Source organism: Xenopus tropicalis, chromosome 4 (genome assembly GCF_000004195.4).
Source record: "Xenopus tropicalis strain Nigerian chromosome 4, UCB_Xtro_10.0, whole genome shotgun sequence".
Classification (NCBI taxonomy): Eukaryota; Metazoa; Chordata; class Amphibia; order Anura; family Pipidae; genus Xenopus; species Xenopus tropicalis.
The window spans coordinates 33,804,411-33,926,306 of record NC_030680.2 but is presented as its reverse complement, the minus strand read 5'-3'; the positions used below and the strand labels follow the sequence as shown (position 1 = coordinate 33,926,306).

Sequence of the window (121,896 nt, the reverse complement as noted above, 5' to 3'; positions counted from 1 at the left end):
TTTTTTTTTTTTAAAGAGAATTGTATGTTCTACCAGGGCAGTTACTAAGGGGTTTATTTATTATGCTGTGTAAAAAGCGGAGTAAAACATTACCGGTGATGTTGCTCATAGCAGCCAATCAGATGCTTTGTTTTGATTTTCTAACTGTTCAAATCTAATCGCTGATTGGTTGCCCTGGGCAACATCACCAGTAATGCTTCACTCCACTTCTTACACAGCATGATAAATATACCCCTAAAGGTCCCCATACACGGGCCGACTATAGCTGCCGATATCGGTCCCTTGGACCGATTCGGCAGCTAATCGGCCCGTGTATGGGGAGAGCAGAGCGGCCTGGCCGACCGATATCTGGCCTGAAATCGGCCAGGTTAGAAAATCCGGTCGGATCGGGGACCGCATCGGCTCGTTGATGCGGTCCCCGATCCGATTGCCGCCCACATAATCTGATCGTTTGGCCCCAGGGCCAAACGATCGGATTATTTTTTTTTTTACCTAAATGCTCCCCGATATCGCCCACCCGTAGGTGGGGATATCGGGGGAAGATCGGCTCACTTGGGGACATCGCCAAGCGAGCGGATCTGCTCGTGTATGGCCACCTTTAGACTGTAGAATGGTAGCAACACACCCAGTGCAAAGTAGTGATAGCCAGGCCTATAAAGGCAGTTTGCCATAGACAACTATATATTGGCCTTGTAGGGGGCTGGTAAGGCCTCTGTGTAATTTAATTGGCAGGGCTTATTTTGCATCATAGTCTGGACTAGATGGCAGGACTTGAAGGCTGGTGACATGCTTAGCTGCTAACATGGGGAAAACCAAAAGCAGCAATGGGCACTGTACAGATATAATAAAAATTATAATATTTAAAGTGGACCTGTCACCCAGACATAAAAAGCTGTATAATAAAAGCCCTTTTCAAATTAAACAAGAAACCCAAAATTATTTTTTTATTACCACATCCATACCCATTATAAAAGCATTTAAAAATCCCAGCTGTCAATCATATATTGCCTGCCCCGCCTCTATGCCTCAGGCATAGGGGTGGGGCAGAGAGTTACTTTCACTTTCAATTCAGAACTTCTTAGGGCTCTGGCACACGGAGAGATTAGTCGCCCGCGGCAAAACTCCCTGTTCGCAGGCGACTAATCTCCCCGAGTTGCCTACCCCTGCCATCCCACCGGCGAACATGTAAGTCACCGGCGGGATGGCAAACGCGGCGGCACGATTTTGCGCAAATCGCCCCACCGCGTCTGCCATCCCACGGGCGACTTACATTGTCGCCGATGGGATGGCAGGGGAAGGCAACTCGGGGAGATTAGTCGCCCACGAACAGGGAGTTTTGCCGCGGGCGACTAATCTCCCCGTGTGCCAGAGCCCTTAGATGTTGCTGGTCTCCTCACATTCCCCCTCCCTTCGCACCATGTAATTGTGTAACCAGTGCATGAATATGGGTATCAAGTCCCCCCATACTGGCACAGAAACAAGATTTTGGCAGGATGCTATGCCTGCTTTGATAACAGTGTCCACAAAATGGCCCCTGCCTGCTTGCAGCAACTGTGAATTCCAAGGCTGAAGAATATAACATTAAAATAATTTATATGGTGTAAGTAAAGTTTATTTTGCTTGACAAACACAATAGAAAACAATTTGTAATTTTTTCGTAAGGTGACAGGTCCCCTTTAAAAAATCATATGTAATAGCTTTGCTGAGGACCCCTTTGCTTGGTGATGTGCCTGTCCTTGGAAAGGAACACTACAACAGCGAGCTGCAAAGTACTTTTATGCTGTTTTATCAAATTAATGCTTAGGACAATAAAAGGACATAAATATTGTCCCTTAAAGAAATGACACTAGGTTATGTCACCCTCATAGCCTGGTATCTAATGTGGGCATGGGTGCAAACAAAGGCATAACTGTAAAGGAAGCAGACCTTGTGATCATTACAGGGCCAAGGAGCTATAGTGGGACCAGGGGCACAGCCAATACTTTTGTTGTGGAAAGACTGCCTGCTTTTTCCATGCTCCATAAGAGGTGATGTGTCCGGTTGCTGATAGCAGGGCCAGAACTCGGTTACAAAAACATAAAGGGGGTTGCAGGAGAACTCCAAAACTATAAGTAAAGTATAACAGAATTGCAACCGACATGGCCACATTGCTTTAATGATATAAAAATGGGTGAACTGATCGATGAACATTTCTTGGTCCCATGTTTTATTAATGAATAATCCACTTCAAGTGTATACATTTTCACATGTCTTTAGTTGCAAGTCTATGAACATAAAGTTGCAAAATTCAAGAATGCAAGAAATATAACCAAGCTAGCAGGTGCCAGAGGTACACCCTGTTGACTGCTTTGTTCTTCCTTCTTCATGAGCCGAGTGACTGCTGCTTTGGGAAGTTCCTATTCTTGAGCACAAACTCTTTTAAAGCTCTATCTTTAGCCTCTTCTCTCTGCAACTGCTTTAGTAATGACCATTGACTGGTTTGATCACTGACCTGCGACTGGAACATCTCCTTCTGCCACACTTAAAGGAACAGTAACACCAAAAAATTAAAGTCTATAAAAGTAACTAAAATATAATGTGCTGCTGCCCTGCTCTGGTAAAAGTTGTGTGTTTACTTCAGAAAGTCTACTATAATTTATATAAATAAGCTGCTATGTAGCCATGGAGGCAGCCATTCAAAGGGAAAAAGGCACATAGCAGATAACAGATAAAACACTATTGTATTCTACAGAACTTATCTGTTATCTGCTATGTAACCTGTGCCTTTTCTCCTTTTTTCCAGCTTGAATGGCTGCCCCCGTGGCTACACAGCAGCTTATTATATAAATTATAGTAGTGTTACTGTAGCAAACACACCAGCTTTACCAGTGCAGGGCAACAATGCATTATATTTTTATTACTTTAAAGCTCTTTCATTTTTTGGTGTTACTGTTCCTTTAAGCTTTGCACTTTTACAATTACGGAAGAAAATCTGAAAGGCTGTGGAAGGAAGAATGTGAGAAGATACAAAAAAAGAATCATCATATGGTGCATTAGTGAAGTAAATGAGGTGGAACTAATTTCCACTCTTCTTTAAATTACGCTCAACACTTCTACCAATACCATTCTATGCTATGTTCTTCCTCCTTGACAAAGACAAATGCTATGTAATTACTTAATTACTACTGCTATCTTCCAATAAACACAGGGCATTACAACATACTTTATTTTTATTAAAGGTAAGAATATATATTTTAAATGGCAGTTCATGATTTCAGTCATACAAATGAATTTCTACAATGTGTTGTATCTTGCTAGTTAATGTTTTTTCTGTTTTTGTCTTCAGAAAGCTCAAGATGCCAAAAGTTTTTTCCAAAGTTCAAAATGCATTTGTCAGTTTGTTATTAGTCCTTGCCAGAATACATGTCACCTAAAGGCCTTTAAAAGCATCTCATAGCTTAGAAAAGTAACTGCATTAACAGGAAAAGCTCGGAGACTGTTGATAGTAAGACCTTTCAAGAACACTTTCACCCCTTCCTGCCGGATACTTTTCCTGATACAGTCCAACATTCCTAGATACTGCACCCCATGCATTCCATCCATCTGGAGACGAGCCTTTATAACATCCATTGGATTAGCAAAAGCCCACCCAACTGTCCCTGCACAGCCTCCAGCAAAGAGCATTGTCCATGCACCTGGAAATAGGAGGAGAATGCAGATTAAATAATGTATCATAGTTAATGTGCCATGCAGCCAGCACATTTACCTATTTATCAAACATATTTTGATGTTGCTTATGAAACATGGCCCCTCTAAGCAGTCTTGCCCAGTCACAGTGTCTACTCTATTTAGCTTCTGTTTTCCCACATCAGATGAAGGTTTTTGCAGAACTTACTTGGTTCGTCTAAACTTTTAGTCATCCATTTGCAAAGAACTTCATAGGTTAAGAAATAAAGACCCATAGAAGGAATATCTCTTAATGCCAGTGCTAAACATCCTCTGTAGAGGCCGAAAATTCCCTCCTCTCGAAAGATACACACAGCACAGTGAACAGGACCTTGGTATCGAGCTTGTAAATGGCCAGGCCTTGCTTGGTTCCCAAAAGATTCCGTCTGGTTCTGAAGCCTAACTTTTACAAGGTCAACTGGAGCCGAAAAAGAAAGCTGTAATATTAAACATAAAATGATATGACAATTTATTTGTAAAAATTAATTTGCTGTTATTACATGTAACTTAGAGCTGGAACCTGTGCACAGACTTGGATTCATTTTATAACTCACTCTGTTTTCCAACTTCAACAGCCAAAAACCTTTTGCAAATGAGTTACAAAAGCACAAAGCCACAGTAATGACTGGATAAGCAGTATTCTGCATCTGTCATTCTGAAGATAACATGCCATCTCTGGTCATAATAGTGATGCTACATGGACTTTTTGTATGAATGCCACCTTTGCAGGGGTTTAAAAGTGGAGACAGACATAACTCAGATAAGACTTGCTGGGCCATGTCGAACACTTGGAGAGGTAAACTTAATCAGGTCAAATAACTGCCTAGACATTTGCCAACCAAAGGAGAAGTGCCTGAAACTTTCACTGCTGCCTCCCAGTTACTTGAATGACAAACTTGTGTCATCTCTGATAATGGCCTTCAAACGTTCACCAGGGCTTTTAAAGGCTGTTAAAAACACTGAATGTTTCCAGTTCAATGGCACAATCAGACCAATCTTTGCTGAAATATTTCAGCCCCATATGCCATAAGCCTTAGAAATTAAAGTTAAAACAAAATGATTTTATTTTGACTAAATCTCACTGCTAATATTTTTATGTAAAGTAATATAAAAATTGCTTTACCCTAAAAAAACTTGCTCTGTTACACAAGGGGCTCTGAGTTTTACATATTAGTAAGACAAGAGCATGCTAAGTGCATCACAGATATAGATATTAAAGGAGCCATACCTTGACAGAACTGAAGATATGGTATGTCCATGATGTATTTCAGCAGGCTGATGTTAGCAATTTTACTTGGACATTTTACTTTCTTCTGTGACTTACAATGTAGAGTATAAACTGGGTGTGAAATGAGAAGTACAAAATAAATTGCTTCAACAAGCCTATTGAAAACACTACATCCACACAGGGTCGGACTGGGGGGTACAGGGCCCACCGGGGCTGCCGCCCCAGGGGCCCCCCAAGGCATCCCCATTGGCTGCATCCCCCACTCCCCCTAACCCCCCGCCCGACATCCTCCGCTGAACTCGCTTAAGTGAAACACATCAGGGGAGGACACCGGTGGCCAGAGGAGCGGTAAGAGGGATCGGGTGTGGCCCGCCAGGGCTCCTCGAGTTTTTTCCAGTATTCCGGCAGCCCAGTCCAACCCTGCATCCACATCCAACAATCTTAGTTCCATCATGTTACGGAAACTTACATATTTATCTGTTTTCCATTTGAATAATAGCATTTCTGTTCCTTCACAGCATGCAGAGGTCACTTCACATAAAAAGGAATTACTAGCTTTTTCTGGCTAATTACTCAAATGCTCCTGGACAAAGAGCCCTATCAGGTCTAGGACCTCTCTTCCCACACATAGGAGCACCAATGTTTAGTTAAAAAGACCCCTAATTAAACAAAATGATATACATGTAACATGTGAAATAAATGCACCAATGAAACATGTAAAAAACCAATAAAAACAAAGTTTAAAAAAAAAAAAAAAAAGACGCCTAATTAAATTCTACTAGGTTGTTTATAATTTAGTAAGAGGTGGTGGTAATTGTTCCCCACAATACACACGAACAGGTAAAGTAATAACTGAAATGCATTTCTTTTCTGTGTGAATAGAGATTATATTGCAACATGGTGATTTGAAAAGTCTTAGAACCTAGTTGCTAAAGGGGACACTTTTATATTTGTGACTGACTCATTATGTTTTGTAAGTAGAAAACCTGGACACATGATTTTTTTTATTTTTTTGCAGGATTTGTATTGGGCCCAATACTTTGGTTTCATGAATGGTTCAGTGAAACACAAAGTTATTGGACTAATTTGATTCAGTATTCAGCCAAATCTTATGTGAAGGCTCCATATCTGTCTAAATCTAAAGTTTATGGATATTGCATCTCTACTGCCAAGAGCTATCAAAACAGCGAAGAGCTGTAAAATACCTGGCAGAGGCACATCCAGTACTCATCACTAATAATGTATAGTTTTATACTGTATACTTGTAAATACATATGTTGAACTATAACTTTACTTATATACAATATGTTGGCACCCCGAGTTCACTACATGCACAGAATAGTAAAGTAAAAAAAAACTACTGTACTGCACATGTACAAGCCCAGAAAAAAAGAAAGAAAAACATGGCGAAAAGTTGTGATCGCAGTTTATAGATCAGTTACTGGGCAGTGCTTTACAAATTTGAATTCCCAGTGAATTTGCCTTTTGTTGTCTTTTATTAGTACAACACAATACAAAATACACAAAGGCATTTGGTTTTTACTTTCTTGGTCCACAATATGCTGTATAAGATGTTTTGTGAGTTAGGAATGTTCTGTGACTGTAATAAGAAGTGCAAAGTCAGGTGAACTGATTGGAAGAGATAGGGGTAGGGGTGGTAAAAAGACTGATAGTAGGTTGCATTAGGTCCAGACTGAGATTAAGAATAGGCCCTGGCATTTCAAGTACACAGAGGCCCAAACAACCCCCACAGGCCCAATAAATAGTGACTGTCTGTGGCATCTGATAACAGCTACTCTGGCATTTGCCAGAATCCACAGACTACCAGTCTGGGCCTGTGTTACATTCACTAAAATGTTTTTATTTTACTCTGTAGCAGTAAAACATCTACTAATTAGCAATTAGCAGACTGGACATAAGGTTAAACCAGTGCCTCCTGAGAGGGAGCAGCCACTGACGTGGCTAATTCAAGTGCAGTTTTAATATATTTGCGCAAAACATTTTCTGAAAGAGGCAGGGAGAGGAAGACTCCTAACAAGATTTAGGTGTAAGGAACAGTAGGGTTGATTCACTAAAGGTCGATATTTAGAGAGCTATTTATAGCATGCGTTAAAAATGTTATCGCTTCTTATTTTTTGCGACTTAACGCACAATTCACTATAGGATACTTGCGTTAATTAAGACGCAATGTTGTTTGCGTTATTTAAGTTGCGATGAGCGTTTTTCTTGCGTTATTTTCCGTGCGTGCGTTAATTTCTGCTGCGCGCGATATATATTTCGCCGCTTGCTATATTAGCGCATAATTAAACGCACGATTTAACACACGTAACCATTACGTTCATAAAACTACTTTTCTGCAAATGACCATTTCCCTGAAAACTGGAGGCTGCATCACTCTAGGGCAAACACATACTTGAAAAAATTCCACTGCAAATTCCATGTTCTGTTGCCAAAAGCTCACGAACCACATTTTTCTTAAAGTTCTGCCTGCCCCAAGTAGGTGTTAATATTTGCACAGACTAATGCGATATTTAGGGCGTTTAATGCTTAATATGCGTTTGTGAATCATGTGTTAGTGTTATTCCTATGCGAGAATTAATGCAATGCGTTAAAATTAACGCCTTCCGATCATTCGTTATTTAGCCCATGCGATATGCGTCTTAACGCACCTGATACTTTAGTGAATCAACCATTATTTTTTGCGTCAATTTTAACGCAAAAAAGCATGCGATAACGCTTATTGCACTTTAGTGAATTAACCCTAATAACTTTTATTTATTCAAATGCTCTTCCAAATTCCTAACTAATATCAAAGAATAGTCTCCTATAGCTCAGTTTCTACTCAGCATAGTTCAATAAATACTTACTTGTACAATTCCTGAAAAGCATCCGGCCATAAAAACATGGCAATTATGCGGTGGATTCTTCCAGTTTTTAATCTCTTGATCGCTTAGGTACAGCAAAGCATTACTATACGATCCAAATGCTAATGAGTTACTAATTGCCACACTTCCTACTGGAAAACTCATACCTTTAAAAAATCCAAAAATCTGAAATTAAGAAAAAATTAAAGGTGAATTCACAGGTGGCATACACAATGTCATTAAAGAAGAAAAATAGGGCAATACATTGGGGTGCCAATCTATTAGTGAAGTTTGGACCCCGGGCTAGTGCTCCTCTTCATTGGATGGAAAAATACACCAGCCATGGTGCTATGAAAGTACTGGCTGTCACCTTTACTCTATTCCCCATGTATTCTTTGTTCATCCTTAGGCCAGCACAAGCACATTCCGGTAAAATTGCTGACTTAAGGTCCCCATACACGGGCCGACTATAGCTGCCGATATCGGTCCCTTGGACCAATTCGGCAGCTAATCGGCCCGTGTATGGGCAGAACAGAGCGGCCTGGCCGACCGATATCTGGCCTGAAATTGGCCAGATCTCGATTGGCCAGGTTAGAAAATCCAGTCGGATCGGGGACCGCATCACCTCGTTGATGCGGTCCCCGAACCGACTGCCCCATAACCACAAATGTAATCCGATCGTTTGGCCCCAGGGCCAAACGATCGGATTATTTTTTTTTAAGTTACTTGGTACCCGATATCGCCCACCCGTAGGTGGGGATATCGGGTGAAGACCCGCTCGCTTGGCGACATCGCCAAGCGAGCGGATCTTATAGTGTATGGGCACCTTAACACAGGGCTGCACAAGTAATCCATTGAAAATAAATAAAAATAGAGGCCTGGGGTACAAGATTAGCAATTAAATTCACAATCTGGTATCCACCCCCAACCGGCCTTTTATTGGATCTCTCACGTGCTGATTGTGTGTAAACATTTTATATTGTCAAATAAGACAATATCCAATTGTTCTGTCCATGTCTGAGCAAAATCAATACCCAAACATCAATTAGAGCTTTAGGGCAGTGACACACAGGCGACTAATCTTCTTGCAATGCCATCCCACCGGCTAGAATGTAAATCGGCGGTGGGATGACATATGCGGCGCCGTGATTTGCCGAAGTTTCCTCTCAAGGCGACTTTTGCAAACCGCGGTGCCACGTATGCCATCCCACCGGCGATTTACATTCTAGCCAGTGGGATGGCATTGCGGGGAGGTTAGTCGCCCGCATTTTCATGCGGCAACTAATCTCCCTGTATGTCACTTCCCTTAGGCTCTTCCAGCAAGTATAGGGTTTATTATGACTGGCAATTTGTAGATTACTTTACAATTGTATCTTGTGTAAATGCTTAGAGACATGTCACAAACAGGTGATAGAAATATGATGTAAAGGTCTTGCTAACCAATAAATTTTGGACTTTTAATCCTGCATTATAATAAAATGCAGCTAACCGTTTCATTCCTGTATGTTTGAATGACACAGTCCAGAATCCCACGGTACCTTGATTGTGTCTGCAGGCGTACCTTTAGCACAAAGGGAAACATTAGCATAATTAGTGCATATATAGGCTTGTTTACTTATACAGTGTGGTCTTTCTCCATTCTTTAGTACATATTTTACTGTCTCAAAACGTGATCTACCAGTAGATCTTGAGCTGGTCGATGACTAGCAACACAGAATTGTCAATAAACTATTATTATTATTATTTATATAGTGCCATCAGTTTGCACAGCGCTTTACAGAATAAAGAGGTACAAAAGACAAAACATTTACAGTGGCTTGCAAAAGTATTCGGCCCCCTTGAACTTTTCCACATTTTGTCACATTACAGCCACAAACATGAATCAATTTTATTGGAATTACACGTGAAAGACCAATACAAAGTGGTGTACACGTGAGAAGTGGAACGAAAATCATACATGATTCCAAACATTTTTTACTAATAAATAACTGCAAAGTGGGGTGTGTGTAATTATTCAGCCCCCTTTGGTCTGAGTGCAGTCAGTTGCCCATAGACATTGCCTGATGAGTGCTAATAACTAAATAGAGTGCACCTGTGTGTAATCTAATGTCAGTACAAATACAGCTCGTCTGTGACGGCCTCAGAGGTTGTCTAAGAGAATATTGGGAGCAACAACACCATGAAGTCCAAAGAACACACCAGACAGGTCAGGGATAAAGTTATTGAGAAATTTAAAGCAGGCTTAGGCTACAAAAAGATTTCCAAAGCCTTGAACATTCCACGGAGCACTGTTCAAGCGATCATTCAGAAATGGAAGGAGTATGGCACAACTGTAAACCTACCAAGACAAGGCTGCCCACCTAAGCCCACAGGCCGAACAAGGAGAGAGCTGATAAGAAATGCAGCCAAGAGGCCCATGGTGACTCTGGACGAGCTGCAGAGATCTACAGCTCAGGTGGGGGAATCTGTCCATAGGACAACTATTAGTCGTGCACTGCACAAAGTTGGCCTTTATGGAAGAGTGGAAAGAAGAAAGCCATTGTTAACAGAAAACCATAAGAAGTCCCGTTTGCAGTTTGCCACAAGCCATGTGGGGGACACAGCAAACATGTGGAAGAAGGTGCTCTGGTCAGATGAGACCAAAATGTAACTTTTTGGCCAAAATGCAAAACGCTATGTGTGGCGGAAAACTAACACTGCACATCACTCTGAACACACCATCCCCACTGTCAAATATGGTGGTGGCAGCATCATGCTCTGGGGGTGCTTCTCTTCAGCAGGGACAGGGAAGCTGGTCAGAGTTGATGGGAAGATGGATGGAGCCAAATACAGGGCAATCTTGGAAGAAAACCTCTTGGAGTCTGCAAAAGACTTGAGACTGGGGCAGAGGTTCACCTTCCAGCAGGACAACGACCCTAAACATAAAGCCAGGGCAACAATGGAATGGTTTAAAACAAAACATATCCATGTGTTAGAATGGCCCAGTCACAGTCCAGATCTAAATCCAATAGAGAATCTGTGGCAAGATCTGAAAACTGCTGTTCACAAACGCTGTCCATCTAATCTGACTGAGCTGGAGCTGTTTTGCAAAGAAGAATGGGAAAGGATTTCAGTCTCTAGATGTGCAAAGCTGGTAGAGACATACCCTAAAAGCCTGGCAGCTGTAATTGCAGCAAAAGGTGGTTCTACAAAGTATTGACTCAGGGGGCTGAATAATTACATTCTAAAAGGGAGGGTGGCTGAGGCATAAGGTCAGGGTAACTAGCATGGTGATAGAGTTCATGTTGATGTGTGAAGAGACAGTAGGGGCAGAGTAAGAGGTGAAAACCAGTGGTTAGCAAGTGTATGAGAGAAGATTAGGGGTGTTTGGTGGGTAATAGCATTTCTGAGGGTTTAGGTTATAGGCTTGAATGAAAAGGTGAGATTTAAGAGACCATTTAAAAGCCTGGAGATTCTGGCAGTGTCTAATGGGACGAGGAAGAGTGTTCCAGAGAATGGGTGCAGTGTGTGAAAAGTCCTGGATGCATGAGTGAGAGGAGGTGATAAGTGAGGAGGAGAGAAGGAGGTTGTTTGTAGAGCGAAGGTTACATCTGGGTGTGTACCTTTTTTACCAATTAGCCACATTCAAATGTAAAAAGACTTGGGGAGCAACACAAGCATAAAACATGTTCCAGGGGGTGCCAAACAAGGACTGTTATTGGCTATTTGGTAGCCCCTATGTGGACTGACAGCCTAGAGGAGGCTCTGTTTGGCAGTACAACAGATTTTTATGCAACCAAAACTTGATTCCAAGCCAAGAATTCAAAAATAAGCACCTGCTTTGAGGCCACTGGCAGCAACATCCAAGGAATTGGAGAGCAACAAGTTGCTCATAAGCCACTGGTTGGGGATCACTGTTATATAGGGTGGTGTGGCACCAGTGAGTGCTTTGTAGGCGAGTACAAGAGTCTTACACTGAATCCTGTACATGAGAGGTAGCCAGTGCAAGGACTGGCAGAGAGGGGCAGGACTTGTTGAGCGGGAAGAGAGCTGTATGGGTCTGGCAGCACTGTTCATGATGGATTGGAGTGGGGTCAGTTTAGACAGGGGAAGCAACAGAGCAATGCGTTGCAGTAGTCTAAACATATGAAGAAGAGCGTGGATGAGAATTTTGGCAGTCTAATGAATGAGGAGAGGGCCGAATGTGTGCAATGTTTTCGAGGTGAAACCGACAAGTTTTTGAGAGTGTTTGAATGTGGGGAATGAAAGAGAAAGCAGAGTCAAATGTGACTACTAGACACTGAGCTTGTGGAATAGGGCTTATATTGATATTTTCCACGCAGACAGTGATGTCAGGCAGGGAAACAGAGTTAGAAGGTGGGAAGATGACCAGCTCAGTTTTGTCTATGTTGATTTTTAGGAAATGAGAGGACATGAATGCAGAAATTGCAGTTAGACAGTTGGAGACACAAGTTAGGAGGGAGGGCATGTCTGGCAAGGAGAGGTAGATTTGGGTATCGTCCATTAGTTTACTCTTTTAAGTAATTAATTCACATTATTCAGGGCTGAATTTACCAAATAGGCACCTGAATGTCCATGCTTGGGGTCAGATGCAAATATGGTAAATAACAAAATGGTGGGGGGCAGTACCTGACCCTGCTAAAATTGCAGTACAGAAGGAGCAATTGCCGAGGGAAGGGGCAGATGGCTGGGGCAGACATAAATACAGCCCCTACAAGAGTTCAGAAATGGAATTACTTTTTTACTTTAAAAAGGAAAGTTACTTTTTTCCATGGGTGGGCACAAAGTGTGTTCTCGCCACTGGCATATCTTGCATACCTACACCAGCAGAGAAAACTCACCATGTGACCATAGATCTGACGCAACAGCTGTAGCAAAAAGTACAATTCCAGATCTTTACAATCAGGCCACATGGGACTAAGAGAGGTCACATAAATAGGGTTGGTTAGGGTTTGCCAGTTTGAGCTTGGCTCTCATGAATAGATGTGGTCAGGCCTGGACTAGCAGACTGTGGATTTTGGCAAATGCCAGAGGGGCTGCTGTAAGATGCCACAGACAATCACTATTTATTGGGCCAGTGGGGGACTGTTTGGGCCTCTCTGCATATAAAATGCCAGGGCCGATTTTAACTGTGAGTCTGAATATGGATGTGGTAAAAAAATCAGGGCAATTCTCAGTTGTATAGCCATTGCTCTATATGTGGGCCAAATTTTGGTCCCAGAAAATGTTATATGAGTCCAATGAAGCAGCCCCATGTTACCCTCTTGCTTTATACTGAAGAGCAACGTTCATATAACGGGAAGATAAACACAAGTTAAACACATCTCTGATGTCATGGGGATATCAGTTTTTTAGAGCATGGTCCAGGTGTTTGCTTTCACCTTCTAAGGGCTCTGGCACACGGGGAGATTAGTCGCCCGTGACAAATTTCCCTGTTCGCGGGCGACTAATCTCCCCGAAATGCCATCCCACTGGCAAAAATGTAAATAGACAGTGGGATGGCATACACGCCGCCACGATTTCCCTGAAATCGTGGAAGTTGCCTTGGAACAGGGAGATTTGTCGCGGGCAACTAATCTCCGTGTGTGCCAGGGCCCTGGCACTGGTGTAATATAGCATTTATGTTTTAAATTTGCCCCATCATCATTTCTGCCAGTGGAATCACCTTAACTGTGTCTACTGGGTGTCCAACAACCAAGCCAAGTGCACCTAAGGAAATAAAGAGAAAAAGATGTTTATACTACGTTTACAAATACTAAAACCTTGGTATGTAACTGTTTTTATTTTATCTTGGTGACCAAGACTTTGAGGAAAATATGAGCAATTAGAGCAGTGTTGTCCAACTAGAGGTCCGCGGGCCAGATGTGGCCCTCCAACAGATTTTTATGGCCCCAAGTCTGTTAAAGGCTTCATAGACCTCAATGTATTACATCATCGTTTTAATATAATCTAGCCCTAGTGCATGCTGTATGAGATGATAATTTGCCAACTACATGTATTTTGCTGCACAGCACTGAATCTAGAGAATGTATGTTTCATAGTTCACTGGCACCCACTCTCCCAAACAGGAGCCATGTATATGTTATATATATTCTGCTCAGGTACACAAACCTTCTATTAATGTAACATACATTCATATATAGATATATATCCCTGAAACCTGCTTGGAAACCCAGCATACGCGGCGGCGCAATTTCAGTGAAATCGGGGAAGTTTCCTCTTAAGGCCGGTGGGATGGCATTTCGGGGAGATTAGTTGCCCGTGAACAGGGACATTTGACTTGGGCGACTAATCTCCCCGTGTGCCAGAGCCCTAAATGTATATATCCCTTTTGATCTTTAGACAGTCTTTCTCTCTGGCAACCATTACCTCTGCATTTAGATACTGATAAGGGCTCTGGCACACGGGGAGATTAGTCTTCCGCGACAAATCTCCCTGTTCGCAGGCGACTAATCTCCCCGAGTTGCGATCACCTGCCATCCTACCAGCAAAATTGTAAGTCGCCGGTGGGATGGCACACGCGGCGGCGCGATTTCGGCAAATCGCCAAAAAAGCCTCGCAAGGCAACTCCCCGTGTGCCAGAGCCCTTAATGTATAAATGAATTTCAAGTAGACTTAAAGTACTCAAATTACAGAAAGATCCCTTATCTGAAAATCCCAGGTCCCAAGCATTCTGGATAACAGGTCATATACCTGCATGTATATGTATTATACCACATGGTACAATAAAATTATCTGTATCTGAATACATAGGTAAGGGTTGTCAGGGAGGAAGACTGTCCCAATAGCGCAAGGGATCTGGTGAAGCATGTTAAAACTTGGCCCTAAGGGCCTTTAGCGGTTGGTCCCTCTGTTCCTTCTACAGGAATACCCCTGAACCAAAAATCCCATGACCAAACGAGGCACATTCATGCTGAAAAACAAGGATATTGTGTTATTTTTTTTTTTATGATTTATACACATATCCAGCACACTGTGTTATTATGTTCAGACCACACCTAGCAGTGTAAAATAATATGTTATGGGATATTCCATTACCTGAAATCCATCCTGCAATGAATTCAGCAGCAGGCATATCTGCAAATCCAGAAAGTACAAGCTTTTACTGAGGAACGATACTTAGACTGCACATTTGAACTTTGAATTGCTAAAAGCATTGGGCAAGGAAGCTGTGTAACAAAGTTAATAAAACACCAGCGTGAATTTCTTTGTAACTACTACTAATTAGCCAGCCCTGTAAGGGCTCTGGTACACGGGGAGATTAGTCGCCCGCGGCAAAACTCCCTGCTCGCGGGCGACTAATCTCCCCGTTTACCAGAGCCCTAAGTGGTGAAACCTTATTTATCTCTTCTTAATCTGTAAATAATGCAGTGGCATGAATATATACAGTCTGACATTTAAAGTAGATGGAAAGGTAAAATCACTTGGGGTTCCAAAAGTTAGGCCAAGGATTCTTCTCAGTAAACACCAGGCAGTGATCATCTTCTTCCACTTCATCTTTCTTTACCATCTTGGGGCTGGCGAATGCGCAGTAAAGTGAAAAGCTGGCTTTTTTTGTTCGGCTATTCACTTACTGCACATTTGCACCCCTGCAAATAAAGAAGAAACAGGAAGAGGATTGTTCTGTGGTATTCGCTGTGACGAACCCTGGGCTGGGGCAGTTTTTTGCTAACAGGAGCACTGGCCCAGGGTATCAAGTGCCTGACTTTTGGTACGCCCACCAGTGATTTTACTATTCCTTCTCCTTTAAATGTAACATCAGAGCAGGAACTATGAGTAGGCAGAAGAAGCACATGCCTATGGGGCAGTTTGTGCCTTCGAGTCCTTCTGTATCTTCAAGCAGCAGTCTGCTCAGGAATGCAGAGCCTTTCGGAGGCCAAAGTTCATTCCCTACCTTAGCTGCGTTGTGCGACCCTTAGCATGTTTAGTGATATCATCCTGCTTGGCAGCTTGTTGGTTCCTTTTTCTGCTGTATGCACCAAAGAAAACTTTTTTTGTGCTTATTTTAATCTCAGGTGGGCGTTTTTTAAAACTGTGTGCTCCGGTCATATGAAATACAACACTCAGGGGCAGATTTACTAATCCACGAACGGTCCGAAGGCGTTTTTTTAATAATGATCTGTATTTTTGCGACTTTTTCGTATATATCTCGCGATTTTTTCGTCGCCGGCGACTTTTTCGTATACTTTCTGCAACTTTTTCGTCGCCGTTGCGAAAACATCGGACTGGTTTTTCCGCCGTTTACTATTGCTCAATACTAAAAAATTGCGATGGCAACGAAAAAGTTGCACAAAATACGATAAAGTCGCGACGGCGACAAAAAAGTTGCAACGAATACGAAAAATCAAGACAGTGACGAAAAAGTCGCAAAATTTTTGTTTCCAATACGATTTTTTCCCTTTCAGGATTCGGATTTGTGGATAAGTAAATCTGCCCCTTAGGTTGCACCACTATTTTTTGGTGTGGGTCGGACACAATATATGTGTGTGGATGTGCACAGCTTAGAAGGAAAATGGCTTAGGAGGCAAAGACAAGACCCTTAGGGCTCTGGAACACGGGGAAATTAATCGCCCGCGACAAAACTCCATGTTCGTGGGCGACTAATCTCCCCGAGTTGTCATGGCCGGCAGGATGCACACGCGGCGGCGCGATTTCCCGAAATCGCCGCCGCGTGTGCCATCCCGCCGGTGACTTACATGTTCGCCGGTGGGATGGCGGGTCATGGCAACTCGAGGAGATTAGTCTCCTTTGTCACGGGCGACTAATCTCCCCGTGTGCCAGAGCCCTTATAGGGTGTACAGATTGCTGCCGTAAATTGTCAAGAGGCACCACATTAATAACATGCAGTAATTTTGCTACTTTAGTTAAAAACAGATAAGCACCGAGATAATGATGTATACAAAATAAATTAAGCACAGACAACCCTTTAGACCGATTCAGCAGCTTATCTGCACCAAGCATGGACCTCCTCAACCGAAATCTGGCCTGAAATCGTCCAGATCTCGATCCGGCAGGTTTGATTTTTCTGTCGGATCCAACAGCACCTATGCTCGCCGTTTTAACTTAAACGTTTGGCCCTGGGGCCAAACAATCTAATTAGCCTGATATCGCCCAATCTAGGTGGGCATATCGGGAAAAGACTCACTTATCTGGCGACCTCACCAAGGGAGTGGATCTTACAGTGTATAGCCAGCTTACAGGAACAGTAACACCAAAAAATAAAAGTGGTTTAAAGTAATTAAAATATAATGAACTGTTACCATGCACTAGTAAACAGGTATGTTTGCCACAGTAACACTACTATAGTTTATATAAATAAGCTGCTATGTAGCCATGGGGGCAGCCATTAAAGCTGGAAAAAAGGTAAAAAGGCACAGGTTACATAGCAGATGACCTCTGTAGAATACAATAGTGTTTTATCTGTTATCTGCTAAGTGCCTGTGCCTTTTCTCCTTTGAATGGCTGCCTCCATGGCTACACAGTAGCTTTGTTTATATAAACCAGTGCTGTCCAACTTCTGTGGTACCGAGGGCCGGAATTTTTCCGACCTACATGGTGGAGGGCCGATAATGGAAGACAGTTTTGACCACTCCCCTTTTTGAAACCGCACCCACTTGAAACCGCACCCGTGTTATCACATGACCATACCCATATTAATGGTTGTAGTACAGCAAAAACCTGCAATACTCTGCCATCCCTACCCTTCCTGTGTGTGCCATACTCTGCCTGCCCTACCCTGCCTGTGTGGGTGCCATACTCTGCCTGCCCTACCCTGCCTGTGTGGGTGCCATACTCTGCCTTCCCTACCCTGCCTGTGTGTGCCATACTCTGCCTTCCCTACCCTGCCTGCGTGTGCCATACTTTGACTGTGTGTGCCATTCTTGGCTGGTTTGTGCCATACTTGGCCTGTTGTGCCATACTCTGCCTGCCCTATTCTGCCTGTGTGTGCCATACTCTGCCTGCCCTACCCTGCCTGTGTGTGCCATACTCTGCTTGCCCTATGCTGTATGGCACACACAGGCAGCATACAGTGACACAATGCTGGCACTGCTCCTACAGTCTGCACAATAACTATATATTAAAAAAACTTTTTAATTGCAGTACCACCTCAGTATATCTTCTTTTTGTAGGGTGAAGGGATTATTTGTGGGTTTCTACTGCTCCTAAGGTGTGAACAGTACAGGGGATTACATTTTTAAACAATACAGAGGGTTTACAGCCTGAATCAGAGGTGTGAACCATGCAGGGGGGCAGTTAATCACAGTACTGATACCATTTAAAGCTTACACAAGAGTAAGCCATCAAAGCAGCCAGACAGGTGGGGGGCCACACAGAAGGGGATGCGGCCCGTGGGCCGCCAGTTGGACAGCACTGATATAAACTATAGTAGTCTTTCAGAGGCAAACACACCAGTTGTACCAGTGCAGGGCAACAGTACATTCTAATTACTTTTATACTCTTTCATATTTTGGTGTTACTGTTCCTTTAAGTCAGGTGGTCTGGTAGGTGTTAATATCTGGAGTAAAGAAGAAAATGCAGAGCATGAGAACTTTTTATCTTTCAGCACTACAGAATTTGAAAACTCCTAGTTTTGTACCAAAGGTGCTTCCATTGATATGATGAATGTAAATAACACAATAACACAATGGTAGCCAGAAGATTCCGTTCCACCAGTCATACTGAGTGAATATGGGGGGAGAGGCTACATCTCCTCAATCCTTAGTTTAAGATTTTAATTCCAGTTCACATTTCACTACATAAACAAAGGAAAACATAGTCACAAGCTAGATTTTCCCAGGATTTCCTAAATAAGATACACAATAGATGCTTATCATATTTCATTTGAAAAAAAGATATGCACAATTACCTTTTTTATACTTTGGATAAATAAACCCACTATGTCTGGTGATTAGATTTCATCATGACCAAGTGCTTTCCTCCATTGCCTGGAAGTGTTATTTCAAGTAGTTTCAATAGTCAGTGGGTGGTTTTCTTTTCATACTGCACTTTTTTTTTTTTCCTGCCATTCGACTCAATGAGCATTTTTTTCTGGCAAAAAATGTCACTCATCGCTATCCTTTAGTCTTGGTCCCAATCAGTAAAGATGCTGGCCCCCTTAAGAGGGCCATTAAACTTGTATTCAAAAAGAAATATCATTATAATATATGATTTAGTAATTATTATCCCCCTCCCTACCCGAAATTAAAGCACAGACCCCCTAACCCCTTCTTATGTCATATGTTGCTCTTTAAAGGGAACATACACATCCCTAAGAGCGTCTTTATTTCACTGGCTACAGATCTTCCCTGTCATAGACTAACACTGAGATTGCCGCAAGTAAATCGGGGGAAATTGCCTACCCTAACAATTTCTCACAATTAAGACAGATTATTGCTAGTATTATCATATACTTGTGGTGATTCTGTTGTTAGTCAATAGCAAAGCACTTTTTAGGGTCGATTTGTAGCCAGTGGTAGTGAATTTTTTTTAACACTGACTACAAATCTCCCCTTGTGTCATTGCTTTTAAAGAGACAGTATACACCCCTTTTCAACATGAGCTGAATGAATAAAGCTTTTGCCTATTGTTTTAATTAAGAAATACTGTATTTATGGTTTCTGTTATTTCTGGAACTAAACACGAAACTGAAGCCAGTTTCACTTAAGCATATCCTGTCACTTCTGGTCCCAAAGCACTTCGAAGGAGTTCACTGAAAGACCCCTGATAATGAGCTGCTCAATGGCTGCTTCTTAGAAAATGGAGAAGCTAGAATGTAAATCGCCGGTGGGACGGCATACACGGCGCCGAAATCGCAGCGATTTACATTCTAGCCAGTGGGATGGCATTTCGGGGAGATTAGTCGTCCGCGTGGCGACTAATCTCCCCGTCTGTCACGGCCCTAAAAATAAATAGAGAGCTCTAAACAAAACTGCCCTGTTTATAAAGGAAGTGAGCATAGCCCAAATTTCAAATGAGTGTTTTTTCATAGCAACAAATAATTTTCTTTAATGAAAACAATAAACAGAATGTAATTTCAACACAAGTTAACTGTTATAGGTGTTTACTGTCCCTAAAGCAGTTATATTTAGAAAGAAAGGCTAGATCAATTGACAAAATTTGCCTGTGGGCAACATCTCATCTCATACTGCCCTTCCTTTACTATATTTTAGTAACAGTTGTGTGCCACCTTATTTCCGTGTTTCCCAAGAAAGATTAGTTTTTAGAGGATCAAAGTAGCTCAGCCTTCCTCCCTATCTGCACTCAGGGGGGCTTCTAACATAATGCTATATGAGTGTGTTGAACAGGTGGCATATTCATAGGGGCAGTCATTTTCTTCAGCAACAGCAGTCGTTTAGATACTAATAAAAACAAGGTGCATGTATATTTTTCTCAAGTTATTTGGTGTATGAAAGCTTAGCAAACTACAGGAAGCTGAAAAGCCTCTCCTACTACATACAACTGGTTCCACTGATTGGTTGTTCTCTGTCCAGCCAAAGAGGGTTAAATAGCACAGCAAATACTCACAATGGGAACAAGGCAGTAGTTAAAGGAGAGAAAGCAAGAACACAAGGTAGGTAGTGTACCTGTGTATAATAATGTATGCCTGGGTATGTTTGTCTGTTTTAATGTGCTTTCAAATTGTGTGTGTCATTAAGTATATTTCTATGTGTGATTGAACATGTTTATCTGCCCCACAATACTGCAGGATTCTGGTTTCCAAAGCACAGAGACTTGCATTTGCCCTTAAATACAGCTCTACACGCACGTAGGTGTCCACATCAACGCATCACGCACAAATAGTCACCGCGTGCAAAAAAACCCATGCCATATTAGCCACACACAGCATTACTTTCATAAAACTACTTTTAAGAAAATGACCATTTCCCTGCAAACTGGAGGCTGCATCACTCTAGGGCCAAAATATACTTGAATAAATAACACTGCAAAGTCCATATTTTATTGCCAAAAGCTCATTATATGTACTTTTCTGTAATTACCGCCTGACTCGAGTAGGTGTTAATTTTCGCATAGACTAATGCAATATTTAGCGCATCTAAGTGTTTGTAAATCATACGTTAGTATTATTTCTGCGCGCTAATTAACACAATGCAGTAAAATTAACGCATGCGGTAGCGCGAAATTTAACGCATACGATACTTAACACATGATATAATACTTTAGTGAATCGCGCGTTTTTTTCTGGGTCAATTTTAACGCAAAAAAATGTGCGATAACACTTATCGACCTTTAGTGAATCAACCCTAATACCTTGCTGGCACTTCTAGCTGCTGACTACTACTTGCTACAGCTAGTTTAATATCTGCAAGTATGCACAGGTCCTAAGGTGAATATGTCTAATTTAGCACCATTAGGGCATTGTCACACATTGTCAACACTTTCTGCCTGGTGGAAAATATCCTCTCCCATGGGTCATGAAGTGCCTGACAATAGCTGCCCCTTCACTTTCCTTTCAGTCACTGCATGTAATGGGTAATCATTCAAACATTCCTCCTTCCACATTTTTGAGCTTTTTTTTTCATACCCATTTATCAACACTCAATCTCATCTGACATATTGCCAGTTCGTCCAGATTCTCCTGTAATGCTACATTCTGAATGGAATTGATCAGCCTGCATAGCTTTGTGTCATTGGCAAACACAGATTCATTGCTTATATTTTCCTCCCTCAAGACATATGAACCAATTAAAGTGGGCCCAGAGCAGAACCCTGCCAAAAACCCTCCAAGCAAAGAATGTTCAACTGACAACCATACTGTGCAATCCTTAAGTCAGTCATGTACTGTACAATCCCTATTCTTTTTAGTAATACAAAGAAATGTAAACAAAGACACCTATAAGTCACTGTTAGATGCCCCTCCTTAGTTAAATATTACCAGTTACCAGATAATAATTAACTAAGCTGTCATAAAATGAAACCCTTTCTGTGTCTAAGCATTCTGATTTTCTTTGAATTTTTTGCTGACAGATCCAGGTTGTCCGGCGTTCCTCAAAATGCTCAAATTTGAGGAAAATATGTAAGTTTCATTATTCATCTATGCACCTTTGCATACAAATCCTAATCTTTTTACCACTAGTGCATGTAATATTGCCATCGGAATTGCACAATGCTATACTTATACTGCTTAGTCCCCAGTCTCTGCTTTAAAAGATTACTAAGTAAAGTACTTAATGCAGGTCAGTATTTACTATATATGCGCTCCAGTCTAGGGTGACAGTTTAGGGAGGTGGCCCTTGTACCTATATGGTACATTAAAATGCTCAGAAAGAAAATCTCTTCCACAGTGGCCGGATACCCCCAACTAAATTTGTTGGGAGAGTTGAGGGACAGGCGGGTTCCTGAATCTCCTCAATCAGTGCATTCACAGTATACCAGGTCCTTCTGTGCGTGTGCTGTTTTAAGGCCAGTCTGTGTGCAGAGTGGCAGAATATTATGGATCAGTTTGGCTGCTCATACAAGGAAAATTGAGCCAGCACTAATTAGCAACTACATTTTAGAAGCCACAGGAAAGCAGCCAGCCCAGACTATGCTACAAGCATGGAATCCATTATCCAAAAAGCCCCAAATTACAGGAAGGCCATAGAGCCCATTCAAAAATTATGAAAAAAATAAAATGATTTACCTTTTCTCTGTAATAATATTAAAACAGTTCTTTGATCCTAACAAAGCTGCATGAATCCATATTGGTGGCAAAACTATCCTATTGGGTTTATTTCATGTTGATTTTTTTAGCAGACTTAAGGTGGCCATACACGCACCGATATTATCGTACGAAACCTCGTTTCGTACGATAATCGGTGCGTGTATGGCATGTCGGCGAGTCGACCGATATCGCAGGAAGCTGCCGATATCGGACGACTTGCCGATCGGACAAGTTTGAAAATTTTGATCGGGCGCCATAGAAGGCGCCTGACCAAAATTCTCCCTTCAGAGCTGAATCGGCAGAAGGAGGTAGAAATCCTATTGTTTCTACCTCCTTACCTGCCGATTCAGCCCTGAATGGTGTATGGCGGATCTTACGATGTTTCGTGCGACCGATGGTCGTACGAAACATCGTCAGATCGCCACGTGTATGGCCACCTTTAAGGTATGGTGATGCCAATTACAGATCCTTATCTGTAAAAAAAAAACCAGATCCCGAACATTCTGGATAACAGATACTATACAATACATATAGGACACAGTATGTGATTTTGAATTTTCATTCCGGCTGGTGTTTAATTACTTGGTTGTGTCCAGGTAGTGCAAGAAAAAACAGTACTGCATTTTAACAATATTGCACCAGTCACATGCTTTTTTTTGCATTTTTAGTTACTCAAGGATTTTGACTGTTCTGACTGTTCATATAGAGTGGTGGACCCCAGATACCCTGGTTTGATTCCCTGTGGTAACTCCCTGTCAACCCTAGTCACTTTATCTCCTGGTGTCCCAGCATAATTAATATGTCTATAATGGTTGCCTTGATAGCTGTTAAGCACTTTTTAAGCACTTTTCCGTGGGAGAAAAGCAAATTTAGTTATTGTGAAAATGTCTGAAGTTTAAGCTAAAATTAAGTGTTTCTGCTAATTATCATCTATACCCAAATATGAATGTGCCATCTGGGACCCACTGGTTGGGAATAGAGTACTACAGGCGTCTCGGTTAAATATAATAATTATTGATGCTTCAAAAGTTAGGGGCCTTAAAGGAGAAAGAAAGGTAAAAACTAAGTAAGCTTTATCAGAAAGGTCTGTAAATACAGCCATAAGCACTCACAGAAACGCTGTACTGACTTCTCTGAAAAAAGATTTCTTGTGTCTGTAATTCCTGTGCCACAGACACACAGCTCTCTGCTGCTCCCCCCTCCCTCAAGAATGCTAAGAGCTCACTCCCCCCCCTTAGGAATGTGGATCTGAGCCAATCAGCAGGAAGCCGACTCATAGTCTTACTAACTGAGCATGTTGCCTAGGTCTGGGTGTCTGTGCAGGAGTGAGGCATTATGGGAACTTTCTTTACACAGCTCAGCATTTTTTCTTCCTGTTTGGCTTCAGATCTTCTGAACAAGTGAAATATGGGGAGACACCTGATGCCTGCAGATTGAGATTAACTCTTTACTAGCCTTTCCTTCTCCTTTAAAGGAAAAGTAACACAAAAAAATTAATTCTAAATATATCCCTTCTACATACTTTTATTAACATATGTATCATTAAAAAATTGCAATATGATAAGTGGTTTTTGAATAAAATACATTACCACTAATTTATAGGGCAAAGCTTGAACGGCGATCTGGTGACTGCTTGACTTCCGATTTAATCCGGAAGTTCATTTGCTGCATTCTTTAGAGCAGTGATCCCCAACTAGTGGCTCGTGAGTAACATGTTGCTCTCCAACCTCTTGGATGTTGCTCCCAGTGGCCTAAAAGCAGATGATTATTTTTGAATTCTTGGTTTTTGGGCAAGTTTTAGTTCCATAAAAACTAGATGTAATGACAAACAGAGGCTCATATAGGCTGTCAGTCCATATAGGGGCTACCAGATATTCAATACCAGACCTTATTTGGTACCCCAGAAACACATTTTATGGTTGTGTTGCTCCCCAAGTCTTTTTACATTTGAATGTGGCTCATGAGTAAGAAAGGTTGGGGACCCCTGCTTTAGAGTAAGAGATTCTGTCCTGTGAGTGATTTATTGGGTTTTTTAGCGATGGTGCTGGGAGAGGGATAGGTAATAAAACATTTCTTCTTCCTAGATAACACTGTCTGCCTGTAGGAATGGATCGGATCGCTATCTGAGCCTGCACAGGGAAAGGGGGGGGGGAACAGAGGGGGGAGAAACCCAGAAGTGTGCTACAAAAGTAGGAAAAGAGCTGCTTCCTGAGCTATATAAGGTTAATTTTCTTAAAAACCACTTATTCTATTGATATTTTGCTTTGTTGTATTTGCTAATCAAAGTATTTAGAGAGGATATTTTGAATGTGAAAAAATTGTGTTACAGTTCCTTTAAAGTTACCTGCATCTTGGTGGGGATTTTTGCATGACGGATCCTTCCATAATTTGGATCACCATACCTTAAGTATGCTAAAAATCATTTAACTTTTACAAATATAAATAAGTGCAATTCTCAGTGTATGCTCCTCACTTCAGATACCTCGTGTCCCAGGTCAAATAAAATTCAATAAATAACTCCAAAGTGCCCTCTTCTGCTTTAGACTTAGCGATGAGGTCTTATGAGGAAAAGAAGATAAAAAAAAAAAAAAAAAATATAGTGTAATACTGTTATTACTTCACAATGTGCACTCTCATGTGCTTTTTAACACCAGTGATGACTTTTACTTATATCACCCTTTTGTGCCCAGTTGTGATATCCCTTTCCGATTGCCAATCTACTTACAGACCCCCTTGGGTTTATATGGCATCCAATTGGTTCACTTGTAGCTCACGACTCTCTGCTTTCCCACCTCTTAGTTTCAGGCAGTGTTAGGAACCACTTCACATAGGTAAATTTCCAACTTTAGCAACTTTAGGTTAATTCCACGACCTTTCCGCTTCCCTTCCCCTTCTGTGCACTTACTGTGGGATAAATGCATACGCCATATGTGTAAAAACTTAAATACTTTAATATAAATAAAACTTCCCAATACACTCACAAACAGAGTATAGGATGCGCATGTCAGGAGTCACTGGTATGGATCAGGTGGCTGCTCCTTTTTCTTTTCCTGTTCCCGACCTGCAGTGTCGTTTCTGGGTTCAGCAGTTATAATTCTTACAAGACAGCAGTTTTGAACTATTGTTCAAAGAACAGTAGAGTACACAAAAGTCTTTTCTTTTCAGGAGATTTTACTAACTGGAGCTCTCAGGGAAGCTACTTCCTAAAGGCCTTGGAAATTTACCTATGTGAAGTGGTTCCTAACACTGCCTGAAACTAAGAGGTGGGAAAGCAGAGAGTCGTGAGCTACAAGTGAACCAATTGGATGCCATATAAACCCAAGGGGGTCTGTAAGTAGATTGGCAATCGGAAAGGGATATCACAACTGGGCACAAAAGGGTGATATAAGTAAAAGTCATCACTGGTGTTAAAAAGCACATGAGAGTGCACATTGTGAAGTAATAACAGTATTATACTATTTTTTTTTTATTTTTTTTTTCTTCTTTTCCTCATAAGACCTCATCGCTAAGTCTAAAGCAGAAGAGGGCACTTTGGAGTTATTTATTGAATTAAAAATCATTTAAACCAGAAATAAACCTGATAGTATTATTTTACCACCAATATGGATTCATGCAGCTTAGTTACAGTCAAGTACAATCTACTGTTTTATTATTACAGAGAAAAAGATTAGATTAGATTGTTTGGCTTATAATCATTCATAGCCTCAGCTATTAATTCCAGGGCCAGATGGCCAAAGTTGTGCGCTTAAATTACATGTCCTGTGTATTCTGAAAAGTGGGGGAATGCTATAGGGCCCATTCATTAAACCACAATTTATTTTTTTTTTAGAAAAAACGTATTTTTTAACTTTTCATAATGTCCATGATAATTTCATTAAAATTCCACAACTTTTTCGTGGTTTTCATTAACTTCCACGAAAATATTTTTCACAAAGAAAACAACCATTTCGGAATTCATTCAAGCTTTGGTTTTGTGACTATCTTTTGGCCAGGTTGGATCTGTAGAGTGCCATTGAGTCCTATGGAAGGCTTCCAAAATCGTGGATTGAAGGTTTCAAAGCCAGAAAGGTTTTTGCAGTGTTTACGAATGTTTGGATCCAAAAATTTCGTAACTTTCGGAACACAACCACGATATTTTCATATGGCCGAGAAAATAATTTTTGTTACATTTTCAAATATCAGAAATTATTGTGGAATTTTTTCCGATCATGATTTTAACCACCAAAAAATCATGGTTTAAGGAATGGGCCCCTAAGTGTATAATATGGGATGTGTGAATATTATTATAAGAGAGCTTTCACTGCATATATTGCCTAGGTGGAAAGATTTTGAGTTCCACTTATCGGTCTCCTCTGTTTGATGAACTTGGTCATACATGTACTGATATTGTCACATGAAATAAGGTTTTGTATGATAATCGTCCTTGAATATAGATTGTCTTGTCATTCGGGCAGGACTGAAAATTTTGAAAAATGCCCGAACATTGTAACGTTAATGCTGTATTGTCAGATAGGGGTAAAGAATTCCTTTGGTTTTACCTGCACATCTGACAATTCAGCTCTTAACATTAGAAGAGTGAACCAATGGGCGTGGAACATGTATGGCTACCTGTTTCTCGGCATCCTGTTTCTCGGGAGCCATGTGTCAAAGCCCAAAGGGAACCAGGAGATCGGGTCACAATAGCATTTTATACACACCCAGGAAATTAAAGATTAAAGGAGAAGATATGGCTACATTACTGGGGGGTGCCAAAATGTTAGGCAACCCCCAGTGATTTAATTGCTTACCTGAAACCCCTGGCTGTTGCTCCTGTTGAGAGCAATGAGAAAACTACACCAGCCAGGGTGTATGTGGGCGAGGGTTCCTTTTTCGATCTTTGTGCATGCGCAGTATTGTGAAAAGCCGACTTAAAAAAAAAAAAGCTGGCTTTTTTGGTCAAATGCGCATGCATTGGCCCCAGGATTCTGAAGTAAGACAGAAGGAAGAGGAATGTTTGCTAGCATATACTCTGGGCTGGTGCAGTTTTCTCCTAGGAGGAGCACAGGCCAGGGGTATTAAAGGAGAATGCAAGTCAAAATGTAAAAAGCATACTGCCCAATAGTCCTCCTATTGTTTAGTAAAAACGCCACACTTTTGGCTCACCTAATCAAATATTTACTCAGTCACACTTACTTCACATTTTCTAGAACAGGCAGCCATCTCTAAAAAGGTATTCTCCCTTCCTTTCCCTCCTTGCTTCATACTGCACATGTGTCATTCCCCCCCCCCCTGGCAGATCCGCTTCTGATTGGCTGGTGGGCATGTGTAGCTCAGAACAGGAGACAGGATCAAGTTACACACATGCTCAGAGAATAGGAAGACTGCCGCTGGCACCTACAGGAAGGACAGAGAGATTTCAGTGATGCCACTGTAGGCTTCACACTGCTGTAGGCTGCCAGCACCATATCTCAGAGAAGCAAGCAGGGATCTGGGAATTTAGATATGCAGTAAGTACTTTAAAAAAATGCCTTTAGACTTACTTTTAATTTATATTAAACTTTCATTGTCCTTTAAGTGATTACAATTACTGGGGGGTGCTGCCATCTTGATGGAGCAATCCAGTATTTTGCACTGATGAGATCTAACAAAATAAAAGCGGTGTGCAAGTCATTTGGGTTTTAAGGGAATGTTATATGTGCTGCATGGGGCATGTGAATACCTTGTGTTATAAAAAGGATTTCCCTGCCTCATACATAATTAATCACTATATTATGTTATATAGACTTCAAAGTAAGATTTATATTTATGGCTAAAATATTTTGTTTCCTTAGGATAAAAGATGAAGACTTTGAAGCAATTACGCGTGTTGTTTCCTTTCGAGGGGTACCAATGTCAAAATATAATGTAGAGAACTGGGAACGGATGGATTACTTTCAAGCCAGGCATGACGATGTAGTTATTGCCACATATCCTAAAGCAGGTAACAAACACGCTAAGGGCTTGTTCCCATGGGTGTTTTAAATTCTAAAAATTATATGTGCCAATGTTTCCAATGGAGTAGACACCAATGCTACACATTACCATCAATTCATATAGCAATGAAACATATGGTCTTGATCTATAAAAATAAATACTGGGCGGTCATTTATAGTAACACTGGCCAAATTTGGACCGAGGTAGTTACCCATGGCAACCAATCAGAAGTCTGCTGGAAAAATGTAATCACTGATTAGTTGCTATAGGTTACTGCCCAGGTGCAAATTTGCCCATTGTTTATAAATTACCCTACAGAGTTATATTTAGCTCAGATCTCTGATCTTATATTGGGTTCACCTGAACAACAAACAGGCAGTTAGAAGTGATAATCTGGAAAGTGAGCAAACTTTGCAATAGCTGCCCAATGCCCCTGGGAAATATTTTCCAGCAGGGATCTGGCTTAAAAAAATTGACTCTCTGTGCATTTTCCTGCAATTAAGCCAGATCACATGGTATGGCATAAACATATTTCTTTTTGAGAATTAAAACTTGCAACAGTTAAAACTTTGTAATACATAGCCTATAAAGTTTCACTTTGATCTCATTGTTTAGGAACCACCTGGGTAAGTGAAATTATGGATATGATTTACGCTGGTGGAGATCTAGAAAAATGCCAGCGTGATGCCATATATAATCGCGTCCCATATATGGAGATCAGAGTTCCTGGAATGCCTTCAGGTACTTAAGATATGCAGTTTTCCCTTTTAAAAAAAAATACTGATGTTAATGGATATTAAAGGGGTGGTACACCTTTAAATTAACTTTTAATATATTATAGAATGGCCAATTCTTAGCAACTTTTCAATTGGTCTTCATTATTTATTGTCTATAGTGTTTAAATGATATGCCTTCTTCCTCTAACTGTTTGCAATTTTCAAATGGGGGTCACTGACCCCTGCAGTCAAAATCTATTTGTGAAATTGCAGTTTGTCATTGTTTATATTTAGTGCTTGTTTTTCTATTCCAGTCCTCTCCTATTCATTCTTTCATTCAAACCACACCATGGTTGCTAAGGTAATTTGGATCCTAGCAACCAAATAACTGTTTCGGCGATTCAGGGAATCGCCGAAAAAGACTCGCGAGTCTTTTTCGCCGATTTGCGCGAAATCGCGCCGCCACGTCTGCCATCCCGCCGGTGACTTACATGTTCGCCGGTGGGATGGCAGAGGTAGGCAACTCGGGGAGATTAGTCGCCCGCGAACAGGGAGTTTTATCGCGGGCGACTAATCTCCCCCGTGTGCCAGAGCCCTTAGACTTGAAAACTACCCTGAGTCAGTGAGATTTTTTATAAAAGAGGAGTGTCAACCTTGGGTAAGAGGCCTAGACCAGAAAAGGATATATGGCAAGAGGTCACCATGCAAAGGTAGTTTGAACTTTACACTACCATAAAAGATAATGATGAATACATGGCTGTGATGGACCTCTGATTACGACTTGTCCACGTCATTTTAATTGATCTCCTAATCTCTGCTTATGTTGCTTCTTTGTTTGGCGATAGCTGGTTAGCAGCCACTTAATGCCTTCTCGAAAATTTGAACAGCTTAATGGGCATCTCCTGCAGAAATTGTTCCGAAAATGGAATTCTATGCACAAATCAAACGTTGCTCATTTAGAATGTGATATTGTTCTGCTCCACAGGTGTGGATCAACTGGAGGTCTTGGCTTCTCCCAGGCTGATTAAGACCCACGTCCCCATCCATCTGATGCCGGAGTCCTTCTGGGAGAAAAACTGCAAGGTAGCTGCACACTTAAATATAAATACCTTCTTGAGATGATGAAGTGATATGTTGGAAAAAGATGGGTTACAAATTAAAGTAATTTATGTTCTTAAATATGGGGCTGAGTATTAGGGTGATTGTATATGGGGAGCTTTACTGAGAATGTGATTTCTTACAGAGGAACAAAGCAACCCATGTGCCATCATCCCTAAGCTTCTAAGACAAGGATGTCCATAATGTGACTGATGTCTGATAAGGGATTGAGCAAGCATTCGATTTAAGTACACCAACCGGCAAATCCTGCTACCACAGGATATAGCCAGGGGACATTAGGGCTCTGGTACACGGGGAGATTAGTCGCCCACGGCAAAACTCCCTGCTCGCGGGCGACTAATCTCCCCGAGTTGCCTTCCCCCTGCCATCCCACCGGCGAACATGTAAGTCGCCAGCGGGATGGCAGACGCGGCGGCGCGATTTCGCTCAAATCGCCGAAAAAGACTAGCAAAGCTTTTTCGGCGATTTCCCGAAATCGCCCCGCCGCGTCTGCCATCCCGCCGGCGACTTACATGTTCGCCGGTGGGATGGCAGGGGGAAGACCACTCGGGGTACCAGAGCCCTTAGTTTGCTTGAGTGCCAAAATCCATAAAAACCAAAACAGTGACTAAAATGGACAAAATGGGCTCATCATGACAGAGACATGTCTAGAGCAAAATGGCAGGAGGGCCTCCTTAAAAAAAATCTAATAAAACTCTTTTCCTGCTCTCTTAATCCACCCTAAATTTACCAGACGAGCAGTTGATGAATGAAGGCTGTTATGACAAGGGGGTGTGGGTTTATACAGGTAGTTGGTCAAGTGATGGGGAGGGTGGCAAGGGGAAACAGGTGAAAGAGGTATTTGCCTTGGGTGGCAGCACCTCTTGGCCCAGCTCTGCATAATAAATACTTTGGATAGATATTCAGATATCTTAGTTATGGATATGAAGGTAGAATGCTTATTTCTATAGCATTAGTAAGCAGTATATAGGACAGTATACACCTAAAAACACCTTTACTAATAATGGGCACAATAGACTTGCGTTTAAATTAATTTAAATTATAATTTGCCTATTGATTAAATTTTAATAAAATAAACATAATTTCCTATTTTTTTTTTTATATTCTAAAGCTCTAATTTGAGTTTTTTTCAGTTGGCCTGTTTCACTGACCATATCTCCCCCCTTGCTTTATAAATAATTTGTTCAGAGATCCCTATCTACCAAATTAACTCCTCCCTTCTTTAAACAGTAGCCTTTGAGTAGCTCATTATGAGAGGCTTCTCAGTGGAAGTTTTCTCTCAAGGCAACATCCGTGACTTCAGCAAATCACAGCGCCGCGTATGCCATCCGACCGGCGATTTACATTCTAGCCGGTGGGATGGCATTTAAGGGAGATTAGTCGCCCGCAACAAGGGAGATTTGTCACACGGCGACTAATCTCCCCGTGTGTCACAGCCCTTAAACATTCATGCTGAATTGTCAGATAGGGGTAAGAATTCCTTTGTTTTTACCTGCACATCTGACAATCTAGCACTTAACGTTAGAAGAATGGATGAATGATCTATCTTATGACCAATGATCCTTAGGGTACTGTACTGCCCCACATGGTAGATTGTCAGCCTGCGTATAAGTGCAGGCTGACAATCTGCCCATATGCTTGAAAAGTCTTCTAATTGGCAGATTCAATGCTTCAATGCACAGTCCAGCCATATCTTGGTATCCACTTGAAAATATGAATCCTTAGCATATGTCTATTTCTAGAGTGCCACAGATGTTCTAATGCAATCAGCAAACTGTGGTACTCAGGGGGTATGTACATTTATATAAAAAGGTTTGTTCCACATGACCAGAATTGGAATAGCCCACTGTGGAAGCTAGGAAAGTTTCCTCTCAAGGCAACTTCCGCGATTTCATTGAAAATGCTTTAATCATTTTTATCTGTTTCCCTCCCAGGTTATTTATGTTGCTCGAAACGCCAAGGATGTAGCTGTTTCCTATTTCTTTTTCCACAACATGGTCAAGGCGTTGCCGGATCCAGGGCCCTGGGACAAATTTGTAACTGATTACATGAATGGTGCTGGTAGGAACAGAAAATGGCACTGTAAAAGCAATAACTACATCTGATCCGACGCAATCAGCAACATGCACTAACCGTTCTTTCTATTTTAGTGTCCTATGGTTCCTGGTTTGATCATGTCAAAGGCTGGTGGGAGAGGAGAAATCAGTATCAAATCCTGTATTTATTCTATGAAGATTTAAAAGAGGTAACTACAACTAGCTGCTTTGGGATTTAAATGCACATCTGTTACATAAAGCGCAATAATGCATGTTTTTGTACATGGCAATGGCAAAAAAATTCCACAGATTCTGAAGAGAGAACTGATAGCAAATCTGCTGAATGCATTACTTTCTGTACCACATAGTCTCTCACTGACTCAGCATAGCAAATTAATGAGAGAAGCAATGACCTTTGGTATACACATATATATATGGCTATTGTGATAGTGCTCAACATTCGCGCACAGATTAAACACCAAGTACATTAAAAAATATATATATCCTGCAGCTCATTAAAAGTCACACAAGCAACCAGTGAACACAGATGTTGATCACATTGGCACGGGTACAATGAAGGCATGGTCATTTATATCTATGCACCTTACAGGACCCCACAAGCCAAAGGCAGCACCAGACAAAAATAATCATCAGCTATTTAACCAAATTGTCTGACTAGGCCTTCAAGGGTCCACTCTTATAACAATTAGACTTAGACAGTGCTAAATGTAAAAGATGTCATGCAGATTTATGGAAAGATATGGGGCAGTTTATCCTCCCAAGGCCTTCACTCAGGGCAGGGTATAAGCTTATGCTACATGCAGGGCCACGATCGGGGGGAGCAGGAGTATAATTGCAACCAGTGAAATCTTCTTTGTAACGGGGCCTGGTTGTATTAACTGCCCCCAATCGACTGACTGACTTATTAGCACTTTAATTATTAATTGTAACTATTTATATGAACTGCTTATTATAGAGCAAAATCAGCTGTTTATGTTGGGATCTATTAAATTAATTATATCAGCATTTTCTATATGAACTTTTCAGCAGGGGAATAACTGGTTGTTGGGCCCCACACCATCATTGGTCTTCCTAACTTATGCAAAAACCTGTGTTATTTTCAAACAACTTACGTAAATACTGACTTATTAGCACATTAATTATTTTTACTATTTTTATGAACTACTACTAACTGGTTATTGGGCCCCACAGCAACATCATTGGGCCCCTACTCTTACACAATTTACGTAACTTATGCAAAAACTTACATCATATTTTCAAAGAAACTTATGTAACTTAAATACTGACTTATTTTTATGAACTACTACTGACTAGTTATTGGACCCCACAGCAATATCATTGGGCCCCTAAACATCCGCAGTTTACATAACTTATACAAAAACGTATTTCAAACAATGATAGCACAGAGCAGGGGCAGGTAGGTGGGAAGGGGTTAAGCTAAGAGCAAACTTTACTGTCCCCCTATAAACTGAATCACTTATTAGTGATATTAATCAATGGAACTCTTTATATGAACTATTTATTATAGAGTAACATCAGCTGTTTATATCGCACACACCAGGGGCATGGTGGTACTACGCACTGGGGGGCCCCATATAAATAACTTGTGCAGAGCCCCAAAGATTCTGATGGAGGCCCTGACCACACATGTCGGATTCTTGACCTGTGGATAAATGCAGGCCGAGTATCTGCCTCTACGCTTGAATCAGCACTTTTCTGAGTCTGCATTCTGAGCCACTGAGTCATCCTGGGTGCCGGCACACAGAACGGATTTTGGCTCCAAAATGCATACTCATGCATTTGGGAGGTGTACGTGCAGACAAGTGCGCTGATTCAAGCGTAGGGTTGGATTCTCCACCTGCACTTATAAACAGATGGAGAATCTGCCACATGTGGCACAATCCTTAAAGGCACAGTAACACAAAAAATTTACATGATAAATATCACTTCTATACATTTTAATAAGCATATCTATATTATAGAAATGGGAATATTATAAACAGATTTAAAATAAATAGCATTACCAGGCTCAGGCAGCAGATCTCTTCCAACTCGTCTTTCCGGGCAGCTCCCCCCTCCTTCCTCTCCTTCCCCTCCTTCCCCTCTCCTTCCCCTCTCTGTGCAAAGCTCATCCAGAGGCTCAGATCACACAGGCTATGAAACACAGCAGGAGATAATAAGACCTCCTCACCCTTCCCTCTCCCTGATCCTGCAAGAAAATAAAGCCATTAATCACTGGCAAGGCAGATTCTGAAAGCGAAGAATGAACTTCCGGTTTAAAGCGGAAGTCAAGCAGTCGCCATATTGCTGTTTTCACTATGTCCTATGCATCACTGGTAATTTTATTTATTCAATGCCCAGTTATAATATTGCAGTTTCTATATGGTATGTGTGTTAAATAAAGTGTCTAGAAGGGATATTTGAAACAATAAATTTTGGTGTTACTGTTCCTTTAAACCACCACCCCTTTAGCAGTGAAAAGATTGCAGACTCTCAGGAGAGTGAACTCTCTGTTTCTGTGGGAGTGCAATAATTAACCTGCAGCTATTTCCCACCCCTGGGGCTGTGCTGTGTGGAGGGAGGCCATGGTGGACGTTCCACTCTAGCTATTCACAACCCACCTTTACCAGGCTTACATTACAAGTAAAATACCTGCAAGAACCAATTCCAGCATTCCTCTGGGACAACTGCACACAGATGCACAAAATCAATGAGAAGCTGAAATTTTGGAACAACTGATGCTGCAAGTTGGCATATTTGGAGCTTTAGTGGAACAGCATGCAAAGAGCTACTGCTTTCCTCCTCAATGCTCTGCTCAGGGCATACAGCAAGTCATGTGACATAATAAGACTCATATTAAAGCAGTAGAATTCTTTATGAATTGCATAAGTAAGTGTAGGACTGGCCAGAAGGAATTACTTTGATGTAGTTGTATATTGCAATATATGGACAAACAATCCCTGGCATATCCTGGTACCTTAATGCACAGAATGTCTTAATGTCCTATATATATTTTTTTTTTCCCAGTTTTTTGCTATATATATATATATATATCCTGATGACGATCCCTAGCGGGTCGAAACGCGTCGATATGGAATACCAATAAAAGTTTTTTATTTGATTCATAAGCCGTGAGTGCTATTTATGGAGTGTGTATATATATATATATATATATATATATATATATATATATACACACACAAAAGGGTCAGAGACCTACAAACTTTTTAATAGTCTCATGGGCATTATTCTAATCAGCAATGCCAAGCAAATTATTTTTACAAATATTATACTCATTTCAAAGTGGCACTGCTATAGCTTGGTTTCATAGTGTAGCGGTTATCACGTCTGCTTTACACGCAGAAGGTCCTGGGTTCAATCCCCAGTGAAACCAGTGGTTTTATTTAAAATTGTCATTTCCTATAATAGTCTCATCCACACTGCATTACTTGCTTATAGATGTTTATCATTGGCATTTGTATAAAGACTACAAGCCCCTAATGACATATATGTGGTTAATAATGTATCCCCTGTAAAATGTATGGATATTATTGGTTTCATGACTATACAAAAGCACAACATCGAAACCTGAGTGCTTTTATACTGGTCATGGAACTCCAAGGTGACCTCTAATATCATCATATTTTACAACAGGGGTACATTATTTATTATAATATACAAGTTTGAGTAAGTCATGTGACTGAAATGACATTATTAAACACTGATTATCCGGAAACCCATTATCCAGAAAGTTCAGAATTATGGAAAGCCCATCTCCCATAGACTCATTTTTAATCAAATAATTCACATTTTTTTAAAAAAAAGGGTTTCCTTTTTCTCTGTAATAATAAAACAGTACCTTGTACTTGATCCCAACTAAGATATAATTAATCCTTCTTGGAGCCATAACAATCTTAGTTGGTTTAATTACTGTTTAAATATTTTTTTTTAGCAAACGTAACGTAGGAGATCCGAATTACAGAAAGACCACTTATCTGGAAAACCCCAGGCCCCAAGCATTCTGGATAACGGGCCCCATACCTGTATTAACAAATAGTATGTAAAAAGTTATGTACAGCAGTTTCATAGTGTAGTAGTTATCATGTCTGCTTTATACGCAGAAGGTCCTGGGTTTAATCCCCAGTGAAACCATGGGTTTTATTTAGACCAACCCTACAAAATAAATTGGCATGTCCTGTGAAAGTGTCATCCACACTGCATTACTTGCTGACATTCATCACTGATCTGTAGAAACACTACAAACCCATGACGACTTTTAAGGAAGGATGAAACAACCCATGTTCAGTTAGTCTTAGGGCTATAGTCCTGGGATCTGGCCAGTGGGGAGCAGGCTAGGTTATGTAGGTAAATGGTGGTGGCAGGGAGTGCGGGTTGGCGTTGGGCAGCCTTGGGCAACTTTACCTTGCCTAAATCTGTCCCTAGGGCTTGTTGGGTTGCTCCTACCCTACTCCTCTAAAAGTAGCTATGACACTGTTTAAGCAATACCTTGTATCATTAGCATGTTTCCCATTCAGCCACCATGTCATGTGGGTTTTGCAGCTGTCCCTGATATGTGTTTTCTATTTGTGTTAAGTTAACTTTTAGCTACAAATACCTCTGAATAAAGTAACAATACTTACAGAGCAATATTTTTAGTATGTGTACTAAGCATTTATTGTGTGTATGCCATGTTGTAGGATCCAAAGAGAGAAATCAAAAAAATACTGCACTTCTTAAAGAGAGAGTTGAGCGAGGAAGTTCTGGAGAAGATTGTTCACCACACTTCATTCCAAATAATGAGCAAGAACACCATGGCAAATTATAAAACCATCCCAAATGAACTTTTGAACCAGACCAACACTGCCTTCATGAGAAAGGGTAAAAGCAATATCTGTGTCGAGTTACCCGAGGAATAAAACCGTTTTTACAAAAGGGTACTTATGTCTTCTACTGCCCTACAGTGCCCATGAATAGCTAGATCCAATATATTGTATTCTATTCATAACCTTTAAAAACAGGGGCTTTCCAAACCCAAACCTGATGTGTCATGTCAAGTAATACAAAAGTAAGGCATTTGTAAGTAATGCAAAGACAACTTCATTGCCACATTTTTCATAGCAAAAATTGAACATTGCCTTTGAGGACATTTACAACATTTTTATTCTGATAACTGATAAATGGAGCTTCACAGATGCATCAGTGTAGTTTGACATAAATAAAGATAGGCATTAAAATCCGGTATATAAAAAGAACCAGCTAAATCTATGGTCCCAACTCTATACTTGTTCTGTTTGGGTTGGACAATTTGGCTGATTACATCCATGATGCACAACCCTCTGGGCATGCATGGCAGTTGGGAAGGGGGAGTTTTAACAAAGTCTTATCTGTCAATGACTCTTCTTAGCAGGTCATCAGAAGATGAGGAAGTGAAAGTAAAGGTCCCTATACACGGGTCGATTCTAGCTGCCGATATCGGTCCCTTAGACCGATTCGGCAGCTAATCGGCCCGTGTATGGGCACCACCGACAGGCCTGCCTGACCGATATATGGCCTGAAATCGGCCAGATCTCGATTGGGTAGGTTAAAAAAATCTAGCTGGATCGTGGACCGCATCGGCACGTTGATGTGGTCCCCGGACCGACTTTGCCTATACCCGCCGTAATAATGTGAATGTAATTTGATCGTTTGGCCCCAGTATCTGATGCTTTTTTTTAGCATGAAGAGAACACGCAGATCTCAATGTAAGGTGGAGGGAGGAATACAAGTGTGGGCACTGTGAATTTCAGATCATCTGATGACATGTCACATGGGCCCATAGAAGGAATCAGCAGACTAGACAGGCTAACAGTAAACTATACAGGCTGTCTAAACTGCCTCTTTATGGGCCCCCATATGGAGCTCAATCTGGTTACGCAATTTAGAGTGATAGCAACACATTAAGAATTGCAAGTGTTTTTATATCTTATTATTCCTGGAATGATGCGTGAAATGCTGTAAGAAGAAAATAGGATCATAAAGGGGAACAAGGGTCATCAGACACTATACAGTGCAAACATACATATCATATATATACTTTTACCTCTAGGTATTTTGATACTAGCCACACTGCCTTTGTTCCCCTGAGATGCTGCTTGCTGATTGTACACATTGGTCAGTTGTAGAGAGGTGTTTGAGAAATGGTTTTAGTGGACATGGTCAGAACCAGACCTGGTATAGCTTGAGACAGGGAAGAAGAGCCCTGACTAATGCATCCACTTCCAACTATGACAACACTGATTTATCCTTCTGAGAGTTTGAGGTCACTATCTTCTAGTTATGGCACTAACCAAGAGCTTACTGAGATACTGAGAGAGCCAGCCTTACCGAGTGCAACTAAAACCCTTGCTTTTCCGTTTTGTTATATGTGGTTTCTCATATTTTGGTGTCTAAAAAAAATCTTTTTCTTCCCCTTTCTGTGTGTGTCTCAGGAGAGGCTGGTGACTGGAAGAATCATTTCACTGTTGCTCAGAATGAAATGTTTGATACCCATTACCAGAAAGAGATGTTGGGGACAAGCCTACATTTCAGGACTGAGATCTGAGGCCTACAGAAACAACTCGCCTGTCTTTTTATGCTATGAATCTATGAAAGTTATTTTAATAAAGCAAATGTGGAACAAAATTTTAGTACAACTGTTAATATATTTCAACAGGGCTTATCCATTTGATAAATAGACAATGTCAGCTTTTCACAGTGAATTACTGTCCTTAGAATTTAATGCAGAAATGCAGGAGCTTGTACGTTGGTGTTTATAAATATGTGTCAGTAATAATAATATGAGATACATATGTATATACATGTATGTATGAACGTTTATTAGTCAAAGAGGCCAAGTTCAAGAGAACTAGCCTATTAACAGTCTGATTGGCTTTTTTCTAATAAGCAATTCCAATCAAACTATTACTTTAAAATCGAATACTCATTACAGTGATACAAGTGCCCCTCACAACTTTCCTTGTGTATGGTTTCATAGTGTAGTGGTTATCACGTCTGCTTTACACGCAGAAGGTCCTGGGTTCGAGCCCCAGTGAAACCATCGGTTTTATTAAGACCACCCCCATGGAATAATGTGTCATGTCCTATAAAAGTGTCACCCACACTACATTACTTGCTTATAGATGTATATCACTCGCTTGTGTAGAACGTTAGTTCTCAACCTTCCCAATTCCACGACCCTTTAATACAGTTCCTCATGTTGTGGTGACCCCCAACCATAAAAGAGTCATGTTTTGGTTCCTAAGACCATCGGAAATACATATATTTTATATTGTAATTCAATATTGTATATTGTTGTACATTGTTTTTTATAATACACAAGTGTATTATAAAAAAGTGACAATGTGACAGAAATTACATCACTGAGTACCAATAATAACTGATGACATCACAAAGCACTGTTAATAAGGATATCATTTGCAGGATGTTAATGGCTCTTGAGTACTATATATATATAGATATAGATATATAAAAATAGTATCAGTGATCTACAAGCCTATTAACAGTCAGATGGGAATTTTTCTAATCAGCAATACTAGTCAAACTATTATTTTACAAATTCTTATTACAGTGTTACACAGAACTGTGTAGTTTGGTTTCATAGTGTAGTGGTTATCACGTCTGCTTTACACGCAGAAGGTCCTGGGTTCGATCCCCAGTGAAACCAGCTGCTTTGTTTAGACAACCCCTATGGAAAAAAATTATATATAAAAATATAAACAGATGCTTGTCACTGGCATATGTAGAAAGCTATTACTACACATATAGATTAATTAATGTACTTTCTGTTGTAAAATATGAGGATTTTATAAATTACTAAGGAGTTCCAGGACCCCATATAGGCTAGGCTAGGCGATAGGGCCAACTGGAATAATTTGTCATGTCCTATGAAAGTGTCATCTACGCTGCAGTACTTGTGAATGTTTATCACTGGCATGTGTAGGAAAGCTTCAAACCCATAATGACATATAGTGAATAATGTACCCACTATTGTAAAATATAAGGATATTACAAGTCACTGCAGAAGGCTGAAGGTAAGTATTTTTATACTAGTCATGAAAATCTGTTTAAGAGTCAGAAATCTGCAAGCCTATTAACAGTCTGGTGGCCATCGTTTCTAAGTATAAATATCAATTAAACTATTTATGTTATAAGTATACATATGAGCCTAGTCAGTAGCTTGGTTTCATATTGTAGTGGTTATCACATCTGCTTTACATGCAGAAGGTTCTGGGTTCAATCCCCAGGGAAAGCACAGGTTTTATTTAGACCACCCCTACAAAATAAATTGGCATGTTCTGTGAAAGTGTCATCCACACTGCATTACTTGCTGACATTCATCACTAATGTGTAGAAACACTACAAACCCATGACGACTTTTAAGGAAAGATGAAACAACCCATGTTTTTTTTTGAAAGTTTCATTTTTATTGTTTTTTAAAAAAAAAGTGGGAAGGAAGGGGAAGGGGAAGAGGGATCAACGGGAGTACATAGCTTTGTTATGGTACAGTTTACATACATAGTGAGGATAACATTGTACAGAGGTTTACCATACAAAAGGCGAGCAGTACGATATTCGTATTTTGCGGCATTATTGCAGTAATTATTACACTGAGTGGATTGGGCGAAGTTAACATAGCGGTCCGTTTAAGGGTGTACGGGTTAATTAGCTGGGATCTTCATGTCCCATCAGGTATACCAGGATTTAGTTCCAACCAAGGGGACCAGATTCTTTCAAACTTCAAGGGGCACCCACGAGCTTCATAAGTGAGTCTGATAGAGGGCAGCGCTGCATTAATGAGGGTTTGCCATAATTCCGGTGAGGGTACGTTATTACTCATCCAGTTTAGTATTATGACTTTCCTAGCGTAATACAGAATAGTTCGGTATAGGGATCTGGTTTTGTTGAGTGGCACAAGATCTTCGATCTGGGCCAGCAAGCATACCTCTGGGGTGCATAGATTAGGAAGACCCAAGTTATCTGCCATGTATTTAGTTACCCTAGACCAGTAGCTTTGGATTGGTGGACATTCCCAGGCTAGATGTAGGAAAGCAGATCCTGTGTTGTGACATTTGGGGCATGTGGCCTCAGGACTGCGGCCCATTTTTTGCAGTTTGAGGGGGGTAACATACAGTTGGTGGATAAACTTATATTGTATTAGTCTGTTGCGAATTGAGATCCCATTGTTCGTTTGTCATGTTGGGAATTATTTGTTGCCATTTGCAGCGGGCCGTGTTAAAAGGGGGGGAGATACTGTTCAGCAGAATTTTATAAAATCTAGAGATTAATTTGCCTGTACAGGGGTTCCTTAATACTAGCTCGATATTTGAGGGGGTAGGTGCTAGCTCCAGTGTCATAAATTGAGCTTTGAAGGCGTGCCTGAGTTGGAAGTAGCGAAATATTTGGATGTCCCGTCTATCTAGTTTCTCTTGAAGCTGTTCCAGGGTGGGAAATCTATCCTCAACCACTATATCGCCTAGGTACTTGATACCCATTTGGGCCCAGTAATGTACGTCTTGGAGGCCCTGCAGGTGCGGTAGATTAGAATTGCTCCATAGGGGGAGGAAAGGAGAAATGGGGGGAGTAAGATAATTGAGTAATTTAGATGCTGCTTTCCATGCCCTAACTGGGACAGTGACTGTTGTGGGGCATCTAGGATAGTCTGAGGGCCTTCTGTATATAGTGTTTTGGACTGCCTCTGGTGAGCCAATCTGGTGGGCCAGGATAAGGAATCCCGGGTCTTTCTAATCTGCATGAAGCCAGGTGTGGATGTAGTATAACTGGCTGGCCAGGAAATATAGGTGTAGGTGTGGGAGAGCCAGTCCCCCCTCTGACACCAGGGCCGTGAGGGATTTCCAGGATATTCTAGGGGTCTTATTGTCCCATAGGAAGGGAATTAGTATTGAGTTTAATTTTTGAAAGGTCTTTTTGGGAACCCAGACCGGTGAATTGTGTAGCTTGTACAGGAGTTTGGGGAGGTAAATCATTTTGTACATGTTTACTCTGCCCCATAGCGTGAGGGGGAGTTTGGCCCAAAAGGTTGTGGTGGATTTGAACTGAGTGATGAGAGGGTCAATGTTATCGGCTATATAAGGTGTGGTTGAGGGTGAGATCTGTATTCCTAGATATCTAAATTTAGTAACCCAGCGTAGGCCATGGGTGTTATCGGGGGGGTTCAGTATAGGGTCTACTGGAAGTATTATTGATTTTTCTTTATTTATGTGGAGAAAACAACCCATGTTTAGTTAGTCTTAGGGCCATAGTCCTGGGATCTGGCCAGTGGGGAGCAGGCTAGGTTATGTAGGTAGATGGTGGTGGCAGGGAGTGCGGGTTGGCGTTGGGCAGCCTTGGGCAACTTTACCTTGCCTAAATCTGTCCCTAGGGCTTGTTGGTTTGCTCCTACCTTACCCCTCTAAAAGTAGCTATGACACTGTTTAAGCAATACTTTGTATCATTAGCATGTTTCCCATTCAGCCACCATGTCATGTGGGTTTTGCAGCTGTCCCTGATATGTGTTTTCTATTTGTGTTAAGTTAACTTTTAGCTACAAATACCTCTGAATAAAGTAACAATATTTACAGAGCAATATTTTTAGTATGTGTACTAAGCATTTATTGTGTGTATGCCATGTTGTAGGATCCAAAGAGAGAAATCAAAAAAATACTGCACTTCTTAAAGAGGGAGTTGAGCGAGGAAGTTCTGGAGAAGATTGTTCACCACACTTTATTCCAAACAATGAGCAAGAACACCATGGCAAATTATAAAACCATCCCAAATGAACTTTTGAACCAGACCAACACTGCCTTCATGAGAAAGGGTAAAAGCAATATCTGTGTTGAGTTACCCGAGGAATAAAACCGTTTTTACAAAAGGGTACTTATGTCTTCTGCTGCCCTACAGTGCCCATGAATAGCTAGATCCAATATATTGTATTCTATTCATAACCTTTAAAAACAGGGGCTTTTCGGTCCGTGTATGGGCGCCACCGACGGGCCTGCTTGACCAATTTCTGGTATGAAATCGGGCAGATTTCGATCAGGCAGGTTAAAAAATGTAATCGGATCGGGGACTGCATCAGCACATTGATGCGGTCCCCGGACCGACTTTGCCTATACCCGCCATAATAATTCGATCGTTTGGCCCCAGGACAAAAACGAATTAGCCTGGATTCTCCTGACATCGCCCACCCGTACGTGGGGGATATCGGGAGAAGATCCACTCCCTTAGCGACATCTCCAAGCAAGTGGATCTTAAAGGAAAAAGAAAGTCAAAGTCACTTGGGGGTGCCAAAATGTTAGGCACCCCCAAGTGACTTTGACCACCTACCTTTTACCCCGGGCTGGTGCCCCTGTGAGGAGAGAACAGCACCAGCCTGGGGTAGCTGCCGGCGCTTACTTCTTCCTGACTCGCTGCGCGCGCATGCGCAGTAGAGTGAAAAGCCGAACTTAAACATTAAAGTCGGCTTTTCACTCTACTGCACATGCGCCCACCGCTGGCATTCCAGCAACGGAAGCAGGAAGAAGGAAGCGATCCGCTCCAGGTACCAGCCCGGGGTACAAGGTAAGCGGTTAAAGTCACTTGGGGGTGCCTAACATTTTGGCACCCCCAAGTGATTTTTCCTTTAAGGTGTATGGGCACCTTAACTCTAGCTTCTACTCCTCTTTAAATAATCAACTCTTTTGTCTTTGTCAACGCTGATTTTTTTCAAGTGAAGAAAAAATTGATATTCTATTCCCACACCAACTTTTTTGAACACCAGTATCTGATGCTTTTTTTTTAGCATAAAGAGAACACGCAGATCTCATTGTAAGGTGGAGGGAGGAATACAAGTGTGGGCACTGTGAATTTCAGATCATCCGATGACATGTCACATGGGCCCATAGAAGGAATCAGCAGACTAGACAGGCTAACAGTAAACTATACAGGCTGTCTAAACTGCCTCTTTATGGGCCCCCATATGGAACTCAATCTGGTTACGCAATTTAGAGTGATAGCAACACATTAAGAATTACAAGTGTTTTTATATCTTATTATTCCTGGAATGATGCGTGAAATGCTGTAAGAAGAAAATAGGATCATAAAGGGGAACAAGGGTCATCAGACACTATACAGTCCGCGTGTAACAGTTGTGTATATTATTATGATTATGAATATGCAAACATACATATCATATATATACTTTTACTTTTAATACTAACCACACTGCCTTTGTTCCCCTGAGATGCTGCTTGCTGACACATTGGTCAGTTGTAGAGAGGTGTTTGAGAAATGGTTTTAGTGGACATGGTCAGAACCAGACCTGGTATAACTTGAGACAGGGAAGAAGAGCCCTGACCAATGTATCCACTTCCAACTATGACAACACTGATTTATCCTTCTGAGAGTTTGAGGGGTGACGCTGTGAAGTCACTATCTTCTAGTAATGTCACTAACCGAGAGCTTACTGAGATACTGAGAGAGCCAGCCTTACCGAGTGCAACTAAAACCCTTGCTTTTCCGTTTTGTTATATGTGGTTTCTCATATTTTGGTGGCTAAAAAACAATTTTTTCTTCCCCTTTCTGTGTGTGTCTCAGGAGAGGCTGGTGACTGGAAGAATCATTTCACTGTTGCTCAGAATGAAATGTTTGATACCCATTACCAGAAAGAGATGTTGGGGACAAGCCTACATTTCAGGACTGAGATCTGAGGCCTACAGAAACAATTCGCCTGTCTTTTTATACTATGAATCTATGAAAGTTATTTTAATAAAGCAAATGTGGAACAAAATTTTAGTACAACTGTTAATATATTTCAACAGGGCTTATCCATTTGATAAAATAAATAGACAATGTCAGCTTTTCATAGTGAATTACTGTCCTTAGAATTTAATGCAGAAATGCAGGAGCTTGTACATTGGTGTTTATAAATATGTGTCAGTAATAATAATATGAGATACATATGTATATACATGTATGTATGAACGTTTATTAGTCCAAGAGGCCAAGTTCAAGAGAACTAGCCTATTAACAGTCTGATTGGCTTTTTTCTAATAAGCAATTCCAATCAAACTATTACTTTAAAAATCGAATACTCATTACAGTGATACAAGTGCCCCTCACAACCTTCCTTGTGTATGGTTTCATAGTGTAGTGGTTATCACGTCTGCTTTACACGCAGAAGGTCCTGGGTTCGAGCCCCAGTGAAACCATTGGTTTTATTAAGACCACCCCCATGGAATAATGTGTCATGTCCTATAAAAGTGTCACCCACACTACATTACTTGCTTATAGATGTATATCACTCGCTTGTGTAGAACATTAGTTCTCAACCTTCCTAATTCCACGACCCTTTAATACAGTTCCTCATGTTGTGGTGACCCCCAACCATAAAAGAGTCATGTTTTGGTTCCTAAGACCATCGTAAATACATATATTGTATATTGTAATTCAATATTGTATATTGTTGTACATTGTTTTTTATAATACACAAGTGTATTATAAAAATGTGACAATGTGACAGAAATTACATCACTGAGTACCAATAATAACTGATGACATCACTAAGCACTGTTAATAAGGATATCATTTGCAGGATGTTAATGGCTCTTGAGTACTATATATATTTATAGATATAGATATATAAAAATAGTATCAGTGATCTACAAGCCTATTAACAGTCAGATGGGAATTTTTCAGCAATACTAGTCAAACTATTATTTTACAAATTCTTATTACAGTGTTACACAGAACTGTGTGGTATGGTTTCATAGTGTAGTGGTTATCACGTCTGCTTTACACGCAGAAGGTCCTGGGTTCGATCCCCAGTGAAACCAGCTGTATTGTTTAGACAACCCCTATGGAAAAAAATTATATATAAAAATATAAACAGATGCTTGTCACTGGCATATGTAGAAAGCTATTACTACACATATAGATTAATTAATGTACTTTCTGTTGTAAAATATGAGGATGTTATAAATTACTAAGGAGTTCCAGGACCCCATATAGGCTAGGCGATAGGGCCAACTGGAATAATTTGTCATGTCCTATGAAAGTTTCATCTACGCTGCAGTACTTGTGAATGTTTATCACTGGCATGTGTAGAAAAGCTTCAAACCCATAATGACAAATAGTGAATAATGTACCCACTATTGTAAAATATAAGGATATTACAAGTCACTGCAGAAGGCTGAAGGTAAGTATTTTTATACTAGTCACACGAAACTCTGTTTAAGAGTCAGAAATCTGCAAGTCTATTTACACCCTGCCTGCACCCAAATTAATTGAATACTCTCGAGTGCAGGCACATCTAGCCGAAATCCACATAAAAATGTGCCTTCACCCAATCGTATTCAATTCATTCACATGGATATGTTATCACAGGGATACACTTAATGCGGCTTTAGCCTTAGCCATAGGCTGATGTTAGACGTGGCGTATTCTCGGCAAGCCGGAATACGCTTGCTGAGAATACGCTCCGCTACTGTAAATGCGCCCTACCTATGCCTGCACCCGAATGAAAGAGATATGCTTGGGTGTAGGCACATGTAGCAGAAATACGCATAAAAACGTGTGAGAATGCAAAGTCTTCTGTTTTATATGTGTATTTCGGCTACATGTGCCTGCACCCGAGCGTATCTCATTAATTCCGGTGTAGGCACAGGTTGGACGCATTTACAGTAGCGGGGCGTATTCTCGGCAAGCATTTTTCGGCTTGCCGAGAATACGCCATGTCTGACATCACCCTTAGGGTGTACCTGCAAGTCCAGGTGATTACCATTGAAATGAGTAGGTGGAGCTATTCTAAGTGATTTATTCCAGCTGAAATTCAGGTAGATAGATCTCTGCTGTCGCGGGCAACTAACCAATCTGAAATGGCAACAATAGGAGATGCTGGTGGAAAGCCTTTCACACCACTTTGTTTCCCAAAGTCACGTCAAGTTGCCCGCAGGAGGAAACCGTGCGACTTTGGATTACCGAAGCGATGCAAAGTTTTTCCCACTAGCGACTCCTATTGTCCTCAGTGGGAAGCCATTTTGGAGAGGTTGGTTATCCGCAATAGCAGAGATCTATTGCGGGCAACTGAACCGCTCCATGGGTTCTTACCCTTAGAAGACTACCAACCCCCTAGCATTGCTTTGTGTGCCATTGTCCTTAGGGAGATAATAATTTTAACATTGTTTTCTCTTCAAAAGAGCGATGAAAACATGTTGAAAGCACTGCAGTATGGATATCAACAAAAAAAACCTGGTTTCACTGGGGATCGAACCCAGGACCTTCTGCGTGTAAAGCAGACGTGATAACCACTACACTATGAAACCACATGATGATAGTAAGGTGAGGATGGCATACCAATTCCTACCATATTGCTGGAGCATAAAAGATTAAAGGGGTGGTTCACCTTTAAGTTACTTTTAGTATGTTATAGAAAGACCAATTCTAAGCAACTTTTTAATTGGTCTTCATTATTTTTTTATGGGTTTTTTTAAATTTTTTGCGTTCTTCTTATAATTATTCCTAAGACGATCGGAAATATGTGATTTCCAATGGTCTTAGGTAACCCCTGTGAAAGGGTCGTTTGACCCCCAAAGGGGTCCCGACCCACAGGTTGAGAACTGCTGTTATACAGGGGTAACTGTATATTAAAGATGCTTATGTGAGTGCCTTAGAAGCATTAGCCTTGAATCTGGAGGAGGGGTACAATAGCAGGTTCCCAGGAGCCTCTTTCTCTCTCCCTCCATTGCTGATAAGGTCCTTTCCCAGAACAGTATCATATGCCTACTAGTAGACAATAGGTGGCCAATCCTACATGATATCCGACCAACTGTTTATTGCATATTGTTCATATTTGCTATTAATGTATGTAAATCTGCCACCTTTTTGTTTTTTTAAGTGGAGGGTTCCCAAGGCAAGTGTGTGCCCCAATTACAACCTCCCGCTCCGTACCATGTATCCCTCCAACACCACTGGTCCCCTTGGCAAACGCATGCACCATAAACCCACCCCTGCTCCAAATCCTGGTCTTTCAGACAGGCTGAAACTAGGGGAAGGAAGACAGAATAGATACATTCTACACACTACCACTGTTGCACCCTGAGGAGTTGCCTTTTCTGCCTACCCCTTGTGTTCTGTGATAAAATGGTGGCATTTTACAATATTGGGTGGGGCTTTTTTTAAACCAGTATTCCACTGTGAAAATACACATAGTTTGTTCTGCTTATTTGGGGGTGGAAGGATGGTCAATCTAAAGTAAAAGAGAATGTGATTTTCAATAATTGGCATCAGAAATCAGTGACTAATTTGTGTTGTTTTTAAATGTACAGTTCTTGAGCAGTGTGGGGTGGGAGTGTAAAGAAAAAGTGAGAATTTGGTGTTATCAGCATCAGCAATATTAATGCAGTTATAAGGCAAATTTCCAACGAAAAATTGTATGGTTTACTCATTGATCAGTCAGCATAGACAGACAGTACTTCACTAAACAAGCCAAACCTCTCTGTCCCTGGTTGTGTGTTTGGTTGATGTCTTTCTACTGTATGTCCTACCTACATGGAAGCAATTGTACTTCTGAAAAAACCCATCAGCTGTGCCTAAACAAAAGCCACCTCCAGCCAAAGGTGCAGGCACTTCTTTTATAATAGCCATAACCTGATTAATGACCTCCATATGGCCCTCCAGCTGTCAATGTAGCAGAACTACACTTGCTTCCGTTTCTGAAAGCAATTGTCCAGTGACAGCTACAGGGTTGCCTAGTTAACATAGAAAATATCCAGGTAGCCCCCCCCAGCACATTATACAGCCAGCTGCTTTAATGGAGGGCATGTGTGCCATAGTAGGCTGTTAAACACTGTAGATTTGCAAACACAAGTGCAGTGTATGAGAATTAATACATAATAAGGGGGACATGCAAAACCTTTATGAGTAGATTTATCAATGTGTGAAATTAGGGCTCTTCACAGAAAAAAATGTGGAATGTTTAGAAGTGTATTTATTAAATTGGGAATTCTTTCACCAACTGATAAAAGCGCCTCTATGAATCCCTTAAGAGTGAATAGAAAGTGGGTGAATTTTTCTGTGGCGAGCTATACTTTCACACTTTGATAAATCTGCCCCTTTGAGTGTGGCTACAGCTCCATGAGAGCAGGAAGACTCTAGCACAGTTTGGTTTGGCTGGAGCTGAGATACAGGGGCGGGACTTGGGCTGCTATTGCAGGGCTCTGCTTGTCACTCACAGTTATGAGCACTTCCTGTGGGAGAATGAAAACACGCCCAGCCCTCATTTGAGCCCAGACACGGAGCAGAGAGGTAAAGTGCAAGTTAAACCTTTTTGTTTTTCCTGAAACACTGTAAACTACAAGTAAATAGGGATATAATAGAGGGGAATGAGGGTGAACCAATATCCCCCTTATATGTATCCACATATAAATTGCTAGCTTTGTTGGTGGTTTAGCAACTATTTCTAATCTGTGGCTGGAGATATATGTTGTGACTCAGTAACAGCTGGCTTCCCGTGGGCTGAATGCCCCTCACCTGTTGGATTTGAGTCATCCCAATATCTGCACGTTACCGCTTCCTGTTTATGTTTTGTTTTCTATCTGTTTTATTCACTGAAACCGGCATCAAGTATAATAAGGGAAATGCTGACTTGGCACCCAGTTGCACGCAGCTTTATGCAATGATGCACATGTAATGTCTGTATGTATTTGGAGTGGACGTGGAGGCTGAATTGTTTCATGTTGTCCCATTGGACATGCTCTGTATATAAAACGTCTGACTTATTATTCTCGTTTACCTGATATTTGCCCACACTGTCTAATAGTTTTTGGTATGCAAACAGTTGACTCACGGGCCAAATGAGTGGATACCATCGGACCTTTCTGTTGCAGTTTTGGCTGCTACTCCTCATCTGCCAATACACTATGGACCTGCCAACATGTATTAATGACAAACGAGTAGATCTGAAGGTGCATAGCCAGATTTAAAGGAGAAGGAAAGGCTAATAAAGAGTTAATCTCAAGCTGCAGGCATACCTTCAGTTGTCTCAATAGTGCCCTTCAGTCTCCCCATACTTCACCCATTCAGAAGATCAGAAGCCAAACATTAAATAAAAAATGCTGAGCTGGGTAGAGAAGATTCCCATAATGCATCGCTCCTTCAAGACTTGGCGACTTGTTACTGCAGGTGGCGCATGCGCACAAGGCAGGAGCGTCCGGTTGCCGCAGCAACGCCGAACTCTGTGACAAGCAGGTGGGGGAAGCGGGGGGGCAGGTGCTGCGAGCGGCGGGGGGTTTGTGGCAGGAGCGGGGAGCTGCAGAATCTTTGTGACAGGATCGGGCAGCTGGCTTGTGCTTTTCAGCCCATACAGACATGCTGGACAAGATGGCGGCGCCGTTCACTGAAACAAGTATGTAGGTTCTAGTATGTGTAGCTCTGTAAATCTCTCATTAGGCAAGCCAGGAATATAGCGTTTTTACACAGCAATAGTTGTACTATTTAATAGTGTGCTTAATAGATTGTGACTTTCCTTCTCCTTTAAGGTGGCCATACATGTTACAATTAAGATGGTTTGAGGAAAGATTGCTTGTACCCTCCAATAACGTTCAGAGCTAAATCTTCAGATATGGAGGTAGAAACAATAGGAATTCTAGCCCCTGAATCTGACGATTCAGCCCTAAGCACTTGCCTTTGCTAGGGGGCCTTCAATGGCGCCAAATCAAAGCTTTTTGTCGGCGAGACTACTGATATCCAAGGCTTTTGGGTTATTGGTTACCTAGTCAATTCAACATACACACTGAATATCTCATGAAACCTTGTTTCGTACAATAATATTGTTGCGTGTATGGCCAGCTTTAGTTTTTACTAGTCAACCCATCAGTTCATGATGGCATGTTACATCCATTTTACTTGGCTGCAGAATCCTGTATGACAGTTCCTGTACTTTTCCCTGGAAACCTGTAGGATTGCCACCAATGACTGAGACTAAACACAGGGAAAGGGAGTGCAACCAATGAAGATAAGAGCGAGGTAGTGATGTTGAGGGTGGTGTTGGTATACCCAATATCTGTGGGTCGAATGAGCTGACATTTTAGAGCCTTGTGCATTACCTTGACTGCGATCTTCTGGATCTGCAATGCAATACATCAATTAAAAAAAATGCAGCTTTTTGATGATTTCTAATGTAATAATATGGCTTGGAACAGTTACCTAAGACTTGCCCCCCTGTTCTTCTACTGATCTGGCTGACTACTTTGAGACTCAAATAAAATATAACAGTAGTCAATTGGCCTTAGCCTGCCTTCTCCAAACCCCACAATCCTCTTCACACGTGATGTCAATAAGGAAAGAAACATGACAGTGCAATGCATTGTGGGTTATGTAGTTCTTGCATGCTGTCTGTAAGCTGTGGAGAAGTTGTTACAATTTGTAACATCAATGTTTCAGTCCCTCCTCCCCTGCCAGGATTTCAAATGATGCAGAAAGAGAAGAACATTTTTGCAGCTGGATATCCGTATATAAAAATGGTATTTATTAATACTTTTTTGAAGGAACAGATTACAATGATAGGTATATTAGGGGTTTCTTTGTGTGTGGCACTTCAAAGAAGAATTGAATCCTAGCCCCCTCCAGGCTTCCTCCCCACAGCATCTATTCTTTTCAGATGTCTCCAAGTGTCACGACCTGCCATAAATTTGCAGAGTTCCACAGCAGAGTTTAGGGGGGCCAGCTTCCCTTGTGCCAACATGTATTTTGGAGGAGCCTGCGTAGTTGAATTCACACCCTGAATCAGCTTCAACTGCGCACTCTTCTGCAAGATCTGTACTGACAACTGAGGGAAGAGAATCAGAAGGCAGACAGAAGATGGTGCCGTTAAACTCAGCTTGCAACTCTTATTTATAGCAGGTTAGCCCACAAGAAGACTTCTAAACAGAATAGCTCTTGTGGGGAGGGAACTTGGTGGGAAGGCCGAGAGTAGGTTAGGATTTCTCCTTAAGTTCTCCTTAACAAATGTTGATATCGGAAGCCAGAGTTCCCCTTTAATTTTTTTTATGGGGGGTGGTCGATGTAGATATTTTTCCAGTCACTTCTGTGGCTTATATTAAAAGGCTAAGAATCTATATCATACATAGAGGCAGAGTTATCAAAATGTGAGTTTACAGCTTAATACATAAAAACTCACCCACATTCTATTCATTTCTATGGGAATTTCAGAAGCATATTGATCAGTGGGTGAAAGTTATAACTCACTATTTGATAAAAACACTTCTAAAAATCCCATAGGAATGAATAGTGGTTTAGTTATGCATTAAATTCTAAACTCACATTTTGATAAATCTGTTCTATAGTGTATGTTACTGTTTTGCTAAATTTCACTCTAAAATTGTAACCCATAGCAACCAGGTCATCTAAAGCCATACATATTTTTAGTATTTTTTTGTGTTAATTGGTTGTTATGGGTTACCATTTAAAAGCAAAATTTACATCTGTGGGATGCCTGGTCACATACTGAATGGGTAGTTTGCAATCAGAAAGATAATTGTTACAGACTGCACTGGTGTCTATGCAGTTGTGTCACATTCATAATTTGTTATTCAGCTTGAGGCCTGTCTCAGGTAGGGACAACACTGTTTGCGAGCTCTGGAAATATCAGTATCCTGGGATAGATTAATGTACAAACCAGATGTACAGTGTGAGAAGGAAGCTCACAGCTGTTCTGTGTTTCCCTAAAAAAGGCATGGATTGATATTGTATTTTGTACTGTATGTACTTATCACCTCTGTTTCTGCTTTCTAATGCGCTCTTTAAAGAATTTTGTCAAATATCCCCAATGTAAAAAATGTGGCTAAATATTTGGTAAGACTAACTTCCTTCCTTCTTGTTTCTCAACACGTAACATGCATTTATTTATATTAATTCATTGCAAGGAACAATCATGTTAAAATGCACAGTGCTGTACATGCAACTATTGCACTTGTAATGCAATGCCATTGTGTTTGCAGATGGACGGAAGTGAAACATCGCACAGTTCTGGGCTGAATGACTTCTTACTGAGAAGCAGCGTGTCTTCTGGATCACGATGTATGTATTTAATTCTTTGGGAAAAGTAATGTGGACAATGTTTGCCTTGATTTCACTAACCACTAGCAGCAAATCAGGTGTTTGCTATTATGTGACTTACTGCAGCTTGCCAAACTTAGCCCCAGTTGCTAATATTAAAAATACAAAACTAGTTTTTCTTCTATTAAGGAAACTGTAACAACAAAAAAATTGAAAGTCAAACTAATTAAAATATAATGTACTGTAATTTATATTATTAAGCTGCTGTGTAGTCATGGGGGTAATGATTTTAACTGAAATAATGCTAGATAGCTTAGGTTACAAAGCAGATAACAAATAAACTCTGTCAAACACTGTATTCTATAGAGCTTTACCTACCTGCTATGTATGTATGTATGTATGTATATCTTTGTAACCTGTGCATTTTCTCCTTTTTGAATGGCTGCACCCATGGCTACTGTAGTATTGGCTACTATAGTAGTGTTTCTGAAGCAAACACACAACTGTTACCAGTGCAAGGCAACAGTACATTATATTTTTGGTGTTTCTATTCCTTTAAGGTAGAAGAAAAGGTACAATCACTGGGGGGCTATTGTAATCATTTACCTGATACTCCAGGTTGGTGCTCCTGTTAGAAAACTGCACTGACCTGGGGTACCTGCAAGTGAGTGATCCTCTTACATCTTCATGCCACTTGCCCATGCAGAGTAGAGTGACATAAAAGCTTTTTCACTCTACTGAGCATGTGTTGGACCTGGGATTGCAAAAGAGATAGAAGGACAAGGAACGCTCGATCGCAGTTACCCCAGGCCGGTGCAGTTTTCTGCTAACAGGTGCACTGACCCAGGGTCTTGGGTAAGTCATTACATTCACTGGCACCCCTTTGTAACTGCACCTTTCCTTCTCCTTTAAGATATTTATAAGACATGCAGAGTGGCAGGTGTTATTTTCTAATTAAAGGTATAACTGGCCATACACTAATGCACCAGTGCCCAAGAGGATTTTTCTGTCCGACAGATATCTGGATATCTGGTGCTTATACCTGTTTTCCCCCAGCCCCCCCACAAGGGGTCTGCCCTTCTATAGTTACACCACTGATCAATTTCCATGTCCTCACTAGCTGTTTGTGTTATGTATTGTCTGTGTTAGCACAAGCGTGGGATTGCTTGGGTGAGTGGGTAAATTCTTTGAATGCCAGACATTCATATGCTTAATTGGAGACTGTATGTGTGCGCATTTGTTTCTCAGTGAATGTGTGTCATCTGCAGTATGTGGATTGTGTATGCTGTGTATTTGAATAAACCTTATGGAAAGTACTTGTTAATTAATTCATTACAGGGGCTAAATGAATGTATATGAGAGGGTTTATGCAAGGTGTTTAGTTTTATTCCTGTTTTGTCCCTGTAGATAATCACATGATGAACATTAATAGAACCTACAATTTCCATTGCTGATAGAGTCAGAGTGACATGTAACCCTATGGGAGAACTGTGGGCTAGAGTGCTGAGCTGTCCAGTGTAAGGAGGTTAACCAACAAAAGTGACAGGCAGTGGTGCTTCTGATCTTGGACAAGGTCTCGGTGCTACCCACTGACTATTTCTTTTCTGAGTCTGATTGGAGATCAAACACCTAGATGAGAAAAACTGATTAGGGATGAGAGCTGTGTAGCTGGACTGGACCTAGCATGTCCCCTTAATTTGTTATTCAGGCGTTCGGCCTCCTGGAGGGTGGTGCTTAACCCCCAGAGAAAACTGTTTTATCTAGCAATCTGTTCTGCCAGTTGCTGCCACGTAGGTATTTATGCCATGTGATTTTTTTTGCTGTCATTTGGCCAGGACACGCCTTACCTCCAACCTTGTAATTACCCTCAGCTTGAGGAGGGTGGGGTTTGATTAGTTCACCTTTACAGACTGCATAAATAGAACCACAGGCAGTCCAGTGAGCTGCTTACTAACAGGCTGGTGGCTGGTTGAATCAACTTGCTTTCATTTCAACTAAAAAGGGATAAGTATTCTTTACTAACTTTATCAAAACCATTGTGTTTTTTTACTGTTGGGTTTTATTTATTTTTTTCATAAGTAATTGTTGTTTTTGGAGCTAATTTACAAAGTTTGTGGGATCCATAGGCTTACAGCAGGTTACATTCCCTTGTAATTACCCTCAGCTTGAGGAGGGTGGGGTTTGATTAGTTCACCTTTACAGACTGCATAAATAGAACCACAGGCACTCCAGTGGAGCTTGCTCTGGTGGTAGGTGCTCTGTAAGTGATTGCTCTTTAAGTGGGACTCTGTAAGTGGAGTTATAAACTCAGGAGTTAAACACTAAGGGAGTTAAAAATAAGGTAAAACAAGGTATTTACTACAAGTCCTTACACCTATTTTTGTTTAACTGTTCTTGTAACTGGGAGAATGAGTGGTAGCAACATTGAAGGTCTGACACAGTGCACAGCCTGCCACATGTATGCAGTTGTGGAACAACAGTTCCAAAGTGCATACCTCTGTTGTGGATGTGAGCGAATTGCCACTTTAGAGGCTCGCGTTAGAGTCCTAGAGGAACACGTCGCAACACTGCGTTCAATCAACAATCTTGAGAGGGGTCTCTTGTTAACTGAACAAGAACTAGTGGGGTCAGATAGTAGGGGGGGAGGGGAGCAGCAAAAGGATGATAGGGCAGTAAGCTGGGTGACAGTTAGAAAATCTAGTGTGGGGAAAAGGAAAAGGGAGGCTGCTCCAGGGTTTGCGCATCCCAACAGATTTGCCAGATTGTGTGAAGAAGATGGGAGTGTGAACTCTGGATTGGCGGTTCTAGGTGAGGCTGATCTCTCTAACAGCCGGGAGACCAGTTTCACTAGTAGTGGTGGGGAGGAGAGCAGAGCTAGGCCTAAACAGATGGTGGTTATAGGGGATTCGATCATTAGGAAAGTGGACAGGGTAATCTGTCAAGCGGATCGCTTCAACCGGACAGTTTGCTGTCTTCCTGGTGCCAGGGTTCGGCATGTGGTTGATCGGGTTGACACATTATTGGGAGGGGCTGGGCAAGACCCGGCTGTCTTGGTACATATCGGTACTAACGACAAAATGAACGGTAGGTGGGGGACTTTAAAGAGTGAGTTCAGGGATCTAGGCTCTAAGATTAGGCAAAGGTCCTCCAATGTCATTTTTTCGGAAATTTTGCCGGTGCCGCGTGCAAGTTTAGGGAGACAGCGGGAGCTTAGGGAGCTAAATGCGTGGCTAAAGTCTTGGTGTAGGAAGGAAGGGTTTGGGTTCCTAGAGCACTGGGCTGACTTTTCCTTGGGGTACAATCTATACAGCCCTGACGGATTGCACCTCAATGGAAGGGGGTCTGCTGTGCTAGGGGAGAGAATGGTTAAGAGGTTGGAGGAGTGTTTAAACTAGACAAGGGGGGGGTGGGTGAGCTAGAATTCCATGGGAAAATTAGTGTAGACGGGGTAGGGGGACTAGCAAAGGGTTGTGGGGGAGGAGTGAGGGGGGCATATAGTTTATCAGATAAGGAGCTTCCGTTACAAGGAAAGCAGTCTCATAATTGCCTTAGCTCTAATTCTCCCTTAGCTAATGTAAACATCAGAGGGAGAAGTAATAATCTCCGCTGCATGCTGGCTAATGCGCGTAGCTTGTCGGGTAAATTAGGGGAGCTGCAAGCTATTGCATGTATTGAAAATTATGATTTAATAGGTATCACTGAGACCTGGTGGGATGATAAATGCGACTGGGCTGTGAATTTAAATGGGTATACACTTTTTAGGAGGGACAGAGAGATTAAAAAGGGTGGAGGGGTTTGTCTTTACGTAAAGTCAGACTTAAAGCCATGTAATAAAGACATTACCAATGAAAACGTCGAATCTCTTTGGGTAGAAATTTCAGTAGGGCTGAAGGTCACAAAGAAAATGATCATTGGTGTATGTTATAAACCACCCCGTATAGATGAGGGGGATGAGGCCCAGCTATTGTTGCAAATGGAGGAGGCTTCAAAACTGGGTCAAGTTGTTGTTATGGGGGACTTTAATTATCCGGACATTGACTGGAGTAATGGGGTGGCTAAGTCAGAAAAAGCTAGTAGGTTTGTAAATATGCTAAATGACAACTTTTTATTTCAGGCAGTTCAAGAACCCACTAGGAATGACGCTATTTTGGACCTGGTGATTTCTAATAATAATGAACTTATCTCTAACATTTGTGTGGGTGAGCATTTGGGGAACAGTGATCACAACATGGTCTCCTTTGAGATAATGCTGCAGAGACAGCGCTATAAGGGAGTAACTAAAACACTCAATTTTAGACGTGCAGACTTTGCCAGTATAAGGGCATCTCTGCAATGTGTCAACTGGGAAAGGCTTTTCATGGGGTTAGACACAGAAGGAAAATGGAACATCTTTAAAACATTGCTTTGTAGGTATACGCAACAGTATATCCCCCTAGTAAGCAAGGAGAGGCATCGCAAAGCAAAACCTTTATGGCTGAATAAAAGTGTTATTGTCGAGGTTGGTAAGAAAAAACGTGCTTTTAGGGCATTCAAGTTAGCTGGGACAGCAGAAACTTTCATCAGGTACAAGGAAGCAAATAAAGCATGCAAAAAAGCTATCAGGCAAGCTAAAATAGAGATGGAAAGGGATATTGCTGCTAGGAGTAAAAAGAATCCAAAATTATTTTTTAATTATGTGAATAGTAAAAAAATGAAGCAAGAAGGGGTGGGAACTTTATTATCACGGGGGGGTACGTTGGTTGATGAAAACGGGGAAAAAAGCTGAAATTTTGAACTCTTATTTTTCATCTGTCTATACATCTGAGGAGCCAGATAATGAAGGCTTCCCTTGTAATATGCCCAGTTCTAGTAATTTAGCTACTGACGCATGGGTCACTCGGGAGGAAATTCAAAAGAGACTTGAACATGTAAAGGTAAACAAAGGTCCAGGGCCGGATGGGATTCATCCCAGGGTATTAAATGAGCTGAGCGCTGTGATTGCCAAACCTCTTCACTTAATTTTTCAGGATTCATTGAGGTCTGGCATGGTGCCAAGAGACTGGCGGATTGCTAATGTGGTGCCGTTATTTAAAAAGGGATCCCGTTCTCAGCCTGAAAACTATAGGCCTGTTAGTCTGACATCAGTAGTAGGAAAACTTTTGGAAGGGGTAATAAGGGATAGGGTACTTGAATACATTGCAGTTCACAATACTATTAGTTTGTGCCAGCATGGTTTTATGCGTAACAGATCTTGCCAGACTAATTTAGTTGCCTTTTATGAGGAGGTGAGTAGGAACCTTGATGCTGGAATGGCAGTTGATGTCATCTACTTGGACTTTGCTAAAGCGTTTGATACAGTACCTCACAGAAGGTTAATGATCAAATTAAGGAATATTGGCCTAGAACATAATATTTGTAATTGGATAGAGAACTGGCTGAAGGATAGAGTACAAAGAGTGGTTGTAAATGGAACATTTTCTAATTGGACCAGTGTGGTTAGTGGAGTACCGCAGGGGTCAGTCCTTGGGCCTTTGCTGTTTAACTTGTTTATTAATGACCTGGAGGTGGGCATAGACAGTATTGTTTCTATTTTTGCTGATGACACTAAATTGTGCAAAACTATAAGTTCCATGCAGGATGCTGCCGCTTTGCAGAGCGATTTGACAAAATTAGATAACTGGGCAGCAAACTGGAAAATGAGGTTCAATGTTGATAAGTGCAAAGTTATGCACTTTGGTAGAAATAATATAAACGCAAACTATCTACTGAATGGTAGTGTGTTGGGGGTTTCCTTAATGGAGAAGGATCTAGGGGTTTTTGTTGATAACAAGTTGTCTAATTCCAGGCAGTGTCATTCTGTGGCTACTAAAGCAAATAAAGTGCTGTCTTGTATAAAAAAGGGCATTGACTCAAGGGATGAGAACATAATTTTGCCCCTTTATAGGTCCCTGGTAAGGCCTCACCTTGAGTATGCAGTGCAGTTTTGGGCTCCAGTCCTTAAGAAGGATATTAATGAGCTGGAGAGAGTGCAGAGACGTGCAACTAAACTGGTTAAGGGGATGGAAGATTTAAACTATGAGGTTAGACTGTCGAGGTTGGGGTTGTTTTCTCTGGAAAAGAGGCGCTTGCGAGGGGACATGATTACTCTGTACAAGTACATTAGAGGGGATTATAGGCAGTTGGGGGATGTTCTTTTTTCCCATAAAAACAATCAACGCACCAGAGGTCACCCCTTTAGATTAGAGGAACGGAGCTTCCATTTGAAGCAGCGTAGGTGGTTTTTCACGGTGAGGGCAGTGAGGTTATGGAATGCCCTTCCTAGTGATGTGGTAATGGCAGATTCTGTTAATGCCTTTAAGAGGGGCCTGGATGAGTTCTTGATCAATCAGAATATCCAAGGCTATTGTGATACTAATATCTACAGTTAGTACTAGTGGTTGTATTTATAGTTTATGTATGTGAGTATAGATTGGTAGGTGTGGGTTAGGTGTGCTGGGTTTACTTGGATGGGTTGAACTTGATGGACACAGGTCTTTTTTCAACCCTATGTAACTATGTAACTATGTAAGATGAATGCTGTCAGTCATCCTGTTACAGATATACAGATTGCTTATTGTTGTCCTAGTAATCATCACATATGTCACCCTAACATTGCTTTAATCTGGGCTCCACTCTACACACATTTGGCCTTCACCTCTGCCCTGCTCGCTTAGCCAAATAACTACACAAATTACTACATGTTTAAAGTTAAAGTAGATTTGTAGAAATTACTTTATAGCCTCCTTTTAAAATATTTATAAATGCCTGGCACACCTGCAATGATAAAATCTGATCTTTATTAATAACTTCATTAATGACTGACTATAATGTGAATAATATCACATAAACTTGGTCTTCAGGATGTTCAGTTACTTGAGTCAATGTAACGAATAAGTAACTGATGTAGGAAATGTATATAGTTTTCCTGATCGTGCCAGCTGAACATCCTGAAGACCAAGTTTATGTGATATTATTCTCATTATAGTCGGTGCAATGTACAATTTAGGCATAGGATACTAATTTTAATTCCTTCTTTTTCTTGCTTTTCTATTTTTAACTCTCCCCTTTTTAACAAAGTTATTAATAAAGATCAGATTTATCATTGCAGGTGTGCCAGCCATTTATATGTGTTCTCTTTAATTAGTTTATATTTATATGTTCATTACACATTGAGCACCCTACATATAAGTGGTAGTGCGAGGTCTTTCCCTTACTGTGTCCTTTTAAAATATTGTCTTCTGATTTCTCCACAGCAATGGATGTGATTGTTTACCTAATTAATGATGAGATAATACAACTTACAGTAGATGGGCTTTCAGTCATCACCGCACATGAACTACATAAGTCTATACGCGAGGCTCTTCAACTACCTGAAACTGCTCAGGATGTCTTTGCTTTGTGGCTCATCTCGCCTTTCTTGGGTAACAAACTGCAATGTTACAGAGATGTGTATGCTGCAGGGTTAAGTGGTAATGTATCTAAATGCAAAAGAACCATATTTGTTAGGGAGAGAGGGGCTAAAAGGAGCCTAAGATCCCTTCTCAAATGCAAGACTAGAACCAAAAACCTTCTTAAAATAGAAGATATTCACATGCCTCATGCTACACACATAGCACTGCCTTAAAACCAAAAAGGAAAGGTTTGACCTTCACTTATGCCATTAAAGGCAGAGACACGCAAATGACTACTTAATGTCCCTGTTGCCAACTATGCATCCAGATACAGTCTAATAGTTAGCAGCAATATGTGCATAGCTAATGTCATATATAATGTCATATAAACATGGCAGCTCTAAAATTATGAAATGCATGGATTTAGTAACTATGCAAACAGTTTAAATATAGGATACAAGTCATAAGCACCAAAACTTGTATAATATCTGACCTTTTGTCTATCTTATTATTCCTGTTTTTAGAGGTGCAATTAAAACCAAAGCATCAGCCATACAAGGTTTGCAGACAGTGGCATGATCTCTTGGCTCGCTTCACAAACTGTTCTTCCAATGACATTCTCCAAGGTAAAGACAACTATGGCTGGTGAATTTTCTGAGTATAATATGTTCAAAGTGAGGCAAATAACCTTTACTTGCAGACGTTTATTAAAACGTAAGGCAGGTTTTTTTTTCATTTCTCTTTATTTTTAATGTGTTTTTGAGGGTCCACAATATGTGGTACAATTTTGTGGGTGCTCTACTTTTATCTATGTCTGCTTTCCCTTTAATGTGCATATTTTTGCTTGCCATGCATAGTGGAGTGTGGTCTGCAAATATTTTACTGTAAATCAATGTGGCGTATTCTTTGCAAATTAATTTTTAATAGTCAGGACTAATATGTCATGTAGTAAAAAGGTTTTGATCAGTATGAAGTATTCAGTCAGCTGACAACCTTCATGATGGCGCACATGGCAATTTAGGGTGAACCTCCCTGAACCAATATTTTCATATCATCAACATTGACTACAATCGGATCCGATATCTACATTTGCCAGTGAAGACTGGTTGCATTAACATCTGACAAGCTTTGTTTCCTTCAGTAGGAAGCAGTAAGACCTTTATCCTCTTACAAAGAACAGAGACTGATCTTTGTTTGTGACAAACAAAACATGGTCATTCACGGAGTATATATAAATAAAACTGTTAATGACATGTTCTCATATTACATGACCTGCAAGTGAACATTAGGAATGGTGCAGGATGGACGTGTATAATGTTGTGTGTGCAGGCCAGAAGCTTGGGTCAAACAAGCCTTAAGCTGGCCATACACGCACCGATAATATCGTACAAAACCTCGTTTCGTACGATATTCAGTGCGTGTATGGCAAGTCTGGAGGCTGCTGATATCGGTCGACTCGCCGATCGGCCAGGTTAAAAGATTTTGATCGGGCGCCATAGAAGATGCCTGAGCAAAATCTGCCGTCAGGGCTGAATCGGCAGAAGGAGGTAGAAATCCTATTGTTTCTACCTCCTTATCTGCCGTTTCAGCCCTGAAGGTTAGTGGCAGATTTAACCATCTTTCGTGCGACCAAAGATCGCAAATCACCACATGTGTGGCCACATTTAGTATTGACTGTGCAATGGCAGATTCATATAATAAGTTCTGCCATGTTTTTAATTATATAGATGTAAATTGGACTGAAAAAATAGCCTGACTGGTAGCTTTTGTTAGAACTGGCCCATTATTTTTTTTTTTAAAAGGTTTTTATTTTGCTTTTGTAAACACAGAAAACAAACATACATACAAAACTAATAAACATCATGTGGTTTTACATCATGTTACCTTGGTCTTATTTATACAATTCGCCTATATGGCAGTATTGTCACCTGATAAGCTTAGTTTGGAGGGCCTAAAGGTATAGTTAGTCCCTATAGTATAGGGAGCGGGGCAGTTTACGTGGTGGCATCTATCCAGCTTCTCCAGACTTTTTCGTATTTTTGTGGGCATCCCCGTGCAATATATGTGATTTGGAATAGTGGCAGCAAGGTTTTGATTAGATTTAGCCATCTATCTATTGTGGGAGGCGATTGGGCCATCCAGTGTAGGAGTATACATTTCCTGGCATAGAATAATAGGCTGCGATAAAGGGTTCTCATGTGGGCTGCCGGAGTGAGGTCATCAATTACCCCTAGTAGGCAGACCTTAGGTGTCAAGAGGTTTGGGAGGGAGGTTTTTTCCCCTATGTAGGTTGTTACTTGCGCCCAGTATGACTGGATTGACTGGCATTTCCAGAGAAGATGTATATAGTTTGCCTCTGGGGCATTGCACTTGGGACACTGGGGTGGATTGCGCCTATTCATACAGTGTAACCTCAGAGGGGTTAGGTGGAGCCTATGGATAATCTTGAATTGTATCAGTCTGTCCCTAGTTGAGACAAGATAATCGTAAGCTCTATCCGTAGCTTCATCCAAATCGTCATCGTCTATCTCTGGAAAATCTCTCTTCCACATTACATGGGCTGTTTTGAATGGGGACTTTACTGTCGAGAGGAGGAGCGCATATAGAGCTGTAATGAGTTTTTTATTTGAGGGGTTTTGCAGGGTTAGCTCTATATTGGATGTGGTCAGTTGTGGTACTGATCCTCCAAATTGTGCCCGAAGGGCATGGGAGAGTTGGAAGTAGGAATACCATGGAAGTATTGCTTGGGATTGCGAGTGCCTGAATTGATCTCTAGGTGCCAAGGTCCCTCCTGGTAGTATATCTCCTAATGTTTGGATTCCCCAGTTGGGCCAAATTCTGTATGGTGCTATTTGCTTGAAATGGGGAAGGTGTGAGTTTGCCCAGAGTTGGAGTCCAGGGGAGAGGAGGGGGAGTTTTGTGTGGGATAGTTTTAGAGCAGCCAGCCAGGTTTTGTATGGCGTAAGTATAACTGGATGTGTTATTTGGAAGTCTGCTGGCTTACAGTATAGTATGTATGCTAATGACTCTGGTGAGGTTGCTATTGTAGCCTGAAGGGGGGAGTTAGGATTTGTGGGGTCTGGGTTCAGCCACCACTGAATGTAATATATTTGTGATGCAAGGTAGTATAGATACCAGTGTGGCAGACCCAGCCCTCCTTCAGTGACTGGTGCCCTTAGCTTGTTTCTGGCAAACCTGGGTGTTTTGTTTGCCCATAAGAATGCTGTTTGTGCAGCGTCTAGGGTGGTAAAGAAACGTTTGGGGATTGGGGAATTATGAAATATATATAGAAATTTGGGGAGGAAAACCATTTTTATTAGGTTTATTCTGCCCCAAATGGTGAGAGGTAAATTGGCCCATATTGCCATTCTTTCTTTCATGGATTTTAGTATTGGGTCAAGGTTGTTTGGGAGGAAGGCTTCTATTCTCCTGTGGACCATCACTCCAAGATACTTAAAGGAGTTTACCCAAGTGAGGGGGGTGGGGGGGAATTTGTTGGGGTCAATGCCCTCCTCTAGAACTGGCCCATTATTATGTGAATGCCATATTCTTGTCCTGAACAATTACTTTCATGTAAATGCTCAAAACAAAGAGGTAGAAGAACAGTTTCTTTAAACTTGTGAGCACTTAAAATATCTGACTAGAGAATATGGGTGACTGTGAAGTACACAAAAAAATGTGTATAGACACTTTGTTCAGTTTCGACGTGCACACAATATTTAAAAACAATAGAATGCTTGGAGGTGATAGTGATGGTGATAAAGTTGCCCATACACATACCAATAATATATAGTTATAAAGATATTACCTGCAGTTTTACATATTGCTCAAAATAATATAATCAAAATATTTTATTGATTTTATTTATTGTAGATGAACCATTTCTGCAATTCCGAAGAAATATATTCTTTCCTAAGGCTCGGGAACTTCAGGTGGGTCTAAAAATGGCACTTAAAACCCATGGAAAGTAAGGATGCATCGAACCCTGGAATTTGGTATTCTGCCAAAACCCCAAATGTTTGGGTATGTGTTCAGACGAATACCAAACCGAATTTAAACCCAGAAGTGGAAGTTAAAGTGGGTAATATTATACTGCACATGCACAACACAAGGAATTAGGGGCACTGGCACACTGGGACAAAACCCAGTTGGCCCAGTCCTGTTGTGTCCCACTGCCCAGTGTGTTGTTTATGGTGGGGGACAATTGCCAACAGCCATGAGGATTAATTCAGTGGCGAGGTTGTAGTGCAGCTGCAGGAGGGGAGGTCCCATTTAAAGGAGGTGCTCATATAAAGGAGAACTAAAGCCTAACTAAAGAAGTAGGCTAGATATGTTCTACATTATGTTTTGAGCTTCTGCACCAGCCCACAGCTCTTTAGCAGGGAAGATCTGTGCCTCCAAATATGCCCCCAGTAGCTCCCCATCTTCTTTTTAGCTGCTTCCCTGCACATGCTCTGTGCTGCTCTCACTTACCTGAGCTTAGGGGCCGACATACAATACTGTGTGTGTATGTATGTACTTTATGTATATGTGTGTGTGTGTGTGTGTGTGTGTGTGTATATATATATATATATATATATATATATATATATATATATATATATATATATATAACAGGAGGAGCACACCCACCCTTCAGGCAATCAAATACCCTAGGTGCTGGCCAAAAATACACAATAAAAGAACAGAGTGCCGCACACATAGGGATTTAAGAAAAAACTGAAAAGTGTTTATTGAAAAAGATCCGACGTTTCGAGCACCAACTGTGCTCTTCCTCAGGTTTGTCCCTGAGGAAGAGCACAGTTGGTGCTCGATATATATATATAATATATTAACATAATAAGGACAGGGCACACACCACCAAAACAAAAGCTCCCTAGGTGACGGGTAAGGTAGCCAACATGTAAAAAAAAAAGGACTCAGCACTCCAAGGATGTGCAGAAAAAAAAATAAAAAAAATGCTTTAACGTGCAAAATCAACTTATGGTCACATCTTGGGACCTTGTTCAAGAGGATTGATTTTTTTCTGCAAATCCTGTGAGTGCATATATATATATAGAATATAAATGTCACAATATAAGGCTGATTGGTAATTAATGCAGATAACTACTACATGGCAGTTTAAAAACCAGTGCAATTAGCATCAGAATTTAATAATCAGCACTGTAGCATCAGCTTATTAAGAGACAAACCATGCTTTCTGCTTTAACAGCTATTTGCTCCCAGAGAAAGCTCCACTCCACTGGATTGAAAGTGCCCTCTGCTGCTCCCTATTAGCAGATCTGAATGATGTACACGTTAGGGGCAGGGATGCCTACATGCCTCCCTCTGCCCCTCCCCTTGGATAAAGCACTGCCTGATGCAGGCAGTACTGTGTTCAAGGGGCTAGCCACAGGTCTCTGCATTCCAGTGTTAAATAACAGCCTGGAAGTAAATTAACTGTGAAACAGTTTTAATTAAATGCATAATTTTAATCAGAAAATGAAGTGTGATATTTTATTATATATTAAGTTGCAAGGCAATGGATAGGAAGTTAATAACTAAAGTTAAAGGGATTGTTCACCTTTGAATTAACTTTTGGGATGGTGTAGATATTGATATTCTTCATGATAGTCTTCATTTTTTGTGGCTTTTGAATTATTTAGTTTTTTTGTTTAGAAGCTCTCCAGTCTGTAATTTCAATAGCTATTTGGTTGATAGGGTCCAGTTTAACCTAGCAACCAGGCAGTTGATTGAAGAGAGACAGGAATATGAATAGAGGAGGGCCTAAATACTAAGATAAGTAATAAAAAGTAACAAATCGTAGCCTCACAACAATAGTTTTTTGGCTGCTGGGTTCAATGACCCCCATTTGAAAGTGTCAGAATAAGAAGGCAAATAATTAAAAAGCTATAACTATTAAAAAAAATAAAATAATGACCAATTGAAAAGTTGCTAAAAATAGGCCATTCTATAACATACTAAAAGTTAACCTGAAGGTGAAAATCACTTTAATACAGGGAATTAAAAAACTGTCTGGAATTGCAGACTACTCTAATGTGGGTGACTGAAAGGGCAATGAACAAATAGATGTTTGGCAGAGATACAGGTTAAATATGGAAATTTTGCGTATTTGATTCCAGAGTCTGTTTAAGTAAATCTAAAAAGCACAGTAGGATTGCAGGCACAATAAATGTGACGCAGATAGCTGCTGATTCACAGGGTAGTGACTTTGCAATCCCTAAATAGCTGATTCCAGCAGTGACTCATAGCAGGGCAGGATCTTCTGTCCCACACGTAGCAGCTTTGTACCTCGCCCCCACACACTCAGCTGTCTTTGTACTTAGATCATTTGTGATAATGAACTGTGCTTTTTGTCACTGATCTGACCTATTGTGGGTGGAATCAAACATTAAAATGTAAATGGGATGCTATATTAAGTTGATGGGGATCTGTGCCCAAAAAGTCATTATGAAAAAAGAGACGTAGTCGTTATTTATGTGATCATCCCCAAAAAGTGTGTTTTTGTACAGTGAAAGAAACTGTAATTCTACAAAACTTTCCAGTATAAATTAAGTAAAAATGGTCAATAGTTATATGTAAATGTATTTGCAATTGAAAGCAGTATCTGTCTGGCTGTTTTTACATCATTTGTACTTCAGGCTCCGACTCCTCAAACAGTGTAGCAAAAGCCACCTCTGAAGGAAAAGTAAAATGCACCCGTGACCATAAATAGCATCCCTTGGGTTAATGTCACACAAGGTATGTTCTCCAGCGATGGAAAAACAGCAGATGGAAGACACCAATCTTTTCCAATTTAATGCATGCGTGCCCATTTTTGGGCAGGGTCGATTGGGGCAGACTGGTGTTTTTCCACCAGTGGAGAAAGCACCTTATGTGACACTAGCCTTGAACTTTGAACCTTTGTCTCTAATAGTAATGTGATATTATATTTTGGGCATGGCCTTTCTTGCTTTTTAAAACAATGGTACTTCCAGGGCCAGGCTCAGCGTATGTGGTACACAAAGCACGCCCCCTCCCAGCACCACAGTGGAGTGACAAGTGAAGAGGAGCGAGGGGCCATGTAGGGACTTAAGAGGGTGGTTAACAAGGCCCAATGGACGAGTGGGGACTCTTCACTTAAAGAAAGTAGAAAGAAAATCGACTCCTGCACACAGCAATGGAAAAAAGTTTTCCCCAGCTTGTTGCACATATCCAGTTTGACAGCTGAAGGGATATCACCTGTCAACTATCCTGGCCACTTTCCAGCACTATTTTTAAATAAGTTTGTTTTTTAGTGTGTTTTTGTTTTTTAGAGTGTGTTGTTTGTTAGCAATTTGCTTCTAATTTTTGGCAGGTTAACTTTGTAAATTGCCTGTACTTCATGATTGTCTCTCCCTATTACAGATTGCACATGAGCGTACCTTGTATTTGCTCTATGAGGAAGCAAAATACAATGTCCTAGATGGGAGGTATCCATGTGATGTAGAGGACTGCGAGCTTTTGGGTGGCCTGGCCTGTAGGCTAGAGCTGGGACCATACAATCAGAATGAGCACACTCCTGCTACTATAAGGTAAGGCTATATTTTAGGGTTATCTGAAGCTCGGAACACTGATGTTGTGAAAGCTGAAGTGGTATTTTGGCTTTGTAATGCTTAAATGAGCAGTATACCCCTCTTTAGAGGTCATTTATTATTCCCTGGGGTGTATATGGTAAAGAACTAGGGAGCAAAAGAGCACATCCCTTAGTGCTCACTTACCAAGAATTTGCACCCAGGGGAATACTGCTTTCTGGACCAATGTTGGATCAGAAATTAGCATCAGGAGATGCAGCCAAGCCCTGTCCTTACCACCTGCCTTAGGGCAACTTCAGGCTATGATTGCAATCAAAGCCGAAGCATATTTCCCACTGGCAATTTACATTATTGCCAGTGGGAAGGGAATGTTGGATGATTTGTGACCCATACTGAAGGAGATGGGTGCATATCAGCCCCTACGCTGGCATCTGTCTTTCCCTGTGACTGCATCTGGATCCATTGTGTTGGCCCAGGTTCAGGCGCATGGAGTGGATTTTAACATAGAAACGCACTATTTGCGCTAAAATCTGCTGTGTGCCTGCACCCAGGCCAACACAATGGCTCTGTGTGTAGGTACACGGAAAAGCGAATGATGATTTAGGGGCTGATTCTCAGCCTGCTTTTATCTGCAGGCCAAGAATCAGCCCTGAGAGGCATTACCTGAAGCAGCTCAGTACACAGATCCTTTATATGTAGACTGGATATTTGCTTTACTACCTTTACCTCCTTGGGCCGATGCCACACGGGCCTGATTCTTAGCCTGCAGAAAAATGCTTGCCAAGAATCAGCCCCTCCACTGGCATCAGCCTTCTACATTTCCTGCACCCGGCTGATGCCACACTGGGTTGATGCCCTATTGATCGGTTTAGTTTAGCTTCTTATCTCAGTGGAAAAAATTATCTACTGTTTACTGCAGGGGGGAGGACATAGTTTTAGGGCCGTGGTAGACAGGGTGATTAGTCGCCCGTGACAAATGTCCCTTGTTGAAACTTCCGCGATTTCGGGAAATTGCATTGCCGCATATGCCATCCCGCCAGCGATTTACATTCAAGCCGGTGGGATGGCATATCAGGGAGATTAGTCGCCTGCAGCAAGGGAGATTTGTCTACCACAGCCCTTAAGGTTTTTATTTAATTTTGTTTGTTTTCCACCCAGACCCAAGCTAGATTCCTTGTTCCCTCCCTATCTATGCAAGAAGAGGAATGGTTTTTTTACCACTTTCAAAAACAAGGGAGGGCGCCAGGCAAGTTTTGAGCAAACTGTGCTGAATACATACAAAGAAGTAAAAGAAAGCAGTGCTTGCACCGAAGAACAAGCCATGAAAAACCACTACAGAGAATACCTGAAAAAATGCCACGAACTCCCATACTACGGGTCTGTATCACAAATGACTGGAAACACTGTTATCCCTAGTAGAAGGCCATGGATAAATAAGATGTGCATTATATTTAATGAGATTTTGAAAGAAATTGGATCAGTAAACATACCAATAATGCTGTACAAAACAGTTTCATATGGTTATTTGTATGGGTATGGTGGTTTGCCAATCCCAACCAACATCCATGTATTATGGATATGTCGGTTTGGGAATTGGCCGTGTTAGAAAATGTGCCCCCATATCTAATAAAAGGCTCTTAGTTTGTCCAGGAGCAGTAGCAACCAATAAGATGTTTGCATTAAAACAAGCGACCAGTAAATGCTACCTGCTGATTGCTTATTGAATTATTATTATGAACATGTATTTAGAAAGCGACAACATATTCCACAACACTGTAGGATAAATTGGTTTATACACTGAAAGTACATGCAAAGCAACCAATTACTGATACAAAAGGTGATGAGAGCCCTGCCCAAAAGAGCTTACAATTTATAAGGAGAAGGGGTTGAGACATAAATCTAGTGTCTTTTTTTTTTTTACATACCCACATTAAACTGCCAATGCACCTTGGCTAGTGATGGTGCATTGGCAGATGAGGAGGTGAAGAAGAGCCACAGGTCTGCATTTCATACTGCTATTTCGATAATTAATGCAGAGTGCATAAATGAACAGAAGGAGCCATACCCCATGTAGCACCTCATATGGTCTACATGAGCCAGTGCATGCCCACCTTAATACAGACCAAGAGATTGGAATGGCATCAGCGTAGTTTAAAAATACAACACCTTTAGGTACATGGACACTGTCCAGTCAATCCTTACTAATATCTTTGTTTAGTGCCTATCTGTTGGGTCATTCCTGGACATGCTAGAAATAGTATAGTGCATCAGTAGTCTGTGGCTCCGCCTTGGGCACTTGTATGGTATCCATCCATTTGTCTGTGGTCAGGTACCCATAAGAGTATAGTCACTTTCAGTGGGACAGACAGTTTAATGTGCGCCACCACCAATGTATTGCATATTATAAACAAAACAATTTACTATTAATAACATGTCTGTAAACATTGCAGTTACGTACATACAGAAAATATGGAATGCAGTAATCAAAATAAAAAATATGAGTATAAATTATAATACAGGAAAACTAAGGAGAAAGAGAAATGCATGTCCAGGTATATAATATACAGGTATGGGACCTGTTATCCAGAATGCTGAGGACATGGGGTTTTCTGGATAAGGTCTTTCCGTAATTTGGATCTCCATACCTTAAGTATGCTAATGAAAAAACATTTAAGCATTATTTAAACCCAATAGGATGGTTTTGGTTACACTAAGGATTAACTCAAGTACAAGAATTCTTGTACTCAAGTACAAGAAATGGCCGCCTTGTAATTCTGAGCTTTTAAAAAATAAGTTTCCTGATAACGAATCTCATACCTGTATTTGAAAATGTATTTTTATGTGTTTTTTAGCTGTGCCTTTTTCCATGGGGTTGTTGACAAGCCTGCTCAAGGATTCCTGAACAGGAGTGGGCGGAAGCCTGTGTCAGTGGCTATTAATCTGGAAGGAGTGTCTGTTATTGACAGAAAAGAAAAGGTACCTGAGTAACAGCAATATTTGTCTCATTAACAATACGTTTATTTTTCAGCTGGAATAATACAGGTTACATTCAGAATACTTCTGTAGAAGATGTTAAAACTTCACATAAGTACAAACTATTTTAACAATAGAATGTTTCTGCTCCACCCTCCTGACTGTTACACTTGGATTAAAAAATGCACACAGTACGCATTGCAAGCCACCAGTGTAACTAAGTAGTTTCCTGTACAACTGCACCTAGTATGAGTAGTTCTGTGCCATTTGAACACATTTGTGTCAGAGTGTGGGCAGGCAGCATGGCAAGAGATGATAGCTGGATATACAGAGTTATGTACAGAGTAATTTTCCATCTAATTAGTTTTCAGCTATGTGCACAAAAAAAATCTTTTGTGCACACAATTTAAACATTTGTGTGCATTTTTAAAAATGGCGTGTTCAGGTCAGAATGGATACAAATTTTGGTGTTTTCACTTAAATTTCTTTGTGCACACCACAATTTGCTGTGTGCACTGACCTCAAAAGCAGATCTTACATAGAGTAAAGGTGTGTATAGTCTAGTTTTGTTGTTACACACCACATGATATTGGCTTGAAAACGCGAAAGCAGACATTTTTGAGACTCTCTACTCACGCTGAAGCTGTGCCTATCAGTGCAACTACATGGACCTACTGATGAGAGCAGATCCACTTCTCTCCACTCTCCACCTGCCTACAAAATGCAGATGGAGAAGTGGACTGTTTGCCATTTCAGACTCTGACCTTATAGATTTTACGAGCAAGATATTGGATGGGGGAGAATCTTAGTTAATAAGGTACAACAAAACACTCCAATCACTGAGCTGAGATACTAATGTAAGCACACCACTGCACAATTCTGATTGGTTGCCATGTACTACACCTGGTCTATGAATTTCAGTTTTTCCCTATATTAGTGGCAGCTTTGCAGCTCTTGCACTGGCACCATCCCAAACTGCACCTCCGGAGCCCCAGTAAACTTCTGTGTTTTCTGTACCGGCTTCTCATCTGAGATAAATATAATGTAATTACATCACTGCACAGTTGTGTTTTATTAAATAATAAGAACTTCTTATCTGATATCCGACAGGCACTGCCAGATGTGCTCATCCGGGCTCAGATTCTTACATTTGAAATAGCGCGTTCAAATCGCCATGCGTGACATCATCACGTGACCACACACAGTGTAGCTTGTTGCGCACATTTCTTTGCCTGTTGGATATCAGATTACAGAAGTTTGCATATCATTTAATAAAGTGATGTGGTGCAGTTGAGGGATGCAGTTAAATTAAATATTCTATACTCTGCCTGCCGCCCCAAACATTATGCCAGCCTAGACCCAGGTCTTTGCCCCCTTTCCACAGATCCAGGCTTGGACAAGGGGTTGGTGTGTTTGAGGTGTAACGGACATGGCTATTTGTATCATTTAGTTAGTTTGTTTTCTTAATTGGGTTCCCATTCTACTTAGCTGGCATAATCCCAGTGACTTGTGGGCTAATAACTGGGGCCTTAAAAAATTCTGTTGGCATGCCTGCCCCCGCTACTTACTTATATTGGTTCTATTGCTTTCTTTCAGTAGTTAAAACATGTCCTCCACATCCCAGTAGCACTGCACAGTCTTCCTGCACATCTATACCAATCTTGTTTGGTGCTAGGCTACACATTTATTATGGATAAAATAAGCACAATGGTTGGATGTATATGCCTTTTTTAATATGTAGGAAGCATTTGGTCACAGACATCTTTCTATTCAATTTTGCGCAGCATATATTGATAAGTCTGACATACCCTGAGTTATCATGGGATCACACATACCCTGATGAGGAAGAGCATATCCTGTGGCTGGAGTTTGATGGTGATGCTGAAGGGACACCAGTGAACAAGCTGCTGAAAATATATTCAAAGCAGGTGATTTTGTCCTTAAAATATATGCAGGGGGCTACCTGAAAGCCTCCATCATCATGAATGGTAAGGCCAAGAACAGGGCACACCAAATGTTACTACAGTCAAAATGTATTCATTACACTTTACAGAAAGAAGCCCAACATGTTTCAACCCCCACAAGCAGGAGTCTTCGTCAGGCGCACTTGCAACAAAAAAAGAAGGCTTTGGCCTTACTTATAAAGATAGCTAGACTCTAGGAACATACCTCTAGTGTCTCTAGGGTTGCCACCTTTTTTGGAAAAAAAAATTACTGAGCTTCCTATATCTTAATTTAATTTCCCTATCAATAATATTGGCACACAGCATACGCAGCTCCACAGTCTGTTTACCACTAGGTTAAGGTGACAAGGTGCTGTCACATTTGCTTACATCTAGCCAGGCTTTACTGCTGCGTGTATTCTTTGGAGAGACGTGTTAAACTGCATATAGCAAGGATGACAATCAGTGCTTCTCTCACATAGCAGGCCCTAACTGGCCCAAGTTTTAAACAATCTTTAAATAAATTGGGCATGCCATTCATCAGACATAGCCTCAAACCAAACAAAGGCATAAGTGAAGGTCATGATATTTATTAAATTTTAATCAACCAATAATTTCTTAAATCCTGAATCCAGGCGGAGCTAATGAGTGGACTCATTGAATATTGCATAGAGCTCAGCCAGACAACTGAGTCACCAGCCTCAGACTTCTTACCTGGGAACTCTCAACTTTCTGAAAAGCGCTCCAAACTGAGACGACAGGAGAGTGTCCTTTGTAACCGCATGAAACACCTCAATACTATAGACTATGTTGAAGATGGTAAGTAAAAAAGAAAAACAATTTGCCCACAAACTTCAGTGAATAGCAGCAGACCACAGCCAATCTAAAGGCTACCTACCTTTTAAACTTTGTCTAGTTAACCACTTCTGTGGTTTTTTTTGCAGGTGCCAGTATTAAACGTGTGAAGCCCAAAAGAACTGCTTCATTTTTTACTCGCCAAAATACCCACTACTCGGCTGTGCAGCCGTCTGAAACACCAACAGAAACCTGACCCTTGTCAGGAACGCAAGTGCTCAACCAAAGACACCAGAACTCGCCAGTAAGTTTCAAGGACAATATCGATGGACCAAGTACATGAATCAAGTAGTCCTAATTGGCATTTCAGCACTCACTTGGTCCTTTAGTGACTTTCTACGTTATAGCCACCAGATACTTCCATTGGATATTGCTGTCTTGTTGGCATATAGCTCTCTATACCCATAATGGGCTAGCATGCGCTACATTGCTGACATGATTAAGAAACAGATACAATTATTTGGTTTCTTCAGAATCCAAAGCAGGCATATTCTTGTTCTCTCTCTTTTGCAATTTACCCCCATAATCACAAAACCTTGCTAAAACAGCAAACTATGTACCCAGTATACCCAACCTGCAATCTAGCTGTTGCACAGCACCTTCCAGTACATTTGTTAAGGAAACTGGCAGGTTACAGGTTGGATGTCTGCATGAAACAATATTTTGTAAAATCTACCTTACATTTGCACTGTATGTCTTGCTCCTTTTTGGCACATGGGTCAATATATATATTCCTACTTAGCTAGAAGTTTATTTATATTGAGTTTAAATACCTAAGCTTAGGGTTACACAGATTTACTATAGCTAACCAAGTGATTCTTTAACATTGGGTTGCTTAGGGCTTCAGTCACACTAAGAGAGACAGCCAAATATTACATGTGAATATTACAAAATGTTTATTTTCTACTGTGATGTAGTTTGGAATAGGAATCTTTGGTAATTAAAATGTAAAGATCGCTTTCCCTTTACTAGAATAAGAGATGAAAAATACAGGCCTATTTTGTAACGTGCATGGTCTGCCCTGGTCCACTGCCAACCAGCATATTGCATCAAAAATTAAGGCTGATAACTATTTAAAAAAGAAGCTATATACAGGCTGCACTCTTATAATGAATGTTTGAATGAATGGACAGCAAAATGGCCAAATTGGATTGGTGTAATATTCTAACTAAGGGTCCCTAACAAGATGATCTAGAGAGATTTGGGAGGAAAGTGCTGCTCCTATCTTGTATACCCTATACTGGTATATGAAAGTAGACTAGTCTGTAAGATCAATTACAGGACAGTCTGTTAAAACCACTTTTTATGGGAGTCACAACATGAATGATTCACAGCCACTAAGGCTGAAAGGTGCCCTGTATGGACATCTTTATTGGACCTGGGCATTCCAAAGTTACTATATATGCCACACAGAGCCACACTATATCAATGTTTTGTCAGAGGAAAGATCTGCAGACACTGCAACATCTGTTTCATATAGTCGATACTTCCCTCAAAGAGGTAGGGAAACCAACTTGTACTTATAAGCATTTAGTTATGTTAAAATTAAAATTTAAAAACACTTAACTCCATAGCTCTGTTTCCTGTTAATAGTTCGATAATTTTTCATTTTTTGATTATGTATAAACAAATTGGGAGCAGCCATGTGTGCAAATAGTGATCACTATGTGGTCAATGTACAGGTACGCAGTCTCACCTAGCAGGACAGGTAATACTGTCATGATACACAGCAGTGCTGATTTACTGCCATGGATAACAAACTTCATTGGTGCAGTTATCTATATCAACCAATCAGAAATGACCTTTGATCAGTCTGCAAGCATTTGCAAAGGTGTGGTTGCAGTGGGTTATTGCACTGGAACAGTTTTGCACCTATACTAATAAGTTCCCCCCTATGTTTATCTCATAAATAGCTGTATTGTTTAAGGCACATTTAAAATGTTTTCTTTTGACTTTTGCAAGTAACAGCAAACAAATGCAAAAACCTAAATCTTTTATATAAATGTTCCTATGTTCTTCTTCAAATCTTGTGTGACCACTATGAAATTGTCATATCCACTGCTCCGTCCTTTGGCTGCAGTCTCTAACAGGGTGTTTTGTAAAATTTTCTATGTTCTGTAAACACTTTGCTTTTCTAGTGCCTTTGCTGAATAGATTGTATGTGCCTTCACAAAATGCCTGTTGTTTAAAATCATAACATCAATATTTATATTTTTATACTGCATCATTTGTACTAACAGCATTTTGAAAAATAAAATAAAAATTGCTACAAACTGTAATTTTTTCTTTTAAGAGGGTTTATATTTGAAATTTACATTCATTTTCTATTTTTATTTTCAGGCTGTTATGTTGGCTAAAAATCAGCAACCCAAGGGTTAACTACCCAGGAAGTGCTTGGACAGGGAATAGACAATTAGGGTCACCGACATCTTTGGCCTTTAAAAGGCAGTTAAGCTGAAGCCTGCATTTTAGTATAAAACTGTTTAAAACTATTCTTATATCTCAGAAAACACTTCAAATAGAAAATGAATGTAAAATGCAAAAGTGTTCATGGGACCACTCTGAATGTAGTTTACACCAATTCATTTTTTTGGGTTTAGATCTGCTTTAAAGGGGTAGTTCACCTTTGAATTACCTTTTAGTATGATGTAGACCGTCATATTCTGAGACAATTTTGTAGTTGATCTTCATTTTTCAATGTGGATTTGCTAGGGTTTGGTTTACCCTAGCAACCAGGAAGCGGTTTTTGGATTGTGAAAAGAAGAGGGACTAAACAGTAGGCTATGTAATAAAAACTAACAATTACATTGTAGCCTCACAGAACAACAGTTATGTTTATTTTCCTTCTGGGGTCAGTGACCCCCATTTAGAAGCTGGAAACGGGGGTGTTTTCCGAAGTTACTCGAAGTTGCCTGCAGAAGGAAACCGCGTGACTTTGGGAAATCGAAGCGATGCATAGGCCTTTCCAACAGTGATTCCCTTTGCAGCCGGAGGAAATTCATTTAGTAGAGATTAGTTGCGTGCAGTATTACATTACATTAACATTTATTTATAAAGCGCCAACATATTCCGCAGCGCTGTACAATAAGAGATCTATCGTGGGCAACTAATCTCTGCATGGGACCATCAACCTTAAGCAAATTTACAGTAGTTCTCCTGTCTGCACTTTCTCAGTACTTTGGTTATAACTGTTTGGTACTCCAGGACTACTACACATTTAGCGGGCCTGGATTACTGAGACAAACCACTGGGAAATTGCTTCAAAAAGGCCGTGCATCACTTGCATACAGTTAGACTGCCATCTCAGAGGCCCCCACATCCACCATGGGCCCTCTCAATGCAGTTGTGAGGTCCCACGAACACCAGCAATGCAAGCCCCCTATCCTCCCCCCGCATGTACCTTGTACTTTTCCATTCTGGCCATGAGCAGGGCGTGGGTCTGGGTTGGCAGGGACCACCAAGGTTTTTCCTGGTTTCCTGCTGGCCCAGTCAGACCCTGCTTACATAGAATATATACCGGGCCAGGAGTTAGCAATTATATTCACTGGGAGGTGTTTACTAATTTGGCAACCCCTAATGAACATGACTATTCTTGTCATTTAAATTAATCTTCTATAACATGAGTAGGTCAAGAATCAGTGTCGGACCCCGGCAGTCAAACAAGTATTGCTGTATGAGGTTACCACTTCATTATTATTATTATTATTTTATTCCTTATATTTCTATTCAGAGCCTCTCCTATTCATTTTTCAGTCTCTCATTGAAATCAGTGCCTGGTTGCTAGGGCCTTGTTTACCTTAGCAACCAGGCACTGATTTCAATGAGAGCTGCTGAAATTCCAAACTGGAGAGCTTCCAAACAAAAAGCTAGATAACTAAAAACCACAAAACATAAAAAAACAAAACACAATTGCAAACTGTCTTAGATTTAATGTCTGTCATACTAATTTAAGTTAATTTAAAGGTGAACACATATAAGCTGTCTTGTGCAGGAATACCACTAGATGTCTCTATTTAGCTTATTATGTTTTGCTCTTTTTCTGCTGTACAAATACAGTATAGAACTGTTATGCAGCTTTATAGGAATAATAGAACCACATCGGCACTTTAGGCATAGCTCAGATGGCAATGTCTTGCAAGCACTAATTTGCCTGTGTTTTGTTGTGGCTGCAAAATGCCAGAAAATACTGTGCTGTAGATAATACTGAGAGTTGTGTAATTTGAGTGTTTTAGCAGAGACAGGTCTTGGTATTATCTACAGTTCTCTGTATTTTCTGGCAATATACACATGCATTCAACATGAGTTAATGTTTGACATACTACTTTTTGTTGTTCCAGTTTTCTCCTGGGATTTCTGGGAAGAGGTGAGGGCAGTTAAATACCTGTAAAATGAACTCCTCCTGATTATTATGCCAATACAGATGTAGTACAGGGAAAGCATTGTTTTAGAACAGATCATTATCTTTATTCAAATAAACACTCCTGATTACATAGAAAGCTATTAAGTATAAAGCTGGCCATACAAACACCGATATTATCATATGAAACTTCGTTTCATAAGATATTCGGCGAGAGCATGGCGGATCAATGCAAAGACCAATTCAGCCCTGAATGTTGATAGAGGGAACGAATGACCATTGGTCGAAGTAAGGATTGTAATTGGTATGTGCATGGCCACATAGAGTGAATCATATGCTTTTCCTTGCCTGGAACTTTTCACCAAGGAGGAAAAAAAAAAAAAGCACATCCGCGGTCATGCACACCCTCCTGTAGCTCCATAGACAAGTACACAGAGTGGCTACCAGGACAAAAATGCATATTTGCCTTTTTTCCCACCAGTATCCGCATTGTGTAGCTCCACACAGGCTGATGCCTGTCAATGTAGCTATTGGAGGGGGCACAATCAGGGGTGCTGTGCCATGATGCGAGTTGAGTAACTCTACTCAGGCGGTGCCTGGCAAGTTACCACAGGTGGCAAAAAGCCACTCTTGGTAACTTAAAGAGGCAAAATTCTGATTTTTAAATTGTTATTTTGGATCATTACCCTTAGGATAACAGAATGTGCTCTTCATTGCTAAACATATAGTCTGTCAATTGATATGAGGGGGTGGCTGGAAAAAAAAGGTTCTGTTGCAAAGAAGATCAAAATGGATACATACCCTGAACAGTCTGCATTCTAACAGCAGAAATTATAAATATAGTTGAACATTAGACAAATCAAAGGGCTCGTGCTGGACATCATTTTTGTGTATTGCTTTAGTTTATATTGCATTACAGGGCAGCAAAACTGAAACTTTCAGTTTCCAGGTTTCTGCTTCTTAAGAGCATTCTAGTACCGGACAAAAATCTGAGGGCACCCAAGGCAGGCCCCTGATTACCCCTACCCACACTGGTCACCTCGGCATCCATCTACATCTTCCCTTGCCATGTGACATTTGCAGCAAATTCCCCTACACCGAGACTTACAAAAGGGCTGAATCTAGGGGAAGCCAGGCAGAAGGAGAACATACCCTGCCCAGCCTCCTCCTTAACATTGCACCATAGGCACATGCCCCAACCCTGGTAGGTAATCAATGCCACTCTACAAATAACCCAACCTTTTAGATGGTTGCAATTTGCTTTGAATTGCAATCTTCTGAAAGCAACGGTGAACATTCAGGATATTCACGATTATGACCTATAAAATGTTAGCTGCACTGTTTTAGAAATGCCCCTGTGCCAGACAGTGGGGGGATACATGAATTAAGTCCTATTGGCTAATTAAAGTACTGGCTAAATGTTGAATGGAAAAAAAAAACAATGCATGCACCACCTTGCTTCATGTGGTGCAGTTTCTTTCAGTATGCATCCATTCATCCATTCAAAGTTACTAATGTAAAACAGTGTAAACCCCCTGTCCCAGTCACCCCTTCAACACTAAAAGGACTGTGGGGGGTGGCTAACCAAGGACAACCATTTACAGCTCTTATCACATCCTTCTGTAGTTCTGTAAACTGCAAATAAGTGGTGTGCTGGTCAGGAAAACTCAACGCTTACCCAACCCTAACCTGCAAAATATTGCCACTGTAGGACCTGCACTCAGTATGTACCTACCTGTGCCTGCACCCGAATGAATTGAATATGCACAGGTGCAGGCACATGTAGCAGATATTCGGTGAAAATGTGTTTTTTGGTGGATAACAGCTACATGTGCCTACACCCGAGCGTATTCAATTCATTCAAATGCGACACAAGGTAGGCCAAACTTAGTAGTGGGTCGTATTCTCTGCAAATGTTTTTCGCTTTCCGAGTATACACCCCGTGTGGCGTTAGCCTAAGGCATACCTCCCAACTATCCCGATTTTTGAGGGACAGCCCCTCTTTTAACAGCATAACCCACAGTCTCGGATTCTAACTGAAAAATCCCTCATTTCCCTTTGATCTCCTGCACTGAATGCTAAAAAAGACAACAAAATTGATTAAAAAGTAGCTTTTTATTAGAGAGCCCAGAAAGTTAACAAGCCACACCTGCACTTATATACAATTGTAACTAATAAGCAGTAAACAGGTCTCTTGGGGAAACTGAGACTTGCAATTTCACCTGCTTTAGCAAAACTGTGTCAACACATAAAACAAGATCCCCAAAACCCCCAGAAATGTGCTCAAACTTTAAAAAACCTGCCAAATTTTGTAAAATGGGAATGGTATTTAGGGGACGTGGTCCAAAAATTTTCACCGCATCTAGCGCAGCACTTCTTTTTGTCCCTCTTTCCATTTTCCAAATGTTGGGAGGTATGGCCTAAGACAGTGTTTCCCAACCAGTGGCTCGTGAGAAACATATTGCTTCCCAACCAGTGGCTCGTGAGAAACATATTGCTTCTCAACCCCTTGGATGTTGCTCCCAGTGGCTTCAAAATAGGTGCTTATTTTTGAATTTCTGGTAAGGAAGCAAGTTTTGGTTGGTATAATGCTAAACAGAGCCTGCTGTAGGCTGCCAGTCCACATAGGGGCTATTAAGTAGCCAATTATAGTTCTTATTGGCTCCCCCAGGAAGCTTTTTCATGCTTGTGTTGCTCCCCAACACTTTTTCCATTTAAATGTTGCTCACAGATATTAAAGGTTGGAGATCTCTGGCCTAAGGGCAGAGAAGGAGTCTGACCTGCACTCAACCTAAACCTCCAATAGTCATCTCCATTTCAATCCCAACCCACCCGACCCGTGGGTTTCGGGTCAACCTGCACATCACTACTTCAGAGGTTCTCCTTCATACCTCACTCTTTGGTAGTATGACCTTAGTGTGTTTTGTGAGCCTTAGATTGTAAGCTCCATAAGGGCAGGGACTTATGGGAATGATAATGTTTCTGTAAAACCAGTGCACAAACATAAAAAAAAAAAAAAATCATGGTGCAAATACTGTGAGGGGTATTGGGTGTACATGCAGATAAGTAATCCTCACTGAATTCTACTTATTACATTCTATTCAAACCACTTTATTTGTGCACAAACACAGCTTTTAGCTGCTCACCCACCCCCACGTTAGCGTTTAGCAGGCCTCACACTGTAATCTGATCTTCCTGTTTTTGCTGCAGTAAAAGTTGGAGGCGGGGCTGCTGGGGGGAGAGAGGCAGCGGAGGAATTCAGCCAGGATGGAATTTTCCACAGACTTCTGAGTTAAAAACAACTTGCACAATACAAGAACAGAAACTGTCTGTACATGTCCTACTGTACCCACCTCTGCCATTATAATTTTCTTAGTCTTGCATAGTCCTTATCATGACTTTGATTTATACTTCAGAAGGGGGGGGGGGGTTTATCTAGTGACTCCAAAAAAAGATTTTTTTTTTTCATGAAATTGGTATTTACTAACCAAATTTTAAATAGAGCAAATTTGTTAAGCAAAACAATCTAAATTTAAAAGCTACTTTCAGTTGGATCACATTAAGCAGTGATCCCCAACCAGTGGCTCGGGGACAACATGTTTCTCACCAACCCCTTGGGTGTTGCACTCAGTGCCCCCAAAGCAGGTAGTTATTTTTGAATTCCTGACTTGGGGGCAAGTTTTGGTTGAATAAAAACAAGATTTACTACCAAATAAAGCCTCCTGTAAGCTGATTGTGTGCATAGAGGCTGCCTAATAGCCAATCACAGCCCTTATTTGGTTTGGGGATCCCTGACATAAAGGGTCATTTAATATGACTCTGGCCATAAGTGCAAGAGCACTAAGGGGGAACAAGAAAATGCCCCATATCCTCATGCAAAGAGCATTTCTGCCAGGGCCTTGTCAGGTTGAACCCTACAGAAATCTGCCCATCCACACTCTGTATTAGGACAGAAATGCTTTTACAACTGATAAGGAATATCTGCGGGGCATATCGTTATGCTTTGCCTCTAATTATAATTTGGATTAATGTCACAGTGATACATACAGTGTGCCTTTGCTAAAACGTCTTTGTATCCTTGGACTTTTCCAGTACTGCAGCTTCTGCAAAATGACGCAGTGCAGCAAAGCAAGCGAGCACTACCCTCTGCAGGATATTTCATTGACAAGGCTCCTATAGAGGAAACAGTTTATATTTGGATCTTTTGTGGTGAAAATATGAGAACATTTAGAACATTTTGTTTCTGCTTTATAAAGCAAGATGCAAGCCCTTGAGCACCAAAGACCCCAGGTTGATGCCACATTTTCTATGCTTGCCTTAAGGGCTCTGGCACATGGGGAGATTAGTCGCCCGCGACAAAACTCCCTGTTCGCGGGTGACTAATCTCCCCGAGTTGCCTTCCCCTGCCATCCCACCGGGGAACATGCAAGTCGCCAGCGGGATGGCACACGCGGTGGCGCAATTTCGCGCAAATCGCCGAAAAAGCCTCGCGAGTCTTTTTCGGCGATTTCGGGAATTCGCGCCACCGGCTGTGCCATCCCGCCGGCGACTTGCATGTTCCCCGGTGGGATGGCAGGGGAAGGCAACTCGGGAAGATTAGTCGCCCGCGAACAGGGAGTTTTGTCGCGGGCGACTAATCTCCCCATGTGCCAGAGCCCTAACTCCTTTAGCCATAGTCAGGCCCGGACTGCCAATCTGTAGATTCTGGCCAGAGCAGGGCGATTTATGTCCCTCTGCTGCTTTTAGGATGCTTTTTTGCCACCCCTGATAACTTGTGGGCTGGTGCTGCCTATGGCAAGGTTCTCACCTTTCCTCATGGCAGGAGCACCCCTGTGCCATAGTGGCTGCTGTAAGATGCCATAGACAGTCACTATTTAGTAGGCCTATGGGGGGCTGTTTGGGCTGTTGTTAAAGCCCAGTCCAGGCATGGTTCCAATGTTAGGTCACATTTGCCTGAAAAGTGTTCCTATAACAACGTGGACAAAATTCCCTCCTATGTTAGGTGAATAGAAGGGCCATCAGCTAAAGGTGCCCAAGGCCATCACCTCTAACCACCCCCAGCAGAGGTATGTGCTAGGGCCCTAAAGCACACTATTGCACTCTAAGCATTTGCCCCTGCTACCTAGTTCTGCCCCTGCCCCCGAATGTGGGGTGCTGTCAAGCAGGGTCAGACAAGGTGCCCCCCTAACCCCCCACCCAATGTCCTCCCTTGAGCGCGAAACTTGCTTTCAGTGTGTCAGGGGAGGGTTACCGGCGGCCAGGGGTACACCGAAAGAATTGGGTCTGGGCCGCTGGGGCCCACTGGGTTTTTTGCCGGTGCCCCAGTCCGACCCTGCTGTCAAGTGAAAGACTGCATTTTGGAGGCAATTCCCACTCACCTTTAATTGTGGGGGCATAATATTAAACATTTTGTCGTCATCCCACTGCTACAACATGCTTGCAATGACCCTTTCTGCCTTTGAAAGCTACAAGTGCCTTCTACTGCCACTAGTCTTTTTTTTAATCCATATGTTAAAAACTTGGGTTAGGGCAAACAGCTCCTAAGATTTATTTTTTGTTAAAGTAAGACAGCAATTCCTTCAGGTTTGGCCAGACTAATCTCCCCAGTACAGCTATTGTCTGCGTTTATCTTTGCCATATTGCTATATGTTACCCATTGTACAACGTTATTAGCCTATCTGGAGTCAGCTATAACTTATTTTTTATATAAAACCTTGAACAAGTATTTGAGCCAAACGTCGCTTTTAAGCTTTAAGTGTAAGATTCTAGAACATACTCGGCTCGACCGCACCTTTCTTTGTTTATTAAACATCCTTCACAATCCAGTTCTAACCGGTTTTAGCCGGATCTATGCGTCAGTAAAGTAAATTGAAGCAGAGCAGATATCGTTCCGCAACTTCTCAAGCACTGACGCCATCGCTAATAATAGAGAATGGGATCAGTCCGCTAGTTACGTGCTCAAGTTTTAGTATCATTCCGCCAATTTACAAAAGAAAATGAACTGGTAGTTTTAATCGCCACGCATATATAATCCCCTCTGTCATGCTTTATAAGTGCCGTTTGCTAATATAAATACAACGCGATCACGCTAATCAGTTTAATTCACTTTACTAGCTCTGGACTTAAAAAATTACTTTTGCGCATGCGTATTTTAGAGGGTGGTGAACGTTCTGCATTCTGTATGCGCTTTTTAACTACTCAGGTGACATGTGACTTTACGAAGGTGACATATTGTAAGTCATATTTATAAAGTGCATAACCGAACTAGAATGTGGAGTGTGGATTCAGATAGAACCCTAAATTAGGTTATTCGTAATGGGTGTTGCTGGGACTAGCTTCATACAGCGGAAGGATTTATGTCGTCACAAGGTGTGAAGCGTCAAAGTCTACAAAAAGAAGCGACCCGGGCTTACGTGACAAAGTGATCGAATGACGGACAAGAAGTGAGTAGTAGAAGGTACGAAGCGGTAGTGGCCGAGTGGTAAGTACTATGGCTAAGCCTGTGGCGGCCGTATGGTAAGTATTATGCAGTACTCTGGGGTGAGTGGGTATGGCTGCACTGTAACAAATGATATCGATTTTTTTTTATTATTTAGAACTAGTTATATGCAGTTTAGCTCTTATGCTATGCGACAAATGTTTATTTGGTCAAAACATCAGTGCGTCCTTAAGCCGTTTAGTAATATTTGACATGTGTAGTTCACCTAAAACTATTTATTTTATTATTTTAAATCTGTAAGTAGTTGTATTAATAGATTTTATGGCAGAAGGCACCTAAGGAGCTACAAGGTCTGCTTCCATTATAGTTAAGCCCTTTATACCCTAAATTGGACAACCTGAAAGGCACTTAATAGAAAACTAATGCCTCTGTAGACCATGTTACAGATAGGTTGGTATGGTTCATGTAGTAACAGCTCCAATTTATAACTACTATTGGCTAGCTGGCTCTTTTATTCACTTTTAAACAGAAGTAGAATGCTGCGTGGCGTTGGCTACTGCACATTTGCACCTATCAGTCATTGCGCCTAATATCGGGCAACAAATACAAAGCTATAGGCACGTGCTCTTGGCTTTTGGGGTGGTTGTGTGTTTTTCTGGGTCTTATAATTCTCAGGCCTCTTTAAAAAGCGCAAGAGGTTCCCTACAAATGAAAGATGCGTCTTTCTGAAGATTCTTTTCACTTCACGGGCTACCTGCACGTTAACTGAAGAAGTGTGAATACAGCAGTATGTCGGGTGTAAGCATATGGATTGTGACGGAAGGTTGATCAGTGAAGGTCAAAGGTGCTAGACGAGGAACGTTTGACTACTGCATTAATCAGGCATGATTAATCCCTCGGGGTGGGTTGTAGCATATGACGCTTATGCTCTTACTAGATGTGGGAGGAAAGGGGTGTGTCCAGTGGGGCATATCTAGTTTCTTTTTAAGTACAGCTGCTAGACGCCTTATGTTCTAGCTTTGTGTAACCACTAGGTGGTACATTACCACCTAATTACTGCACTATTATATTAGGCAGTAGTGACATAATTTATTTTGGGGTTCAGTGGGAGGGCATGGGAGCATTGAGACTTCTCCAATTTTATTTTCCAGGTCTTAATCAACCTTGTGATGTCTTGACATGAAGTTGATATGCTTCATCATCAAATGTGTAATTTATATAGGTTCTTGGGCTAAATGAGGTGTCTTTGAGGTGTATTCTAGTAACTTTGCAATAAACACTTTTCTCAGTGATGAAAAATTAGGAGGGGAAGTGTAACTTTAATATGCAAAAAATGTGAGATATTTTGTAACTGATCTTGCCATTGTGTATATATGTTTTTGGGTTTTGTTTACCCCAAGGGGGAGGGGGCTTTTATAAAATGGATATTTTTAGATTCTTTTCAGAGCACTCATACGTTACCAACAGATGGCTACAGTGGAACCTTTACTTGATGCATCCTCATAGCCTGAGATGTACGTCTGGCTGCAGTGTCCTTTTAAGATCTTTGGCCCAAGATATGCATACCTGTGCTGTTACTTCATCATAAAAGTCCCATTGCCAGTGCTATCTCCCTTAAAGGACAGAACATCTTTCTTGATTGTCACCAAGTTGCCTTAGTTCTTCATACCTAATAAAGTTGGACTTAGGTGGAGGCCCATGGCAATTCATTAGTTGAGGCAGCCTGGAAAAAAGTGAACTAAGTATAACAGGAGAATGGGAGAGGCCCTTGCTGAACTTGCATTATTTATTTCAACATAAAGGTGTTGCTCTGCAATCACAACATGGACTATGATAAAATAGTATTCTGAAACCTGTGCTGATGAATACTGTTGTCAAATGCAGTCTCCAATAATAGCATTTTGTTTGTAAGGTGCATCTTACATATATTTAATACTTTGTAGTGTGTGCTATACCATGCAGTAACCTTATATTTGTATTTGATGGGTGGGTCATCTAAGTGCCATGTCTTTATGTTCAGAGCTTTGTGTACTGCACATGCCTCCTGTTTTTAATTCTAGGCCCTTTGCCCTGTAGCTGGGGCAGTTTAGTGTGTGTCTTTTGTTTCTAAACCGCTTTGTCCTAATGGGATTGGGTAGAGGAATAACACAAGTAATTGCTGAATGAGGTATCAAATGATATATATAATACAACATAAAAACCACTTAAAAACCTCTTAAAATGCAGCTTCACTTCAACTCAAGACTTGACTCTTCTGAGAAAAGCCAAGCAGGAAAGGCGATTATGGTCATCATCTTTGGAAGGAAAGGATCAACTTGTTGCAGTGGCTTCTTTATCAAATGCCCATTATTCTGGGAAGTGCACTATAAAACTGACCTACAGCTTAACCAATATGGAATTAAAACAACCATAAACCAAATAGTGTGTAGTGTATTGGTCCAAGAACCTTTCAGTACACATATATAAATAAACGTTGGTGGTGGTCTTGAAGTGCTTAGGGTCAGATTGAGGCTATATACCGTTGAGTATCTCTCTGAGAGTATTTGCTTGTTCAATACCATGGGGGTATTTACCTATCACTTAATACCTTATTCATCAATCTGGTCTGCTTTACAAACATGACATGGATATTTTGAAAACCGTGATGGCAGTGGATTAATCAAACAAAGCAGGCTGCATGGACCAATAAAAACAACTAGAGGATAAAAATAAATCCTTGCTAACAAAATGCTTATTGGTATCTGCACGTTTACTCCCTACAGGATAATTTGTAAAACGGCATGTCTGGTTAAAGAAGCCTTGATATTTCTGTTCTGTAGTTCATATAAAAGAAAAACTACTAATTTGCACGCACTATGCTTTGGAGGTTGTCCCTAAATTTATTGGCACAATATGGCTTGTCGGTATTAACCAAGTTACTTTAGTCAAGTGAAATTAATGAAAAACTGAATAGATAAGCATTCTATGAAGTTTATACCCACTTTACATACTTTCAAAATGTCAATGAAGCTTTAGATCTGTTTAATGTATTGAAACATAGCCATACATAATAAAAGTCTGGTTTCTGATTAAAATTTGTTTTGCAGTATATTTATAACCACTTCTTTAATGTAGCTGATTGGATTTTATGCGGTAAGTGAGTTTCCAGTTCCCTTGTCATATTGTTCAGTTTATAATACAATGCTGTTTACTTCAGTAAAAATGTTGTGGCAGATCGTAGGTCACTAAGTTATATCTAAAAGTTGCCATTAATTATTAAGATTTAGTTATAACTATTTTAAGGGGATTATCTTTTACTTACTTTGTAGTCATTGGCACTTGTGCTTTGGCTGTTGCACAGTAGAACACAATTTTTCTGGGGTTTTACTACTAAGCATGCACAAATGATCTGGGTTTTTTTCAGGATGCTGGGGAAAACTGCATGTAAAATGCCAGCATAATTTTAAGAATTTTCCTACAGACCGGTTCAGTGTTCTCTAAACAGAAGCACTGGTTTGGGGGGATAAACTTTTTAATTATGTACTAATGTCATTGGTAGTGTTTAACATTTTGGCACTGGACTGTGAAAAGTGATTTTCTTGTCCTTTAAAATTAACCCTATTGGTGATGGCCATATTCACTCGCAGGGAAACTGAACTGCTCCTGAAGTAGCTCTTAAAATGCCCTAAAAATATTTATTTAGTTTGTTGGGTTTCGAAACTTGCAGGACTTTATTTAGATAACAGATTATAGATTGTTGAAATAAAGAATAGGTATGGCCAACATCATTTATGGTGTTTTTGGTCCTCTATGCACATTAGTTGTAGCACTGTATTGGCTTAAAAGTGTTAAACTGCAACAAAGACATTAGTAATTTTATGGGTCCGTATAAAAAATATTTTTAACTCTTTCCTTGCCAGTGGTGTACCATCTATGTATTGAAGAAATGTAAGTGAGCTAAAAATGTAGATTAATATGTGTCTGAATCCTTAAATTAGAGGGGTAGTTTACCTTTAAAGTATTCTTTTTACCTATATGACAATGTCTTTTTCGGTTGTTTACATGTAAACTATCTTTTTAATGAGAATGAAGCTTTACACATGGTTCCAGGGGGGCTGCTGGCTGATTATTTACAATTATATGGAGCTGGTGCATGTTTACACAGTTCTTGTGTTACACTTGACTATAGTTTAAGCAAATTAAATAACTTTCTAAACCTTTGCATCCACACTGCTGCATGCTGAGACTGATCGTTCAACACTAAGTTAATATTAGGATGCAGGATGCCCTTTTTTTTTTTTTTTTTTTTTAAATTAGAAATATTTGGACTGGACTTTGTCTTATGGTTTATAGTTTCCTCTTATGTCTTTTTAAATGGGGGTCACTAACCCCAGCAGCCGACTACTGTGTGAAGCTACAATTCTTTACTTTTTTCTATCCTCAATTCAAACCTCTGCCTGCTTGCATAAATTAGACCACGGCAACCAGATAGCTGCTATAATAAACTGGAGAGATGCTGAACAAAAAGTGAAATAATTAAAAAACCATAAAAATGAAGCCTAACTGCATCAGAATATCACATCTTTTAATATATATTGTAATTATACTTTAGTAATTTAAGGGTGAACAACCCCTTTAAGATGACATGGCACGTGATTACAATGGGTAACTTAATGAAAAGTAGCCTGGTCATGTTGGATGTATAATACTTTGTATTCTCGTTTAATATTATTGCACTATTTTTTGACCCCCCAGACGTATTCAGGTCATTTTTGTATCATGTAGTTAAAGGAGAAGGAGAGGTAAAAATCACTGGGTGCCAAATTTTCGGCACCCCCGGTGACTTTATTCGCTTACCATTTACCCTGGGCTGATGCTCCTGTTAGGAGAAAATCGCACCAGCCCAGGATAGCTGCAGCGAGTGTTCCTCTTGCTTGCTTCCTCGGCTGGTGCGGTTTTCTCCTAACAGGAGCACCAGCCCAGGGTAAATGGTAAACTGAAGGGTATAATCTCTGGCCGGTGGCTATGGGCCAAAAATGTATCTTGCTTATTGGTTATACATAGTTTGTGGCATGTTAACTAGTTTGCACTCAAGTTTACACTGATGCCATCATTGCCAAAATTATATATATCTAAAAATATTTCACGACTGATACACCATATAAAAAAAAAAAATCACTGCTTTATTGGTCCCATAAATAGACCATTTGCAACTTAAATATATTCCATGTCATGGCAATTTTGATCTGAAAACAACTAGGGTTGGGAAAAGGTGTGCCAGTCGTGAATTAATTTTTGTCTACGTTTAATTTGGCTGTGCACTCCGTTGTATATGTATTTTTGGCATTCGTGTGCAGTTTGCCGGGAAATCATTTCTTGAAAAGAGAAAAGTTGCCTGGGTGCAGTACATTAAAAATATTATAGAAGCAGAATGGGGGTGGGAGATGCTTTTATTTTAGATGGACTAACTTTCCGGCTAGCAATCTAGCCTTTCAAAGTGATTCAAACCATACATCAAGTGCCTTATAAACACATATCTTTTCTCTGTCCTTTTTTTTGTTTCTCTCTTCAATTATAGTTTTCATTTAAGCTTTGTGTTCATTTAACTTTGGAGTATGGCCTGGCCATCTAACCCTGTTACTATGGACTATGTATTGCTTTCACCATGGCAATACGTATAGAAACTTCGAACCTTTCATTTTCCATCTACTGTATATGGTGCCTTGCCGATCATTTTTGTGTGTGTATAGACAGATAAAGATATATATTCATTACAGAATAATTACCAGAACGTTGTCACATGCGCCTAATTATATGTAGCTATAGTAACCCATATCAACACTTCCACTCCTCTCCTGTCTTTATACCAAACAGTTTCCTTTACTGTGCAGCTTTCCTGAAGGTTAGTGGTGTCCCTACTTCTCAACATCCTATGCAGCTTTTTGAAATGTAGTAGTGTTTCTACTTCTCGGTACCTACATAATATGGAGTGAGCGATTGTTTTAAATTACTAACTAAAATATATCTCCCTATACTTGTAAGCATGTATTTTGTTGGTGTGTGTGTTTACTGAATATAAAGGTTACTTTATTAGTGCACGCTTTAAAAGAATTCCTTCTGCTTACACAATATGTACATTATAATCTTTTTGATGTTTTCATGTAAAGTTCTGTATACAACCCTATGAGTATTCTCATTCTAGTATATAGACTGATATATGAATTAGTCTACTTGTTAACAAATGTTACAAATGTACATTTGTAACATTGTTCTACTGTGAAACTGATTTATCCTGCTACCCTCTTGCTTTTGTATTTGGTTTGGTATGTTCACTGAAGCTTTATTCTTTGTTTCAGTTTACACTATATTGTGATGTGTCCCATGACAGTGACATGTGATGAAACTCGCCTTACTTTGAGTTTATTAGGCAATTGATGGTGGTTTGGATCACTTTAAAAAAAAAAAAAAAAAAAAAGCTAGATTGTATCGACCACAAGACTTTTCTCTCTTTATTTATTTATATAATACCATAAACTTTAATGATTGTATCCAATCACCAGTAGCATCTTAAAACTCAGTGCCCTGGCCTTTATGATTATTACAGCAAATTAAGGTTAACTTTTATTGAAGGATTGTGCTGCTGTCATTCTACATGCTGAAGTTGTTGGACTACCAGATAATCCTTCAAAGCTGGGGACCATAAAGAAACTTCAGAGCCAAATGAATAAAAACAGGACTAAAAATTCTATAGTTTCGTTGTAAAATGACACCTTTAGTGTATAAGTGCATTGCCTTTCACACTTTAACCAGTGCTCGTTGCACCCAGCAGTGGTTTTTTTTTTATGTTTTATCCCGTAGCCTTTGGCGCTGAAGTTTCTTCATGGTTTCATTGTACATGCTACAGTATGGGAGTTTGGGCACACAGGCTATGCAGCCTTCTCTCCAGGGAGACAAGTGAGAGCAGCTTAGTCTTAATTTTTCCTAAAATATGTTGGAACTGATGAAGAAAATCTGATTTGTAAACTACATGGAAGATTTGTCAAACATAACATGCCTGTTGGAAGGGAATGTTGCATGCTGCGTCTGCATTTGAAAAGATTTTGTGGGTTCAATAAAAGCCATGCTTGTATACTCTGCCAACCTCCTGTGATGGTGTTGAAGAATGCTTGGGGCATTTATATAAATAAACACTGTTGGCCACGTTGGTGTAGGCTGAAACATCTTGGGTTAGGGTCTGGTTGAATAATTTTCATCCCAAGCATCACCCTTCCACATGTCTTCATATTTGTCTTGACAAACCCTGGTTATGTAGGTGACCTTATTTGTTGTGGCAGTGCCTATGGAGAACTGTAAAATGGGGGCACAGAGCATGGCACACTTGCAAATAGCAAAATAAGTTTTCATTAGGAGGATGGCATTTCATTTTCTATTGCTGAAAGGATTTAATAGTGTAGTTCTCTATTACATGTCCTAGACACCACATTCTGTTCTCCTTCCAGACCATGCTGTCCTGCATTGTACAAAATTTAGGTAGGGGTGTTATTATTACACTGACATAAGGTTAAGACAGTGTAACAGTGTAATAGAGGGCCTGAATAGAAATAAAATCACATTTGGCTTTCTAGTTGCAAGAATCCCAGGCCATCACAATGTGCTTGCAGGTAACAATCCAAATTTGACAAAAGCTAGCAATTAGAATCTGTGTAAAATAATGACCAGTTGCAAATTTGCTTAAATTATTTCAGTCTGCAACATAGAAAAAATTACATAAACTGAGCTTTGAACCTTACAGAAGTGCAATATGTACATAAAATATGTATTAGGTTAGACTTGGATAGTAAGCTCTATGGGGCAGGGACCTCTTTCCTACTGTGTCTCATACCACATGGCACTTACTCCCTGTGTATTTTTATATATATATTTATTTATTATAACACTTGTCCTTCCCTGTGTGTAATTTTGTAAGATTGTATAGCGCTGCGTACCCTTGTGGCGCTTTATAAATAAAGTTATACATACATACATTAGGAAAATTACGGATACTCCTATAAGTCTTAGGGGCTGATATACTAATCCAAGAATCCGAATCCCGAATGGGAAAAAATCGGATTGGAAACTAACATTTTGCGACTTTTTCGCGTTGTTTTTTTTTTTTTTTTTGTAGCCGTTACGACTTGCGTGAATTGTTGCGACTTTTTCATAGCCATTATGACTTTCGTGAATTGTCGCGACTTTTGCGTAGCCATTATGACTTTTGTGAATTGTCGCAACTTTTGCATAGCCATTACAACTTTAGCGAATTGTCGCGTTTTTTTTTCGTATTCAACGCTTGAAAAATTCGCGACAATTCGTGAAAAAGTCGCAAAATACCAATCATTACGAAAAAACGCATTCGGATGCTTTTCGGATGTTCGTGGATTAGTAAATGTGTCCCTTAGTCTCTTGATGCGGATTACCTGAGGACAGCCGATTGTACACAGTGGGCATTTGTTTCTGGTGGTATGGAAGGCCTGGCTTTACTTTAGCTCTTCTGAGGTCTTTGATTCCCTTTAAATTCTGTTCAGTTAATACTGCCCAGGAATATTCAGACATTGGATAGCCAGTATCAAAAAGACCCAAAAATCTCTAAAACCACAAAGCAAAAAAAGATCTTCAGTAGTAAAAAGGATATCTGCCGCCGACTTCTACATGATCTCGACAAGTTTTAGTTGGTATATTTTTGCATTTGGAATTGTCGCATAATATATCTCAACAAATTTGTAGGTTGTTTTTTTTTTTTTTTTTCTGCAACAGAAGACCCCCAACAAAAAAAAAACTGAGCATCAGTTAAGGCCACCTTAAATCCTTAAAGAATCCTGTTAAACAAAGTACATACAATTTATAGTTTATAACCGTGTAAAATAAAAGTCAGCAATTTGGTCGTTTTGAATGATTTTTGTATTTGCAAAGTTGAGAGTTCTCAAAGTTAACGTTACTTTAAAAAAACAAATGGGGGGAAATGAATAGGAAGTTCAAAGTTTTCTAGTAGTCTAATCGCCTATAATGATGAATTTGCAAGTAGCATTTTTTTTTTCTACAGTGACAAACCAGCATTTAGCATTAACTGATCAGCTGATAAGTTAATTAGGTATGGTATAGTTCAAGAGTATCTACATCTGTATATTTATATACTTTAAATATCTGAAAGCATGACCATTTAGGCAGTGCTCCTGATCCAACAAAGCCATGCCTTAAAGGAACAGTAACTTCAAAAAATTAAAGCGGTTTAAAGTAATTAAAATATTATGCGCTGTTGCTCTGCAAAAAACTGGTGTTTTTTGCTACAGAAAAGCTACTATAAATAAGCTGCTGTGTAGCCATGGGGGCAGCCATTCAAGCTGGAAAAAAGGAGTAAAGGCACAGGTTACATAGCAGATATCTAGTAGATAAGCCCCATATAATGAGGGTTTGTCTGTTATCTGCTATGTGCCTGTGCCCTTTCTCCTTTGAATGGCTGCCCCCATGGCTACACAGCAGCTTACTTATATAAACTATAGTAGTCATTCTGAGGCAAACACGCCAGTTGTAGCAATGCAGGGCAACAGTACATTATATTGTAATTACTTTTATATACTTTCATTTTTTGGTGTTACTGTTCCTTTAAATATGTATCACCTTCATGTCCTGAGAGCGTATATTTTCCTGAAATCTTACCCTGAGGGCCCTTACACACAGGCATGTCACCCTGTGTTCTCCTGCCCCTGTATAAGGGCCCTAAAAGACCATAATTTAACCCTCCAGGAATTGCTAGAAGAGCAGATAAATGTATCTACCACCCAAACTCCACCACTTAATGCCACCTAGAGGTAAAGCAGCACAGCTTTGAATCTTCTGAAATAGCATCGTCATTTAGTTATATAGTGAGCAGGGTTCACAGAGTAAGAATCTGACCAGAGGACCCTACCTGCAAGAGCTTACAGTCTTTATTTACAATGATTTTTTAACATTTTCAATATGCAAGTCATCTTAGCTTACTCGAAATAAAGCAGTGTAACAGATTTCCATCCATAATACAAATCAATATGAAGCCGCAGAAAATGTTACATTTAAAGAGTAATACTGTACCCATATGCTTTGCGCCTAAAGGGATTTTTATTCAGAGGGTAACTAGTGAATTCATTTTCCTGATTAGGCAAACAAGCAGATCTATACCGGAGTAATGGGCAAATCCCTTGTTTATGTTTGGTTTTTTATTACCCTTTTGAATTTGAACCTTTCTCCAATTTACTTCCCGTTTCTGTTGCCTTCCACTTCTAGTTTCTGTGCAATATGACTTTATTATTACATTCAAATACCCCTACAATGAAATAGCATACAAAAAAAAGTTTTGATTTTTTGCAATTTGTCACATGGATTGTAAAATGTAACATGTTTACGTTGCTTTTATTTGTAATATTAAGATTAAAGAGGTAGTTTTAGCATACAATGCATGGTATTGTAAACTCATTTTTAACCTCTAGATATTGTAAATGGTTGTCATATCCGTTCTACATAAATTCTTTCCAAATATTGTTGAGTCTGTGTGCTCTATGTATTGTGACAATATCTGGTATCTGGATTAGATTAATAACTACCATACAGTGAAAGATTTGAATTTGCCTATTAAAAAAAATATATATAAAATATAAAACACTGACTAACATAGGCCTAGACATATGTAGCCGTAACTTTTAGGGGGGGGAAATGTATATGCAATCTCAAGTATTAAGTGCAACTAATCACTGGATTTAATCATGGTTCTAGTAATCCCAATAGCACTGACACCCTGTGTTTATTTTATTAATATTAAACACCACATTCTTATAGCGGGCCAAAAAAATGTGGCGTTAAAAAAACGCTTTCAATAGACTTATATGTTAATGCCCTCATAAGTGCTTATGTCAGTGTATGTTTGGGTGATAGTAGCCTGAAAATGTGTAACTAGGTCCATGTACCATTGCCTTTCAATGATCATAATGCCCTTGGTCACACAATTGATTCTCAAATGCAATTTGGTCAGATCAGGATTCCTTCTTAAATGAAAAACATTCCAACATGCATTTCCCTACAGCTAAGCATTGCAGTCATGCACACATACACTCAAGCAGTCACTGTACAATTAATTCTCATGGCCCTGCAAATACAATGTACCTTTCTACCCTGCTCTGCCCTAAGTTATCATTAATTCTTCTGTCTTATTACTGCTATTTACCTCAAGGATTTTCACACACAATCCATTCAAATTTATTTTTTTGCCTACTACATCAATGTACCCAATCCCCCCCCCCCTTTCTCAACCCTGAACACATATCCCTTATACATGCATACACCCATACCAGTCATATGCCCCATCTTACCTTCTCACACCTGGTTACTAGGTCTACAGGCTTGGACTTGCGATCTGTAGATTCTGGCAAATGCCATAAACAGGCACTTTTATTGGGCTGTTGGGGGGGCTGTTTGGGTTTCTGTGTACTGGGAAGACCATGACCAATTTTGAATCTGACCTGACGTGTTGGGCTGTGTGATTTTACTCTACTGCACAAACGCACAGCCCAGAGCAGCTACAAGGGATTACAGGAACAAGACAGAAAATGCCTGTGCATGGCTCAAAAGAATACTGGCCACCCTGGGTTAGTGTGTTCTTCAGCAAAGAGGTGTGCCAGCCAAGATGCTGAGGTTGGCAAAAATATTCACTGAAGTGCCTAATTAATTGTCAGACAGCAGTAAATAAGATGTTCTTACTTTTTCTGTACTTTTTAAACAGATACATATTTGCAGTCTATATAGGTAATGAATATACAGTCTACATAATATTTGCCACCAAAGTAATAACGGTGAAAAAATATTGAAGTTGATTTCCGTCCATTAGTTCCATTGTGGCATTCTGCTGGGTCGACTTGTAATTTTCAGTCAGTCCAGCACATGCCCCCTTCACTCTGCGAGTGTAACTTTTATGCTGGACAATCAGTCCCAGTATGTAACCAGTTAGTCAGTTGGGGGATGATAAATAGGCTCTAGCACTTGGTTTCCTTCTTTTTCAGTAGATTTCTTGCATAAAGTAATGAGGCACGTGTTGGATATAAGCAAACAAGTGAACTATGATTTATAGGTAACCCACTGTTACTGATGATTTGGCTGCTTTGGAAATGGGTTCTATGTTCAACAATCCTTTGCCATATATAGTAAACACATAAATCTTTTTTATTTTTTTAAATTGCAACGCAACTGCTTACACATTTACTGCCTTGCACAAACCTGCACCCTTTACCCATTCCCTCCTTTCTCTGCCATACATGCAAGCATTTATACTTTTTCTCTGACGTACACACATAAATAAGCATAATCAATAGGCCCCTTTATGTAACCCATTCCTGCACACACTTTAACCATCCATGCACTCCATCCCTTTCTGTCTCTTACACACGTGCTCCATCCCTACTCTCTCTGCCCTGTATATACACCCATGCCCCTTAAACCCTCCATTCTGTTTTCTACACACATGGCATGCCTCTCCTCTCTTGGCCCTGCACATTTAAGTACCACTTTCCATCCCAAGCTATTTCTCTCTCCTTAGCCTGGCTAATCATACACACTGACATGCATTTCTTTGCCTTGCCCACACTTAGCTGAACTCTGTTGGTCCTATTTGCACACAATATAATGCCATTGCTCTTTTCTTTGCATGCTAACCAGATACAGTACCTAGTATCCAGGCTTTACATTCAGCCTTTCTAACAACCCTCCCATACACACGGCATTTATCTGCCTTACGCATGTACACTATAGTTTATCATTCCCTTTGCATGTCTTACAGTGTATATATAAGCTAAGTTATTGTACTTCTCATCCTGAATTTGACAAAAATGCAATTTATATATCTTAAAAGATTTGATCTGTGTTAAAAATATGCATAATCAGGGATAAGAATACATAATGGCACCCCAGAAAGATCTTATAAATTTATCTCTATAAAATATACCGTATATACTTGAGTATAAGCTGAGGTACCTAATTTTACCTAAGAAAACTGGAAAGACTTATTGACTCGAGTATAAGCCTAGGGTGGGAAATTATTTTACTATGGGGCTAGGTTAAATACATAAACAGCATGGAGTTGGAGAGAGAAAAGTCAGGCATATTCACTTTCTCCCAAACCCACATTTTTTTTTTTCACCACCTTCTCATTCCCCAAATTTGACCCCCCTCTATCCTCCCTCTTTTCACCAGCCGTTCCCCTCTTTTGTGTGCCATTTATTCTAGCTTCCCCCTTCTCTGTGCTTTTCTCAATACTTCGACCACCTGCCCACAAGTTCAATCAACCCTCACCCCGTTTCTCTGATCGGCTACTTTCCCAAGTATGCCTGGGTAATAATGAAGAGCAGCACCCTCCATTCGTTGCAGAAGCAAACTGCTTTTAAGTATTAATGTAGAAATCTTTACATGTATTTGGCCTGAACTGCCGCTCCAGTTTTCGTTTTCATACCGGAAATGTAGCTATTGTTACAGCCCGGACAGCACAGCACTAGATTGGCGGTGCCTGCCAGCACAAGTTGCCACAAAACCCTCCCCCGGCTATCGCACACCTTAACAGGGAGCGGGGTCTACTTGGACAAGCGCCCTAGCCCTGCCACCAGATATAAACAGCGGGGCCAGCAGGATAAGGCACCCTGCAGCCAAACCCGCTACTGACACCCCCCAAAAGCACAGCAGGGCCCAGTGGGCCAGTCCGACCATAAACGCGTGTACGCATGTGCGTGCGTGCGTGCTGATGGGTTTTTTTTTGTTTTTTTTTAGATTTCAGCTAAACTACAAACCGTATATACTCGAGTATAAGCCGAGGGTGACTTTTTCAGCTCATTTTTGGTGCTGAAAAACTCTGCTTATACTCGAGTATATACGGTACTTCTGCCTTATATAGAGAACATGGTTACATCCCCTGGAAGCACAGTTTATTCAATGTAAAAAGTGTTAACTTTTTGCTATCTTATACAAATATTTATAAAACTGATCTTCCCTTAGTAGCCTTTCTAATTCTGTGGTGTCCTTTATGTACCCAACCAAAACGCACTGGATATTTTAATGTCTTGCTAGGATTTTATCCAGAAATGTGATTCTGTACTACTTAGTACAAGCTATTATAGTGCAGCAAGGGTGGTAAGCGGCATTCATATTCTAACCATAATACCTAAACATAACTATTCTATTCTTGCCTGACATTGTCTGTATACTCTCTTTATTCTGGTCCATAGTTGCACTCTTGTATTATGTTTTCCACATTGTTTTTTGCCTTTATTATTTATTTTGCCTTTATTCCTTTATTTACTAACATATTTCAATTAAAGAATAAAGATGAAGCCTGGTGCTGGCTTATCGTATCTGTGCTTTGTGTCCATTTGCAGAGAACTATCTGGCAAATCCTAAGATTTATTTTTTTTAAGTTTTTCCATTGCAATTGGTACACATTAATTGGATACAAAGATTACAGGAAATACTTACCAGTAATAACAATGTTTGAAAGACATGAGTATTACAATTGCAGTCTAACTTCACTTATATAAGGTGAACTAATAGTGAAAAAATCAGTTTTAATAAATCATGAACTAGAAAAAAGTGAACTGGGCAGTTTTCTCTTTTTAAATAAAGTGTAAATATCACGTAATCCGTAAATCCTTCTGATAGGGTTCAGTTATTAGTTATAAATTGAATCACTATATAGTTTAGGTGGCATATATTTGAGAATAGATTTGTCAAGGGTGCCAAAGCTTAACAAACAGTCTGTAATTCCCTATTGTGCTTTGTTTCTCATATAGGTATACATTTGCTAATTGTTCCTTAACCAAATTAAATGCCAAATATAGCGTTTTCTAGCTTGCTGAAATTGTTTGGTGAAGATCAGATTTTGAGATGCCGTCAGTTGATTAATAGGGCTTTCCATGGGGAGTTACTCCTAATATATTGTCTATCATTGCATAGATTCTACACAATAAGCATCTAACCTAGGTCAATCTACAATTTGATTTGGTGTATAAGCTCGGGGGAAGGCAGGGTTCCCAAATAGGCTTATGCTGGAGTATGATCTGACAAGGCCAAGGAGCTTTTTACATTGTTCCCATATCTTGGAGAATGTGATATAAGTGGGTTTACAATTGAAATCTCGGCGTACTCTGTAGTGATTGAAGAAAGCCCCTAGGGAGATGTAAAGTCAATGTTTGGAATAAGTACAGGTATAAGGGAAGAACCAGCATTTTAATAGCATGAATCCGTTCTAGTAGAGATAATTGAGAATCTTTCCATTTGCTAAGTGATTTGGTCTTTGTTAACATTGGTATATAGTTTAGGTCTGCTGCCTGGGAATATTGTGCTGGAAATGTAATGCCTAACTATTCCAAATAAGGATGTGCTCAAGTAAAATCAAAATTAATTTGTAATAATTTAAGTAATAGAGGGGGAGATTGATGTTAAGGGCTATTGGATTTTGAGGAATTAACCTTGAGCCCTGAAATTTAAGCAAATGTTTCTAATATTTTATAGAGATTTGGGAAGAGAGAGTACTAAATTATCAGCAAATGGTGTGCACTTCTAAGTGGCAGAACCAATTTGAATACCGTTGATATCAAGGGAAGTACTAATTGGTATAGATAGTGTCTGTATTGCTGGGAGAAATAAGGCTGGAGATAGAGGACATCCTTGTCGGGTGCCTCTATGTATGCAAAATGGTTGTGAGAGCAGCCCTAAAGTCTTTATTTGGGCCATTGGTGTATTGTAAAGGGCAGAAATATAATTTATAAAGGGAAGGGGGAATTCCTTATAACAAAGAACGTAAAATAGATACTCCCAATCAAATGTTTTCTCAAGGTCCGAACACAGGAGCATCGAGGAGGCATTCGACTGAGTAGCAGACCAGACTATATTAAGCAATTGCCTGATATCAAAAGTATGTTTTCCTGATACACAGCCCGATTAGAGCTAATAAACTTATTCAAGTGGAGAACTAAAATCTTTGAGAATATTTTCATGTCCAGGTTGAGTATTGTGATTGGTCAAACATTTCCACATTGTGTGGTATTTTTACCTGGTTTACATATATCAGCTATATAGGTCAAAAGGGCCTCTGGTGATAAATGTTGATCTTGAAAAAGATTAGTAAATACTGAAAGCAAATGTAAAGCTAAAATAGCTTTAAATTTCTTACAGTAAGCCCTGGGCCCGGGGCTTTAAGTTGGGGAAAAATGTGTTTGCTTCCTATAACTTTTTTTTGTAAAATTGAGCAAATGTGGAAATAGATCTAGCAAATGCAAATGTATGATAAAATCTCTGAGAGAATGTAATGTTTCTTTAATCTGAGCAATTTCAGCATAAGAAACTTTTGTCAGGTTTTTTTTGTGTCGACTTAAGCTTGTTCTAATTATGCTGCCAAATTGTTAATGGTGGTTTTTCTGACTTTTTTTCAGAGAGGCTATTTGTATAAGTAGTATTAAAGTCTCCTCCAATGATAACCAATTCGTTTCTGTGGATATCGATAGCTTTAAAAAGGGAGAGGAAAAAAACTGGTGTTTATTGTTTGGGCTATATAATGTAGCTAAGGTAATTTCTTGATCCTGTTACAATAATATATCTACCGGCAGTATCTTTGACCTGAGAAAGTAGCTCAAAGTCTTAAGTTCTTATGTAAACAAATGGCTACTCTGTAAGTTTTTTTTTTATGTGCATTGCTCATAAACACTGTGTGGTAAACATGATGCATATAATTTGGGAAAGAATCCTTGGAGAAATGAGTTTCTTGAAGTAGAAGGATGTCTGTATGGTTGGCCAGAGCACATTTTGTTGGTATGTTTTGGCCTTTCACATTGTGTGTAAGAATGGTTAGCGAAATGTTTTAACCATAGGGAAATAATGCCAATGGTAAAGGTTATTTATAAGATAAAATAAAAAGGCATAGGGTATACATGTAGAAATCTGCTACTGAACAAATCGGTTAGTTAATAACCAAAAACTTGATCAAGAAGTAGTGGTAGTGTTGTATAGCAAAGTTGTCTCTTGGGACAGTGAAACCATTGGTCGTTGTTCTGTGTAGCAAATTCCTCAAACCATGGAGGGGTATTCCTCTCCACGTGAAAAATAATATAGAAGAGAAGGCCCAACGGTAGTGAACATTGTGCAAAATTAGTTCAGTAGTAATTAGCTTAAGTTGCCTACATTTTTGGATAGGTGTTGGAGATAGATCAGTGAAAAGTTGGTAAGGAAATCCTTTATATTGCAAAAGCACCTGATGCTTTGGCCACAGCCATGATAAAGTTGAGCCTTGCGATTATATCCTTAGGTGGGAAGAACATTTTATTTTTTGTCCTTGCATGTCCAGTTTGGCAACAAATACGGATCAAAATCTATTGACCATAAACTGAGACTTGCAAGGGACAGTATTAAGGATAAAAAGCAAAATGACCACACATCATCTTCATTTACATATACCCAAAGCCAGTTATGTATGTTTTCCTCTTGCTTTATATACACTCTATATACACTCACCTAAAGGTTTATTAGGAACACCTGTTCAATTTCTCATTAATGCAATTATCTAATCAACCAATCACATGGCAGTTGCTTCAATGCATTTAGGGGTGTGGTCCTGGTCAAGACAATCTCCTGAACTCCAAACTGAATGTCAGAATGGGAAAGAAAGGTGATTTAAGCAATTTTGAGCGTGGCATGGTTGTTGGTGCCAGACGGGCCGGTCTGAGTATTTCACAATCTGCTCAGTTACTGGGATTTTCACGCACAACCATTTCTAGGGTTTACAAAGAATGGTGTGAAAAGGGAAAAACATCCAGTATGCGGCAGTCCTGTGGGCGAAAATGCCTTGTTGATGCTAGAGGTCAGAGGAGGGTATTAGTATGGTGTTGGTTATACACTCACCTAAAGGATTATTACGATCAGTTTCCCTGGCCATGCCATTTGATTCATTACTCCCAAATTAGTTGGTTATAGGCGTCTGTACATTATTTTTGACATTCAGGTCATAGCCAGAATATAATGGTGTTTTGTATATCTATAAAAAGCATGAATTAGGAGCAATTCCATTGTAGTAGAAAAGTTAGGATAAACATGAGGCATAAGGGGGGTGTTTTCAAACATTTTTCCATTTACAAACATGAAATGCTGTGAGTCACTATCTGATATTACCTGCTCTTTAATTGGCTGATTCAGGCTCAGGTCACATATTAGGTGCAGGCTAATTAAAGCAGGCTAATAATGCACATATTCTTATTCTTTAACACGGTTTTGTTTTGTTTTTACTTATGGGCTCTGAGTTATAAGTGCATTTTTAGCCTGCTGAGTGCATGTTTGTATCCATTAGAGCTTTTTTCCTTTATGGCTTTAAGTTGCTTCAAGGCTTCCTCTATTTATCCTGTGCCCTAAACTTTGAGTACTAAGTGAATATAGTTTGCATAATACACATCCAAAAACCCTGCCATAAGGCACTGTACTAGAACCAGCCCTTCCATTTATAAATCGGTTTGAATGTCTTTTTAAAATTGGGTACCTTTTAGTGTGAATAAAAGATATAGAGGTGTAATTTCACAGGATGTACAAATGGCAAATGAATTGTAAAATGCTTACAATTAAAGGAAAATAAAAACCACCCAATGTCCCCTACAATAGATTCCACTTCTCTTCATGGGTTGCCCCTTGCCCTGTACCTGGCCTGACAAAGTATCAATGTGCCAGCTCAGTAGTGCTGAATGCTGATCAGGGGCATGCGCAATAGAAAACTACAATCATTTCAACTGTCAAAATGTGGCAAATTACTGGATAGTTTTTTTTTTTTTTTTAGTAAATCTAAAGATTTTTTGGTAATGTTCCTCTAATGCTACTGAGATGTATCTGCTTATGTAGCAACTTGTAATTGTTTACAGCAGCAGTTTTCAAGATAACTCCTGATGCCAAACATTTGGCTGGAACATTACTCTATCAGCCATAAGCCTTTCTTAAGGTTTTTAAGGAAATCATTTTTAAAATTCTGAATTATTTGATGAAAATGGAGTCTGTGAGATGGCCTTCTTGTAAGTTGGAACTTCATGGATAACAGGGTTACAGATGACTGATCCCATACCTGTACAGCAGCAGGCCATGATGTTAGGCATCAGCTCACTCCAGCCTTAACCCTTTTACTGCCAGCCATTTTGGTCAAAGCGGAACTTGTATTGCCAGACCGTTTTTGAACATTTTGCACTGTTTCACTTTAGGGGCCTTTCCTCGGGGGGACTTTTAGTTTACCAAGGAAAACAATATATCGTTTTTTTCAGAATAACCTAAGCTTTCAAAATATGGTAGAATTTTTGTGTAATTCCAATTCTGTAACAAGATATAGGCTTCTAAATGTCTAAAAATGCAAAAAAAAATCAAATTTTCCATAATATAATCACACATACTAGAAACAAAAATTATTTTATGCACGAATATACAACTGATTTGGAAAGTCCCATGTCTCCTGAACGTGCCAATACCAAATATATATAGTTTTATGGAGATTTCTCACTTGTATAGGTCAAAAACTCCCAGCAGTACACTACCAAATTCCCAAAGCACTGCTCCAAAAAAACTGCATACTTTGGATTTCAAGGCCAAAATTCCACTAACAGAAGGTTTATCCCAGAAAATTGTTCATTTCTGGAAAGAACAGATTCTGGGGAATACAGAATAGGCACAACTGTCTGTCTACTCCAAACTATCAAGTCGCAATGCTTTCCTAAAGTTATTGGTTTTTATCAAAATTTGTGATTTTTTTTAAAAATCGCTTCAAAGCTTCCAGTCTATAGCATCTTATCTCCTACAGGTCATAAAGTAACCAAATAGAACACCCTAAATATGAATGCCTGGGGTCCACTGAACAGTTTGATGCCCAATATGTATAGGTTTACTTAAGTATGTGGCATGTAGGGGCCCCAATGTGAACATACCCCATATGAACTGTCATTTCTGTCATTTCAGCTTCTGCAAAATCATCACATTTACATCATTATATGTGGGATAAAGCTAGTAAAAAGTATGCTCACCCCAGAAAGTCATATATTTTTGGAAAGTACACATCCCCCCGAATCTATAATGGGTAAATATTTCTTATTGCTACAAAGTACCAAGCTGTAAAGCTTTCCTAAGTTTGCAGATTTATATGACATTTCGAAAATCGCATAAAAATGTTGCAATTTGCCGCATTTATCTCTCACAATTTCTTGCGTACAAAGGCAAGTCACCCCAAATAGGAACACCAGAGGCCTACTGAACAGTTTGATGCCCAATATGCATAGATATACCAAAGTCTGCGGTATGTACTGAACCCTAAATGAAAATAGCGCATAAGGATTTCTCGCCTGCCAGCTCAGCTTTTGCACACAGAGCCCCCTGTCAGTGTATTATGTGCCAAAACTTCCCCTAACTATACAGATCCCCCACAAAACCATATATTTTTGGAAAGTACACATTCTGACAAATCCAACAAGGGTAAAGAGTCCTTTCTACACCAAAGTACCAATCTGCAGAGCTTTCCTAAAGTTATTGGTTTTTATGACATTTCAGAAAATCGCCTAAAAATGTTGCAATTTGTCGCATTTATCTCACACAATTTCTTGCGTACAAAGGCAAGTCACCCCAAATAGGAACACCAGAGGCCTACTGAACAGTTTGATGCCCAATATGCATAGATATACCAAAGTCTGCGGTATGTACTGAACCCTAAATGAAAATAGCGCATAAGGATTTCTCGCCTGCCAGCTCAGCTTTTGCACACAGAGCCCCCTGTCAGTGTATTATGTGCCAAAACTTCCCCTAACTATACAGTGACCCCCACAAAACCATATATTTTTGGAAAGTACACATTCTGATGAATTCAAAATAGGTAAAGTTATTTTTGTACACCAAAGTTACACCTGGCAAAGCTACGCTAAAAACAGATCAGGAACACTTATATAGGGATAAAATGTGATAAAACCACAAAAATTGTGCAAATCAGTGAAACAACAAAATAAGTTACATGACAGTGTAATTAGTGGCCAGAATATCTGATCCAATAGTTACGCTGTCAAAATAAACAGTTTTTAGGTAAAAGAAAATAAAAACAAAGTGGTAAAATGAAAAAAAGAAAAAAAAAAAAGCAAAACAAAAAAAAACCAAAGTGTTTGTGTATACATGTGTGTACATGTGTAAAAGTTGTGTGATAGTGTGTAAGTGTGTATATGAGTGTAAATAAGTGTATAAAAGTGTGAAAAAATAAAAAAAAAATAAAAAATAAAAAAATGCTAAAATGTGTGCTGTAAGTGTGTGTATAAATGTATGTAAATGTGTGTAAATGCAAGAAAAAAAAAACTCCTTACCTGTTCCTGAAGACCGATCGCCTCCTTCCTCAGTTGGGCCGGCGCTGGGGGAGAGGGAGGAAGCAGGAAGCAGCAGACGCAATGCGATCGCGTCTGCTGCTTCCTGGAGGGTCCTGCGAGCGATCGGCTCGCAGGACCCTGATGACAGCCCCCCTGGCACATTGCCCAGGGGGGCTGTCATTGTTAGAAGCCCTCTGCAGCGGCGGCACATGCCGCCGCTGCAGAGAGCAGCGCTGAAACGCCAACGACGTATGAGACACGTCGTTGGTGTTTAAGCCCTTTTACTGCCAGCACGTATGCCATACGTGCTTGGCAGTAAAAGAGTTAATAGATTACATTTCTGGCTAACTAACTAATATTAAAAACATTTTTTATTTTGCACAGTCTATCTATTATTTTACCCAGTTTCATTTTTTCACTGAACTACTTCTGTGTGCTGTAATTTAGGCCTAATTTTTACACCTTGTACAGTGTTAATACCTACAGTAGATTTTACATTGTGTTGGACAGAATTAGTGTAACCGCTTGCATGAAGGACTTGCATGAAACCTAGAAGCAGACAACAGTAACTGCTTTTTAGAAGAACATCACATCAGTTATTGTATTACCTTTTGTAAGTAGTCAAAATTATATTATAATATTACCTATGTATGTTATACAGAAATTCCTGGTAGGAGTCACCATGCATTTATTATCTATTTTATTTTATTATTTATGCAGTAAATAGCATAAAAAATGCAAACACTGAAAATTGCCTTAAGTAGAAATGTGGCTATGGAGCAGCTTCCATATGCACACTGCTCCCAGAGCACCAGGCATTGAGACATGTGTAGCAAAACTTTCTTGGTGTTCAGTAGGGCTCCTTGAGCAGATACTTATTTACACGTTCCATCAACTTCTGTAATGTTTCTTAGTGATATAAATCAAGCAGAAATGCCTAGTTGCTCGGTAACGATCATTATCTGTATTGCAGGTCCATGGATTGGTTTTTGGATATTAGTCCTAAAGGGCTTTGAGTCTTGCAGAATAATAGCTACAAAGTGCACACTTTAAAATATCTTTGTACACTGGAATGAAGGGGAAAGGACATACACCGCACAAAGGGGCAACCTCAGGCTACTTCAGAACCAAAGTGTTAACTATGTTGGTGGTAAATCTGTGCTACTGTAGGTGACAAAATGATCTGTGTGCCATCATCCTTAAATCTGGAAACATGAGATGGTGTAAATATCCATGTAGTAGGACTTCTTCAGCTGAATAAATGCAGTAACTGAGGTGTGTTTTTTTTGTGCCAGTGCGCGGTAGTGAAGTCACCAAAGCAACTGGGATAAAGTACTTCCAAAATTACAATATGTAACACTAAAGCAGGATACAGACTAAGTCTATACAAAGGTGACATTAATAAAAACTTTTTATATCTTGTTGCAAAGCTTGTTCAGCTTGTCTTGTTATTTCAGCACAGGGCAAAACTATCACAAATCCAGTACAGGATTTATTTATTTCGAATAAAGCAACATGTTTGAATTTGGTTACTGTTAGTGGTTAATCATGTGGCTACCTTTTTATAGCAGAGCATCTTGTCACAGATGTCAGGGATACCATACTGTGGCCTCTTAAGATGTTGAGATAAGAATGAAAGGTAAATCAAATCATAGTACTATTTACCTTTTTTAATTTTCAAAATGCTTATTGGGTATAAAATATATGTTGTGTTAAGCGGCCATCATTGACATCATGGACAATCGCCTATTTTAATGTTTATATTCTATACATTTAACTACATTAACATAGGGAGAAATGCGAATGGAGCATGGGGGTGTTCTTTCTTTGGCTTTTGCCATACATATAGTAATTTACAGGGGTCTATTAAGGTTTTTTTTTTTGTTTTGTTTTTTAGATTTGCGTGTGTGTGTTTAGGCATTTTACTATTTTTGTTTTAATTCTGAGAATTTATTTTTTAAAACCCACAAATGTTCAAGATTTATAAACACCAGTTTTAGGCTGCAACCATTGAGTCCTGTGGAACAGTAGACAAATAGAATAGTCAGTGACCACCTGTCCTTGACACATTTTTAAGGGAAAGTTAAAACCATAGTTTTGCTATCTTGAATGTCAGAAAAGGTTATTTAAAAAAAATCTTATCTGGGCCAGGACTGCATTGGCCTGTTACTAACAAATGTATTGGGAGGAAAAATTTGGTTGCATCATATTTATTTTATCATTTACTTGTTGGAGGCAAACAATACTATTGGGTTTATTTAACTTTTTTTTTTTTAGTAGCTTTAAGGTATGGAGATCCAAATTACAGAAAAATCTTATCCAGAATCCCCCAGCATTCTGGATAATTGGTCTAGTACCTGTAATAGTAAAATAGTTTTCAATCCGGCCATTGCCCAATAAGTATAGAGAAAGAAACCTTTAATTGGAAGACAAACAAGGTTTATTATAGAACACCAAAGACAGCGATAAAATAAAAATGCAATAGAACAATATTTTAAAGAAAATAAAATCCAGGACACTTCTTATGTAACATGGGGAACTCACAAATGTATAATAAGAGGTCTCCTGATTTAATTAGAATTCTATAAAAACAGGAAAAATATAGATTTACTATTAGAAGAGATAAAGGACAAAAACATGAAAAGGGGGACATCTCCGATATTATTAGAGTTGGCAAATAAAAGAATTAAACATTTCATAGACAATCAGTTTGATTAACCCTTTCCCTGCCTGTGGAACTTCTACTGCATTTTGCACTTTAGGGGCTTTTCCTCGGGGTGGGGACTTTGTTTACCCAGGAAAACTATATATTTTTTTTTCAGGACGACCTAAGCTTTCAAAATATGGTGGAATGTTTGTGTAATTCCAATTCTGTAACAAGATATAGGCTTCTAAATGTCTATAAAAAATGAAAAAAAATATTTTCCATAATATAAACACATACACCAGAGAAAAAAATTATTTTATACATGAAAATACAACTGATTTGGAAAGTCCCATGTCTCCTGAATGTGCCAATACCAAATATATATAGTTTTAATGAGATTTTTCAACTTGTATAGGTCAAAAACTCCCAGCAGTACACTACCAAATTTCCAAAGCACTGCTTCAGATAGCTGCATACTTTAGATTTCAAGGTCAAATATTGAAAAACAGAAGGTTTATCCCAGAAAATTGTACATTTTTGGAAAGAACAGATTCTGTGGAATCCAGAATAGGTAGAGCTGTCTGTCTACTCCAATCTACCAAGTTGCAATGCTTTCCTAAAGTTATTGGTTTTTATCGAAATTTGTTAAAAATCTTTCCTAAAGTTGGCATTTTTGATAAAATTTCCAAAAATCCTCTCAGCTTCCAGTTTGCAGCATCGTATCTCCCACATATCATTAGGTACCAAGATAAAACACCCTGAATTTGAACACCAGGGGGCAACTGAACAGTTTGATGCCCAATATGTATAGGTTTACCTAAGTTTGTGGCACATTTGCATCATTTTATGTAGGATAAAGCTAGTAAAATGTACACTTACCCCAGAAAGTCATATATTTTAGGAAAGTACACATTCCCTGAAATCTAAAATCTAAAGTACCAAGACGGAAAGGTTTCCTAAGTTTGCCGATTTTATGACATTTCCAAAAATCACCTCAAAACTTCCAATATGCAGCATCTTATTTTCTACAGGTCATTAGGTACCAAGATAAAACTCCCTAAATATGAACCCCAGAGGTCTACTGAACAGTTTGATGCCCACTGTACATAGGTTTATCAAATCACATGGCACTTAGAGACCCCAAAATATACCTTGTGCACATTACTTTCATGGCTTACCTTTACCTAATTTATAACCACATGGCAGTTTTATGTTGGATAGAAACTGCAGAAATGTAGGGTGACCCCTGAAAACCAGGGCTGAGGAGTCGGAGGCAATTTTTGATACCTGGAATCGGCAAAAAATGAACCGACTCCGACTCCTACTAAATTTAAATGGGAATAAAAAAATAAATAAAGCAATTCTCTGCTATAAGAATAAAGCCTAAAGCACGCAGTGCATAAACTAACACGTTGAGTGACCATGAAGCATGCTTTTCATTGACTGTATGAATGTATAAAATACATTAGCATATTAAAAACGGAGGAGTCAGAGTCGTGGAGTCGGAAGTATCAGAAACTAAGAAGTCTGAGAATTTATCTACCGACTCCACAGCCCTGCTGAAAAACATTCTCATAATGTAGAGCGACACCTGAAAACACGTTCTGACAAATCAAGCATGGGTAAAGAGTCCTTTCTACACCAAAGTACCAATCTGCAAAGCTTTCCTAAAGTTAGTGGTTCCTATGACATTTCAGAAAATCGCCTAAAAATGTTGCAATTTGTTGCATTTATCTCACGCACTTATCTTGCATACAAAGGCAAATCACCCCAAATAGGAACACCAGAGGCCTACTGAACAGTTTGATGCCCTATCTGCATAGATTTATCAAACTGCAGAGTACAGGGGCACCCAAATAAAAAATAGGGCATATGAATTTTCACATATGACGCTCCTGCTAGTGCAATTTTTGCACCTGGTATGTGTATTATGTGTCATAAGACCCCCCCCTAACAGTACGGAGACCCTAGAAAACCATACATTTTCCGAAAGTACACATTCTGACAAAACAAAAATGGGTAAATACATCTTTCTACTGCAAACTACAAAGCTATGCTAAACAGAACGGTTTCTATGACATTTCTGAAAATCGTCACAAAGGTTGCATTTTATTTCATTATGTACCCCCACATTTCATAACGTACCAACATAAAACACTCTAAATATGAACACCAGGGTTCTACTGAACAGTTTGATGCCCAATATACATAGATTTACCAAACTACGTGGGGTACAAAGGAAGCCATGTCGAAATATAGCAGACAATATGTCCATGTGCAAAACAAGTAACATAACAATATTAAATGCAATAAAATCGCTAAAATCTCAAAAAAAAAACCTAAAATCAATGTTTTTTTTTTCCCTAGTGATATCTGCAGTCAGAATCACAGTTTGAGTATTCTGGCTTGGGCAAATTAGTTTTACAGACAAAGTCAAGAGAACAACAACTATGCATAACTGAACACGCAATAAAATGGCTAAAAATGCACCAAAATCACAGAAAATGTAATAAAAACACCAAAATAATACACAAAAGGTATTGAGCAGTATGGTGAGCAAATACGCTATTGCAATGGCAATAAATCATTTTTTTCAGGCAAGAATAAAAACGATGCGATGTGTAAGTGTGTACATGGCAAAATGTGTTTTGTGTGTGTGCAAGTAAGTGTAAGTGCTGTGAATGTGTTAAACCCCCCTAAAAAATGTATGTATGTGTGTGTGTAAGTATAAGTGTGTATTAGTGTAATATTTGTTTGTGTATGTGGCACTTACCTGGGGTCAAGGAGCTGAAGATCGCAGGGGGGTGACAGGAGACACAGGGGTGGCACAGGAAGAGGGAGGAGGGAGAGCAGAAAAAGCCAGACACGTAGAATCTACGGGCTGGCTTTTCCTATGGGGCCCCCTGGGCAATCGCGCCCCAGGGGCCACTAGTTACCACCCTCTGCTCGTTCTCTAGGGGGTTCCTTTACCTTGCGCTCGTTCTCTGCACTCGGATTAAGCGCAGAGAACGAGCGCAAGATAAAGAAAACGTAGCTCCTATGTGCTTGGCGTCTAACCTCTTTTTATGCCAGCACGTAGGAGCTACATGCTTGGCAGGGAAAGGGTTAAAGTGGACCTGTCACCCAGACATAAAAAGCTGTATAATAAAAGCCCTTTTCAAATTAAACATGTAACCCAAAGTCATGTTTTTATTAACACATCTATACCCATTATACACTCACCTAAAGGATTATTAGGAACACCATACTAATACCCTTCTCTGACCTCTAGCATCAACAAGGCATTTTTGCCCACAGGACTGCCGCATACTGGATGTTTTTTTGTAAACCCTAGAAATGGTTGTGCGTGAAAATCCCAGTAACTGAGCAAATTGTGAAATACTCAGACCGGCCCGTCTGGCACCAACAACCATGCCACGCTCAGAATTGCTTACATCACCTTTCTTTCCCATTCTGACATTCAGTTTGGAGTTCAGGAGATTGTCTTGACCAGGACCACACCCCTAAATGCATTGAAGCAACTGCCATGTGATTGGTTGATTAGATAATTGCATTAATGAGAAATTGAACAGGTGTTCCTAATAATCCTTTAGGTGAGTGTATAAGCATTTAAAAGTTCCAGCTGTCAATCCTATATTGCCTGACCCGCCTCTATGCCTTAGGCATAGGGGTGGGGCAGACAATTTCCTTTTCAATTCAGAACGTCTTAGATGTCACTACACTCCTCACATTCCCCCTCCCTCCTCACCATCTAATTGTGTAACCAGTGCATGGATATGGGTCCCCCCCATACTGGCACAGAAACAAGATTTTGGCAGGATGCCTTAATAACACTGTCCACAAAATGGAGCCTGCCTGTTTTCTGCAATTGAGAATTCCAGTGATAAAGGAAATAAGTTTAAAATGTATATAGTGTAATTGAAGTTTATTTTGCTTAACAAACACAATAGAAAGCAATTTGTAATTATTTCTTAGGGTGACGGGTCCCCTTTAACCCTTTCACTGCCAGCCGTTTTGGTCAAAGCGGAACTTGTATTGCCAGACAGTTTTTGAACATTTTGCACTGTTTCACTTTTAGTTTACCCAGGAAAACAATATATCTTTTTTTTTTTTTTCAGGACAACCTAAGCTTTCAAACTATGGTAGAATATTGGTGTAATTCCAATTCTGTAACAAGATATAGGCTTCTATCATCATGTTTTCCATAATATAAACACACATACCAGAAACAAAAATTATTTTATGCATGAATATACAACTGATTTGGAAAGTCCCATGTCTCCTGAACGTGCCAATACCAAATATATATAGTTTTATGGAGATTTCTCACTTGTATAGGTCAAAAACTCCCAGCAGTACACTACCAAATTTCCAAAGTACTGTTTCAGAAAGCTGCATACTTTAGATTTCAAGGACAAAAATTCCACTAACAGAAGGTTTATCCCTGAAAATTGTACATTTTTGGAAAGAACAGATTCTGGGGAATTCTGAATAGGCACAACTGTATGTCTACTCCAAACTGTCAAGTTGCAATGCTTTCCTAAAGTTATTGGGTTTTTTTTTTACCAAAATTTGTGGGGTTTTTGGTTTTTTTTTTTAAAAAAATCACTTCAAAGTCTTTAGTATCTTATCTCCAACATAAAGGAACCAAATAAAACACCCTAAATATGAACGCCAGGGGTCCACTGAACAGTTTGATGCCCAATATGTATAGGTATATCTAAGTAAAAAAAAAAAAAAGTACTCTCACCCCAGAAAGTCATATATTTTTGGAAAGTACACATTCTCTTGAATCTAAAATGGGTACCCATGTCTTTCTACTCCAAAGTACCAAGCCATAAAGCTTTTCTAAAGTCAGCAATTTTGATGACATCTCCAAAAATCCCCTCAAAGCTTCCACTTTGCAGCATCTTATCTCCCATATAGCATTAGGTACCAATATAAATTTGACCGCCAGGGGTCCAATGAACAGTTTGATGCCCAATATGTATAGGTATACCCAAATATGTGGCATGTAGGCAGGGCCGCCATCAGGGGGGCACAGGGGGTACAGTTGTCCCGGGCCCAGGCGTTTAAAGGGGGCCCGGCCGGGCTGTATCATTGTTATCGCTGGTGTCCGCTGTTATGTCCCGAACTCCCCGCTGCATGTGCGCTTTTATAAGGTTGTGCCCCGTGCGTACTGACGTCACACGCACGGGGCGCAACCCTATAAAAGCGCACATGCAGCGGGGAGTTCGGGACATAACAGCGGACACCAGCGATAACAATGATACAGCCCGGCCGGGCCCCCTTTAAACGCCTGGGCCCGGGACAACTGACAGAGTTACAGGATGCAGAAAAATTCTGGCGGCGGCTGCAAGGGGAGGGGACTGGAGGATGCTTGAGGGGCCCTGGGGCAAGGTGGAGGATGCTTGGGGGGGGGCCTGGGGCAAGGTGGAGGATGCTTGGGGGGGGGCTGGGGCAAGGTGGAGGATGCTTGGGGGGGGGCTGGGGCAAGGTGGAGGATGCTTGGGGGGGGCTGGGGCAAGGTGGAGGATGCTTGGGGGGGGGGCTGGGGCAAGGTGGAGGATGCTTGGGGGGGGCCTGGGGCAAGGTGGAGGATGCTTGGGGGGGGCCTGGGGGAAGGTGGAGGATGCTTGGGGGGGAGGTGGGGGATGCTTGGGGGGGCCTGGGGCAAGGTGGAGGATGCTTGGGGGGGCCTGGGGGAAGGTGGAGGATGCTTGGGGGGAGGTGGAGGATGCTTGGGGGGGAGGTGGAGGATGCTTGGGGGGGGCTGGGGCAAGGTGGAGGATGCTTGGGGGGGGCCTGGGGCAAGGTGGAGGATGCTTGGGGGGGGCCTGGGGCAAGGTGGAGGATGCTTGGGGGGGGCCTGGGGCAAGGTGGAGGATGCTTGGGGGGGGCCTGGGGGAAGGTGGAGGATGCTTGGGGGGGAGGTGGGGGATGCTTGGGGGGGGCCTGGGGCAAGGTGGAGGATGCTTGGGGGGGGCCTGGGGGAAGGTGGAGGATGCTTGGGGGGGAGGTGGGGGATGCTTGGGGGGGGCCTGGGGCAAGGTGGAGGATGCTTGGGGGGGGCCCTGAAGGAAGCAGCAGGATGCTGGGGGGAACTGAAGAATGCTTGGGGTGCCCTGGAAGAAGCAGGAGGATGCTGGGTGGGGTGAGCGGGAAGAAGCAGTAAGGAAGCAGCGGAGAGCGGGCCATTGTATGGGGACACGGGGGGAGGACCACTAATGTTTTAGTGGGTCCCTGCCCTGGCACCAATGCAAAACGTAACCCTTGGCCACAAATGTTTTAGGGGGGCCCTGGCTACCAATGTTTTAGGGGGCCCTCGCTACCAATGCCTGTGTGTCCCTTGTATTGATGGGAGGGGCCATTGGGGGCGTGGGAGGGTGGGGCCCAGAAAATTTTGTTGTGAGGGGCCCCGCGATTTCTGATGGCGGCCCTGCATGTAGGGGCCCCAATGGGAACATACCCCCATATGATCTGTCATTTCAGCTCCTGCAAAATCAACACATTTACATCCTTTATGTGGGATAATGCTACAAAAAAGTACACTCACCCCAGGAAGCCATATATTTTTGGAAAGTACACGTTCCCCCGAATCTATAATGGGTACACATTTCTTTTTACTCCAAAGTACCAAGCTGCAAAGCTTCCTGTTTGCCGATTTTTATGACATTTCAGAAAATCACCTAAAAATGTTGCAATTTGCTGCATTTATTTCAACAATTTCTTGCATACAGAGGCAAATCACCCCAAATAGGAACACTTAAGGTCTAGTGAACAATTTGATGCTCAATATGCATAGATATACCAACGCCTGCGGTATGTACTGACCCCAAAATGAAAATAGCGCATAAGGATTTTTCGCCTGCCAACTCAGCTTTTGCACACAGAGCCCCCTGTCAGTGTATTATGTGCAGTAACCCCCCTAACTATACAGAAACCCCCAAAAAACCATATATTTTTGGAAAGTACACATTCTGATGAACTTAAAATAGGTAAAGTTATTTTTCTACACCAAAGTCACACATGGCAAACCTATGCTAAAAACAGATCAGGAATACTAATACAGGGATATAAATGCAATAAAACCACAAAAATTTAGCAAATTAGTGAAACGACAAAATAAGTCACATGACAGTGTAAATAGTGGTCAGAATATCTGATCCAATAGTCACGCTGTCAAAATTAAACAGTTTTTAGGGAAAAAAAACAGAGGTAAAAAAAAAAGTGTTTGAGTGTATGTGTAAAAGCTGTGTGGGTATATGAGTCTATATAAGTGTGCAAAATGAAAAAAAAAAAAACTGCAAAATTGTGTGTGTGTGTGTGTAAATGTATGTAAGTGTGTATAAATGCTAAATATTCACCCTTACCTGTCCTGAAGCTTGCCTGGTCCTTGGTGCTGCAGTCCTGTCCTCCATGTGCAGGAACTCAGTGGGCCGGCGCTGGGGGGGAAGCGGGACCAAGCAGCAGATGCAATGCGATCACGTCTGCTGCTTGGGGGTCGGCCCTGCGACGATCTCGTCACAGGGCTGACATGACCCCCCCCCCCGGCTTGTTGCCCAGGGGGCTGTCATCGTTAAAAACTCTGAGTATCTTTATCTGCCAAACAACGTACGGCGCACGTCGTTGGCAGTTAAAGTGTTAAAGCTGAAATAAATTACATGAATACAGTAATAAATGTGGTAAAATTCAGCCAGTATGCTTAAAGTACAATATGGGAAATCTTATATTCATAAAATGAAAGATACCAATAACTTATTGGTATCTGCTACTCTGGAAATAGCAAAATGTTTTTTAAGTAATGTAAACAACGCAACGAAAAGTAACATAATGGAAGAAGGACAAGATCAATTAGAATCATATTTAAAAATTAGCAAAGCTAATAAAATTACCCCTCAAGCAGCACAGAAATTAGATATACCTTTTATAGGAAAACTTAATGCAATTATTAAGGATCTTTCATTAGGTAAAAGTCCTGGACCCGACTGCTTTACTGTCCAGTATTATAAACATTTTGAGAGAAGCATGATAGACCAACTCCCATCCCAGTACAATCACAGGAAGCACATATAATGGCAATTTATAAAGAAGGCAAGAACCCTTCAGAATGTGCAAGCTATAGACCAATATCTCTAATGTAGATCAGAAAATATTTGCAAAACTTATAGCTAATAGAATACAGAAATATTTACCTGATCTTATAAATCCAGATCAAGTGGGATTTGTGCCTACAAGGAAAGGAAAGTGTAATGTAACATTAAATCTGATTATAATGGCAAAAACCCCAAGAAATGTTAAAACTATAACTATCAACAAACGGCAAAAAGGCATTTGATAGAATATCATGACACTATATGGAGGCAGAACTACAACATATGGGATTTAATAGATAAGATAATGATAAGATAATGTCATAATATAATCATAAAGTAGCCGCTTTCCCTGACAATTCCTAATTTAATGAATAAACTAAGTAGTTCTGGAAAATGTTCAAACTATATGCCCTTTATTTGGAGAGGGGTACCAGGACATTGAGACATGTAAAAATGTGTATCCTGGTTTGGAAGATTTAATGTAATTAAAATGTACATTTTACCAAAACTATTGTATATAATGCAATCTATATCAATAAGCATTCCAAGCTTCATAAAATTTATATGGAAAGAGCCACCCAGAATATCGTATGCTCAATTAATACTACCTAAGTAGGGGTGGGAGGGTTTAGTATTACCCTGTCTATATTCATACTATAAAGCAATACATCTGGCCAGAATATTAGCAGGGGCCAAAGAGGATGAAACAGCACTTTGAATAAACCAGAAAGAACCAATGAAACTACATTATATCCTACCTTTAAAAATATGAAAAAAATGAAATAAGAAACCACAATGTGTTTTTTATATCCATCATTACTAAGCCCCTTACAGGATAATGTAGAATTTCCCCCAGGACAAAATTATACAATATTTCAGAGGTGGTCTAAAAGGACAAGTAAAGCAATGAATTGTAGAAAATAGAATTTTTTTATTTTTTTTTCAGGATCACATTGAAAATATAACCAGATTGTACACTGCTTACAAACATCTAATATAAAGAAGATTAGAAAGTAAAAGTAGTGGCTTATAGAAAAATCCTAAGACAGAAGGAAATAGTTCCTAAGTTTGTAGCACAATGAGAAAAATAATTAAATATCTTACTTTTACACAAACAGAATGGAAACAAATTTGTAAGGCAAATCTACAAACATAAATAAGGTTGAGGAGACTGCCTCATACAGACAAAAGCAAACAAAAGGAATTCTGGGTTTGAAGCTGAAGCCAGGACAATAGCTGATCAGATTCCCAACTACAGACCGGTTTCGCCTTTCTTGAGGCTCATCAGTGTAAGGCAAATCTACAAACTTTAACAGCAGCATAAATGCAAGAAGCAGGGAATAAAATTGTCAAGATGGTATCACACCAAGTAAGATGCATAAAATAAATGGCACGTCACAATTTTGTTGAAGATTCAGAGTAGAAGAAGGAACATAATTTCACATATAGTCTAACTGAAAAGGTGAAGCCATTTTGGAAACAAGTAGAAAAGGTAATTTTAAAAATATGTAGGTCAAAAGAAAACTTAAATGTTACAGGTATGTGATCCCTTAGCTGGAAACCCCTTATCCAGAAAGTTCAGAATTACGGAAAGGCCATCTCCCATAGACTCCATTATAAGCAAATAATTCTAATTTTTAAAAATGGTTTCCTTTTTCCCTGTAATAATAAAACAGTACCTTGTACTTGATCCCAACTAAGATATAATTAATTCTTATTGGAGGCAAAACAAGCCTATTGGGTTTATTCAATATTTGAATGATTTTTAGCAGACTTAAGTTATGGAGATCCAAATTATGGAAAGATCCCTTATCCGGAAAACCCCAGCATCATGAGCATTCTGGATAACAGCTCCCATACCTGTACTAGCCTATTTCTGCTATATGATCTATATAATTCATGTTTAATGGCAGATTCCTTAAAATGGTTAATTACATGGGAAGAGATGTATTGAATTATGACACTATGAAACCATGTTATGGGGGGGAAAAATATTTTTCTTTGCTATCTTGAAAATACGTCGGAACCAATTTTTTTTTTTTGGGCTTCCTTTTTCTTACTGTTAAGTGAAGTGACTGATAACTCAAGAAGTGATGAATCGCTTATGTTATTATTTCTTTGTTTTTCTTTCTATAATTTCACTGTACTTAACGTGGATGAAAACGTAATAAAATTTGAATTGGTGAGGCCTTACCAGAGACCTGTAAAGAAGTATAATTAGGTTTTCATCCCTTGAGTCAATGCCCTTTTTTATACAAGACAGCACTTTATTTGCTTTAGTAGCCACAGAATGACACTGCCTGGAATTAGACAACTTGTTATCAACAAAAACCCCCAGATCCTTCTCCATTAAGGATGCCCCCAACACACTACCATTCAGTAGATAGTTCACATTTATATTATTTCTACCAAAGTGCCTAACTTTGCACTTAACATTGATTGCCTCATTTTCCAGTTTGCTGCCCAATTTTCTATTTTTATTTTTGTCAAATTGCTCTGTAAAGTAGCAGCATCCTGCATGGAACTTTGTTTTACAGTGTTCTGGCCAAACCTTTTCACTTAAAGGAAAAGTAAAGGCTATCACAGAGCTAGGCTCATTTAGTACCCTGGAAGGAATATCATCCAGTCCTCAACCTTTGTTTACCTTTACATGTTCAAGTCTCTCTTGAATTTCCTCCCGAGTGACCCACGCGTCAGTAGCTAAATTACTAGAACTGGGCATATTAAAAGGGAAGCCTTCATTAGGTGACTCCTCAGTTTTGTAGACACGAAAAATAACCAAAAAAATGCTTTTCCCCTGTTCTCATCTATTAACTGACCTTCCTCCCTCTGATAATAAGGGTCCCACCCTTTCCTTTTTTTATTTATTTATTTTTTTTAATTTATTTTACCCCTTACTGCAACACACTTTCCATCTCTATTTTAGCTTGTATTTTTGCATTCTTAATTGGCTTTCTGCTGTCCTAGGTTTTTCTTTGTGATGTCTTTCCTTACTTACAAGGGGAATATACTGACCTGTATATTTGCTAAGCAGTGTTTTAAAGATATTCCATTTTCCTGTGTTTATTCATGTTAAAAAGCCTTTTCCAGTTAATAAATTTGTATAGATGCCATATTATGGACAAAGTTAGCATGTTTAAAATGTATTTTTTGTTACTGCTTTTATAGAGATGTCTCTGCAACATAATCCCAAAGGAGACCATTTTATGATCACTGTTTCCTAAATGCTCACCCAGGCAAATGCTAGATATGAGTTTAGTGTTATTGGTTATTACCAGGCTCAAGTGACTTATTCCTAGTTTGTTCCTTAACTGCCTGAAATAAAAAGTTGGCGTTTAGCATATTTCCAAACCTGATGTTTTTTTCTGACTTGGCCAGCCCATTACTCCAATCAGTGTCCCCCAAAATAACAACTTGTGTTGTGAGGCCTCCTCCATTTGCAATCATAACTGTGTTTCAATCTCCTCACTTATATGGGGTGGTTTGTTACATACACCAGTGACATTTTCTTTGTAACCTTTAGCCCTGCTAAAACCTCTACCCAAAGGGGTTGCACACCCTCCCCAGCGCTACTGCTGGTAATTTCTTTAATGCATGGCTTTCATTTTGAGACAAGCTCCTCTGACCTTTATAGTCCCTCCTAAAAAAAAATAAAAATTGTGTGTAACCATTTAAATTCACAGTGCAGTCACGTTTCATCCCCCCAGGTCTCAGTGATACCAGTTATATCACCATTTTCAGCAGATGAACTCCAGCTCTCCTAATTTACCTTACAAGCTCTGTGCATTAGACCGCATACAGGGAAGGTTTCAACTTTTCTCCTCTGCCACTTACATTGTGTAATGGAGAGTTAGATTTAAGGTTACTATTTGCCTTTTTCTTTGTAATAGAGGGATCTCCTTTGCTGGTAAACTGTATGCCCCTCACTCCTCCCCCATTAGCCCTTACTAATGCCACTGGGCAGGGCCGCCATCCAGGGGGCACAGGGGGGACTGTTGTCCCGGGCCCGGCCGATTGTTGCTTTAAAGGGGGCCCGGCCGTGATACAGCTTAAAAGAATTACGGGCCCTTGGGTCATTGGTGGTCAGCGGGTAATTCAATTGGCTGGGCCCCGTGCGTACTTACGTCACAAGTACGCACGGGGCCCAGCCAATTGAATTACCCGCTGACCACGGGCGCAACCTTATAAAAACTGCAGCGGCGAGCCGGTGGGCATAAGAAGAGGATACAGGCGGCGGTGGAGGAGGAGGAGGATGTAGAAGGCGGGTGCTAGGGAGAGCCACAGGACATGCCTCAGGAGATGCCTCAGGAGGATGGTAGGGAGGAGGATGTTAGGGGGGGCTGGAGTATGTTGGGGATGACGCTGGGGGAAGCTGGAGGATGGTAAGGGGGGCTGGAGAATGCTGGGGGAAGCTGGATGATGGTAGGTGGGGCTGGAGCATGCTGGGGAGGATGTTGGGGAGGTCGCTGGGGGGAAACTGGATGATGGTAGGTGGGGCTGGAGGATGTTGGGAAGGACGCTGGGGGAAGCTGGAGGATGGTAAGGAGGGCTGGAGGATGCTGATGAGGGCGCTGGAGGATGCTGGGAGGGAGCTGGAGGATTTTGTGGAGGATGCTAGGGGGCAACTGGAGGATGCTGCAGCGGGGAGCGGGCCATAGTATGAGGATGCTGGGGGAGGACCAGCAATGTTTTAGGGGGCCCTCGGCTGGCTAGCAATGTTTTAGGGGGTCGCTACCCTGGCTACCAATGTTTTAGGGGGGCCCTGGCTACCAGTGTTTTAGGGGGCCCTGGCTACCAATGTCTCTGTGTCCTTTGTACTGATGGGAGGGGCCATTGGGGAGGCGTGTGGGGCGTGGGAGGAGGGGGCCCAGAAAATTCTGCTCTGAG

The 121,896-nt window shown here is 40.4% G+C and overlaps 3 protein-coding genes, 1 long non-coding RNA gene and 7 other non-coding genes across 19 annotated transcripts; 9 read left to right on the top strand and 2 right to left on the bottom strand.

Annotated features, from left to right (window-relative positions):
- Nucleotides 1-2,968: 2,968 nt before the first annotated feature.
- slc25a45 (solute carrier family 25 member 45) lies at nucleotides 2,969-35,116 on the bottom strand. 6 transcript variants are annotated; one of them, XM_031899792.1, is made up of 7 exons: nucleotides 34,956-35,111; nucleotides 14,836-14,874; nucleotides 13,463-13,506; nucleotides 9,287-9,358; nucleotides 7,801-7,983; nucleotides 3,875-4,142; nucleotides 2,969-3,674 (listed from the first exon to the last, which is right to left on the bottom strand). In XM_031899792.1, the coding sequence occupies exons 1-7, from the start codon at nucleotides 34,975-34,977 to the stop codon at nucleotides 3,406-3,408; spliced, it is 897 nt and encodes a 298-aa protein (XP_031755652.1). In that variant the 5' UTR covers nucleotides 34,978-35,111; the 3' UTR covers nucleotides 2,969-3,405. The 6 variants fall into 6 exon arrangements, with proteins under 6 accessions (XP_031755652.1, XP_012816004.1, XP_012816002.1 ...); XM_012960550.3 differs by lacking the exon at nucleotides 34,956-35,111 and adding an exon at nucleotides 34,328-34,424; XM_012960548.3 differs by lacking the exon at nucleotides 34,956-35,111 and adding an exon at nucleotides 24,049-24,201.
- On the top strand, nucleotides 20,307-38,963 carry sult1e1 (sulfotransferase family 1E member 1). Of its 3 annotated transcripts, none has more exons than XM_031900136.1 (9): nucleotides 20,315-20,368; nucleotides 21,784-21,832; nucleotides 28,270-28,418; nucleotides 29,027-29,152; nucleotides 30,113-30,210; nucleotides 32,181-32,307; nucleotides 32,397-32,491; nucleotides 37,001-37,237; nucleotides 38,771-38,859. In XM_031900136.1, the coding sequence occupies exons 2-8, from the start codon at nucleotides 21,810-21,812 to the stop codon at nucleotides 37,217-37,219; spliced, it is 837 nt and encodes a 278-aa protein (XP_031755996.1). In that variant the 5' UTR covers nucleotides 20,315-20,368; nucleotides 21,784-21,809; the 3' UTR covers nucleotides 37,220-37,237; nucleotides 38,771-38,859. The 3 variants fall into 3 exon arrangements, with proteins under 3 accessions (XP_012816690.1, XP_031755996.1, NP_001037908.1); NM_001044443.1 differs by having other exon boundaries at nucleotides 20,351-20,368; nucleotides 37,001-37,181; nucleotides 38,771-38,963; XM_012961236.3 differs by lacking the exon at nucleotides 21,784-21,832 and having other exon boundaries at nucleotides 20,307-20,368; nucleotides 37,001-37,181; nucleotides 38,771-38,963.
- Nucleotides 35,625-35,697, top strand: trnav-uac. The gene has a single exon. It is a non-coding gene; the product is annotated as a tRNA-Val (tRNA).
- trnai-uau lies at nucleotides 36,383-36,455 on the top strand. The gene has a single exon. It is a non-coding gene; the product is annotated as a tRNA-Ile (tRNA).
- Nucleotides 38,964-39,305: 342 nt separating the features above from the next.
- trnav-uac lies at nucleotides 39,306-39,378 on the top strand. Its single transcript has one exon. It is a non-coding gene; the product is annotated as a tRNA-Val (tRNA).
- Nucleotides 39,379-39,932: 554 nt separating this feature from the next.
- Nucleotides 39,933-40,005, top strand: trnav-uac. The gene has a single exon. It is a non-coding gene; the product is annotated as a tRNA-Val (tRNA).
- Nucleotides 40,006-43,053: 3,048 nt separating this feature from the next.
- LOC116410351 lies at nucleotides 43,054-45,105 on the top strand. Its single transcript, XR_004222316.1, has 2 exons — nucleotides 43,054-43,155; nucleotides 44,913-45,105. It is a non-coding gene; the product is annotated as an uncharacterized LOC116410351 (long non-coding RNA).
- Nucleotides 45,106-45,453: 348 nt separating this feature from the next.
- Nucleotides 45,454-45,526, top strand: trnav-uac. The gene has a single exon. It is a non-coding gene; the product is annotated as a tRNA-Val (tRNA).
- A 551-nt stretch (nucleotides 45,527-46,077) lies between these two features.
- Nucleotides 46,078-46,150, top strand: trnav-uac. Its single transcript has one exon. It is a non-coding gene; the product is annotated as a tRNA-Val (tRNA).
- Nucleotides 46,151-47,565: 1,415 nt separating this feature from the next.
- On the bottom strand, nucleotides 47,566-47,638 carry trnav-uac. Its single transcript has one exon. It is a non-coding gene; the product is annotated as a tRNA-Val (tRNA).
- A 1,877-nt stretch (nucleotides 47,639-49,515) lies between these two features.
- On the top strand, nucleotides 49,516-76,381 carry frmd8 (FERM domain containing 8). Of its 2 annotated transcripts, XM_012961229.3 has the most exons (11): nucleotides 49,516-49,619; nucleotides 53,312-53,390; nucleotides 60,641-60,808; nucleotides 61,303-61,404; nucleotides 64,652-64,710; nucleotides 68,165-68,331; nucleotides 69,490-69,708; nucleotides 71,184-71,307; nucleotides 73,089-73,232; nucleotides 73,883-74,066; nucleotides 74,192-76,381. In XM_012961229.3, exons 2-11 carry the CDS (start codon nucleotides 53,312-53,314, stop codon nucleotides 74,296-74,298), a joined length of 1,353 nt encoding a protein of 450 aa, XP_012816683.1. In that variant the 5' UTR covers nucleotides 49,516-49,619; the 3' UTR covers nucleotides 74,299-76,381.
- The last annotated feature ends 45,515 nt before the right edge of the window (nucleotides 76,382-121,896 follow it).

Bases quoted from the DNA above. Each gene is read 5' to 3' on its own strand.
- sult1e1 (NM_001044443.1), top strand. From the start codon at position 21,810: ATGCTCAAATTTGAGGAAAATAT. The intron at 21,833-28,269 runs GTAAGTTTCATT...TTGTTTCCTTAG, and splicing joins CTCAAATTTGAGGAAAATAT to GATAAAAGATGAAGACTTTG. The intron at 30,211-32,180 runs GTAGCTGCACAC...TTTCCCTCCCAG, and splicing joins TCTGGGAGAAAAACTGCAAG to GTTATTTATGTTGCTCGAAA.
- slc25a45 (XM_012960547.3), bottom strand. From the start codon at position 34,977: ATGCTGGAATTGGTTCTTGCAG. The intron at 9,359-34,327 runs GTAATGCTATTT...TTTGTGCTAAAG, and splicing joins AGATCTGCTGCCTGAGCCTG to GTACGCCTGCAGACACAATC. The intron at 7,984-9,286 runs GTTAGCTGCATT...TCTTAATTTCAG, and splicing joins AAACATACAGGAATGAAACG to ATTTTTGGATTTTTTAAAGG.
- frmd8 (XM_012961229.3), top strand. From the start codon at position 53,312: ATGGACGGAAGTGAAACATCGCACAGTTCTGGGCTGAATGACTTCTTA. The intron at 61,405-64,651 runs GTAAAGACAACT...TATTTATTGTAG, and splicing joins TTCCAATGACATTCTCCAAG to ATGAACCATTTCTGCAATTC. The intron at 73,233-73,882 runs GTGATTTTGTCC...TCCTGAATCCAG, and splicing joins TGAAAATATATTCAAAGCAG to GCGGAGCTAATGAGTGGACT.